Source organism: Rhinolophus ferrumequinum, chromosome 15, assembly GCF_004115265.2.
Source record: "Rhinolophus ferrumequinum isolate MPI-CBG mRhiFer1 chromosome 15, mRhiFer1_v1.p, whole genome shotgun sequence".
In the NCBI taxonomy this organism is placed as follows: domain Eukaryota; kingdom Metazoa; phylum Chordata; class Mammalia; order Chiroptera; family Rhinolophidae; genus Rhinolophus; species Rhinolophus ferrumequinum.
Genome location: NC_046298.1, coordinates 36,419,749 through 36,536,360, shown reverse-complemented (window position 1 = coordinate 36,536,360; position 116,612 = coordinate 36,419,749). Strand labels below are relative to the sequence as shown.

The 116,612-nt window shown below is 37.1% G+C and overlaps 4 protein-coding genes and 1 pseudogene across 13 annotated transcripts; 2 read left to right on the top strand and 3 right to left on the bottom strand.

The window, feature by feature from the left end:
• The first annotated feature begins 398 nt into the window (after positions 1-398).
• LOC117035343 (zinc finger protein 567-like) lies at positions 399-13,629 on the top strand. The gene is given in 7 exon segments (XM_033129237.1): positions 399-407; positions 7,467-7,593; positions 11,362-11,519; positions 11,522-11,635; positions 11,637-12,149; positions 12,151-12,343; positions 12,346-13,629. Coding segments are annotated over 7 exon segments (1,374 nt in total). The 3' UTR covers positions 12,606-13,629.
• A 6,381-nt stretch (positions 13,630-20,010) lies between these two features.
• LOC117034991 (ATP synthase subunit g, mitochondrial-like) lies at positions 20,011-20,434 on the bottom strand (annotated as a pseudogene).
• A 7,408-nt stretch (positions 20,435-27,842) lies between these two features.
• Positions 27,843-54,699, bottom strand: LOC117034951 (zinc finger protein 850-like). 6 transcript variants are annotated; one of them, XM_033128477.1, is made up of 7 exons: positions 54,207-54,699; positions 53,232-53,291; positions 51,899-52,069; positions 40,023-40,100; positions 39,732-39,858; positions 39,366-39,461; positions 27,843-29,232 (listed from the first exon to the last, which is right to left on the bottom strand). In XM_033128477.1, the coding sequence occupies exons 4-7, from the start codon at positions 40,026-40,028 to the stop codon at positions 28,040-28,042; spliced, it is 1,422 nt and encodes a 473-aa protein (XP_032984368.1). In that variant the 5' UTR covers positions 40,029-40,100; positions 51,899-52,069; positions 53,232-53,291; positions 54,207-54,699; the 3' UTR covers positions 27,843-28,039. The 6 variants fall into 6 exon arrangements, with proteins under 6 accessions (XP_032984368.1, XP_032984366.1, XP_032984369.1 ...); XM_033128475.1 differs by having other exon boundaries at positions 51,899-52,025; XM_033128478.1 differs by having other exon boundaries at positions 39,732-39,855; positions 51,899-52,025.
• A 7,781-nt stretch (positions 54,700-62,480) lies between these two features.
• Positions 62,481-82,712, bottom strand: ZNF146 (zinc finger protein 146). 5 transcript variants are annotated; one of them, XM_033128529.1, is made up of 4 exons: positions 82,476-82,712; positions 80,285-80,362; positions 73,931-74,166; positions 62,481-65,544 (listed from the first exon to the last, which is right to left on the bottom strand). In XM_033128529.1, the coding sequence occupies exon 4, from the start codon at positions 64,756-64,758 to the stop codon at positions 63,880-63,882; it is 879 nt and encodes a 292-aa protein (XP_032984420.1). In that variant the 5' UTR covers positions 64,759-65,544; positions 73,931-74,166; positions 80,285-80,362; positions 82,476-82,712; the 3' UTR covers positions 62,481-63,879. The 5 variants fall into 5 exon arrangements, with proteins under 5 accessions (XP_032984420.1, XP_032984419.1, XP_032984422.1 ...); XM_033128528.1 differs by lacking the exon at positions 82,476-82,712 and adding an exon at positions 82,301-82,404; XM_033128531.1 differs by lacking the exon at positions 82,476-82,712 and adding an exon at positions 82,301-82,404 and having other exon boundaries at positions 62,481-64,882.
• A 42-nt stretch (positions 82,713-82,754) lies between these two features.
• Positions 82,755-114,420, top strand: ZNF565 (zinc finger protein 565). Its single transcript, XM_033128467.1, has 6 exons — positions 82,755-82,861; positions 98,610-98,703; positions 100,364-100,437; positions 102,797-102,923; positions 103,629-103,724; positions 112,377-114,420. Exons 3-6 carry the CDS (start codon positions 100,429-100,431, stop codon positions 113,636-113,638), a joined length of 1,494 nt encoding a protein of 497 aa, XP_032984358.1. The 5' UTR covers positions 82,755-82,861; positions 98,610-98,703; positions 100,364-100,428; the 3' UTR covers positions 113,639-114,420.
• The last annotated feature ends 2,192 nt before the right edge of the window (positions 114,421-116,612 follow it).

Below are 116,612 nucleotides of genomic sequence, written 5' to 3'. Positions count from 1 at the left end.
TGCTGCTAACAGTATAAGTGGTCAAGCCTTAATGGGGAGCAGCTTGGAAGTCATTAATATTGGTAGGCTGCTTTGGCAAGACAAGATGGTGCTAGAGAGGAGGGGAGCTTTCCCAACATTTTACCTGTTGCCCCAAGAATCTGTATCTCAGGCTTTGGGGATAAAATAATATTTGTCTAGCTGTTTCTTCCCCCTGTATTATTTATGTGGGATATACAGAGTAGAAAAGGGCCAAAACAATGGAAATGGAGCTCATTTTATTTGAGTCATAAGAGAGCTGTAAGGCACATGTGTGATGTTATGGCATCTTTTCATCTTGGCTTTGCCTTCTTAGGAACCACCCCTTTTCCAAAGAGGATCCCAAAGGAAGATTGGTCATCTTTTGCAAATCTCAAACCATGGCTCAGGTGAGGTGATGATTTAGTTCTCTCTCCTTTCTTAAATAGTTTTGTTTTTGTTTTTTGGTTTTTTTTAAGGATATTTGAGCATTTGCCTTTCATGTATTAGATCCTTTTGCCTATCTTTCCCTTCAGGGAAGTCATCCCCATTCTTCCCATTATTGGCCAGACAAGCCTTTACCTTCCACAAGTGTTCCTTCTAATTTTAACCAGTGCTCACACATTAAGTGTGTATGTCGTTTAACATCTTTCTCAGTCTTCTCCCAGGAGCAATCCTGGGACAAAAATGCATTGCCTCAAGTTAAATGAGAATATATTATCGCATGAACTTGTCTTATATACAGAAACAGTCAATGGAGATGGAATTGATAGATTGCTATTAGTAAGTGACAAGAAGTCCTCTCTTGAGGCTTTAAGAATAGAGCTGTGCTTGACAGATTATTAAAAGAACAGAGACTCCTGTATTTCTCCTGTCTGAGCCTTCAATTTTGCTCATGGCTGCTAACAAGTCCTAAAAATCTGTGGCCTGCCAGTAACACTCACTCCCCCAGTAGGCTAATGGTGTTACAGATTTATTCCTATTTTAAAATTTCTTCTACTTTTATATTCAGATGCAGGAGAAGTAAATGTATATGCTTAGATCACCATACTGAACTAGGAATGTAACTCTTGAAATATTCTGCTCTTGGTTTCAAAGATATTTCTCTTGGTGTTTTCTTTCAGAACATTCATCTTTATATGTGAAACTCATAAATACTGGTGTTCTCCAGATTCTATACTGGTTCTCCTCTTTTCAGTCTCCCATTCCTGTTCACAATCCACCACTACTATTCTAATGATGCTCAAATAATTTTAATCCTAAATCGTCATTCTGAGTGTCAAAACCTTATCCAACCTCCAACTAAGCATCACCACCACTTGCCTGTTCCACAGATACTTCAGGCACATGCCTGAGATTTACCTCATTATCTCCTGCCCGTCCTCTTCTTTTGGTTTTTTTTTTTTTTTTCCCCAATTTGCTTATACAGCTAATACACCTGCTAATACAGCTAACTTGAGTTAGATGTCTCTCTTCCACTGCACAGCCATTTAGTGGTGAATCTTACTCTTTATACCACAGATCCCTTCATCCCCACTGATATCATTTTTATTTGGGTGCCTCTCTCATAGCAGTCACTCATGTTCCCATTTAACACCTTTGCTCCTTTTGCAGTCCTTTAAAGCACTCACCCCAGTGCTCACTTATGGATCTTTGTGTTTCTTACGCTTTTCTGTTTAACTTTTAAAAAATTGTGGTAAAATATGCATAACATAAACGTTTACCATTTTAACCATTTTTAAGTGTATAATTCAGTGCTATTAAGTACATTCACATTGTTGTGTAACTAGCACCACTACCTATTTCCAGAACTTTTCATCATCCCAAACAGGAACTCTGAACCAATAACATTAAACAGTAACTCTTATCTTACGGTTTATATAGCATCAGACCCAAAACACAGTAGAGGAATGTATAAAGACAATCCATTAGGGGAGAGGAAAATATTACAATGCTCATTGACAGTTTAAATTCAAGAATAGTAATTAATAATAATAAGATAGTGTTCCAATTCATGAATATGAGGCACAGTTCCTTTTATTTAAATCTTTAATTATCTCAGTAATGTTTTGTTTCCAGGGTACCAGTCTTGCAAATGTTTTGTTATACTAATCCCTAGGTATTTCTTTTTTTATGCTATTGTGAATGCTATTCATTTTGATTTCAGGTTTCCATTGTTTAGCGCTAGTACACAAAAATGCAATTGATTTTTTTATATTGACCTGCAAACTTTCTAAACTAACTATCTAGTAACTTTTTTGTAGATTCTTTAGGATTTTCTACATAGATAATCATGTTATAAGTGAGTAATGACTGTTTTCCTTCTGTGTTCCTTTTACTTCCATTTTGCTTTATTACAGTGTCTAGAACCTTCAGTACAATGATGAATAGAAGTGAGGACAGACATTTTTGGCTTGTTCCTGACTTAGGGGAAAAACATTCAGTCTTTTCCTATTAAGTATGATGTTAACTAAGGTTTTTACATAGATACTCTATCAAATTTATCAGGTTAAAGAAGTTCTAGTTTGCTGATAGTTTTTATCACTAGTGGGTGTTGAATTTTGTTGAGTTTTTCTGCCATTATATGGCTTTTCTCGCTCCTTTTTTATTTTTTTTATTACCATGGTGAATTAGACTGATTGACTTTGAAGTGTTAAACCAACTTAGTAGCCCTAGGATAAACCCCATTTGGTCAGTATTTTATACACACACACACACACACACACACACACACATATTTTGATGAATTTGCTACACATTGATTCTTTTGTCTGTGGTTCATACAGAATTTGATCAAGGGCCGGCACGGTGGCTCAGGCGGTTAGAGCTCCATGCTCCTAACTCCGAAGGCTGCCGGTTCAATTCCCACATGGGCCAGTGGGCTCTCAACCACAAGGCTGCCAGTTCAATTCCTCAAGTCCCACAAGGGATGGTGGGCTCTGCCCCCTGCAACTAAGATTGAACAAGGCACCTTGAGCTGAGCTGCCTCCCGGATGGCTCAGTTGGTTGGAGCACGGGCTCTCAACCACAAGGTTGCCAGTTTGATTCCTCAACTCCCTCAAGGGATGGTGGGCCCCCTGCAACTAAGATTGAACACGGCACCTTGAGCTGAGCTGCTGCTGAGCTCCCGGATGGCTCAGTTTGTTGGAGTGCATCCTCTCAACCACAAGGTTGCCGGTTCAACTCCCGCAAGGGATGGTGGGCTGTGCCCCCTGCAACTAGCAACGGCAACTGGACCTGGAGCTGAGCTGCGCCCTCCACAACTAAGATTGAAAGGACAACAACTTGACTTGGAAAACAGGCCTGGAAGTACACACTGTTCCCCAATAAAGTCCTGTTCCCCTTCCCCAATGAAATCTTTAAAAAAAAAAAAAAAGAATTTGGTCTATAGTTTTTTTTGTAATATCTTTATCTAGTTTTGGTATCAGGGTAATGCTGTCTTGTAAAATGAGTTGAGAAGTATTTTCTCCTCTTATTTTCTAAAAGAATTTGTGTAGAATTGATATTATTTGTTCCTTAACTGTTTGTTAGAATTCAATCTGAGCCTGAAGACTTCTTTGTGGAAGGGGCTCTTGAGGTTATTTTTTTTTTTTTTCTTCAGTGAGCTTTTGTGTCTTTCAAGGAATTGGTCCATTTCATCTTAGTTGTAAAATTTATTGGCATAAAGTCATTTAAAATATATGTATTCTTTTTATCCTTTTGATGTTTGTATAATCTATAGCAATGCCCCTCCTGTTTGTTATTGGTAATTTGTGTCTCTTACTTTTTTCTTTGGTCAGTTGGCTCCACGTTTATCAATTTCATTGAACTTTTCAAAGTACCAGCTTTTGGTTTCATTGATTTTCTTCATTGTTTTTCTGTTTCCTGTTTCTTCACTTGTGCTCTTATCTTTTTAAATTCCTTTCGCTTTCATTAATTTGGGTTTAATTAACTCTTTCTAGTTTTGTAAATTGACGCTTGTATCATTGATATGAGACCTTTCTTTTTTTCTAATAGAAGCATTTAATGCTATAAATTTTCCTCTAAGTAGCCTTCGACAAATTTTGACATGTTGCATTTTCAATGTCATTCAGTTGAAAATATTTTCTAATTTCCCTTGTGATTTCTTTTTTGACTCATTGGTTATTTAGAAGTAGTGTGTTTAATTTCCGAATATTTGGGGATTTTCCAGATAGCTTTGTTATTGATTCTCATTTAATTTTATGTGAGGGAACATAACGCTATATGATTTCAGTCTTCTTAAAATTATGGAGACTAGTAGCACAGATTATAGTTTAACTTGATGAATGTTCCATGTGCACTTGTAAAGATATGTATCCTGGAGTGGTCTATTCTCTAAATAATCAGGTCAATTTGGTTGATTGTGATAGTAAAATCTTCCTCATCTTTATTGATTTTCAGTCTGTTTGTTATAGCAATGACTGAGTGAGGAAAGTTGAAATCTTCAGTTATAATTGTGGCTTTCTGTGTTTTTCCTTTTCCATTCAATCAGTTTTTCCTGAATATATTTTGAAGTTCTGTTTTTAGGTGCATTTACATTTAGGATTGTTAATGCTCTCTCATGACTTGAAACCCTCTATCATTATGAAATGCCTCACTTAAAATCCCTGATAATATCCTTTGTTCTGAAATCTCATCTGTTTGATATTATTATAGCCATTCAGGCTTTCTTATGAGTAGTATTTACATAGCATTTACATAGTATACCTGTTTTCCATTCTTTTTACTTTAACATACTTATGTTTTGATATTTATAATGAGTCTCTTATAGACAGTATATAGGTTGGCCTTACTTTATTTTCCAGTCTCATGCTCTCTTCCCTTTCATTAGAGTTTTCAGTCTATTTTTATTTAATATAATTATCAATAATTTGGGTTTAAATATACCATGTTGCTATTTTTCCCATTTTTCCCAATTTTTTTATTGTTATTGTTTCTTTTTTCTCTTCTTTTGTTTCTTTTGGATTGAGAAATTGTTTTATGATTCAATTTTTTTCTCTATTATTCACTTATTAAAAGTACCTCTTTATTTTTTTAGTGGTTGCCCTAAGCCAAGGGTTGGCAAACTATTGCCTGATAGCTAAATCAGGTATGCTGCCTGGTTTTATAAAGTTTTATTGGAACTCAGCCAATTGCCAGTTTCAACCCATATTTGAAATAGTCGTGTCTTTTAAAGAAGATAGGAAATGAGTGTTTATGTCTTTTATATGTAACTTTTCTCATCCTTTTCATTCCTATCTACAGATCTTAGTTATCATCGGGTCACAATTTTACCTTCAACCTGAAGAACTTCCTTTATCATTTTTGATGGTTCAGTATTGCTAGTGATGATTCTCTCAGATTTTATCTGAAATAGCTTTATGTTGCCTATATTTTTAATAGATAATTTAGCTGAATATAAATTTCTTGATTAACATTATCTTTGATTCTTAGCAGGTTGATTAGGATTTTCCGAGGTGTGATTTTCTTTGGTTTTTATCCTTTTGGGGTTCATTAAGCTTTTTTGGTATGTAAGTTAAAATTTTTGCTAACTTGGAATGTGTTGGGTCATTACTGCCTTAAAATTTTTTCACTTTTTTTTTTCTCTTTTTGGGACACCAATAATAATATCTGTATTGGGTTACTTTGAAATTGACTCACATATCTCCGTGATTCTGTTCATTTTTCCTTATTCTTTTTATCCTTCCTTTCCAGATTCCTTAATTTCTGTTGGTCTATTTACAAGGTTACTGATTCTTCTTTTTTTCTATTTCTATATAATGAATTTTTCATATCACTTGTTGTACTTTTCAGCTCTAGAATGTTCATTTGGTGTTTTTTTATAGTTTACATTCTCATATTCCCTGCCAGGTTTTCCATTACTTCTTTGAACACATTTAGAATAGATGCTTTGAAGCCTTTTGTGGCAAAACCCAGTATCAGGGCTCACTAGGAATTAGTTAGTTTCTATGACTGTCTTTTTCTAAATATAGGTCATATTCTCCTTCCTGTTTGTTTTGTTTGCCCACTGATTTTTGTTAGAAACCTGGACATCATAAATAATATGTTATAGTAATCTGAATTCTGTTATGTGTGTTTCTGAGGATTATTGGTTTTTGTTCTAGCCAGGCAGTTGGTTGGAATCAAGCTTCATACTCTGCCTTACTACCCACCCTTCCCCCTCAAGTGTGAAGCAGCTGATATATCATCTTAGTTCTTTACATTTCCAGTGACTGCTTTTTACCCCGGCCCCCTGCGGGAGGTAGCTTCTCCTTGTGTTCAAGTACTTTAGCTCTCAGGCAAGGAATTGATGAAATGTTTATATATAGATTTGGGGACTTACTTTTTACAGTTTCCTTTCTTCCAAGGTTTTCCCTCTTCTACTTCCTGCTAAAGGCTTTGTCAGCCCCAGGTGTCTGACACCTGAATCTGTAAGGCATCAGTTTTCTTCTGCTTGAGCTATCAGCAGGTTGTGGAATGCTATTAATCAAAATGCAGAATCTCAGAGTCTCATTAGGTGACACTTCTATTTTTCAAAACTCTTTTCTGGTATCTTTTGTCTGCTTTTTGCTAAGTCCTCTGTGATCTCGCCAACAATTGCTTAGCTTAACTATCACCCTGGAGTTCTGACAAAGTTATACTCAGATTTTAGGTCTCATCCGTTCTAAAGTTCTCTCACTTCCAGAATTTATCCCTAAATCTCCAGCTCATCTGCCATCCCTAAATTCTGTTCTCTACCACCTTTGAGGAAGTACACTAAGGTTTTCTGCCTTAAGAGCTGTGGGGTTTTGGGTACCTTCATGCAAAAAATGCTACAAACTTAACAATTCTTATCTATTGCAGTTGCTGTCCTTTAAGGATATTTCTGCTTGCTTTGGTTGCTTTTCAGGGCCATCTATTTATTTATTATGTATTGTATTCAGATTTTATAATTACTATCTGAGCAATTCACTCTTTTATTACTGGATGCCGAAAGTCATTCCCATGCATTTTAAAACCATATTCCTCTTGCATGATACATTTATCTTGAAAGGGATATAAAAATTAACCTCCTCAGTGAAGCTGGAGAAAATTGTTCTGCCCTGTGATAACTTATCTTGTACATACTTCTATTGTAGTACCTGTAGTACCTTCTTGTAAGTTTATGTTTACACATACTTTCTTGAAGGTATGTTTTACCTACATGCTTTGAGGCTGTAATTTCTTGTGAGCAGGGACAGTGTTTTGTATGTCTTGGGACCCCATAAACGAATGCAGTTTTGGGGTTATAGAATGACTTCACAGTAAATGTTTTTAGAATGAGTTATTAAATAAATTTGGTGGCAAATTTTGATTTTTATTTTCACAAACAAGAAAAATGTAAATCACAAAACAAGAAAAATGATAGGCTTTCTTTACAAGTTTTCATATGAATGCCACAAAGAACAGGATCAAAACTAGTCCCCAATATCTAGTCAACTTGTTCTGATCACAGTTCCTATCCATTACAGGGATCCGTGTCATTCAAAGATGTGACTGTGGACTTCACTCGGGAGGAGTGGCAGCACCTGGATCCTGCTCAGAAAACTCTATACATGGATGTGATGCTGGAAAACTATTGCCACCTCATTTCTGTGGGTAAGAAAACGTCTCTGAAACTTTCAGTAGCATGTATTTCTTTTCAAAGTGCCTAAAGTACCGGGTTTCCCCGAAAATAAGACCTACCCCGAAATAAGCCCCAGTTAAGATCGTCAGCCAGACGGACTCATTTAGTACGTTATGACGATGTTCCAGAAGAAGATGACATGACTGTATTTGAATAAATGTAGATTGCTGTACATGAAAAAATAAGACATCCCCTGAAAAACATCCTAATGCATCTTTTGGAACAAAAATTAATACAAGACCAGGTCTAATTTTGGGGGAAATACGGTGTAAGACCCGGTTTTATTTTTCGGGGCAACACAGTATGTGGTGATCTTAATTTCAGGGATAAGAAGTGTTAAATCCTTTTTGGTTAGTAGGAATGATGATTGTGTCTTCAATTGCCTGGGCAAGGTGTTAAGTTATCATGTTTCCCCGAAAATAAACCTAGCTGGACAATCAGCTCTAATGCATCTTTTGGAGCAAAAATTAATATAAGACCCAGTCTTATTTTATTATAACATAAGACCAGGTCAATATAATATAATATATAATAATACCGAGTCTTATATTAATTTTTGCTTCAAAAGATGCATTAGAGCTGATTGTCCAGCAGGGTCTTATTTTCAGGGAAACACGGTAGTATTGCACAAAGGTATATCTTAATTTGCAGTACTGAAAATGCACCTTACCAGTTTTTTTCAAGTGTGTTGAAGCCTAGGCAACTTAATTCAAATCTTCCTTTATTAGGGTGTCACATGACCAAGCTGATGTGATCCTCAAAATTGGAACGAGGAGAAGATCCTTGGACATCATTTACAGGTCATACCTGCTTAGGTGAGTTTCTGACTCTCAGGCAGATGAAACTAGTGGAAAATAAATTTTAATGTGGTCATGTGGTTAGTGGCACCTTCGAAATATTCGGGGAGTGTCTCTTTACAGGCTCCTAACCTTTGAAATGACAGTCGTGCCTGCAAACTTAAAGCAAACTTGCAAATATCACTCTCCCTATATAATATTCTTTCCTAATTGCTTGCTATTTTTAAAATCTTTTCTTGTGTGTGTGTTATTTTTGGCATTCTCAGTCCCTTATCTACTTGCCCCCCCACCCCCGCTTTTTTTTAGGCTTTCTTAAATGTCTCTTTAGAAAAGAAAAAAATTCTTGGTTAATTTTTCTTTTTTAGTTGCTTTCCACTTCCTTTCCCTTTCTTTTTATTACCTCAGGTTACGTTTTTTGTGCTAAGTCTAAGTTCCCATTCTCACCATAAATCCAGCTATAATTTTAAAACTCCCTTGCCTTGGCCCAGACTGATAATACCACAATTAGCATTTTTTTCCATTAAACTTTGTGCCCTGGTTTGGGTAAACACCAATTCATTCTTATCCTGATTTCTGAGTGGTTATTTCCAACTTGGTCTCTTTTTTCCACCACTGTGGACATATTGCCTAGAACAACGGCTGGCATGTAATAGTCACACAGATTTTTCCTTTTTAATGTATATTGTTTCACTGGACTCTCAGTCTTATTTGTCCGATTTGTCCTCAAGGGATAAGCCTTTGCATTATAATAATCTCATCAATTCTCAGTACTTAAGCTCAGTGCTTCTAAACCAACATACTCAGCATATTTCTCTCACCTTCACTCTATTCCTTTAGGAGTTCTACACTTTGATGTCTCACATATTTTGTGACAATATGTTGGAAATGAAAATCACTAACTTTCCTAGGTCTTAAATTATTTTCCTTTATCTCTTTCTATATTATTTCCCCCCATATCAGCTTCATTCTTCTGTATCTGTCATTATCTCTTAAGAATCTCTACACAATTTGTGTTAAGTTATCAGCCTGTGAAATATATTTGTCACTGATATACAAAATAACAATTCTGTTATTTCATGTCTTGATTATTGCAATTACAACTTGGCTGTTGTATAAATTTCGTCCTGGTTCTTTAAATTTATATTGCTAGTTTTCTGACAAAATATATCACTTGTTACCTATTATTTATTACATAAAATTGAAATTCTTCATTTAAGAGCTAACATAATAAGCTCTAATCTAGTCTTTTCAACTTTATTTCTCTCTCTTGTGGAAACTATTGCTCATATCCACTTGATCCAGTTTCCTAACTTTTCTCCATACATGTAGGATTTGTCATGATGTCTGTACTTTACTTTGTGTTGTATTCTCCCTTCCACATACTATACATCTTATAGTTCAGTCTCAAGATTTCTTCTCCTTGATGTATTCCTTGACTATTCCACATCATATCCACCGTTTTTTTCTGAATTCCCATGGTACTTACACAGTATAACAATACAATGCGTGGATATGATTATATAATTTAATACCTGATTGTAGATACTTTGTGTTTAAGGATTCTTTCCCTCAATTATGAGATCCTCTGCTTTGATCTTTTTTGCTATAATATATAAAATGTTAGGTATTCAGCAGTTGCTTCACGAACTGTTTGTGGAGCTATACAGGGGAGATATCTTTTCTCCCATTCAAAAAACATGTACTTGTAAGATTATTTCAGATATACACCTGTTCAGGCCATGGCTCTATAGATTATCATTGAAATGTTTTGATTCTACCAAGCACTACTTATCTATGACACACAGTATTAATGTAAACTTTCTTTGGGTGAGATTTGTCAGATAGGGGACAAACCTAAAATCTTGTTTGAGTATGAAGAGTGAATCTATGTGATGTAAAGTTTTGTTAACAGGAGAAATTCTTTGTATGTTAGTACTGGGGGTAATGGACTCAAAGAAGAGAAAGATTTTTGAACCTAGATTTAACATTGTTCCACAGATGTGGATGATCACAAAGTAACAGAAGTCAACTATAGCTCTACATTTATAATGGAAATGAAGATTAAGATTAATGAATGATCCAAAACCAAAATGAACAATCTGATCATTCTGGTGCACCCTATGGAAAACTGGAGATAAGGAATGTTACTGTATTGGGGAACATTTTGAACCAGTCTTTCTTTAACCTGACAATGTAAGTTAGCAATTGAAGAGGAACAGTTATAATTGATAGTCATGAGAGTTTTTTATTGAACAATTCTGAAAGAATGTATAACAACAGCAATCTGAATACACCCTAGTCTGTTTTAAATTTCCTGTTATATGTGTTTTCCTAGTTCTTTCCTCTCAAGGGAAAATGATTCCCAGCTATATGGCGGATTAGACCTGGATGATAGGATAGTTTTTCTTAACACTAGGAAATTAACTGATGCTTGGAAAAATTAATTAGCCATTGATGGCTACATGGACGGGGTTGGTGGAAAACTGAAACTGGAAGCATTCTACCTTGCAATCTAGAGGTGATGTATAAAAGTATAGGCTCTGACTTGAGTCCTCCAGAAGCAATCCTTCCTCTAATATTTTCCCTGAATAAGCTTTTCTACTAATCTTATCCATCCTACTTAAAGCTTAATGCCCTTGATAGGTTCACTTCCTTGCCTCTGAATTCACCTATCCAAGCATCAATACCTCTTCCACCATTTATGCTGCTTATGTGCGTTCAACTTTCTTTATGAAGTTCTGGTTCAAAAGTTATTAGCATTCAATCCTTATTTTTCATTCTTTTCCATACTGAAGCAGAGTTTTTATTAGCTTCTGTGTCTTTTTCCAGGCATACAGTAATTTGTCTTGGGTTTTTTTTTGGCCTCAGATGATTGACCCTAGTAGAATTCCTTTTCATAGCAAATGTGTGAAGATTCATAAATTGTTATCAATTCTTTTATAGACAAAAACTGGAAAACCAAAGACTTTTTAGTGAATTTCAAGGAACACCAAGATAAGTATTCTAGATCAGTTCTATTCATTAACCACAAAAAACTGATTAAGGAGAACAGTAATGCACATGAAAAGACATTTACTTTAAACAGAAGCCCTATAAATTCAAAAATTTACTTCCTGAATATGACAGTCATGGAAAAAAATTTAAAAATGATTCAGAATTAATCATCAGTAATCTAAGTCCTGCAAGAAAGAGACTTAGTGAGTATAATGGCTACGAGAAAATCATTCCTCAATAGTAAACCAGAGACAGTTCACCATGGAGTCAATCTCATAATCAACATGGCAGGGCTTGTCAGTCATAATGAACTGCTTTTGCAGTATCATAAGATGGAAACTCCAGCACAGTCGCCTGGATATAATGACTGTGAGAAATTATTCCTTAAAAAAGGAGGCTTAATTACACATCATAGAGCTTACAGGAAGGAAAATCCATCTGAACATAATAAAAGGAGAAAAACAACCAATGTTGAAAAAAAGCATACATGCACTGAATGTGGGAAAGTCCTTCTGCAGGAAGTCAGTATGATTCTGCATCAGGGAATTCACACAGAGGAAAAACCCTATCAGTGTCATCAATGTGGAAATTCATTTAGAAGGAAGTCATATCTCATTGATCATGAGAGAACTCACACAGGAGAGAAACCCTTTGTTTGCAATGAATGTGGTAAGTCCTTCCGCCTAAAGACAGCCCTCACTGATCATCAGAGAACACATACAGGGGAGAAATCATATGGAATGTCCTCAATGTAGGAATGCCTTCAGATTGAAGTCACACCTCATTCGTCACCAGAGAACTCATACAGGAGAGAAACCATATGAGTGTAGTGACTGTGGGAAGTCTTTCCGCCAGAAGACAACACTCTCTCTACATCAGAGAATTCATACAGGAGAGAAACCCTATATTGTATGGAAGTGTGGGAAATCTTTCACCAGAAGGCAAACCTAACTGTACATCAAAGAACTCATACAGGGGAAAAGCCTTATATTGTAATGAATGTGGGAAAATCCTTCTCCCAGAAGACACCCCTCGCTCTTCATGAGAAAACTCATAATGAGGAGAAACCCTATATTTGTAATGAATGTGGGAAATCCTTCCGCCAGAAGACAACCCTTGTAGCACATCAGAGAACACATACAGGGGAAAAAAATCTTATGAATGCCCTCACTGTGGAAAGGCCTTTAGAATGAAGTCATACCTCATTGATCATCACAGAACACACACAGGAGAGAAACCATAGAATGTAATGAATGTGGAAAATCTTTCAGTCAGAAGACAAACCTCAATCTACACCAGAGAATTCATACAGGGGAAAAAACCCTATATTTGTAATGAATTGTGGGAAGTCCTTTCGCCAGAAAGCAACCCTTACTGTACATCAGAAAATACATACAGGTCAGAAATCCTATGAATGTCCTCAGTGTGGGAAAGCCTTAGCAGGAAGTCATATCTCATTCATCATCAAAGAACTCATACAGGAGAGAAACCATACAAATGTAATGAATGTGGGAAGTGCTTCCGCCAGAAGAGACAAATCTCATTGTACATCAAAGAACTCACACAGGGGAGAGAAACCCTATATTTGTAATGAGTGTGGTAAGTCCTTCAGTTATAAGAGAAACCTCATTGTCCATCAGAGAACTCACAAAGGAGAAATGATAGAAATGCAATAAATGGTGTTGATTTTTTTGTGAAGCCTTTTCAAGGTATTGTAAAACTTCAGGTTTTTTACCAAAAAAGCATGCTATAAGGTCTTTTTAATCACAAACGTAATAATAGTTATTGATTTAAAATACCATACATCATAACTGTTTACTGTTTACTAGCATAAAAGTATATGATCATTGTTACTAAACTCTATCAGCAATTGATCTAATTTTTTAACTTTTCAAGTTCTGCTGATTCAGTTTTTAACAAAACTTATATAATACATGCAGAGGCAAGATAAAAAATGGTTATAAGCATCAGTCTCCATAAGAAAAAAATATGAACTATATTTCTTATTGCACTGAGTAGAATAAAAAGTAGCTGTTACTTCCCCAGAGGTTACCACTTCCCTAGCTTATAACATTAAGTAGTTTTTGCATGTCTTTAAACTTTATATGTTTTTATCATGTATCATGAATTCTTTTGTGTCTTGTTTCACTTAACATTCTTAAGAGTCACACATTATTGCATGTGGCAGTAGTGTTTTCATATTCATTCTGTATACTAAACCATTTTAAGAATATACCAGTATTTATCCTCTTGATGGATATTGTATTTTTATAATTTTGTGTTGTAATAAAGATACTGCTACAAGTAGTCTTGTATATTTCTTTGTGTGTGTGTGTGTGTGTGTGTGTGTGTGTCTGTCTGTGTGTGTTGTTTCTGTTGATTTTATATCTAAAACAAGTTACTCTGCCCAACGGTGTATAGAAGCTTTTTCAGCTATGATTGATACTCCCAAATATCTCTTAGACCTTTCTCAACATGAAACATGAGATGATTCACTTTGGAGAGTAACAGCTCTAATTGTAATCAATGTGGAGAAAGGTCTTTAGCAGTCATTCAACTGGAGAATTTCTACTGAAGGAAATCCTTATGATGTTATCATTGTGAGACTGTTGTAGTCTCACAATTATATGAATGTGTGAATGTCATAAATGTAGAAAGACTGTTAGCTGTGGCTTCAACCTTACACAAAACCAGAAAATTCATATTGGAGGGAATCCTGTTGTCATGATTATAGGGGTACTTTTAGCCATAGCTTACACCCTATTCAACATCAAAGAGTTCATATTTGAGAAAGGGAGGTTAAGGAGAGTCATAGGTGAGTAAAATTTGGGAGTATAGTAGTCACAGTAGACGCAATTATAAGAAATACATATAAATAAGCCTTTATATTACATAATAAATCTATATAAAATAGCCTTTTATAGCTTGATTTATCTCACAGAAAATGTGGGTCTTTGGAATGCCAAATGAAAATCACTGGAGAGTTTTGATGTTTGAGAATTGGAAATCTCCTAAGACAATAACATCGCCAGTATCTTTTCTGTGACTAGTAAGTTCAGCAGCAACTTGAACAGTGTTACAAAATACCCTTCTTGAGTTGATTAATTTTTAACCCATATTACTATACAGTTATTGTGTGTAATAAAATTTAGTAGAAATTAAAATAAGCTGTTTTTTCATCAAGTGACTAGACCTATATAAACCAGGTCTAAGTAAGCAGGAAAATGGTTGGTAGTTCAAGTATCTGACATTAAAAATGTTTAACAAGGAGGTCTAATTAGGTAACTGCATCCCAGGATGACACCAAATTTATAAATAAATTATAGAACAATCAATCTCAAGAATCATCTGAACACTAGCTGAACAGATCCCTATAACTAAGGATATAAAGAGGCAACATCGAGATTTGTAGGAGGGGCAGATATACAATACAGGCTGACCCCAAACCCACAGATAAAGTGCTGGGAGGACACCTTGGTGGCAGAGGTCCCCCCCTGAAGTGGAGGGGGCCCCCCAGGCCCATGCTGGGCTCCCCAGCCCAGGGGTCCTGTGCCAGGAAGAGGAGTCCTCATGGCACCTGGCGGTAAAAATCAGCGAGGACTCTGTCTGCTCTTCCTAGTGGGGCAGAAGGCTGCTGGAAACCCAGACACCCTCTTGTAGAGCCAGCACATGAACTCGCTTGCAGCACTTACCTGGTCTCTGGTGGAGGGGTGGCAGCTCAGGAGGCCCAGGGACGTGTGGGGAAGGACTGAATTCCATTGCTTTGGCACAGGAGCTGGAAAGACAGGAGCAATTGTTGTCCCTATATAAAGCCTGACATACATGTGGCTTTACAGGAGGGCACCACCTTTTCAGGGTTAGGACCTCCCCCAAAGGCCAAATCTGGGACTGCATTGGTCTGGTGGAATCTGTGTGTATGCACTGCCTTTGTGATGCCCTGGGTCCCTGCCCTCCACATAGCTGGTGCTACATCACTCGAAATTCTTGACTCTTGGACTGCTAGCCCCACCCCCACAGGCTGCAGAAGCCAGTTTAAAGCAGGTGGAGGGCTTATGGAGGCCCGGGAAACATTTACTGGTAGGCAGTAAGCCAAGGCCCATGCTGTAGCATAGACAGGCTGTGGCGGGCCTCAGACCATAGGGTGGCCATATGTGGCCATAGGGTTCTTGTAGCGTTTTTTTGTAGAGTGGTCAAGGGCCCAGCACTGGTGCAGGAGCCAAGACTACATTGACTGTATAAACCATTGACCACACCCCTTAGCTTCCTGGAACCCCACCCCACCCACTAGAGCTGCATTGCCTGGTTGGCCAGCCTCGCCCCATAAGGTACAGAAGTCTTTTACTGCAGCAGACAATCCACAACGGCCCGGGAGAGTTTAGTGGTGGATTGTGACCAAAAAATTGTGCCGCAGCTACTCGGGGCAGCTCTCAGGAATTTGCGAGGCCTGAGTCAGTGGCTGGCTGCACTGTTCTCAGGGCAATGTGCAAAGTGGTCACAGGCCAGCGACTGGCATGAGACTGAATCTGCATTAAACTTTGTAAAAACCACAGTCACATCTCATGATTCCCTTGAACACCACCCTGCCCAGCTAGCGCTGCATTGCTGAGGGCTCTCTCAACACTGAGTCAACCAGCCTGGCACACGAACCTAAGAAGGCTCTTTCAATGGCTGAGCCTTATAGGAAACCAGCCGGTGGTAACAGACCTAGGGGCCTGGGCCTTTTACTAAGCTGCCTCAGGCCCACTACTGGTGGCAGCTGGCCTTGATTCACAGCAATCCACCCCCACATGCCTCCAGGTCCAGCACCAAAAGCTCTTGGCACCTTGGTTCTTGGCAGCAGCTAAGAACATAGAGCTTTGTGGCTCCTACCAGGTAAACTACAGGCCAGTAACAGGCAAGGCTGAAATTGGCCTGCACAGGAGCCCTTTCCAAGAGACACCAGAAACAACACACCCAGAGGCCAGCTTCAGACCACACCAGAGCACTACCTGGTTAGTCCCACAAGTGCACACCCAAAGGGGGCTCTCAACAGGTACAAGAGGCACAGGGGCAAAGCCCCCTCTGAGGAGTCAGCCCCCACACAGCAGCCCACACACTGAGCATAGCCAATCCTCACAATCTGCCTGGGAGTCAATCCCACCTACTGATGCACCTCCAAAAGTGATCAAGACTCAACTACAACAGGAGAACACACACAACACACAAGGGACACACTGTGCCATCAGACTACACAGGACAAATACTACATAAGGCCACCCAGCAAAGAGTGAGAGACATAGGAGATCTATCTAATATATAGAAACAAACAGAGTGGCAGCCAGAATGAGGAAACAAAAAACATGTACCAAGTAAAAGAACAGGAGAAACCTGTTCTATGAAATGAAATGAAATGAAATGAAATGAAATGAAATGAAATAATGAAATGAAATGAAATGAAATGAAATAATGAAATGAAATGAAGTGGAATGAAATGAAATGAAATGAAATGAAATGAAATGAAATGAAATGAAATGAAATGAAGGCAACCAACCTACCAAAGACAGAGTTTAAAACACTGGTTATAAGAATGCTTAAGGAGCTTAGTGAGAATTTCAACAAAGAGATAGCAAGCATAAAGAATGACATACAAACCATAAAAAGAACCAGTCAGAAATAATACAATAACTGAAATGAAGATACACTAGAAGGAATTAACAGCAGATTAGATGAAGCAAGGATTGAATGAGCGATTTAGAAGAGAAGGTAGCAGAATATACCCAATTGGAACAACAAAAAGAAAAAGAATAAAAAACAATGAAATAGTTTAAGGGACCTGTGAGACAACATCAAGGTAACATTTGCATCACAGGAGTACCATAAGGAGAAGCGAGGGAGTAAGAGATCGAGAACCTATTTGAAGAAACAATGACTGTAAACTTCCCTAACCTGGTGAAAGAAATAGACGTACAAGCCCAAGAAGTGCAGAAAGTCCCAAAAAAGATTAACTCAAACAGGCTCACATCAAGACACATCATAGTTTAAATGCCAAAGGTTAAAGACAAAGAGAATCCTAAAAGCAGCAAGAGAAAGACAAATCACAAGGGAGCTCCCATAAGGCTGTCAGGTGATTTCTCAACAGAAACATTGCAGGCCGGAAGGGAGTGGCAGGAAATACCCAAAGTGATGAAAAACAAGAGCCTAAACCAAGAGTACTTTACCTAGCAAGGCTATCATTTAAAATCGTAGGAGAGATAAATAACTTCCCGGATAAGAAAAAGCTAAAGGAATTCATTACCACCAAGCCACTATTACAAGAAATGTTAAAAGGGCTTCTTTAAGCAGAAGAAAGAGAAAAACAAACTAATGAAAATCAAAATATGAATAATAGACAAATTATTATTTCTCCCTTTTATTCTAAGGGCCCATTCATCTTTCAAAATATCATTTACTCTCCCCTATGTGGCATACATCCCTTGCCTTCCCCTATTTAGGTGGTATGAGCTCTCAAATCTCACTGCTTGTTTTTGGTTATTTACTTTTCCCCCATGATGCTCCTGTACATGCAATATTAAAAATTAATAATTTGTATACCTTTTCTCCTGTTTAAAAAATATATAAATAATAATGGCAATAACTATGTACCTATCAATAATCACTTTAAATGTAAATGGATTAAATGGTCCAATCAAAAGATGTTGAGTAACTGAATGGATAAGACAAAAGACCCATGTATATGCTGTCTAGAAGACACCCACCTCAGATCAAAATACAACACACAGATTGAAAGTAAAGGGATGGAAAAATATTTCATGCCTGGGTGGTGAACACACAATGTGATATATAGATGACGTATTACAGAATTGTACACCTGAAAACCTATGTAACTTTACTAACCATTATCACCCCTATAACTTTAATTTTTTAAAAAAGATAATATGCAAATGGAAACAAGAAAAAAAGCTGGTGTAGCAATACTGATATTGGAAAAAATGGACTTTAAAACAAAGACTATAATAGAGACAAAGAAGGACATTACATAATAATAAAGGGATCAATCCGTCAAGAGCAACACTTATGCACCCAACATAGAAGCATCTAAATATATAAAACAAATATGACAGACATAAAGGCAGAGATCAACAGTAACACAATCAAAGTAGGGGACTTTAACACCCCACTGATACCAATCGATATATCCTCCAGAAGAAAATCAACACAGAAACAGCAGCCTTAAATGACACACTAGACCAGATGGATTGAATTAATATTTTTAGACCATTTCACACCAAAGTAGCAGAATATATATTCCTTTCAAGTGCACATAGAACATTTTCCAAAATACACCACATGTAGGAAACAAAACAAGTCTCAATAAATTTAAGAAGATTAAAATCATATCAAGCATCTTCTCTGACCACAGGGCTATGAAACTAGAAATCAATTATAAGAAATAAAACTGAAAAACACACAAACATATAAAGACTGAATAACATGCTACTAAATAATGAATGGGTCAACAATGAGATCAAGGAAGAAATCAGAAGATAACTTGAGACAAATGAAAATGAAAACACAATGACCCAAAATCTATGGGACACAGCAAAAGCAGTCCTAAGAGGGAAATTTGTAGCAATTCAGGCCTACATAAAGAAACAAGAAAAATCTCAAATCACAGTCTATCTTTACATCTAAGTGAAAAGGAAAAAGAAGAGTAAACAAAGCCCAAAATGAGTACTAGGAAGGACATAATAAAGATCAAAGTGGAAAAATGAAATAGAAACAAACAAAAGAAAAATACTAAAAGATCAATGAAACCCAGAGCTGGATTTTTGAAAAGATAAGCAAAACTGACAAATCTTTAACCAGACCAAAAAAAAAAGAAAAGGAAAAAAAAGAGAGACAGGACCCAAATAGATAAAATCAGAAATGAAAGAGGAGATGTAACAACTGACAACACAGAAATACAAAAAATTTAAGAAAATACTACAAGCATTTATATGCCAACAAATTAGACAATTTAGAAGGAATGGATAAATTCCTAGAAGCATACAATCTTCCAAGGCTGAATCAAACGCAACAGAAAATCTGAAGAGAATGATTACTGCCAACAAAATCGAATCAGTAATCAAGAGCTCCCAACGAACAAAAATTCTGGACTAAAAAGTTTTCACAGGTGAATTTTACCGAACAGTCAAAAAAGAATTAACACCTATTCTCCTCAAAATATTCCAAACAATCCAAGAGGAGAGAAGGCTCCCAAGCTCATTTTATGAGGCCTCCATTACCCTGATCCTAAAACAGACAAAGACATTACAAAAAAAGAAAACTACAGGCTGATATCCTTAACGAACATAGATGGAAAAATCCTCAAACAAAATATTAGCAAACCAAATTCAGCAATACATTAAAAAGATCAGGGGCAGCTGGTTCGCTCAGTTGGTTAGAGCACAGTGCTTATAACACCAAGGTGGCTGGTTCAATTACCACATGGGCCAATGAGATGCGCCCCTCCAAATTAGATTGGAAGTGATGACTTGACTTGGAGCTGATGGGTCCTGGAAAAAAACACACTGTTCCCCATATTCCCCAATAAATTTTTTTTTTTGATATAGAAAATGCTGATTTTGACATATTTTATTCAAATACCAGTCTGATCACACATGGTCCAAGAACATTCGAATAATAAACCCAAAGAAACAGATGTGAACGATTGGTCTTCAAACATTATAGCCAATGATGCCACGTTTGCCTATGATCTCACCGACATAAAACCACATCCACACCTCAGTGGCCCACTAAACCATTCAGCAGAGCTTCCTTAACTGTGAGTTGTTTGAAGCTACCAGTCTGAGCACTATTGACTATTTTTTTCAGCTCTGAATAGCTGTAGGATCTCAGCAGGGGTTGGAGGAACCAGCTCAACCTTGGCATAGTGCCAAAATGTGGCCAATCGAGGCTTCGAGTAAGTCACAGCAGCGTTTAGCAGTGCCGGGGCCTTCTCTGCGAGATTACGGACAAACTGGGCCATGGTTCTAGGATGGAAAGTCCCAATAAAATTTTTAAAAAATCATACAGCATGATCAAGTGGGATTCATTCCTGGCATGCAAGGTTAGTTCAATATCCATAAATCAATTAACATGATACACCACATAAGCAAAATGAAAAATAAAAATGATATGGTCATATCAATAGATGCAGAGAAAGCATTTGACAAAATCCAGTGCCAATTTATGATAACAACTCTCAGCAAAGTGGAAATAGCAAAGTGGGAATAGAGGGAACATATTTCAACATAATAAAGGCTATATATGACAAACCCACAGCTAACATATTCAATGGGGAAAAGGTAAAGCATTCCCCTTAAGATCAGGAACAAGCCAAGGATGCCCACTTTCACCCACTTTTATTCAACATAGTACTGGAAGTTCTATGCTACAGCAGTCAGACAAGAAAAAGAAATAAAAGGCATCCAAATTGGAAAAGAGGAAGTAAAATTGTCATTATTTGCAGATGACGTAATAGTATACATAGAGAACCCCCAAGATTCCACCAAAAACCTATTAGGACTGATAAACCTGAATTTAGTAAAGTAGCAGGATATAAAATTAATATTCAGAAATTGATTGCATTCTTATACACCAATAATGAACAATCAGAAAGAAAAATTAAGGAAACAGTCTCACAGTTGCATCAAAAAATAAAATAAAATAAAATAATAAAATAAAATAAAATAAAATAAAATAAAAAAATAAAATAAAATACATAGGAATAAATTTAACCAAGGAAGTAAAAGACATGCACTCAAAAAATTATAAGACAGAGCTGGCCCGGTGGCTCAGGTGGTTGGAACTCCATGCTCCTAACTCCAAAGGCTGCCAGTTTGACTCCCACATGGGCCAGTGGGCTCTCAACCACAAGGTTGCCGGTTCAACTCCTCGAGTCCCGCAAGGGATGGTGGGCTCCGCGCCTTGCAACTAGCAATAGCAACTGGACCTGGAGCTGAGCTGTGCCCTCCACAACTAAGACTGAAAGGACAACAACTTGAAGCTGAACGGCACCCTCCACAACTAAGATTGAAAGGACAACAACTTGACTTGGAAAAAAGTCCTGGAAGTACACACTGTTCCCCCAATAAAATCCTGTTCCTCGTCCCCAATAAAATCTTTTTAAAAAATTATAAGACATTGAAGAGAGAAATTAAAGAAGATACAAATAAATGGAAACATATACTGTGTTCATGGATAGGAAGAATGAATATAGTTAAAATGTCCATATTACCTAAAGCAATGCATACACACATACACACACACACACACACACAATGCAATCTCTATCAAAACACCAATAGCATTTTTTTACAGAACTAGAACAAATAATCGTAAAATTTATATGGAACCCGAATAGCCACAGCAATCCTGAGAAAGAAGAACAAAGCTGGCGATATCACACTACCTGATATCAAATTATACTACAAGGCTATAGTAATCAAAACAGCATGGTATTGGCATAAAAACAGGAACATAGATCAATGGAACAGAATAGAAAGCCCAGAAATAAATCCATGCCTATATGGTCATTTAATCTATGGACAAAGGAAGCAACAATTTACATTGGGGTAAAGACAGTCTACTTAAAACCTGGTGCTGGGAAAACACGACAGATACATGCAAAAAAAAAAAAAAATGAAAGTAGACCACCTTACGCCATAACAAGAATAAACTCAAAACGGATTAAAGGCTTAAATGTAAGACCTGAAACCATAAAACTCCTAGAATAAAATATAAGAAGTAAACTGTCAGACATTACTCTTAGTAGTATTTTTTTTCTGATATATCTCCTTGGGCAAGGGAAACAAAAGAAAGAACAAACAAATGGGGCTACATCAAACTAAAATGTTTTTGCACAGCAAAGGAAACCATCAACAAAACGAAAAGACATCTTCCTGAATCGGAGAAGATATTTGCTAATGATACATCTGATAAGGGGTAATATCCAAATTTATATTAAAGAAAATAAACTCATATAACTCAACACCAGAAAAACAAGCAATCCAATTAAAAAATGGGCAGAGAACATGACTAGACGTTTCTACAAAGAGGACATACAGATGGCCAATAGACATATGAAAAGATGCTCAACATCACTAATCAGAGAAATGCAAATAAAAAAACACAATGAGATACCACCTCACTCCTGTCAGAATGGCTATCATCAATAAATAAACAAACAACAAATGCTGGTGAGGATGTGGAGAAAAGGGAAGCCCCATGCACTATTGGTGGGATTGCATATTGGTGCAGCAACTATGGAAAACAGTATGGAGGATCCTCAAAAAATTAAAAATAGAACTACGTTATGACCCATCAATTCCACTCCTGGGTATTTATCCAAGGAAATCCAAAACACTGATTCTAAAAAAAAAAAAAAAAAAAAAAAAAAAAGCATCCCTATGTTTATGGAGTGCTATTGACAATAGCTAAGATATGGAAACAACCCAAAATGCCATCAATAGTCGATTGGATAAAGAAATCGTGGTATATTTATACAGTGGAGTATTACTCTGCCATAAGAAAGAATGAAATCTTATCATTTGCAAACAACATGGATGGATCTAGAGTATAATATGCTACGTGAAATAAGTCAGACTGAGACAAATACCATATGACCTCACTTATATGTGGTATCTAAAGAACATAATAAATGAACAAACAAAACAAATAGATTATAGATATGGAAAAACTGATGATTGCTAGATGGAGTGGGGTTAGGGGATGGGGAAGAAAGGTGAAGGGATTAGGAAGTACAAATTGATAGTCACAAAATAGTCATGGGGATGTGAAATACAGTATGAGGAATATAGTAAATAATGTTGTAAAGACTATGTAGGGTGAGAGATGGGTACTGGATTTATTGGGATCACTTCATATGGTAGATTATATAAATGCCTAACCACTGTGCTAATATAAAATAATACTGAATGTTAACTATAATTTTACACACATGTAAAATTATATATATATATGTATGTATATACATAATTTTCATGCATATATTCACGGATGTAAAGTATAGCATAGGGAATATAGTCAATGGTGTTGTATTAGCTATGTGCAATATCAGATGGGTAGTAAACTTGGTAAGGTCAGCACTTGGTGAGGGGTGTAAATGTCTAATCATGTTGTTTTGTACACCTGAAACTAATTTTTTTTTAAAGGATTCTCTCTTTGTCTTTAACCTTTTGCATTTTAATTATAATGTCTTGGTGTGGGACTCTTTGGATTCATCTTGTTTGGGACTCTGCGTTTCTTGGCCTTGTGTATCTATTTTCTTCACTAGGGAAGTTTTCCATCATTATTTCTTCAAACAGGTTATCTTCCTGTCTCTCTTCTTCTGGTACTCACATAATGTGAATATTGGTACTCTTGATGTTATCCCAAAGGCCCCTTAAACTCTTTGTTTTGGATTTTTTCTTTTTGCTGTTCTGATTGGGTATGTTCTGCTACCTTATCTTCTAAATCACTGATTTGATCCTCTGCTTCATCTAATCTACTATGATTCCCTCTAATGTATTCTTCATTTCAGTTATTGTATTCTTTCTCACTGGCTCTTCTTATGTTTTCTATCTCCATTTTCATTTTTCCTATCTCTTTTTTGAAGTTCTCCCTGAGATCACTGAGCACCCAGTTCCAACCAGTGGTTGGAACTCTGTGTCTGGTAGATTGCTTGTCTCCATTTTGTTTAGTTCTTATTCTGGAACTTTATTGTGTTCTTTTATTTGGAACATTTCTTTGTCTCCCCATTTTGGCTGCCTCCCAGGGTTTGTTTCTATGTATTAGGTAGGGCTGCTATGCCTCCCAGTCATAATAGAGAGGCTTTATGTAGTAAGCATCCTGTGGGACCCAGTGGTACAGTCTCCCTGGTCACCAGAGCCGGGTCCTCCAGGTGTGTCCCTTGTATGGGTTGTGTGTGCCCCTTGTTGTAATTGAGTCTTGGTTACTATTTGCACATCAATGGAAGGGATTGACCCTTAGGCTGATTGGTTATGAGTACTGGCTGTGACTACAGTGGAGGAGCTGTGGTGCCAGGGCTGACCCTACAGAGCAGGGTTCACTTTAGCAGGGCTCTAGTGCCTGCCTGGTCTGCCCTTTGGGTGTGTCACCTTTGGAGATGGCCAGGTGATGCTCCGGCTTGGTCTAAGCTGGCCACCAGGTGTGCCAGCCCTATGGCCTCATGGAAGGGGACCTGCCACAGGCCAAGTATAGTCATAGACTGTGCTCTGCCCAAGGCCACATGATATGAGCCACAAAGCAACCTGCAGGTGGCTGCCCCCGCCACACTGGGCTTAGATGTGCCTCAAGAGGCCAATCTGTGAACCGAGGCTGGCTGCCACTAGTGCCAGGTTTAGGGCTGCTCAGCCAAAGGTATGGGACATGCCAAAGCCAGATGCTGCTTGTTTGGGTTTTGTGAGAGATTTTATGAAAGTCCGCAGCATGAGCTAAGACAGGTTGTTTGTACAGAAAAGCCACTGAAAGCGGTTTGGGTGTGCCCAAAATTGGGTGGGGTGGGGTCTCTGGGAATCACTAGGGTGAGGCAGATGAAAGATGATAGCCAGTTTGATGGAGACTCAGATACAGCATCAGCTTGCATCTACATGCATTTAGGGGGGACAGCTGAATAAAGAAACAATGGCTTCTGCCAGCTTCTCCGTCTGGGAATAAGCTGCCCCTCCAGCCCGTGCTCTGAATTCAGTTCCTCCCCATTTGTCCCGACACCTTTCGAGCCACTGTCCCAGAGCTGCAGCTCAGTGTGTGAGTCCATCAGCGAGTAAGTCCATGGGCAGTCCCTTTAAGAGGAGCACCTGAGACTCCAGCCCCCCTCCATCTCACTCAGCCACAATCTCCACTGGTTTTCACAACCAGAAGTTACAGGTACTTCTCTCCCTGGCACTAAGAACCTGGGCTGGGGCACCTGGTATGGGGCTGGGACCCCTCACTCCTCTGGGGTGTATCTCCACAGCCAAGATATCCCTCCCAATTTTTAATGGCCACATGCGTGTGTGGGACCAACCTGTTCCATGTCTCTGCTCCTCCTACCAGGTGGCTTCTTCTGTTATGTCCATAGTTGTAGGGCTTTGGTTCAGCTAGACCTCAGGTGATTCTCAGTGATGGTTGTTCTGTAGTTTACTTGTAACTGATGTGGTCCTGAGAGCAGGTGAGCACAGCCTTTACCTACTCTGCCATCTTGACCAGAAATCTATATACAATGTATTGTGAAATGATTCCCTCAATCAGGTTAATCAACAAACCCATCACCTCACAGTTACCTTTTTGTGTGATGAGATCACTTAAGATTTACTCTCGTAGCATATCTACTCATAACTGAAAGCTTGTACCTTTTGGTCATTTCAATTATGGTAGGTCCCATTTTAATGAGTGGAACCATGTCATTAGGTTGTAGTAATCCACTGTAGGTACCATTCATTCTTTCCAGGTTTAAGACAGGCCAAGTTGGGCTATAAAATGGAGAAACATTGGGAATAATTACTTCTTCTCTTAATAGATCTTGTATACTGGATCTCAATCAGTAAAGGCCTCGTTTCAATTTATATTGGGCCATATCAACAATTGTAATAGGTTGGTGCATATCCACAAGGTCCCATTTGGTGAAGCTAACAAAAAGTTTTAATTTTATTCTAATCAGCCACACGACTGGTTAGAGCATCTATCCCAATAATGGAAAATCCAAAAGTAAGTGTGAAATATGACCACTGGAAAATTTGGCAGTTATTGTGCCAATTGTCAAGGTAAGGTGGACTTGTCTTTAGTCTTATATCCAGTGATGCCCCAAAGAACACAGTGAGTTCCTCCTTGAGATTTCTGGGGGCTCCCAGGGATCACTATGATTTGAAACTGGTATCAATAAAAGCCATAAGAGGTTACACATTGTGTGGTGACAATTGAACCATCATGGTTGTATAGGGTCGATTGTCTATGGGGTGGTGGCTGGGGTGCCAGGGGTCTGTTATATCCATATGAGGCTAGGGAAGTTACCATTGACTCATGTTAGGGAATGAGGCATTTGGTCCTATACCTTAGGGACTTGGGTTTCAGCGAGGAGGACTGCTCTGTAGTTTGTCACAGAAAGACTTGGAACTCCTTGGGCGTATTATTGGGATGAAATAACTGAAGAAGCCCAGATTGCAGTATTACCAACATCAGGTCTTCTGGTGAGTGCTCTGCAGTGGTAGAGGGCAGTCCTGGAAACTCTGAAATGGGTACTTCCTTCAGTAGTAGGCTCTGTTAATAAGTGTCTGTGCCACAGGACACCACAGGTGTTTTTTCCAAATAACCCTGAGGATCAGGATCTTTGTTGTGATAGAGGCACTGGCAACAGAAGAAGAAATATTTAAAGGTCTCAGTCAGCCATCTGCTCTTAAGAGTACAGAGCTCAGCAAACTACATCACTGCTTTTTCACAAGCCACCAGCTGAAGGGTACATATACTGTACAGGATATCAGTCTTTCACCCTGAGCATTTCTACAGAACAGAGCCAATGCCTGGTTGAGACACACAACCAGTAGTAACAGGCTAAGAGTTATTCCCAAGCTTAGCATTAGTTGTAACTTAGCATTAGTTGGAATTGAGATATATAATTCTAAGACATACATGGCCTAGGGCCATTTTAAGGAGGGCCCCAATCACATAAGCCCATCCCTAAACACCAACTGTCAAACCTTCTGACTTAGGTTGATAAAATCTGTAACAGAGGCTCTGCAGGACTCAGCAAATGCAGCACAGAGCAGCACAACTCAAATGGCAACCTTGCCAGCAAGCAGCAGAGCCATCTCCCACACTATTTAAAATGGTTTTACTCCATTAGTAAGCTATGAGCAAGCAAAGAAAGATCTTGGAATAGTGGTGGTCATAGCCTAGAGCTTGTCCTGCTAGCTACACAAATTAATTTGTGGTCACTCAATGGAGTTGGGATTGACCTCATTCCCAATTTTACATTGAATGTTAAGGCTAATGACACTCAACACATCAAGAGAATTTGAAAGTTTCTTACTTACAAAAGGGACTCCTGGGCAGAGCAGGGTCTGCACAAGCAGATCTGGAGTAGTTTGAGCAGGTAGAAAGAATAGGTTGGCTTTTGTAGTAGACGAAGTGGAACTGGATGTGGGCTGGAATTTGCCAAGTTTAAATTTCACACTGACTTCAAAGGAGGAGGTGTACACAGGCTTTTTATCAGCCTTTCCAGAAGCGGGGCCATAGAGAAGGTGATGCTTAAAAAGTCAGTAGTCAAACATCAAAACTCTTTATTACAAATAAATACTATCAACAGTTTACCAATTAACAAATTTAAGCACAGAGAGAAGTTAAATAATTTCCTCATGTCACATTATAGTAAATAGTAGCCTTTTCTCATTCACATTTTCTAGTATGAATTTGTAGAATTTTAACAAGGTTTGAATCATGATAGAAACTATTCTACGTTATCAATTTTTTTCAGCATTAAATTTTCTGATTCTGAATAAACTGAGTATTAGGTCAAAGGCATTGCCACATTTATTGTATTTTATTCTAGCATGAAATCTGATGATCTTGATCTGTAACAGATAAATGGCAAGTAAAGGGTTTCCTACATTAATTATGTTAGATTATGAATTCTCTGATGTTGATTAAGGTGTGCAGACTGTCTAAAGGCCTTCTTACATTCCTTACATTCATAGGGTTTCTCACCAGTATGAATGCTATGATGCCGGGTAAGTTCTGAGACACGGATAAAGGCCTTCCCACATTCCTTGCATTTATAGGGTTTCTTGGCAGTATGAATTCGCTGATGTTGAGTAAGTTGTGAGGCACAAAAGAAGGCCCTCCCACATTGTGCACATTCATAGGATTTCTCACCAGTATGAGTTTGGTGATGTTGAAAAAGTTGGGAACCACAAATAAAGGCCTTCCCGCATTCTTTACATTCATAATGTTTCATACCAGGATGAATTCTCTGGTGTTCAGTAAGTTGTGAACTACGAATAAAGGCCATTCCACATTCCCTACATTGATAAGATTTCTCGCCAGAATGAAGTCGCTGATGTTGACCAAGTTGTGAACGCAGTCTAAAGGCCTTCCCACATTCATTACAACCATAGGGTTTCTCACCAGTGTGAATTCTCTGATGTCGCATAAGTTCTGAGCCACAAATAAAAGATTTACTACATTCCTTACATTTATAAGGTTTGTCACCAGTATGAATTCTCTGATGTCGGGTAAGGTGTGCTGATTGTCTAAAGGCCTTTCCACATTCCTGACATTCATAGGGTTTCTCATCTGTATGAATTCTCTGATGTTGAGTAAGATGTGAGCCACGAATAAAAGCTTTTCCACATTCCTTACATTCATAGTGCTTCTCACCAGTATGAATTCTTTGATGTTCAGTAAGATAGGAAAAATTACTAAAGACCTTCCCACATTCCTTACATTTATAAGGTTTCTCACTAATATGAATTCCTTGTTGTTGTATAAGTTCCAAGCCATAAATAATGGTTTTCCCACATTCTTTGAATTTACAGAATTTCTCTCCAGGATAAATTTGCTGATGTAGAATAAGAGATGTCTGCAAGCTGCAAGTTGGCATTTTTTCGTAAGTCATTAATGCTTGCTCCAAAAATCCCTCTTCATTTATCTCTTGCCTCTCAAACTGGCCTTTGCATTCCCAGTCATCTCTGACACTGGAGCCCACAATTCTATGACTTTTTTCCATTATCATCCATTGGGATGTTGTTACTTCACAGATTTCTTTTCGAAGACACAATTCCTTGGTCTTACATCTGAATTCCAAGTCTGAAAGATAACCAGAAAGTAAACACATGGTGTTTCCTCTTTGGGGAGAAATAAAACTTCTATGGTAAAAATGGAGGAAAAACTGAAATTAATGTCCATAAAAAATGAAGATGGTGTACATGGCCTTCAATTTGAAAAAAGAGGTCAAGAGCATAAATACTTAAGAAAGATGAAGAAGGTTGTTAGGAAAACAGGAAAAGTCAGTAGTTTCTATAGTCAGGTATAGATCGAAATCGCCTGACTAGTCTATTTAAAAAATTGGATGTTGGGGCGGCAAGTTAGCTCAGTTGGTTAGAGCGCAGTGCTCTTAACAACAAGGTTGCCGGTTTGATCCCCATTATGGGCCACTGTGAGCTGCGCCCTCCACAACTAGACTGAACCAACTACCTTGACTTGGAGCTGATGGGTCCTTGAAAAACACACTTAAAAATAAATAAATAAAAGTTTAAAAAAATTGGATGTTAATGTACCACCTCACATCAAATAAATATGAATTTACACCAACAGGTCTTAGGTTTCCTATTTTTAATACATTCAACCAGCCAATTCAATGTTGCACAAAATTTAAGAATCCCACGTAGAAGTTTTCAGTGGTTTCCAACTTCACTAAGAATAACATCCAAACTCCTTACCATAGCTTATGAGATCCTTCATAACTTTTCTTTGACATATCTCAATCAAAATCCTATCTTTTCACCACTGTTCATTATGTACCTAATAGTCATCACCTCTGAGCATCTGATATAAGCCAAGCTCTTTACCTTTTCAAAATTTACCCCAGACTGTTCAGTTTGATAGAAATTCTGTGAACTTGGCTCTTTGCACAACTGGATGCATATCATACTATAGTCCCAGGTAAAAAGTTAGTTCCTTAGAAAGTTTGAGCTAGACACCCTATTTAAATTCACTTCCTCATTCTTTCTCATTGCAATTTTCTGGATTTTAGAATTATAAAATCATTTATTTATTCATATGTAATCTTTTATTTTCTTACTGTTAAAACCCGTAATAGGCAGGAACAATGGCTGTTTCACTCAACACAGAATAACCACCATCTTACTAATAAAAGGTGTTTCAAGATTGTTTAATGAATGAATCACTGGATTAATGAAAGGGGATTATTACAGGGATAAAGGAAAATATTATACAAATATGAAACTAGGAAAGGTACTTAAGAATTATAATAATCATTTGTGCTCATAATTATAGCATAGTTCTAAATATTTGTCCCTGATTTTAATCTCTCCCACTCACTGAAAAGATAATATATGCTTTTTACTTTATCACTTCCCTCAGAGACTAAAACAAAATCACAACCAAAGCTAGATTATTAAATTATTCAAATGGGAAATACTATATATATTGAACAACCCATCTATCCAATTGTTTCTCCATTTACACATATACCTCTACCAATGCTCACTGCCATTTATGTATAGTCCTATGTTTTCTGTTTCCCTATTTCAACCACTGTACTGAGGTGCCTCTTCTTTTAACCTTCACTTGAATTTGTAGTATTACTCAACCTTCCTTCCAATACATGATCTATTTTGTTCCTCCAGGCCCTTCTTCAGGTCCTCCCTTCCACTCCTGTCTGTTCAAGACCACTTTATTTGTACTTGCCAGAAAACTGTATTTTTCCCCAGGCATTACAGCAGGTTTGAAGCATAATAAAAGAGCTATGTAATGTTAAGCAAAGGGACTTGAGAATGTTGGAAGTCTAGGATCACCAACTATTTGGTAGAATAAGTCTGGATACACTGGAACACTAGGAACTCTATAGCAAAGAGTATACTGGATGTACGTTGCAGGGAATCATAGAGAATGGAAATCTAGATAATGGAACAGACTGAGAATACTGAGTGAGTATAAAATGACTACAACACAAATACTCCTGTAACTACAGTATGGTATGTTTTGTGGTTCCAATTAAACTATCAATTGGTGCAAATGCTATAAAGACTGTTCTTGAAATAATACAGAAGGAAACTCGGGCAAAGTCTCTAAGAATGAATGATTTGACAGTAAAGGCTGAGACAGATTCAGAATAAAATAAAGTGTAGTAATAAGAGTTAGTGAGAATACAGGATTCAGAAAGACCAGCATTTCAGACCCCAGTTCTGTTGATGATTACCTTTCTGTTACGCACAAATTACTTTTACCTACCTCAATCATCATTTCTGTGTATAATAATAGATATAGAAATATCTATTCCCAGAGCTTGGGAAGATTAGGAATAGTCTTTGTAAAGTGGCTGGCATAAAGAGCTCAAGAAGTGGTTATTACTATCATTCTTATTACTATGGAAGAAGATTCGGGGGAGAAAGGGAGGATAGGACTGAGCAAGGAAAATGATATTAAGTTGTCCTGCGCCTGAACTGCTTTTCATAGAATAGTCTATCAGAAAGAAGACAAGTATGAAAAGGATGAGGTATGAAGAGAAAAACAAAACCACAAACAGACCTCCAAAACTCAAGCAGAAAAATAGGAATTATACTAGAGTCACCATCTTGTTCATGCTCCAATGATTTGCAATGTTAATTTCACTCTCAGTTATATTCCTGATGGCCTTACCTAGCTTAAATTCCACAGTCAATCATTATATCTATTACCTTGCATTCATCTCCCCAACCATGATTAAATCCAATTCTGCCTATTGCTCTTCTCCACCTGAGTAGTTGAACATAGCTGGTAAAAAATACTCACATTGACTATTTTCACTAAACATTTATAAGCACACAACTCAAAAGACCCTCAGCATTTCCCGTCATAACCTAAGTTTTTATTCTTCCACTCTGGGAAAATTTTCCCTACCTTGTCTCTCTCCTAAAATCTCAAAACTATCTCATGGCTGATGTCCATACTGATTATATCACTGAGAGAAAAAAAGTAAGAATGAGAGAATTTTCTCTTATCTAATCAGTCAATCAACCTGTACATAAATTCCAATAATCTGTTTCCTCTGCTGACAAAATGCTCTTCTCCAAGGCCAATACCTCTACTGGGAACTGAAGAATATCTTTTCTGATACAACCTTTTCTCGCATATGCTTCTGCAGTTGCCACCCCGTCTCCTTCTCAAAGAATTTTTCCTGCTCTCCTGTTTTGGTCCCATCAGCATACAAAGACACTCTAATCTAGTCTCCTTTAAAGCGTACACACACACACAACTTCCTTGATCCTAGGACCCACCTTTGCAGCTACCGATCATTTCTTTGTCCTGTTTTACAAAATTTCACACTACATTAAGTCCTCACTTAATGTCATAGATAGATAGGTTCTATCTATGGTTCTATTCAACTTTAAGGAAACTGACATATAACAAAACCAATTTCATCATAGGCTAATAAACAAGAGTTAAGTTCCTACAACAGTACAACAAAATGACATTATTCAAGGACCTGCTATAGTTAGTTCCCCTCATCATCCACACATTGTCTCACTTCCTATTTGTTTGCATGAAAATAGTTTGTCCCAGAAAAAGGAAACTTATGAGAGTGGAAAAAAACCAATATAATGGAGTCCCATATAGTTTGAGTGGTGGGGTTATTAAGATTTTGTAGCCTTTTGGCCTAATCTAGAATCTTCTTTGTATTTTCTTTAATCTGTCCACTGGTATTTACATACAAGGTTGGACAATTAAGTTGGTGAACTCATCCTAGAAAAAGTGCTAACATACGTCATTGCTGAATATCACTACGGTCACCGTTGAAGTACTCCCCTTGGGAAGCTGGCACCGACACCAGCGCCTAGTCCGCCCTTCGAAGCAATTTTGGAACTCTTTTTCTGGAATGGCCATCAGAGCTGTCATCGTATTACCCTTGATGTCCTGAATGTCATCAAAATGTCTTCCTTTCAATATTTCCTTTATCTTCGGATAAAGAAAGAAGTCAATGGGGGCCAGATCAGGTGAGTAGGGAGGGTGTTCCAATACAGTGATTTGTTTACTGGCTAAAAAGTCCCTCAGATAGCGCTGTTTGAGCTGGTGAATTGTCATGATGCAAGAGCCATCAATTGTTGGCGAAAAGTTCAGGTCGTCTAACTTTTTCATGCAGCCTTTTCAGCACTTCCAAATAGTAAACTTGGTTAACTGTTTGTCCAATTGGTACAAATTCATACTGAATAATCCCTCTGATATCAAAAAAGGTTAGCAACACTGTTGCAGCAAGTTCACAAACTTCATTGTCAGACCTCGTAGTTAACGTGCAATTTGAATTCAAAATAACCCTTCTAATTCATACTCAGGACTACAGAGTTTGTACTTAATATTATCAATCTTATATTTGTATTTCCTTTATCTCATACTGAAAGTCGGTTTTCAAAGACTCCACCTAAATTGCTCATTTATTTTATTCCACACTACATACACAACATTCTCAGGAAAACAATACCAACAACGCTACCACTAATATTATTACTAAAAACAATGTAAAGGGGAATTTTTCTATAGTTCTTTTGTCTTTAGGATATATAACCACTGGGTACTCATTTAGATTAAATTGTTTCACTTCTCTTTTGGTTTCAGGGATTTTTCTGAATTTAATTTTATCATTGTGTAAGTTATTTATATAGCTTCCAACTCAAATCTACAAAACAAAGTATAGTCAGAGAAGTCCTCTTCATCCTACTCCTTTCCCTCCCTTGTAGATAACAACTGAAAAAAACTTCTAAAAAATTATAATATCCTTCCTGTTTTAGATAAATAGCAGCATATTTTAGTATAATCAGCGTTTGGCCTTAGTGCTATCATTTTGATTTATGACACATAAACACTCGAAAATGCACATCCATATATTTTATAGTCTTTCACTATGTAGACTATTTTACTTATTCCCTATTTTGAGGTATATCTTTTCATATTTAATCAAATTTACATTTTTGATCGTATGGTCTTTTATATCCTAATAAACTTATGTAATACCTGTCTCTCTCTCTTGCTCGTTTTGCTGTTTTTTCACTGGTTTTCTATTATGAAAAATATTGGAAGTAACTACTAACCTCTTTTCTCTCTCCCCAGCTTCTGATTTGAAATACTTGCTCCCCATTAATACCTATACCGTAATTTGCAAGTTTATTATACTTTTCATATACTCTATACATTCTCACCCTACTTTTTTGAGAATTACACTATATCTAAGCTATGTTCTCTCCCTTAATGCCACGAGTTGATATTTTATATGTATGTTATTATATATTTAATGCTCACCAACAGTCTCTACTAAGTTGATGTGTCTCTATTTTGGTTTACTGAAGCTCATTTTCTGGTGGATTCATCAGGAAAAAGGGGAATAATATTCCCTGATGCTGGATATATTAAACAATTTGACTAGATGTAAAATTCTTAGCTCAAAATTTATATCTTTGTATAACTTCAATAGAAAAATATACATTGTCTTCTGGAATAAAGTTCCTGTAAAAAGACCAGATGACAATATGATTTTCCTTTCCTTATAAGTAGCCTGGATGCCAAAGGTATGATTTTCTGGGCACATGGTGAACTGTTGCAAAACATAATTCCAATTCTTTTGTTCTTAATTTTAGTAGTTATCTTGAATCATTTCTGGTGATTGTAGCTCCATTGCACCCTTACTGGAACTCTTAATGAAGATGTTAGATTTCCGTTGCCTATTTTCTATATTTTAAAGATATAACTAAAGTATATATAAAGTATATACAGGGGGTGCCAAAAAAATGTATACACATTTTAAGAAAGGAAAAACTTGTATTAAAATTGTAATACTCAATATATATTGATAACAAAAGATGAATACAAGTCATGTTTGACTTCTGAAATTACAAGAGGTGCTCAAAGTGGTTACCACCAGTGTAACTTAATACAGTTTTTTCCTTTCTTAAAATGTGTATACATTTCTTTGGCACTTTCTGTATAAAAGTTGATGCCAATAATACTGAAACTTGACTCATGATCAAACAGAAAACCAGAATTCTACCATACCCACTAAAGTTAATAAATTAGTAGATAAAAACTTTGCACTAGGCTTAAAAATAAAAATTTAAAAAAAAAGCTGAGCAGACACCAGTGGCCACACACTACAGGTAAAGAGACTACAGAATTAGTCCGGACAAGTCACTAAACAAATTTTAAAATAAAAGAGCAATAATAACAACTCCTGGAGGGATCACAGTTGCTATATTATCTGAAATGTCCCATTTTCAACAAAAATCGTTAAACATTCAAAGAAACAGTAAATGGGACCCATTGATGTAGGGTGGGGGGAAAGCAATCAATAGAAACTGTCTCTCAGGAAGCCCAGAAGAATATTTCAAAGCCACAAAACAAGTCTTGATAAATTTGAAAACACTGAAATTATACTAAGTATCTTTTCTAATCACAATGAAATGAAATTAAAAATCAATAAATCAAGACATCAAGAGCTAAAACTATAAAACTCTTAGAAGAAAATAGAGAAAAAGCTTTACCACATTGAATTTGGCAGTGATATCTTGGCTATGACATCAAAAGTCATATAACAAAAGAAAATTAGATAAATTGGACTTCATCAAATTTAAAATTTTGTACACCAAGGACACTATGCTATCTATGACCTAAATGTTTGTATCCCCCAAAAAAATTCATTTTGAAATCCCAGTGCCCAATCTCATGATATTAGAAGGTGGGGATTTGGGAGCTGGTTAGACATGACGGTGGAGGCCTTGTGAATGAGATTACTGCCTTAGAAAAGAGGCTCCAGAGAGCTCCCTAACCCTCCTACCACAGGAGGACAAAATAAGAAAGCACGTGCTATGAAACAAGAAGAGAGCATGCTAGCACCATGATCTTGAACTTCTAGCCTCCAGAATTGTGAGAAATAAATGTTGTTGTTTAGAAGCTATCCGTCTATGGTATTATTTTGTCATAGAAGCCCAAACGGACTAAGACACACCATTAATAGAGTAAAAAGGATACCCATAGAATGGAAGAAAATATTTGCAAATCACGTATCCAATAAGGGATTATACATCCAGAATATATAAAGAACTCCTACAACTGAACAACAGAAAAAATAAACCATTCAATTTTAGAATGGCAAAGGACTTGAATAGACATTTCTCCAAAGATGTATGAATGGCTAATAAGCACATGAAGAGGCTCAAGATCACTAATCATTAGGGAAATAAATGCAAATCCAAACCACAGTGAGAGACTACCTCACACCCATTAGGATGGCTATTATTTAAAAAATAAATAAATAACAAATATTGGTAAGAGTGTGGAGAAATCGAAAACGTTGTGTATTGCTGGTGGGAATACAAAATGGTGTACTCAGTGTGGTATGGCAGTTCCTCAAAAAATCCAGCAATTCCACTTCTGGGTATATACCCAAAAACTTAAATGCAAGGACTCAAAGAGATACCTGTACACACATGTTCTTAGCAGCATTATTCACAATAGCCAAACGATGGAAGCAACCGAAGTTTCCATCGATGGATAAATGGATAAACAAAATGTGGTAAATGCATATCATGGAATATTACTTGGCCTTACAAAGGAAATTCTGACACATGCTACAACATGGATGAAACTTGAGGACACATTAAGTGAAATAAGCCATACACAAAAGCACGAACGTGGGATTCAACTCATATGACTATAACTAGAGTACTGAAATTCAGAGATAGAAAGCAAAATGCTGTTTCTACTGAGGGGAGAAAGGAATTGGGAGCTATTATTTAATGAGGATATAGTGTCATTTGGGGAAGATGAAAAAGCTCTAGAAATGAATATGGCGATGGTTGCACAACAATGTGAATGTACTTAATGCCACTGAATTTACACTCAAAAAAATTAAGATAGTAATAAATTTAGTTATTTATATTTTATCACAATTGTAATAAATAACTTCTAAAAATTAATTATTAAGAAAATAAACCTTAACGTAGTGGAAAAGATGGCAAAATTCACATAAAAATAGCACAAATAGCAAATATACTTTTGAAAAAATGTTCAGCTTAATTAATAAACACGAGGAAAATACAGAATTTTACATTCACTATTATGTCGTAAAGATTAACTTTCTGTAAAGGAGGTTTGGCCTTTGTCCTGGCTCCTGGGAGGTAACCACTGAAGCCTTCGAATTTCCCAAGTGATAGGAGTGTCTTTGTTACTCACACAGGGGCCCTTAGACCACACCTGACAGTTTGTTAACTCAGTGACTCCCAGTGGGGGCTGCCCACGCAGAAAGATGAATTATATGCTTAGAGGGTTGTGTCTTGGGTCAGATTAATTCAGCCTCCATAGAAGGGGAGGGAGCTGGATGTTAAGTTCAGCCACATGGGCAATAACTCAATCAATCATGCCTATGTAATGAAGCTTCGATTAAAAACTTTAGACACATCCTGGGTTGGCAAAGCATATCGTCACACATCAATGACAGGAGGGCAATGCATCCCGGAAGACATGGAAACTTCACGTGTGAATCCTCCCAGATTCTGCCCTGTGTCTCTTCCTTTGACTGGTTCTAACCCTTTTGCTAGTATTCTTATGCTATAGTAAAACTAATCATAACATAGTGTTTTCCCGAGTTGCCGGAGTTGTTCTGGTAAATTATCAAATTTGAGGGATTCCATGAAGATCTCCAAATTTGTAGCCAGCTGATCTGAAATGAGAGTGACCTTGTGGACCCTTGTGGAACTTTCAGCTGGTATCAAAAGCCTGGGGCAAATTTGGCAATCTGGAGGACTGTGCCCATAACCTTGAGTTTGGCTAACTCTGGGCAACTATACTGGCACAAATTTTAAAGTATAATTATAAATCCTAAGTGCAAATGAGGAAATGCATCAAAGAAAACTCATGCTGGAAGAGCAAAGTAATACTACTTTCAAGAATAATTTAGCATTATCTTGAAAAGCTGAACATTTATATGCCCTATAAACTAGAAATTCCACTTTTAGGTATTGATCCTAGAGAAATTTATACTTATAAGCAATATAAAGATTTACAAGAATATTCATGGCCAATTTAGTCCAAAAGAAGCCAAATTCCACTGAACCAAAGAACAGATACATAAATTGTGGTACATTCACATAATAGGATAATATACTACAATGAAAATTAATGAACTATAGCTACATGCAAAAACATGGATGAATCCTGTAACAATCATATTTAGTGAAAAAAATCAGATCAAAGAATGCTCCATATAATACAAAACCATTTTTATAATATTCAATAACAAAAAAACCCCCTAGAGACTGGAGAAGGTCCAAGATGGTGGATTAGATAAATGCTATGCCTACTGCATCCCAGAATCACACCAAAATTACAAATAAATTATAGAACAATCAACCTCAAGAATCAACTGAACACTAGCTGAACTAAAGAGGCCACATCAGGACTGGTAGAAGGTGGGGGATATGTAAAATGGGCTGACCCCAAACCCACAGATAGTGGCTGAACCAGGAGGGGCATCTCGGTAGCAGAGACCCCCTGAAGAGGGAGAAGGTCACAACCCCACACCAGACTCACCAGCCCAGAAGTCCTGTGCCAGGACAAACCAAACAGAAACAAACTCACAGATACAGAAAACGTTTTGAGGGTTGCCAGTTGGGAAGAGGGTTGGGAGATGGGTGAAAAAGGGAAGGAATGAAGATGTGCAAATTGCCAGTTATGAAAACAGTCACAAGGATGTAAATAAAATACAGCATAGGGAATAAAGTTAATAATATTGTAATAACTACCCATGGTGTCAGATGGGTATTAGACTTATCGGGGTGATCACTTTGTAAGTTATATAAATGTCTAATCACTATGTTGTACAGCTGAAAGTAATGTAATATTGTATGCAAACTGTAATTAAAAAATAAAAAATTATCTAAAAAAGAAAAAAAATTTTAAAGGAAAAGAAGTGGATCCAAGTTATGTGAAATAGGATGTATCCTCAAGGGCTTTGAAAAGGGAGGGAATTATGACAGGTAAGAAACACAGAGTACATATGGGGTAAAAGGGAGGGTCTTTACCTTTTTCCATGTCTCTTAGGCCTTTTCTCCACAACCCTTTGATGGGCCTTCTAGGAAGAGATTTCTCAATCATTAACTTGAAGGTGCTGTCTCCCTCACCAGCTGGGTTCTTAACTGCAGTGCCTTTCCCCATGTGTTCGTTCAATCCTTACTCACCTGGGCACCATCCTCTTGCCATGTTCCTCGAAACCATCCAGGGCTCTTTCTCTTGCTCCAAAAAGGAAATCACATCAGGCTTAGAAATAGAGAGTCCTATTTTTTTAAGAGAAAAAAAAAAAAGACATACTCATGCTGTTTCCTGAATTTAAACCCAGTCCTTAAGAAAACAGGCTATTACATAAAGAATAAGATGAATGTGTAAAGATCTAAAGCGTGGAGAAGATAAAGGTATAACAAAGAGCTCCCCATCTCCTAATCTACAAAGCACAGAATAATTCTCCAGGAAATAGAAATCCACCCAGACAATGAAAAGATACTTGTACATCCAAAATTCACAAGCTATTAGGGGGTAGATATCCTTACCTAGTAAGACTAGATGGCTGTAGTTCTCCATCATCACGTCTCTGTACAAGGCCCTCTGAGCAGGGTCCAGATAGTCCCACTCCTCCTGAGAGAAGTCTATAGCCACATCCCTGAAAGTCATTAACTGCTGAAACGACAAAACCATGTAGTACTGTTAGAATTAAAGGAAATGTTTTCAAGACAAAAGAAGACATAGAAAAGGGCACTGAGGGATGGAGAAAACACACTGAGCAAATGGGCTAGGCCAGAGATGGGGCAGAGAAAAAAATTACCATAATTAGATCAAAGTACCTCCATCTTAAATACTCCTGTTGCTGAAGACAAACCTTCTTCATATAATGAGACATTCCCATTATCCCATGGCTAGGGCTAAGAAAAAATAAAACACATTTATTTAGTTTCCCAAATTAATGAAATAAAGTAGAAAAATACTCAACAACCTGTAGGCCTAGCACATTACTATTTATTTTAATGATCATTAATGACTTACCAATATTTTTATTGGGGAAATTTTCAAACACATAGCAAAGTTGAGAGAATTTTATAGTGAACATCTGATATGCTAATTACTTACAATAAATTCTTAAATGTGAGCTCCTCCATTCACTTTTTTCTTACTTCCTAAAGGAAGGTATAATCTTTCTAAAATATTTATCAAACAAACAAGCAAAACCTCTATTGCACAAAACAGGACTTTGGTATAATTAAAATGTACACTAAATACTAAGGATCTTCATTGTTAGACAAAATCATGAGCATTTTTCCTTATAATGCAAGTTCTTTAATAAACTTTTTCTAACTGCTTCTATCGTTCATCTTAAGGAAAGCAAGATGTAACCATTCCATTATTCTAGATATTTAGATTGAACAAGATCTCTGAGTTCCTTTACAGCTTTGAAAGTCTACAATTCTCAACAACTTATGCATCTGGCTAATTTTACTTTTTAAATAGTTCAAAACTAAAAAAAAAAAACACCTAACAGTATATCGTTTAGGGATATACAGTAAAACAATTATGAAAAGCAAGAGCACAACGACTACAAAATTTTCTTTACAGGTTACCTTTCTGAGGGAAGGAAGGGTGCAAAAGCGTGTTCACTAGTCCTTCCTACACTAGGTGTTAGGTACATGAGTGTTTTATTACTCTTTTGTAATATGAAATACTTCATGTCTTTTTTTTTAAAGGGGAACTCAAAAATTAAGGAAAAATAAGCAGGCTTGTGAAGATCAATTATCCCACTTAAGAATCATTTCCACTTCATTAAACAATTCCGATAAACGGAAGCTCTAGCATTTCCCTCAGTGGAGTGTATTTAGGCTCCATCATAGAACATTGCACACAAATGTGAGTGCTGTTAGAGAAGAGCAGGGCACTAAGGGACGAGACCGCTGCTGAGCACCACTCCCTCCCTGATTGAATGGGAGGGTATGGGACGAATTGATAATAGAGTTCAGTTGGGCAAGAAAGTTTCTAGATAAAGAAAATAAACGCTCAGGGGTGGCTGGATGGTTCAGTTGGTTACAGCACAAGCTCTTAACAACAAGGTTGCTGGTTCAATTCCCGCATGGGATAGTGGGCTGTGCCCCCTGCAACTAAGATTGAAAACAGGGAAGGGACTTGGAGCTGAGCTGCGCCCTCCACAACTAGATTGAAGGACAACTACTTGACTTGGAGCTGATGGGCCCTAGAAAAACACACTGTTCCCCAATTAAAAAATAAATAAATAAATAAATAAATAAATGTTCATGCAAATGACAGAAAACAGACACTACATTTCAATAAAGTAAATAAGTCATGGTGATGTAACAGTACAGCGTGGTGACTACAGTTGAAATACTGTATTGCAGACTAGCAGCATGGCAGCGTGAGGGAGTCTCTCCCTTTGAAGTTACAAGTTGGACAGCTATAATTCAACAAAGGATTCTCTGCTCAACACACAAACATGTCTGAGAGATCCACGCATTGAGATAACCATAGGGGGTAGATCAGAGCGAACAGGGCAGACAGGATGGGAGGGTGAAGGGAAGGGCAAAGGCTGGAACCCCAGACACAGCCCAGCACTTAACACAACCCCAGCAGAGGCAACAGGAGGGGGGGTTGGGGTGCACCCCGCAAGGGGCAATCCCGAGGGGCAGAGCCAGCAATCGAGCCTGGGTGGCTGGTATACACTGAACCTGGGCCCAGGGTCAGGGGCAGAGCAGCGGTGCAGAGTCCTAGCATTCCACAGCCTGCCAGCACCAGGCAAACTATTTCCCAGACGCAGGTACCTGCCCACCCTATCCCCCTGTGACCCACCCAGAAGTAAAATCCTCACTCGGCAGATGGTGAAAGGGCTGAAAAAAGTTTCCAGCCTAACTGTATTCAGTGGCTAAACCCACTGGAGAGAACAGAACCGTGGATGTGGGAACCCACTTCCCCCCATCCACCCCTCCCCCACCCACAGTGGGGCAGCCTGGCAGAGGCAGCGGTCAACTAAGAGAGCAACTCTGCCAGCAGCTTCTGTATACAGGAAGGCAGCGCCAGGAACACAAAAGAGACTCATAGCCTACCACTTCCAATCCACAGGAGTGGTGCCCCAAGACTAAGGCTACAGGGGCATAAAGGGCACGCCCGCCTCCTCCAAGAATATGGAGCATTTTCCACAGCCAAGGCAACACCACCCCACAGAGAATCCCTGGCAGTGCAAGTAAGAGAAAATAAAAACTTGTATTTCAGCGCCACCTTCTGAAAAATAAAAAAAAAAGACCTCTACTTATCAACCTAAACTAGTGACATGTCACATACTTTGGAAAAAAGTAGATTTCATCCCATAAATGGCTAGGTAGAGAAATGACCAATCAAATACCATGAATAATCGAGGTAACAAGGCAACTCAGAAAGAAAATGAAAACCTCCAGAAAATAAACTTGAAGACATTGAAGTATGTGATTTAAATGACAGAGAATTCAAGATTGTAGTTTTGAAAAAACTCAATGAAATACAAGAAAACTCAGAAAAGCAGTTTAATGAACTCAAAAATAAAATCAACAAAGGAGTACCTTACCAAAAAGATTAAAACTATAAAAAAGAATCAAACAGAAATTCTGGAGCTGAAAAATGCAATTAAAGAGATGGAGAATGAACTGGTGAGCTTAAGAAATAGAGCAGACCAGATGGAGGAAGAATTCATGATATTAGAGTTATAGAAATGACTCAGATGGAAGAAGCGAGAGATTTGAGAGTAAAAAAAAAAAGTGGAAGAACTCTACAAGAACCTGACTCTATCAGAAAGAGCAATATAAGAATAATGGGCGTACCAGAAGGAGAAGAGAGGGTGAAGTGAACAGAAAGCCTATTCAAACAAACAGTAGACAAGAACACCCCAAACCTATGGAAAGAACTGTATTCTAGAATCCAAGAAGCAAACAGAAGACCTAACTATCTCTCCATAAAGGCCTTCTCCAAGGTACATTATACCAAAACTGTCAAAAGTTAATGACAAAGAAAGAACTCAAGGCAGCCAGGGAAAAGAAGATGGTAACCTATAAAGGAAATCCCATTAGATTTTCATCAGATTTTTAAGCAAACACCCTATAAGCTAAGAGAGAATAGAATCAAATATTCAAATTATTGACAGAGAAAAATCACCAGCCATGAATAACATATCCACAAAAGTTATCCTTTAGATATGAAGGAAAAATAAAGGCTTTTCCAGACATCCAGAAGCTAAGGAAAATTACTATCTGTATTACAAGAAATACTTAAAGGTACTCTTGTACCTGAAACAAAAAGACAAAAGGATACAACACTGTGAGTAAAATGACTAAAAGACAAAAGCAGGAAATTACAACCCTTGATTTCACAATAGGTTATTAAATAAATGACAAAGGAGGTAAAAATATTAATTAAAAAAAGACAAGAGCTACTGCAATTTGTAAATTAATGCACACCGTAAATCGGAATAATTTGTGACAATAAAACACAAAAGGAAAGGGGGAAAAGGACTGGACTTACACAAGTGAATAGAGATAAGATGCAATCAGAAGAAAAAGGACTACTTTATATATGTTCTTTTACATAAACCTAATGGTAACCACAGACAAAAATCTAGTACTGAGACACATAACATAAAAGAGAAAATGGAGGGAAAAATCATAGAATACCACCAAGCTAAAATAACAAAAACACAAGGGAAAAGAAACAATGGAGACACAGAACTACCAGAAAACAAAAGATAAAATCGCTATAGGAAATCCTCATATATCAATAATGACTCTAAGTGTAAATAGGCTGAACTAACCAATTAAATGGCAGAGTAGCAGGATGGATCAAGAAACAAAACTCAACTATGGGCTGCCTTCAAGAGGTAGATCTCAGCTGCAAAGACAAACAAGACTCAAAGTAAAGGGGTGGAATATGATACTCCAAGAAAATGGCATCCAGAGAAGGGCGGGTGTAGCCATCCTTATATCAGACAAAATAGATAAAAAATAGTAATAAGAGACAAAGATGGCTATTTTATGATAAATGGGGCAATACATCAAGAAGACAAAACACATATTAATATATATGCACCCAACCTGAGAGCACCAAAATACATAAAGCAACTACCAACAGAACTAAAGGGAGAAACTGACAAAACCACAATTATAGTAGGGGACCTAAATACCCCATTTACATCAATGGATAGGTCATCCAAAGAGAAAATCAATGAGGAAATATCATCCTTAAATGACCCATTAGGCCAAATGGACATAATCAATATTTACAGAGCTTTTCATCCCAGAATGCCAGAATACAGTGCACATGGAACATTCTCAAGGATAGACCATACATTGGGAAACAAAACTCAGCCTCATCAAATTTTAGAAAACTGAAATCATACCAATCATACCAATACTGACCACAACAATTTGAAACTAGAAATCAACTGCAAAAAGAAAGTAAAAACCACAAATATGTGGAGATTAAACGATGCTACTAGACAGCTACTGGGTCAAAGAAGAAATAAAAGAAGAGATCAAAAGATACACAGAGACAAATGACAATAACAATATGAGATATCAAAATTGGGGATGCAGCAAAAGCTGTAAAAATAGGAAAGTAAAACAGGCCTACCTCTAAAAAACACACAAGAAAAATCTTAAATGAACAACCTAAACATTTTACCTTAAAGAATTAGAAAAAGAAGAACAAATGAAGCCCAAAGTCAGTAGAAGGAAGGAAATAATAAAAATTAGAGCAGAATTAAACTAAACGGAGAACAAAAAGACAATAGAAGAATTAACGCAACAACGAGCTATTTCTTTGAAAAGATTAATAAAATTGACAAACCTCTGGCTAGACTCACTAAAAAAAAAAAAAAATGAGAAAAGACTCAAATAAACAAAATCAGAAATGAAAGAGAAGTTACGATGGACACCACAGAAATACAAAGGACTATACACGAATACTATGAAAGGTTATACAATTCAATCACCTAGAGGAAATGGACAAGTTCTTAGAAATATATAACCTTCCTAGACTGAATCATGAAGAACTGTAAAATCTAAATAGATTGATCAACAGTAAGAAAATTGAAACAGTCATCAAAAAACTCCCCAAAAGTAAAACTCCAGAACCAGACGGCTTCACTAGTGAATTGTACCAAACATTCAAAGAACATTTAATACCTATCCTTCTCTTCCAAAATATTAAAAAGGCAATACTTCCTAACTCTTTATCAGGTCAACATTACCCTGGTACAAAAACCTGGCAAGGACAACACAATAAAAGAAATTTACAGACCAATATCTCTGATGAATATAGATGCAAAAATCCTAAACAAAATACCAGCAAATCAAATACAGCAATGAATTAAAAGAATAATACATCACAATCATGTGGGGTTCATTTCAGAGGTGCAAAGATGGTTCAACATATGCAAATCAATGATACACCACATTAACGAAATAAAGGATAAAAATCGTATGACCATATTAACAGATGCAGAAAAAGCATTTGACAAGATACAACATCTACTTATGATTAAAACACTCAATAAAATGGGTATATTAATAGAATGAAAGTACCTCAACATAATAAAGGCCATATACCTTATGAGAAACCCTCAGCTAAGATTGTATTCAATGGTGAAAAACTAAAAGCTTTTCCTTTAAGATCAGGAACAAGAAAAGGATGTCCTACCACCACTGTTATTCAACGTAGTACTGAAAGTCCTAGCCAGAGCAATCAGGCAAGAGAAAGAAATATAAGACAGGCTGCCGGCTTGCTCAGTGGTTAGAGCGCAGTGCTCATAACACCAGGCTCACAGGTTTGATTCTCACATGGGCCAGTGAGCTGCGCCCTCCACAACTAGATTGAAAACAACAACTTGACATGGAGCTGATGGGTCCTGGAAAAACACACTGTTCCCCAATAAAAATGAAAAGAAACAAAAGGCATCCAAATTGGAAATGAAGATGTCAAATTGTCACTTTTTGCACATGACATAAATTCTCTATATAAAAAACCCCAGACTCCTCCAACAACAATTAGAAATAGTAAACAATACAGTAAAGTTGCAGGATACAAAATCAGTGTATAAAATTCTGTAACATTCCTATATACTAACAATGAAGTACCAGAAAAAGAAATGGAGAAAAGAATTCCATTTGCAATTGCAACAAAAATGATAAAATACCTAGTAATAAACTTAACAAAGGAAGTGAAGGACCTATACACTGAAAACTACAAGACATTGTTTTAAGAAATTGAATTAGATACAGAAATGGAAAGATATTCTGTGTTCATGAATTGGAAGAATCAACATAGTTAAATGGCCATTTTACCTAAAGTAATATATAGATTTAATGCAATCCCATCAAAATCCCAATCACATTTTTCAAAGATTACAACAAAAAAAAATCATCAAATTTGTATGGAATTTCAAAGACCTGGAATAGCCAAAGCAAATCTGAGAAAAAAGAACAAAGCTAGAGGTACCACATTCCCTGATTTCAAATTATACTACAAAGCTACAATAATCAAAACAGTATGATATTGGCAGAAAAACAGACACACAGACCAATGGAACAGAATTGAGAGCTCAGAAATAAACCTACCTATATATGGGCAACTAATTTTTGACAAAGAAACCAAAACATATAATGGAGAAAAAGAAAGCCTCTTCAATAAATGGTGTTGGGAAAATAGGGAAGCCAGATGTAAAAGAATGAATCTAGACTGCTATTTGACACAATATACAAAAATTAACTCGAAATGGATCAAAGACCTAAATATAAGACCTGAAAAAATAAAATACATACAAGAAAACATAACTTATAGACTTTGGTCTCAGAGAGGATTTTACATATGAAGTTGACCCCAAAGGAAAGGAAAGGAAAAGCATAAATAAAGGAATGGGACTACTTCAAACTAAAAAGCTTGTACACAGCAAAAGAAACCATCAACAAAACAAAAAGGCAACCAACCGAATGGAAAAAGATTTTGCAAACAATACCTCTAATAAGGGGCTAATATCCAAAATATATCAAGAACTTATACAACTAAAAAAAAAAAATCCAATTTGAAAAGTGGGCAGAGGACCTAAACACTTTTCCCAAGACATACATATGGCCAACAGATATATGAAAAAATGCTCAACTTCACAAGCTATAAGGGAAATGCAAATCACAACCACAATGAGATTCCACCTCACAGAATGGCTATTATCAATAAGTAATAACAAGTGTTGGAAAGGATGTAGAGAAAAAGGAACCTTCACACACTTCCGGTGGGAATTTAAGTTAGTACAGCCACTATGGAAAACAGTGTGGAGGTTCCTCAAAAAAACCATATGACCCAGAAACCCTCTTCAGATTATCTACCCCCAAAAATTAAAAAAAATTATTCATAAAGAAATATGTACCCCTATGTTCACTGCATTATTATTCATAGTAGCCAACACATGGAAACAACCTAAGTGTCTTCAATGCATGACTGGATAAAGAAGATGTGATACATATATACAGTGGAATACTAGTCAGCCATAAGAAAGGATGAAATACTGACATTTGCAACATGGATGGATCTTGAGAGTATCATGATAAGCAAAATAAGTCAGATGGAAAAGGACAAGAACCATAGGATTTCACTTATATGTAATAGAAAGCAACAAACAAAACAAACTCATAGACACAGACAATAGTACAGTGGTTACCAGAGGGTAAAGGGGTTGAAAAGAGTAAAGGGAGTCAAATATATGGTGATGGAAAGATCCTGGACTTTAGGTGTGAGCACACACTGCAATATACAGATGAATATTATAGAACTGTACACTTGAAACATATAATGGCATTAATCAATGTCACACCAATATATTTAATAAAAAACAATACTGTACTGCATATTTGAAAGTTGCTAAGAGAATAAATAGATCCTAAAAGTTTTCATCACAAGAAAAAAAAAACTTGTAACTATGTACGGTGACATATAAACTAAACTTATTATGGTGATCATTTAGCAGTATATACAAATATCTAATCATTATGTTGGACACCTGAAAGTATCTAATGTCAAATATATCTCAATAAAAAGTTTTTTAAAAAGACACTCTATTTCAAGGGAGAAGAAATAATTTACTTGGAACATACCTTTAAAATTATAAACCTGACTGTGTGCGATGTCAGAGGGGTAGTGGATAGGGGGAGAGGGGTTGTCACTGTGTGAGGGATATAAATGATAAATGTCTAACTGTTACATTGTTTTGTGCACCTGAAACTAATTTAAAAAAGTTAAAAAAAATAAATGAAAAAAAAAAATTATAAACCAGAGTTGTATATATCTAGATTCCTCTTTTGGAAAAGTACAGCACTCCAAGAAAGCAGCTGTGCAGAAGGAAATGACTTCCAGATATGTTCAAAATAACTCCACACTCCTCTTCCAATTTCTTTGCTATGCTGCCTAATACTATCTCCCCGCAACTCTCTCTCTCTCTGATGAGAACTAAAAGGGGTGTATACAAATCCCAGCCCTTCCCTAAACTGGTGGAACCCAAGAACAGCAGGGTGGACCCAGGGCAGATATGCTCCAGCACTGAGACAGGCCTGGGCACCCCTGCAGGAGGGATTCAGGCAGACCACTACACTAATCTCAAGACGTAGATCTGGACCTCAGGTAGGTACGATAACAACATGGCCCCATACAGTTCCCCTTTGCAGGTACAGCCAAGTTTCCTCAAGCAGTTACCCAAGTGACAGCCGAGGTCAAAGGTGGAGTCCTTGGGCTAGAAATCCAATATGCTTGCACATGTTCCACACCTAGACAAAGACTTCCAGAGGCTTCTAGTATATACCAGGCTCAAATATAGAATCACTTGGCTTCTCTCTGCATTATGAACCACCAAGTCTAAGAAGGAGTTGCCCAAAACATGCTAGAGACTGCAGGGCCTTGAGTGCCTGGCCACACAAACTAGATAAAAAGCAAAACAAGAGTATAAATATACTCTTATTAAATAGCCCATGATGGATATGTAGTATGAATGAGAAATAAACCTGCCAGGTTGATACTGATATTTGCGTGCTGTTAACACAGCATGGCCTGGCCTATTCTGACACTGCTACACTAATAAACAATACTAAATTCCCTCTCCATGCCCTCACTGCCTTGGAACACCACACAGATACACTTTACACTTTGTTATAAATGGGATATATACATATGTATGATTGAAAAATATGGTAAATGTTTAAGTGAAAAAATGTATTACAGTAAAAGACATTGCCATTAATCCCCCTCAAAATACTCCCCCTCACTTCGAACACACTTATCCCATCATTCTTGCCACTTTCTGAAGCAGTTCTGGAAGTCCTCTTTCAGGTCTTTACTTCATCCTCCATCACAATGCTCTATGTCACACATCGCTTCTGGTACGGCAATTTCTATCGAATAAAAAAATTATGGTGTGTCGTCATCCACATTATTCACTGGATCTGGCATCGTGTGACTTCTGACTCTTCCCCAAAGTCAAAATGACCATGAAAGAAAAATGTTTTGAATTGATTCAGGAGATTCAGGCAGCCACGACAGCACAACTAAAGACACTCACGAAAGAGAACTTCCAGAACTGCTTCCGAGAGAACGATGGGATAAGTGTGTTCGAAGCAAGGGGGAGTATTTTGAGGGGGATTAATGGCTACGTGTCTTTTACTACAATAAATATTTTTTATTTAAACATTCACCGTATAGTTTGATAACACCTTGTATACATATTATACAAATCAAAACCACAGTGAGATTTCACCTCAAATCTATTACAATAGCTATTATCAAAAATAACAAGTGTTGGTGAGGATGTGGAGAAAAGGGAACCCTTGTACAATATTGATGGGAATGTAAATTCCTGCAGCCACCATGGAAAACAGTATGGAGGTTCCTAACAAATTAAAAATAAAACTAGCATATGATCCAGCAATTCCACTTCTGGGTATTTGTCTAAAGAAAACAAAAACACTAACTCCAAAAGATATCTGTACCCCATACTCACTGCTGCATTATTTACAACAGTCAAGACCTGAAAGCAACCTAAGTATCCATCAATGAATGAATAAAGAAAATGTGATACACACACACACCACTATTATTCAGTCATAAAAAAATAAATCCTGGGGGCCAGCCTAGTGGCTCAGGTGGTTGGGGCTCCATGCTCCTAACTCCGAAGGATGCCGGTTCGATTTCCACATGGGCCAGTGGGCTCTCAACCACAAGGCTGCCAGTTCAACTCCTCGAGTCCCCCGCAAGGGATGGTGGGCTCCGCCCCCTGCAACTAAGATTGATCACGGCACCTTGAACTGAGCTGCCACTGAGCTCCCAGATGGCTCAATTGGTTGGAGCGCGTCCTCTCAACCACAAGGTTGCCCGTTAGTCTCCCGCAAGGGATGGTGGGCTGCGCCCCCTGCGACTAGCAACGGCAACTGGACCTGGAGCTGAGCTGCACCCTCCACAACTAAGACTGAAAGGACAACAACTTGACTTGGAAAAAAGTCCTGGAAGTACACACTGTTCTCCAATAAAGTCCTGTTCCCTTTCCCCAATAAAAAATAAAAAAATAAAAATAAAAGTTAAGTCCTGTTATTTGCAACATGGTGGTTGCCAGAGGTGCAGCGGGTGGAGGGTGGGCGAAACAGTTGAAGGTGGTCAAAAGGTACAAACTTCTGCTTATAAAATAAATATTCCTGGAGATATAATATACAACTTGGTGACTATAGTTAACATAATCAATAATAATGTATATTTGCAAGTTGCTAAGAAATCTTAAAAGTTCTCATCACATGAGGAAAAAATTGTAACTATCTGTGATGATGGATCATAACTAGACTGAGGTGAAAATTTCACAATATATACAAATATTGAATAATTAATTATGTTGTATACCTGAAACTAATATGTTATATGTTGAATTTATCTCATTAAAAAATAATAAGAGCTTTGGAGGGAAAAAAAATAGGATAAGGGTGACAGAAAGTATGTTGGTTCAGATGCTATTTTATATAGGGTTGTCAAGGAAGGTTTTTCCAATTTGGAGACATATGAAGAATGTCTTGACGCACTGAAGGAGTATGTGATGCAGATATCAGGAGTAAGAAAATCCAAGGCAGGGGGATCAGCAAGCTCAAATGCAGAGAGGGCAGAATGAAGTTAAGAGAAAAATTATAGAAGATAAAGTCAGAGAGGTAACAGAGAGCCAGATCACATATGGCTATGTTAAACCACTATAGAAACTTTGGTTTTTATTCTGAGTAAGAAAACAGAAAGTTTTAAGTCAAGGAGTAACATAATCTGACTTACATTTTGGAAAAATTACCTTGGCTGCTGTGTTAAAAGGCATTTTAGACAGGCAGTGAAGGGAGATCAGTTAACAGGCTACTGCAACAGATCAAATGAGAGATGAATGTAGCCTAGACATGGACCAGCTGAACCTTCACATGCAAGGCTTCCAATTTCTGAGTTCCCCCTAACTCACATGGGCACGGGCTTATCCCCTTTCTCTCCACTATCTGGAACTGCCCTCTCGCTCCCAGTAAGTTAAATCTAGTTAGAATTCCAAGCTGTAGATGTTTTATATTTTATAATCTAATTAACTATTGTATTAAGTTTAGAATGTCGAACATTGCCTGTCCATGCTGTCCACCAACAGTGTTTTGATTACCTTATCTCCCGTTTGCTCCTGCCTCATCACCACCCCCACCAGGCAATATGGGAGCACACTGCCGCTGGAGAAGAAAATCTTTGCCACTTCAGAGGCAGTAAGTATTCATGGATGTGGTCATCATCTTCTGGGTGGAAGACAAAAGGCAAAATCCTGTTCTGAGGGATTTCTCTATGGATATGATACAAGAGAAGTAATGGAGCCTAGTTCTACTGATTGAGAATAATTTCCCCCTATTATTCACAATCTGCCTTTTTTAGCATCTCTTTTCCTTTGTGTGAATCTCCAGGGAGCTTCTGAAGAGCTTGACTCTAAGAATTGGTTTGACCTTTACTGAGCTGCAAATTGACAGTTGGGAAGCTTCATCATTCTGAGGACCTCACATTCCTTTGGCCCTTTTACAAAACATTTCTCTTCCTAAAAAAATCGGGGAGAGATTTAAATATAACAATTTCTTGAGTATTTCTACTTATTTTACTGTTACTTAATGTTAGTCATAACAAAAATGTATATGCTCTATCTCAAACATAGTTTTAATTGGCTGCATAAAATGCCATCTTATAGTGGGATTTACTTAAAATTTCCCTATTTATGAAAACTAATTTTGGATATTATCTCAAGGGCTGTCCCAAAGTGTTATACTCTCTACTTTTAGATCTATCCACGGTTCTACCTTTTTTATAACCCTAATGAATATCATTGCAGTCTTCCTTCCAAAAATCCCTCCAGTGATGGAGTCCAAGGATTCCAGGTTGAGAACCCTAATGAGGAAAATTTGAGCATTCAATTCAAAATAGACCTGGAAACTGGTCTAAGTGTTTACTGACAGATTACCTGGCAAATTGGTATAGATTACCTGGTCCTATTGGTATAGAACTTTGATTAAGCCCCCAATTTCATTCCTACTCTGAAAATACTGGCAAAGAGAACAATCCTATCACCTATTTGAACTGAGACTAACAAATACCATCCTATAAATTGCATAGCTTTTAATACTAGGACTGTGATATGTGAAGTTAAATATGCACTAATCTTATTTTCAACAATTCAGTTATGATAAAGGCTTTTATATTTGCCTCACTAGGCCAGCAGAGATCTTAGAAGAGATCTGGCACACAGGAGAAACTGTCAAAATAATAGTAAGATGGAGGGGATACAGAGGAAACTGGATTTTTGGGTCTAACCCCAAGGCTCCCATTATGTATCCAAATGAGCAGTTCTAAGGACAAGGTCTCTTGAATGGGCTTTTGGTCTTTGAGAATTATCAGAACAGGAAAAAAATTATGTTCTGAAAAACAAGAAAGATTTCAGAGAAGAAAAAAACCCAAAGCACCTTGATCATGGCCTTTGTATATTCAATAACCATTCTTTCCTCTTTTTCTTAGTGACAAAACTGTAGAAAGAAGAACAATTTGATGAGATACTTGGCTTTTCTCGGAATCCTCCAGCCCCTCTCCCCCCAAACCTACATACAGAGGAAGGTCAGGAAAAACTGAAGAGTACAGCCCAGTCTAGTTACAGGGTGGGGCTGGAATCTATCATGAGCTCACAGAGTCTCCTAGGTAGAGTGGTGAAGTCATACTTGCACAATTACAACTCCGTCTTCCCCCATGTGAACACATAGTGCTGTACCAAGTCTCCTGGTTACTTAAAATCCCACATAAACACCTAGAGGGCACACAAAGTCCCATTTGCACTACCACAGGTTTTCCTCACACCCACCTACCCATTGCCCCACAGCCAACCTCAATCACACACACACACACACATCATCGGGGTCCCACTAGTTGCACCTGCACAGCCACAGGTGCCAAACACCACATAGTCACAGACTTCCCAACTCCCAGACACACACGTGCTGCACAGTCACACACCCACCACAGGAATACACAGTCCCAACTGCACAATCATCGTCCTTCTGCATCCCCATGCACAATGGCACAGCCGTGCTGGTAATTTTTGGCTACCAGAAATCACACTGCAAAGAACATCAGGGTACGTATCTCCCTGTGTTTATGTATCAGTTTCTCTAAGGCATAATACTAAAAAAAAAAGAAATTTGGGGGTGTTCTTTAGGAAAATCTCTCTATCCAAGTTTGTTGGGAACACACACAGTCACAAGCTCTCCTCTCCATCACCCAGAGTTATCACCACACTCAGTCACAAACACAACTACCACGAAAACAAACAGTAACAATCACCGTCTCTCACACACATGTATCTCCTTTCTTCAACTCGCTCAGGACACGAAAAGACCGGCTCGTCAGCCCGCTCCAGACACGAAAGCCTCCTCAGTTAGACTCCTCACCCTAGTCCTTCCCTAGTTCCGTTCTGGTCCAGACTGGCCAAATTGCTCCGGGTTCCAAAGGCCACGCAGCAGCTAAATCCGCAGAACCAACAATCCCGCCAATCTGAAAAGAGACGGCTGAAATCCCGCGGGACGTAGCGCCGGCCTGCAAAGTACTCTGGGAAATGCAGTCCAGAGGTGGAGACAGGCGTCCGGATTCTTCTGACCTGGCCTTGAGCTCATCTACTGCTTCCCCGCACCAAACAGAACAGCAAGACCCCCACACGGAGCGGCTCCCAGGTGGAGCGCGTCAGCCAGCTAAAGCTGCTAGTGCTACTCATCCCTGGCAGCTTGGCTGTCACCGGTATGCTCAGGACAGGAAGTCCAGTTCGGGCCAGAAGTAGCTTCGACCTGCAGAGCCTATGGGAAATGCAGTCCCCATCAGAAAAGCAGCCCATCAAATATATGGTGATGGAAGGAGAACTGACTCTGGGTGGTGAACACACAATGTGATTTATAGGTGATGTAATACATAATTGTACACCTGAAATCTATGTAACTTTACTAACAACTGTCACCCCTATAAACTTTAAGGAAAAAAAGCAGCCCATCTGGCCATCATGCGAGCTAACTGATACAGCTCCAAGTCTAGTACTTGCCACTGCAACCCATCCCGCCACCCAGGAGATTTCTATAGGTGATAGGTCGTGCTCCGTAGGCAGAGGGGGGATGAAACACTGATCTGACATTTTCATCTTTTTCAGTCGGGTGAGTCCAGGCCTGTGTCTGTGCAGCGCTGAAGGTGAGTGAAGGTGAGACCTGATGTCTCGTTCTGAACCGTATTGAGGAGGTGACAGGGAAGGAATCACACCTTGGATGGTGTGTGTGTGTGTGTGTGTGTGTGTGTGTACGCGCTTGTGTCCTCAGGTGAGGAAAAGGGCCCTGCAGAGGAGAGTCCGAAGATGCTGAGTTGTGACCGTAGGTGTGACTGGGTGTTGTGTATATGTGGATGTGTGTCGTCTATTTGGGAGACCAGAGTTGTGTCTGGTATCAGAAATTAACCTCTGAGCCTCATGTTAGGCATTTGTAAAGTGATAATAAGAGGGCATCTTTCTGGAGCATTAATTTTATATGAAAGTTGACATAAGAAAAAACCTATTATATGTTAAATAACATAAGCTGATTTTTATGTCAAAATAGGTACATTTAATGGATTAGCATGTATATTCAACATGCTTTTAAAGCAAGAGGGAAGATGGCAAAATAATTTGTTATGAGATCTTAGTTTTATCTGTCCCAGACCCCCAAGTATATAGACACATACTCTCCTCTATACATTTAATGAAACTACTAATATATTTAGGTTTAAATCTACCATCTTACTATTTGTTTTCTGTTTATCCCACCACAAGTTTATAAATAATATTTTCAAAGAGTACAGGTTAATTTTGCATAATGTTCTCCAATATGGATTTACTTGATGTTTCCTCATTATTTACACATTTTGGGGAGGAATACCCCATAAGTGATCCTATGCTTTTCTCAGTTTATCTTATCAGGAGACACACAATGTCAGTCTGTTCCATTACTTAGTTAAATTAAAATGATGTCTGTGATGTTTCTTCACTGTAGAGTTAATTAATGAGTATTTTGGATTTGTCAATAAATAAAAGAAAGCCAACTGGCAAAGGAGCCTGGGAGATGTAGTTTGCAGCCTCCCAGTTCCAACATTACAGAGAAGCATACTGAAGGTTCAGTGTGGGACTGAAGACAATAAGTAAATAGCCAGCACGTGATCATCTTAGGAATTTCCTTCACCTCTTTCTTATGATCAGTCTCTGGTTTTCTGGAGTTTATGCCTTTTTTTCCCCCTTGGTTTAGCCCCTCATTTTTGTAAAAAATAAATAAATTCCACCTTTAAGAAGGTTAATTTGGAGTAAAATTTGGGAGTTTTTACAAGTATGAAAACGCCTGTATTCTACCTATTTTGGATGATAGCTTAACTAGGTTTAGAATTTTAGGTTGGACAAAGTTTACCCTTAGAATTTCAAGAGAATTATAAGTCTTCTAGCTTACATAGTGTTTTTTTGTTTTGTTTTGTTCTTACATGCCAGTGATTGTATTTTTATAAATGTAAAACAAGGAAACTAAATAAAGATAAATCGTTGTGGAAAACTTACAAAGAAAATCAAGGGAATGATTAACACGTTACAGGAAAGTGATTATCCCTGGTAAGAACGGAGAAGACTTAGCTACAGATAAACATAGTGGCATTATTATCTAAGGTAGTAATTCTCAAACATTAAGGAACATCAGAATCACCTGGAGAGCTTATTAAAAGACAGATTGCTGGGCCCCAGCACCATCTAATCTAATTCATTAGGTCTGGAATGGGGTCTGAGCATCTGCATTCTTTTTTAAAAAATTTTTTTAATTGAGATATAATTGACATATAACATCATATTAGTTTTAGGTGTACAATATAATCATTTGATACATGTATATATTGCAAAATGATCACCACAATAAGTTTAGTTAACATCCATCACCATACATAGTTATTTTTTTTCCTTTGAAATACAATCCTGAATTGTTAACTATAGTTACCATGCTGTACATTACATCCCCAGAACTTACATCTGTAAGATGTAAGATACTTTTACAGTTTTTATCTGAAAGTGTGATGACAGTTTGTGTTTTGTTGTTCTCTTTGGAACCATTTGAGATTGTCTCTTCATACCTAGTTTTCTGAAATTTCACAAAGGTGTGCTTTTGGTAGGGGTCTTTTTTGTTCATTACACAGGATACTCAGTGGACCTCTTTATTTTTAAGAATTATGACCTGTATTTCTAGAACTCTATATTCTCTGAAATTTTCCTCCATTCAGTTCTTTCTCTGTTTCTGGAACTCCTTTTAGTTGAATGTTGAAATTCCTGATTTTCTCTCTTATCTTTCTCACCTTTATCACTTTTTTTTTTTGCCTCCTTTTTCCCCTACAACTGGATGATTTCTGCAACTCTATTTCCCGTATCTGCTGTTAAATTTTAAAAACTAGCTGTCTTATTTTTAATTTCCAAGAGCAGTTTTTATATTATGTTATTTATTTCCTTGATATATCTTCTCTTATCTCTCTGTGCTTTTATAGGGTTTTTAAAACTTTATTTTTTAATGTCTTTTTCTGTTCCTTACCTGTACCCATGTCCTTAGATTTTTTTTTAAAGATTTTATTGGGGAAGGGGAATAGGACTTTATTGGGGAACAGTGTGTACTTCCAGGACTTTTTCCAAGTCAAGTTGTTGTCCTTTCAATCTTAGTTGTGGAGGGTGCAGCTCAGCTCCAGGTCCAGTTGTTGTTGTTAGTTGCAGGGGGCGCAGCCCACCATCCCTTGCGGGAGTCCAACCGGCACTGGTTGACAGCCCACAGACCCATGTGGGAATCGAACCGGTAGCCTTCTGTGTTAGGAGCACGGAGCTCCAACCGCCTGAGCCACGAGGCGGGCCCTCGTTGTTCACTTTTATTACACATCTATTTTTTTTTTAAAGATAGAAAAAATACAGTAAAAAGAAAAAAAACCCCAAATCATCCATAATCCTAGCTATTCAGGATTACCACTTATCTAACCATCCTTGCTAAGCATCCTTTCTCATTTTTATTCTGAATGTGTACCAAAAGCCTATCTTGTATAGAAATGGTTATTTTACATTGTTTTATTGGTTTCCCCATCATGCACTAGGAAATTACGTATTTTATTGGACTACAAAAACATGTAAGGGCAGTGGACAAAGTGACCTGAGGTTAATAAAAGGTACGTATAATGTGGCTTTCCCACCACACTCTATTCATGCTTCTTGGCATTCCCAACTTACAGGAGAGAGGTGCCTCCTGTAAGGTCCTTTAGGTGAAAGGGTTGTCAAAAAGGGTGTGAGCCTTCAAAATTACATATAGTCCTATGCGAAGGCCAGAGTGAATGGTTATCCATAATTGGTGAGGAAATAAGAGCACTGAGTAGAAAGAGCCAGGTCAAGGCCATGACACAATTTGGGGCCCAGCTCCCTTCTCTTCCAAAGAACTGCACCTCCCATTTCCTTAGGCATTAAATAAGGGATTTAAAAATGATAGAAATGACCACCAGTTTATCTTGAATTGGTTTTCTTCCAGATAAAGTATCTTATAAGTTTGTCAGTTTCTCTGTGGTTCATTTTTGCTTTATGAATATTCTCAGGCTATATTATTTAGGAACATACAAGGTTAAAATCATTCTATCTTCCTGGTAAATTGAAATTCTTACCATTCTCTAGTGACTTTACCTCTAGCAGTGTTTTCCCCTTAAAGACCATTTTGTCTGGTATTTAAATACAACAGCTTTCTCTTGGATACTAATGCCAAGTATATCTTTTTCTGTATTTTTCACTGTGTCCTTATCTTTTTAGATGTGTCCCTCGTAAATAGCCTAAAGCTGCTTTAAAAAAAAATCCCATTTCAAAATCTTTATAAAAAGTTGAGCCCGTTTATATTTCTATTATGTAGTTTCTACTTAGCTGTTTTTGTTTCCTCACTTTCCTGTCTTTTTTCCCTCCCTCACTCTATTATTTTCTTCTAGTTCAGAAGTTCTCTCTCCCTGCCGTTCATCCCTCCCTTCTTCTTTTAGTGCCTACCCAAGTTATTTTAACATACAGTATACTTATGTCAATGTCTGCCGTGCTCCTGAAATAAAAGGACCTTAGAATGCTGTAACCCAGTAACTCAAAATTTGCTTTTCAAAACTTCAGCTCTTTAAACTGCACAAAATCGACATTTTAGTCACTATTCCTTTAAAATTTATATAAAAGCTCTTCTGCATAAATATTTAACCCTTGGTATATTTTAGTCTGGGGACCAGTATTTTGTTTTACATATCAACCTATTTTCTACAAGATTCCTGATGTAGCATTGCCAGGAATTCCCTGGTTCCATATGCCAATTAATTCTACCCAGCTAACAGATTTATCCTAACGTTCACTCTTGCAACCATCTATATTTTATTATTTCTGGAGGATGATCTCATTATTTAGAACTTCCATTCAATAACACTCTCAAAATTACCTTTCATTTGACAGGTTATCTAAATAAAAGTCTCTCAAGTCTGATATTCATCTTAGGGTAGAAAAATAATCACTGGAGAAAAGCCACCATTAGTGTGTTCCAGGTTCACTCCACAAACCCCAGGGCATGCAGTTCAAATTGGACACTTCTTAGAGATGTTTGAAACGAGGGTTGCTTGATGAGGAAAAATGTTTTCCTAAAAAATGTCAGAGCCTGAATCAAGATATTTTATTGGGGACCTATGAGAATGCTTCAACTTTTTAAGTGTAACACACTTCTTTTATCTCCTCAAACTTTGCATTCTTTCATTCTAACCAACTTCAACTGGTATTTCATTGAAAAAATACAACCAACCAGATAGGAACTCCTTTTATTTCCCCCATCACCAAATTCTCTTATCTGCTTGCACTTACAACTATTTCTTCCCTCCTGTTCAGAGAAAGTAGCCTAGTGCCAATCAACCACTAACTGGATTATCTATGCAACAGCTCATCTTCTTTTAGCTTCTCAAATACTTTTGTCCTTAAGCCATCTTATTGGGTCATTACCATCAGTTTTCTATAGATTCCATCTTTAATAAACCAAGAGCAAAAAAACTCCCCAAAACCCCTTAATCTCACATCTGCCTCAAGCTGACTCATTAGCTTTTATATTCATTACTTATCTAGTATCTGGCATGTAATGGTTGCAGGCAAATATTTGTGAAAAAGTTTGTAATAATAGCCTTCTCTCCCTCCCATCTATTAAAGTTTTTTTAAAAAAACTTTTATTTAAGTGTTTTTTCCAGGACCCATCAGCTCCAAATCAAGAAGTTGTTTCAATCTAGTTGTGGAGGGCGCAGCTCACACTGGCCCATGTGGAGATCGAACTGGCAACCCTGGTGTTACGAGCATCACGCTCTAACCAATTGAGCTAGCCAGCCACTCCTATTATGCTTCTTATGGCTATTTCATAATTTATTGTATAATCTTAGCTCTCACTAAGGAGATGTAAATCACTAAGCTTGTCGCTTCTCTCTCATTTTTTTCTAGAAATGAAATGGAAAAGTAACATTCATACTGTCTACTACCCTATAGAGCTGTTCTGAAAATGGTTTTGATCATCAGTTCTCAAAGTGTGGTCCCTGGCATAGCAGCATCAGCATCACCTGGGAGCCTGTTAGAAATGCAAATTTCCAGTCCCCACCTCAGATTTACTGAATCAGGAACTCTAATGAACAGTGAAGTTTAATTACTGATTTTGATGAAAACACTGGGAAAAAAAAGAGCTAAATAAATGCCAAGTTTTTATTACTTTGTATGAAAAATCACATTATTCACCAGTGGTAAATAGTAAAATTACAAAGCCAGGTTTTTAGAAAATAAGCTTGTGTTGCTTCACACTATTTTAAGCACAAAACATCTTAAACGTGAAATACATCTGTAGTCAAGCAAAGAAAGCAGATAGTATTGCTTACATTAACAGACACAATCAAGGAATACCTGAAACAATAGATGTATCAAGGTTATGACTTACATTAGGACATTTCATAGATTTTGTTGGGCTTGGGGTGAGACTAGAGGAGGACTTTGTAGTCCCTCACATGGTTTGGGTATAATATAAAGGTAGTTAGTACTATGTATCCAGGCAACATGGGATTAATCAAGACTTATAAATCTTGACTGACAATTCAGGTGTCCAACATTCAAGGTACTTATATCTACGTTCTATCAATTATGATGTAGATAGATGTACTTAGGGGGTTCAGCTCACCTGCCTCCTGACATGATGAGTGAAACGATTCTGAATTTCAGATTCAACTTCCCTCTATGGGCCACAAAACTAGTCTTGTTGGGTAGGGAAGAGTAAGTCCTAAGCCACAGTCAATAAATATACTGGGGGTGCCAAAAAGAAATGTATACAAGTGGACACTTTAGTCAATGTTACTCAAACAGTTCGTTGTAATCAGAAGTGTCTGGATGCTAATGGTAACTAACCACTTTAAGCACCTTTTGTAATTGCAGAAGTCAAATGTGACTTGTATTTATCTTTTGTTATCAGTATATACTGAGTATTACAATTTTAGTATTTAGGAAAGTTTTCCTTTATTAAAATATGTATACATTTTTTTGGCACCCTCTGTATATTAAGGTATTGTATTCCTGATTTTGTCTTTGGGCCATGCTTGATTTATTGTTGACGTCAAAGCTGCATAAACACAGGAGCAGAGTTAAGAGAAGAGCTAAGTGAAGCATAAGACATTAAGGAGAAAAAAGTAGTTTAGGAAAATGTATCTTTTGACCAAAGTATTTTTGCTACTGCAGATGATAAATGGAGGCAATTTTAAAATAGTATACAAATATCTGATGCAATTCTTAGATTTAGTATATAACATCCTTTGTTAAAAGGGGGCGGGGAACTCCATATTAGAAAGAACTAAGTCTTATATAGATAGCTAAGTATATAATTCATGGTCATTCCTCCAAAAAGGCTAATACAAGATACAGTAATGCTGCGGCATTTAACTAATGAGTCTAAGAGTTTTTTTGAAAGCAGCTTCTGAAATCTCAAAATGCTGTATTGCTGATGTTCACCATTATACAAGAAAACCTTTAATAACATTATATCAAGTTACTGAAAAGAGGGACCAAATAAAAAACATCTTTAAGGAAGGGCTGGTTTACACAATAGAATTCTATTCAGGGTCTGGACCACTTTTCTAATACCCATCCCATTCTCTCCACTTCTGTAAAAGAAACAATAACTTGGTGGGGGGAGTCCCTTCACAGTGTATACACATATCAAATCATCACGCTGTATACTTTATCTTACAATTTTATTTCTCAATTACACCTCAATAACCTGGGGGGGGGGAATAAAAAGGTGTGTTTGTCAAAGCACTGGGAGAAATAGTGTGCAGATTAAAACTGACATACAGATGTTAGCATTTAACTCAAATTGTGAACGTTGCAGAAAGTTGAAGGTTTTTTAAAACAAAACAAAAACTTAGTTTTTAATGCATATGCTGTTCCCATGGAAATTTAGAGGACAGGAAATTCGACATTCCAGAAAGTTTACCCAAAAAGACAAATTATATGAAGTCTGTGTATGTATCCTCATTTAACTAAAAGTTCTTAAAATTTTCTAAGCTCAAATGGTATGTTGCAAAATGTTAGAAATGTGAAGATAGACCATATAGTGTACACTATAACATGTAAAAATAAATTAAACAGATTTGGATTATGCTATCATTTTTAATTTTAATAAAATAGATCATTTCATACTACATAGAGAACAAGTTCATCCACTCATCAATGATTAAAATTTTAGAAATATTTTCTATAAAAAGTTTAGTACTTGATTGGGAATGAATCCATCTGAACATGATTTGTATAGGTACAGTGTTCCCATCCTCACCCCCATTCTTGAGAAAATTTAAAAATACAGAAAAGTACAAAAAATATGACAAGATATCCATATACCACAATCCAGAATTACCCAGTATTTTGATATATATATTTACTTGCAGTCTCTTTTGTTTTTAAAAGAAATGGATGCTTACATATAAAATGAAAGTCCCCTTTAACCAATCCCCACTCCACCCCTCCCACTCATCCCCTTCCCTTCTCCACTCTTCACAGGCAACCACTATCAAGAGTTTGGTCTGTATCCTTCCAATCCATTTCGAAAACATTTTTTAAAAACATACATACATATGTATTCGTTACTAATATATAGTACTGCATTCTGTGAGGGAAGTTTTAACTCAAATTTACAAAAATGTCATGGCCTTAGATGTGTCATTTTGCAACTTCATTTTCTCCCTCAACCTTTATGAGATCTCTCTCTGTAATACAGATCTCATTTGTTACATTTTACACATATACAGTATCCCATCATAAGTATTTTCCATTTTAATTCTTGACGGGCATTTAAGTTGTTTCCAATTTATGGCTACTACAAATCATGCCACAGTAAATAGCCTAGTACGTATTTCCTGAGCATAAAAACTCAGAATAGAATTGCTAGGTATTTTTGTTACAAGGAAGGTTTTCCTATTCCCAAAGTCATAACCATTTTAGTATACATCTTTTTCATATTCCTGTTTTTAATCCCTATGGATCTTACCTTTGTGTACAGTTCATGGTCTATTTTTTTCCTTGGAGAACAAATTACCTCCAAATCATTTTTTAAATAGTCCCATTATCTTCTCACCTCCTGATGCCATTTCTATCCTATTCTATCTAAACTCTAATAAATGCATAGGTGATTCCAGAATCTCTTCTGTTCTGTTAAATCAATACCATGAAAGTCTTTTCCTTATTTTCTTATCACAACTTATTTTTCTTATTATATTGGTGAAGATCTCCAGATTTATGCAGACTGCAATGATAAAAAGCATGTTTTCCATTCCCAATTTTAGTGGAAATGTGTCTAAAGTTTCAGCATTACTTTTGCTGTAGGTTTTTTTTGTTGGGCACAGGAATTTTTATAATACAAATGTCTTTCTCTTCAGTATGAATTCTCTGGTGGCCCATAAGTTTTTAATTTTTGTTTCCCTCATTTGTGACACTTTCCTTCAAAATGATTATTTCTGATGCGCTATCCAATTTTCAAGATATTCACAGGATTTTTAATGAGTATGAATCTTCTGGTGTCTAATGTGGTGTGACTTCTGGCTGAAAGCTTTCCCACATTCACTACATTGATAAGGCTTCTTACCTGTGTGTATTCTTAAATGCAGAGCAAGGGTTGAGAACTGAGAGAAAGCTTTGCCACATTCATTACATCCATAGGGCTTCTCACCTGTATGGCTTCTCGCATGCACAGTAAGAGACGAGCTTTGAGAGAAGGCTTTTCCACATACATTGCATTCATAAGGCTTATCACCTGAATGAATTCTCACATGTACAATAAGTGATGTTCGTTGAGAGAAGGCTTTTCCACATTCATTACATTCATAAGGTTTCTCTCCAGTGTGAATGTTTTGATGTTTTATGAGGTACTTCTTCTGGCCAAAAGCTGTTCCACATTCATTACATTTAAAGGGTTTTTCTCCAATATGAATTTTCTCATGCTCAGTAAGGTTTGATTTGCCACTGAAGGTTTTGCCACACTCCTTACATACAAAGGGCTTCTCTCCGGTGTGAGTTCTCTGATGTCTGATGAGGTTTGACTTCTGAATGAAAGCTTTCCCACAATCCTTACACTCAAAAGGTTTCTCTCCAGTGTGAATTTTCTGATGGGTAAGGAGGTTTTCCTTCTGGCTGAAGGATTTTCCACATTCATTACATTCAAAAAGCTTCTCTCCGGTATGGGTGTTCTGATGTTTAATGACATATTGTTTTTGGCTGAAGGCTTTTCCACATTCATTACACTCAAAAGGCTTCTCTCTATTGTGAAAATGCTCATGCTCAGTGAGGTTTGATTTGTGGCTGAAGACTTTCCCACATACCTTACAAGCAAAGGGGTTTTCCCCACTACAAATTCTCTGCTGACTGAGGTGTGACATCTGAAAAGAAGCTTTCCCACATTCACAAGGTTTCTCTCCAGTATGAATTTTCTGATGAATAAGGATTTACTTTTGGCTGTAGGTATTTCCACATTTCTTACATCTGTAGGGCTTCTCTGTGTACCTTTCAAATGTAAAGTGAGGAATAAGGTTCAAGAGAAAACTTTTATCATACTCAGTTCAAAGCTTTCTCTCAGAGTATAAATTTTCTAATATTCAATGAAGGTTTGTTACATTCATTGGCTTCTCTCCAGTATGGATTTTCTTCTACTCAATAAGATCTGTCATCTAGCTGAAGGCTTTTCAATATTCCTTAGAACAAGGTTTCTCTCCAGCCTGATTTCTACATTTAATGAGGTGTGACACGTGAGTGCAAATTTTCTCACAGTGAATTCATAGGGTTTCTAATCCAGCATGAATGCTCTGGTATCATGTGCAGTTCAAATTTTCTTAACTGAAGGCATTTCTACACTGATTTACTCTTAAAGATGGTTACTACCACAAGGAGTAAGCTGTGGCAGGATTTCCAAACTAATAAAATTGATTCTTTCCCATGCCACGTCCCTCACAGTTAATTAAGTCTAAATTGTGTTTGACACTCTTTCTAGGTAAGTTGGAAAAGGTGCTGCCTTAAAAGATCTAAGGTCTGAGATCACAGGAAGTATCTTTCCAATTTTCTTATATTCACTGCTTTTTTCCTCAGTCTGTACTTTACTGGAGATGGATGCAACTTGCCTCCCAAGTCTTGTTGCCTCTCTATTTGATCATCATCTTCTCAGGCTTCTTCTAAAATGGAGTACAAAGAATCATCATTTAAAGGAGTTAATGTATGAAGTGCTTAGAACTGTGGCTGGAACATGATAAGCACTCAAGAAATGTTAGCTTCGTTATCGCCACTATTTATGAATTTCCCATTATTAACAAAATTTCAGATTGTGCCTTTTGGGATTAACTCTGCTGGTTCATTTTCCAATATAAAAGAAGCCTTATGACCTATGTTGCCAACTAAATTTTGAGAAGGAAACCCTGTGCAGGGTATCTGAGTAGAAAATTAACATTCACGGATACACAAAGCTTACATTACTCTTGAAAAATAACCTTTCTCGTTTCATAATTCAGCAATTCAGTGTAACAAACAATGAGCAATTAATAAATAGGATAAAAAGATGACCAAATAAAATTGAGAAAGTCTACCTGTGATGCCTAAGAAAGGGAAAGCAATAACCAACAACTGCTTCCTCCCAAAACTCTATTAAATGACAAAAGGGAAAATGGCCCAAACTCACAAAAGGGGTATGAAATGAAACATTAATACATAGATACTAACAAATTTTTTGATAACATAAAGCACATGGAAGATTTTCAACTTACAGAAGAGCTGAGGAAGTTCAAATAACATAAAGGTACTACAGAAGAGGATGCCAAGTCAAGCAAGCCAATTTGTACCACAAAATATCAAAAAGACTCCGAAAATGGAGGAAAATCAAGTACCTCAAAACAAGGAATAAAGGATAATACCTGAAAAAAAGATTGTATAAGATGGAGTTGGACCTCTACTCTCCCAGTCTGGAGGACAAAGGATCAGTCCTTTATATAAAATGGAAGTTGTTCTTTGTAGAAATTTTGATCACAGAAGCCCTAGACTCAGCAGACACCCAACAAATGAGATGCCAGGGGAGAGGTGTTATACTGAAATCAATGTGACTAAATCTATATATAATATGGGGAGACCTTCAGCACCATTCTGTAGCTGAGGCAAAAAAAATGCTGGCAACCAGGTATATACCTATACCCGTGAGAAAGACATGTAAAGGATCCTTCTCTGGACAAACTGAAAGGCCCATGAAAAACCTGTAGGATGCCCCTCCAAGATACTTACTGCTTATACTCATTTCTTTTGCCAAAACAAAGGACCAGGCCACACCTAAGTTTGTGAGAGTAAGGCAGTATAATCCTTCCTCAGGGAGGAGACCCTGGGTCCACGAGGCATTTTACTTTTCATCCACTGAAGTCTACCATATGATTAGACCCACCCAGACACAAAAGAGCTTACCTTTTAGTGAATCATTCTTAAATATGACTGTGTAGCCAATATTCCACACACATTTGAAGAAGCCCACTATAGTGAAAGATCAACACCAAGGGAAAAAAAGAAACTCTAAGGGAATATAGGTAAGGCAAAGCAAACAACAGAAACTAAAACCAATCACAGTTATGAGAAAATACTTTATCAGTGAAACAATAAGAAACAGAAAAAGTTCCCTTAGAAATTAAGACTGGGGTGAGGGAGGAGATGAAGTAGACTGTATTACCATTAACCAATGATAGGGTCTCCGTACTGCAGAAGGATTATATTGTTCCACCCCAGGAAACTCAGGCATGGCCAGGTACCGTGTTTGACCAACGAAATATAAGCACAAGTATCATTTCCAGGCAGAAGCGTTAAAGAGAGAAATTCAAAGCACAAACCAAAGTAATACATGTAATAGGTGAGTAAAAAAAAAAGTTCCAGAAAAGTGAAAGGAGAAACCTGATTAGAGGAAATATTCAAAGAAAAACAAAAACTTCCTCTCCTCTCTATCATGAATCTCTAGATTTTTTTAAAGGGCCCACTTGGCACCTTGCACAATGAATAAAACATGCACACCTAGATAATCACTGTGACATTTCGAAAGAGAAAATAGAGATCACAAATGCTTTTGAAAAAACAGTATATGTCATTCAAAGAAAACAAGAATCAGAATGACATCAAATTTCTCAACAGAAAGGAAGCTAGAAGACAAAATTCTGAAGGAAAAATTTTAAGCTTAGCCTATCAATCCAATGGGACAGTCAAATAAAGCCATTTTTCAGATATGTAAATACCCCCAAAATGCACCTTTCCTCTCGGAATGCCACTAGAAGAAGTGCTCCACCAAAATTAGTAGTCCGAGAAGGCAACAGATACAGTATCCATAAAAGAGGAGACGCATAGGAGAAAAAAAAGAAAATTTCTATGATAATGGTGATAGAAAGCTACAAAATAAGAGCTATCAATCAAGTCAGGATACCACCACCAGTCCAGATTGAAGTAGGAGGACAAAAAATTCTAGGAATAGTATCTCCAAGGGGAAAAATGGAAAGAGATTTCCCAATGCATTTGACCATGTGGAAACTTGTGGAAACTAATACTGAGAGGGCTTTTAACCATTCGGAAGCAAGTTCGAGAGCATCTGTGCTAAATACAGAAAACCAAACAAAAAATGTATGTCAAATATCAATTCCATGAAAAGCAAATTTTATATATATATAAAATGAAATAATTGTATATACATACATGTAAACTTCTGTTGTACACCAAAGAATGATACTTGGTCTCAAGGAAAAGCACCTAGGCAAATCCCTGTGAGCTAAACTAGCCACTTTTTTCATGGAAACCAATAATTCACTTTAAATATATTAATAAATGACTGCCTTACAAATTATGATTATTCATACTTGGGTATTGTTTGGTAGGTACTTCTTTCAGACATGAGAAAGACTATCTTTTAAAGGAAAAAACCGACAGTGCATGTTACCAATGATAAAATTTGAGTTTTCAAGCAAAAATTTAAATTTAAATTTTAATTTTAATTAAATAAAAATTAAAATTCAGTACCCTCCACGAGATTGATAGCTTCCTAATTCTTAAAAGACTTTTCTAATGAGACTGGCGGTGGAGTTAACAAAAGATGACATTCTGATATTATATAATGGGATATGTCAACATTTGAAAAATCTGCATAACTCAGTTGATCAATGCATGGTGTTACAAAATCATACATGGGTAAGAGATCCATTCAAAGTTTAAACAGACCAAAAGTTTAAGACATGGATTTTATGTAAGAGAATAAAAAATCTGATATAGTTTCAAATACCACTTTGAGGCTAATTTTGAAAAAATTACCACTTGTCGTGAGTTGGTGGAGTGCCAAATATCCACAATTACCTGAAAGACTAGTAAAACACTTCTTTTTTCTACTACACCTGTATGAAGCTACAGTTTTAAAGTATACTTCAACCAAACTACAGGTTGCAAGAGCAGAAACGAGAATCCAGCTGTCTTCTATTAAGCCAAACAGTAAAGATATTTACAAATGTGCAAAATAATGCAACCCTTCTAACTTTTTTTATTTTGGAAAAGTGTTATTTTTACTAAGAAATGCAATTTAAGTTTACATGTAATGGGATTAGTATTTGTTTTATTTTAAACAAATAAATGCTTTTAAAAGTTTCTCAGTTTTACTTTTAAATAAGGTAAATTATCCCTAAAATCCGTTATAAACCAAAGTTCTTTGGGGGTTCTCAAGTCTTAAGAATATACAGATTACTGTCAATGGGTACCCAGTTTCCTTTAGCAGTGACAAAAAGGTTCTGAAATTACATAGTGGTGACCTGTACAACTTTGTGAATATACTAAAAATCACTGAAATGCATACCCTAAAGGGATGGATTTTATGTTATGTGAATTATATCGCAACAAAGCTGTTATTAAAAAAGAAAAAGAATGTAAAGAGACCAGAAAGTTTGAGAACTGCTGCTTAAAACACTTATTATTCATTCAATCAATACCTTTTTCTCTCCTTAACATTTGCCTGGTAGTTCTAAGCTCTAGGGATAAACAGTATTGAACAAAACTGACAAAATTCCATGCCCTCATCAAGTTTACATTTTAGTGGACAAATAATAAACAAATAAATAAAGGACATGGTTTGTGAAAAAGTTGTAACTGCTATGGAAAAAATTAAGTGTAAAAAGTTTCAATTTTAGATAGAGCGGCCTCTGAGAAGGCAAGATTCAAGACATGAAGGAAGAGAGTATTCTTTACAGCTATCTGGAGAAAAGAGCATTCTAAACAGAAATTAAACAAGTTGACAGGCCCTGAGGAAGAGCCTGCCAAGTGTATTAGGTGTGCAGTGAGCCACAATTACACACATTGTGTTCTTCATGTTCGCTGATGGCTTAGCCTGTCACCTTGTACTTAACTATGGATTCCATAAAACCTCCTGGAAGCAGCTCTGGTAACACGCTCCTAAAAAGACTTCTCCAATCTCGTTTCCTACTTAGAAACATCTTTCTCTAAACTTCTAATCACAATCAGATTCACTTTTCCTCAAATAAGTGTTTCATATGAATTATTTTTAAACCCAAATTTGTATGTAACTATATCTTAACATCTTACTATATAGCCTGAGATGCTGGATTACATTAATGGCTCTACTCTTTTCTTTGAATGGCCGACAGTAAGTATTTTTTAAATATTGGGGGCAATACCAAGGCAGGGGGAGGACAGTTTAGAGTATAAAGACAAAAAAGACAACCATATCCAAAGTTTAAGCCTGGATTCTGGCATTTAAAAAAATGCTATAGAAGGTATTTGGGAAATAACTGGGGAAACATGGACTGAATATTACACAATATTGGGGCATTATGGCTAATTGTTTAAGATATGATAATGTTATTTTGGTTCTGTAGAAGAGAGCCATTATTTTTAGAAAATGAATACTTAATTTTTTAAGAGTGAAGTGTCACAGTGTTTTAGCACACTTAATACGCATGCACAGGGATACACACATATGAAAAAACCAAATGTGGTAAAATATTAACTATTGAATCTATGTGGTGGGCATATAAAAGATCACTGTACTCTTCTTTCAATGTTTTTAATGTTTGAAAACGTTAAATAATTGAAAAACTGACAAATAAATCCTTCCATAATAATAATTAATACATTATTTAATAAGTACCTCATATGTAATCAAACTATAGACGGTAAAAATAAAACATGGACCTTCCCTTCAACAGGTTCATAATATAGACTCCAGACACGAAAGAGGATTTACTGAGGACTTTTGAATTTCTGTGGAAAATGTTATGTAGCATGGACAATCAGAGGAGATCACTAAAAGAGAAAGTAACAGGTTCAAATAAGTAGGACCTGAATAGATAGAACATTTCATAATCGAAGGCCAAGATTCAAAGAATTATGTTCAGTTTATAGTCATACAATTATATGTTGTTTCTTGATTAGATTGAAGATTATCTTTTTTAAAGGCTTGACTGACCATATCACAAGGACCACAAGAAAAGAAATAATCCAGATATCATATGAAACTGTTTTGAAGTGATCTCTGGACCTGAAAATAATGGGCTGAAATCTCTAATTTGAGTAGGGTATTAATGACTTCACTGTCTGACACAGAAAGAATGAGGTCAGTCAGGCAGTTGATTATCCTGTAAACAGGTAAAATTATGGCGGGCAAGACAAAAAGGCTGGAGGTGCCAAAATAAAAATTGGTATTATAAAAAGAGCTTCTTCTAATTTCATTTTTTTTTTAAGAAGGGCGCAGCTCACAGTGGCCCATGCGGGGATCGAACAGGCAACCTTGATGTTATCAGCACCATACACTAACCAACTGAGCGAACCGGCCACGCTTTTTTTTTTTAAATTAAGGAGAGTTACTTCTAATTTCAGAATGAATGAGTCTTTTCTGGGAATTCATTTATAAAAGCAAGGAGAAAACGTAGAATGCAGTGTTCTAGGAGCCATCTCCAGCAAGAGGATAGACAGAAGAAAAAATAAATAAAAGCAAAAGATGAGGAAATACTTAGAAAGATAAAGCAACATCTCAGGTCATCAAAACACCAATCAAACAGAAATGGGAGAGAATTCCTAGAGGGGTAACTCAAATGTTACATAGATACTTTCTTTTAAAATGGTAAACTAAAAGACATCTCTGCCCATTTTTCATGTGTATGAAGGAAAAAGAGAAACAGAAAAAAAGGAAAAGTAAAAAAACTGCATTGTTGGTAACAGTAGGAACTAGTTATAATTCTAATGTTTTATAAAAAAGGATGTGAGTGGGCAGCTGCCATTGCTATTTTTAGGAAGAGCTCTAATGCACAATGCTCTCCTAAAACATACAACACAGCCTCAAGGGCCAAATCACCACCTCCTTGTTTGTAGTAACAGAATCCAGGAATGTCGGCTGAATACAGGAGACATGCTGGGCCCACCAGCATCCCTGAAAGGTCGGAAAAGTAGGACTGGCCAGGGAAATGCAGACACCATCATTTTATAAAGAAGCTTGTTAGTATAGCAGAACAGAAAAGGGTCACAACTTTTATTTCCCTAAATTCCTGACTTGTATATCCAGCTGCCTACCTGAATATGCACTTAGATGATCAGTCGACATGTCACAATTAATAAGTTTAAAAGAAAACTCTTGATGTATCTCCAAAATTCCTGAAGTCTTCCTATCTCAGTAAATGGTAACTTATTCTCTTTTAGTTAAAACCTTGGAGTCATCAATGACACCTCTTTCTCTCCTAACAATCTATCGGCCAATCCTGTCAGCTATGCCTTTAACATAGTTTAAGACTACTTGTCACTAGCTTAATGACTACCATTCTCTTATCTAGATTACTGTATTCGTCTGTGATTAATCTCCTGGACTTGCCCTACCCCCATACCTTCTTTTCTATACAGCAGCTAAAATGTAATTCTGATGTTATGACTCTTCTGCTCAAAACCCTTTCATGGTCTCCCAAATCACTCAGAACAAAGGCCAAAGCCTATGATTTGGCCTATTATCTCATCAAATCTATTCTTACTCCCTTTTGCTCACTCTGCTCAGCTCACTGCCCTGATCACTTTCTTCAACAGCAGGCTCAGCCTCAGAGCTTTTACCACTTTTGTTCCTTCTGGCTGAATGTTCTTCCACCAAATTCTGCACACTGCGCTCGCATACTCTTTAGATCATTTTTTCTAATGTCATCCTCTTAATGAGTGCTTTCCCAACCAACTGGCCCACCAAATGCCAGTTTTCCTTGCTTTATTTTTCTTAGCACTCATTACCATCTGATAGAATATATTTTTTACTTGTTTACTCATAGTCTGTCTTCCCCAATTGGAAGATAAGCCTCAGGAGAGAGGAATTTTTGACTGCTTTGATTGATCACTAACATTTCCCTAGTACCTGAAATAGTGCCTCCTCATACATATCATTCAAAAAATACTTGTTGAATAATGAATATACCATTTTGGTAGAAAAGTAAATTGGTTTACTTCTTTTGAGAACAATGTGCCTATTTCTAGCAAGTCTATAAACGTTAACTTTTACCCAGCATTTCCACTCAGAGTAATTATGTAGTTGTACTATCTGCATAGCTCTGCAAAGCAATATAAACAAGTATATGCACTCGTGCCTTCAATAGCATAAGCCTGGAAACAACCTAAATGGCCATTGATAGGAGACAGAAGTTAAACAAACTATGTTAATAGAGAATCTCTCCAAGAAAAAACACACAATAGAATACATACCACCATTTATATAAAAAGGAAAACAAAGGACTTATACATATATTCATATTTGCAGCAGACTCTATACACGTTGGCTTATTCAGACTATTTCAAGAAGGATACATGTGAAACTCTTAAGAGTGACTGTCTCTTTGAAAAAGTGTAGGATTGAGGCTCAGAGAGGTTAAGAAGGGCCTTTTTCGTTTTTCACTTTCATGTTCAAAATTTTTACAAGTTCAAGTATTATATAAAAAACATACAGACCACACATTGGGACACACACACACCTTAAAAAAGCAGATCTGATCTCTAAGGCAACAACTAAAAGGTATATGGGACGGAAGGGAGGGAGGCAGAGTTTGTTGGTGTATAATGGGGAAGGTGGATAAGAAGACAACAGGAAGTAAGATCACAGATGTAAAACATAATTCTGAGGCATTTAACCACTGAAGAGTGAGAAAGTGGTAAGCAATAAAAAGAAACCTAAATGTCAGACAGTATGTAAAAACTTAAAAACTTATAAAAGACGATGCATGAGGAAAGGAGTCTGTACACACTGGGCGATATGAGACTGAGAGTACCAATGAAAGAGAGAATAACCACACAAAGGCAGTACAAATAAGTATGAGTGTGGACACCCAGATTAGAAATAAAAGGGGCACCTGGACCTCTAGAATCTAAGAAGTACTGCAACAGAAAAAAATGATGACTGGAAATATCATTCAAGTATCTAAGAATTCATACCAAGTGATACTTCAAGATTAGAACCTATAGGAAAACATCCTTAAAAGCATTTCAGAGTTGTCAATACTGACCGAACAACTGTGAATTGTCTGGTTGTCATTCACTCACCTGGACCAATTTCCTTTCCACTTCTTTCTCCACCATCCAGTTTATCTTCTTGCTCCAACAGAGGACCACATAAAGTTTAGTCAGTTTATAACCTGCTATTGGGGAAATGACACACCACTAGAAGGTTAATCCTGGGGCCAAAGTACCCTCCTAGAACTCAGGCTGAGCCTTGGGGTCTTGGGGCCTTCTGAAGGATGAGGAAGGTGCAGTTTCCAGGGATGCACAAGGAAGCGGCCCTGTGAAAAAGAACAAAGTAATGACCTTTTGCCTGAAAGATTAAAGTACAATTATATGAGCAAAAGGACTAAGACTATTTGAATCCTGAATTTCAAAGCCATGCTCATTAAACCATTTAAACCTCCACACATCCTGAAATGGGGAGAGAAAGGGAACTTACTTTCACAATTTTACTTACATAGAAACATATTCACACTTTACCTAACTACCGTGTTTCCCCGAAAATAAGACTTAGCCGGACCATCAGCTCTAATGCGTCTTTTGGAGCAAAAATTAATATAAGACCTGGTCTAATTTTACTATAATATAAGACTGGATCTTATCTAACATATTGTAAGACCGGTAGTTGCTAGCGATTATCTAGCACCACACTCCTGCCTAAGTTCCTGAGTGGGTTTTAACTGTGGCCCTTATTCCTGGATGAATTCAATACTCATATCTATGACTATAACAATATATGCCTATCAGAACAAAGCACAATGGATACAATTTCTGTAGGAAGTTGTTCTGACAGTATTCAGGAATAAAAACTCAAGACTTTTCCTGGAATCCTAATATTTACTTTGTTTGCATTATACTCTGAGTGAAACTGTTAGAAATGTCCTGTAAAAATATATTCATCCATTCATTAAAAAAACATTTTTAAAGACATTTTTAGGACAACTGACAAAATCTGAATATGGACTAGATTAAATATCAGCAAGTTTCTGAGTTTGACTGTACTGTGGTTGTAAAAAGAACCAAATGTAAATGATTGGTGAATTTGGGTAAAGGGTGTCTGGGACTTCCTGTACTATTCTAACTTTTCTATAATGTTGAAATGATACATAAAAAACAAAATTAAAAAAAAAAAACTTAAATTACTACTTACATAAACACTATCTATATACTATGTTTGTTGAAAAACAATTTGTACTGGGATGTGGCAGAGATGGGAAGCTTAGAGCCTGATTTGAACAGTAATGTATATACAGAACAGAGAGAAACGAGAGGGTGAGTTGCTGAAGATAATCTGCAAGAGGAAGATCAAGCTTGACACTCTGGACACTGAATATCACGTGTCTGAGGAACATACAAGCACATATATCCATTAGGCAATCTCATATGTAAATGAGGAGCTCAGAATAGGCCTAGAATAGAAATAGAAATGTATCAGTTGTCAGAATATCACTGCTGCTAAAGACATAGATGGAATGTTACTGTGACTGCTTACAGAAAATATACACAGTATGTGAAGAAGATGGTCAATGACAGACAGTCTCTTAGAAACACCAACAATCAAGGAGGCAAAAAAAATTTTACAGGAGCATTGTGGCTGCTTAGTTTTGAATCTTTCAAATACTTCTCCTTTTTGAAAACCACACAAAACATCAAGACTAATGGAGGAATAATACCAACCAGCCAGTTCATACACGGCCTCTTTAGTGAAACTACTAGAGAGAATACGTTAATGCTAAATTATATGTAAGCGTGGCCCAAACCATCCAAAATAACAGAGGTGGTACAGGAACCACAATAGTGTGGTAGGTGTAGCAAGAAGACTAGATAATGGTGAGAGCTCTATGACAAAGCAGATCTCAGAAGTAACTAGCAAATACTCATTCTCAAAATAAGGGATTCACCCTGAGTGAGAAATGTGGTAACCAAATCTAATGATGAACAAAAAATAGGGACAAGAAAACCTTCCTAAATTCCACGTACCTCTGCCAAAAGCAGGCCCAAATAGGAGGCCTAAATAGGCGTTGCAAAGAAGCCTAGAAAATACAGGAAATGCTGAGGACTTCAAAGTTCAAAAATCTGCAGCTAGTATTTCCTTACGGAAGTAAGCCTCACCCTACGAGGAAACTTAGAAAAGAAAAATCTACATTAAACAGAAAAGGACTGCAGGAGTAAGCAGAAAGAATAGGCTTAAAAAGTGCAGAAAGTCTTCAATGTCATCAACAGGTTCTGTGACTGTAAGTGAAACGATGTATAACGAAACCAATTTTACCACAGGCTAATGGATATAAACAAGAGTTCAGTTCCTGTGGCATCTCATCAACATAATAACAAAAGGACATGGAAGGAAACAAAATTATTCCAGGACCTGCTCTACTTGGGAGTAGGGTATCCCCAGTATTTAGCAATATATAAAACTGAATATATCATCCTAACAGGCAAATACTATGAAGAATTATGGGAAACAAAGAGATGGTGATAGAAGTCTGTCTCAACCAGGTTAGGGTCAAGCCAGAGAAGGTGTACAAGTCTCTTGCTTTAAAAAGTAGAAGAGCACGTGAGCTTTGAAGCATAGAATACTACCATGCCCACTTTTTCTTGGTACTTGTCTAGGAAAATCTATCTTGTACAGGCACGAGTAACACAAAATAATTTGTCTGTATCCCTACAATGATACTGTAAGAAACAGTGAAAACGGACAACGTAATTTTCCAATAGTTAAATAAACTCATGCAAAATACTGCCACAAAGCAAATATAAAAAGGAAATATATCAACAAAATAAGTTTTTAAAAGACACCAACTTTAAGAAACAAGCAAAGCTATAAAAAGAACACAAAAGATAAACAGAAAAACTGAGTAAAAAAAAGGAGGGAAAGGAAAGAAAATAGAATAGGAATGGACACCTTACTGGGCATCTTACTTTTGTTCTGTTTGATTTTTTTTTTAAGATTGCAGTATCAGAATTTGGAGGGATTTTGGTTTCCTTGATTAACATAATCTTTCCTGGCTGTTGCATCTGAGGCACGGCAGTGGCCTCAGCCTTAAACTTTTTGTTTCTACTCACATCCCCAGAGACCTAACCAGCATAAGTAATCATAATCTTTATCTGACCACAAAAGCCAGCATCTTATCTAATGCAAAAACATTGGAGACATTTCTATTAAATTCTAAATAAAGATAAGATGCCCACTGACTCAATTATAATTATAAATGATTGTTCAATAAGTTAAGCAGGAAATAAAACTAATTTATAGAAATCAACAAGCTTCATATATACAACGACTCCATTCATAACAGAAATATGAAAGATCGCACCTAGAAATAAACTTAGTAAGAAGTGTCTACAACATATATGAAGAAAATTTTAAAACACTCCAGGGAACCCAAAAGGATACTGTACATATTATGTACATGGATAGGAGTATTTAGCATCACAAATATCTAATGCCCTTTCCCTTAAGTTAAAGTTTAATGCAACGTCAATAAAAATACGGGTTTTTTTCCCCCTAGAACTAGACAAGCTGATTCTAAGGTTTACATAGAAAAACAAACAAGCAAGAATACCTAGGAAACTCTGCAAAGGACAAGCAGTAAGAGACTAGCTATAACAGATAATAAAACAAATTATAACGCCTCAATAATAAAAAGATAAATATTGGTACACAAATACAGACTGGACGATGGAGAATATAAAGTCCAGAAATAGACCAAATACACATTAGAATTTAGTATACGATCAAAATGAAATCTTAAAATAGTAAAGCTAAGATCTCTTAATAAATGGTGTTGGAATAACTGGGTAGCCAATGGGAAAAAGATAAACCTGGACATACACCCTATACCATATAGAATAGACTCTAAACAGATTACAAATATAATTATGATAATGAAACCCTATAAAAATTATAGCCTTGTAAAGATTTGAAAGTTGAGGTAAAATCTGGAATAAGAAGGACTTTCTAATGACCATAAATGAAAACACCAATAAATTTAACTACATAAAAATAAAACTTGATTCTGTATTGTTTAAAAAAAAACATAAAAAACAGAAAAGAACACTATAAACAATGTCAAAACAAATTCAAAACTTGGGGGGGAACCCCATAACTCATTTCACATATGGCTAAACTTTCTAATGCAATATGAGGTCCTAGGAAAAAAAAGGCACCCCCACAGAAAAATGTGGATCAGGATATGAACAAACAGATCCCAGATAAACACATGGGCTCTTAGCCATATAGAAGATACTCAACCTCACTCATAACGAGGGATGTAAACTAAACCTACACTCAGATACTAATTTTCACTTATGCCTTTGGCAAAAAATCAACTATTCGACACTCTGATGACAAGGTTCTAGGAGAAAGATCTCTTGTACTTTGCTAGTGGGAGTATTAAGTACGTAGCTATATAAGCAACTCTACTTATAGCAATCTACTTTAGAGATATTCCTGTGTAAGTACAAAACGACACAGATAAAAAATTATTCATTATTGTAGTTAGTAACAGCAAATGATCGGAAACTACCCAAATGTCCAACAACAAAACGTTCAACAACTGAATCAACTATGGTACATGCACACAGTATCATCTTATTTATTCAGCAGTGAAAAAGAAAGATAATGATTAAGAAAGGAGATCTCCAGGACATATTTAGTGAAGAAAGTGAGCAATTTACCTAAGGAGGGTGGGGGATAGGAATAAATATACACTAGTGGCCCAACAAACAAAACATCCAGTTGATAAGCAAGAAACAAATAAGAAAATATACTTAATTGAGACAAAGAAGAATGTGATAGAGGAGGGAAGCAGAATGAGACGAGCTTTATGAAATGTATTTTTTGTTGAATCAGAAATGCATCACTTACTTTTCTAAACACTCAAATTTATTTTTTTAAAAAGCAGTCCTTCTACTCCAAAACAAATTGAAACAAACAAACCCAACTGTACATTAACTTGGTAACGTAACTCCTCAAAGGATTTATCTCAAATGACTTTAGAACAGAGAAATTTGACTACACATCTTTAGTGGGATGCTTTCTGTGGACAAAAATAGCTACAAAGAAAATTTTCACTTGATAGTGTTTATGGTTACTATTAATATCAGCATTGTTATTTTGAAACCATTTTCTTTGTATGGTAGGGCAAAGCAATTAAGTACCTATGTTAACTTGTTTCCAAGTTTTTACTATAAAATACAACTAGGATCTAATTGTCAGGCAAAAATACTGTAGCATTGACATTGAATTAGAAATACTAATATGAACTCATGGTTTTTAAAAATAGATTTTCTAGCTCTGTCACTGAAATGGCCTTGAAACAATGTTACCCCTGCAGCAATGAAAACATCCAGCACCCGGATCTTGGTCTATAACATAACACCATTCTCCAATAAAAGGAACCAGAGCTCCTTGGAGACACGACCATTTGCAAATCTGGGAGGGAAAGTACAAGGTGGGCCTACAGTGCAAGCAAGCTCTCAAAGTTAAATGATGACATGTCAAAATGAGACAGAAGTCAGCTTGAAGGAGCATCCCTGAGCTACAACTGTGATAATATGAGTGTAGCAAAGAAAACTAGTTGTAGTTATTAGAACACAACTTTAAAATGATGCTTAAAGTAAAAAAAGGCAGGAAAATATTGACATAATCTGAGGTAGCAATGAAATAAGTGTAAAAGCAATGAAAAAACTAGAAAATAACTTTGCAACCCCTGAAGAAATTATCGATTCAGCCAAGATTTATTTATTGGTGTTTAAACCATCCATTACATGACTGATGAGGAATGGACATTTGTATGGTACCAAACTAAAACCATACACATTACACTTTGGTCATAAAGGGAAAAATACAATCATTAATGGTGGACCAGTCATATAGTATGTCTCTCCTGATATTATGCAATTTGAAGATCATTTGTTATGTATTCTGGCCCAAAAAAAGCCACAATTGGGATTTTTAAAAAATATCTTTAGAGATTCTGAATTAGAACCATGAGAAAGTAACCATCATAGATATAAAAGAACAAACTTCATGAAGGTAGTGGTGATGAGTTTCTAAGATAAATGTAACTTGAACACAGAATGCTAATTTCCTCATTTCAGATATAAAATAATGTCCCCCCCCCAAAAAAAATTTTTAAATGGAAGAAAAAAGCACCTACACATCTGAATCTTTCAGAAATTTCTACCAGAAACAATACAAATGGTTGTACTATTCTGAGGAAATATTATTTTGCAAATAACAGTGCTATTTAACATTTACCCCGTACTTAGTACATACCAGGCACTATTCTTTAGAACGTAGAACTCCATAATCTGCACAACCACCATGTGAATTAAAAACTATTATTTTCTCTATATTACTAGATAAGAAACTGAGGCACAAGGTTTGAGTACCTGCCTAAGGTCACCGACATACAAAGCGGCAGAGGAAGGAGTTAACAGAGGCAGTCTGGCTCCATGGCCTATTTCCTCCTTTAAAAACAAAAACAAAAAAACATTTTAACTTTTGAATATATACTAAACTCATGTAGTTAGAAAACAAACATACAAAGGTATTTGCCTTTACCCTATCCCTGTACCACTACAGCCAACAGAGATAGCCACTTTTATTAGTTTCTTGTGTATCTTTTCAGTTTTTTAATGGAAACAAATAAAAATACATATTCTTATTTCTCCCCTTTCTTATTCCAGATGAAGCATACCATACATTCTGTATCTTGCTTTTTTCACTTAATATACTTTTGGAGTTACTTCAAGTGTCAGTATAGAGAAAGCTTCCTCTTCATTTTTTTGTAGAGCTGCATATTATTCTGTTGTACAAATGTACCATCATTTAATTGAAACAGTCTCCTAATGATGGGCAAGAATTGTTTCTAATCTTTTCCTATGTCAAACACTAATGCAATGAGCAACTTCATACCTGTATTATTTCATGCAAATGCCGGTACATTCGTAGGATTAATTTCCAGATGTGAAATAGATGGGTCAAAAAGAAAATACATTTATAGTTATTAAAGATAGTGCTGAATTGCCTTTCCTAGGCTAGCTTCATGCTAATATTAACACTATATTAATTTCCAAGGATTTATATTTTCAAATATGTTACCATTGGGCTCCCACTTGCCACACCATAACTGCTTTTTTTCAGTTTTACTTGCTACGTTAGTTTATTTTTCCACATGAAATGTAGAATCAGCTTACCTAGTTCCAAACGAAAACAAAAATTGTAGATTACCTTTACTAGGATCTCATTAAATTAATAAATTTACTTAAGTTTGCACATTTTTTGACATCTTCCTGAGAAACATGGTATATCTATTTGTTCACATCTGTGTCCCTTAGTAGTATTTTTAAATTCTTTTCTAATAGTTTTGCATATTTGTTTATTCCTCAATATTTTTTTTATTGCTCTTGTAAATAGTGGGTTTTTTTTCCTATTATGTCTTCTAACTGCTGCTGTCTATTTGAAGGCTACCGTAAACATTAATGTGGTACCCAATAACTTTATTTAACTCTATTTAAAATTATGTGAAAGATGACTGTGGGTGGATTCTTCAGAAAAAGCATCTTTGCAGACAAAATTAATTTTCTTCCTTACTTCACAAAATGCACACGAACTGAGGACACCTCGATTCATTCAGGAGTTAGGACACCGAGAATCTAGTCCCGACTCATGGATAAACATTGCTGTAACTAAGCTTTCTTCAAAGAACGAAAAAAACTGTGCCTAACCTAGGACCACAAACCCTGACTCTCTAATCCTGGGCTTTCTGCGCTACATCACGCTGCTTCTCAAAGTGTTAACGCTGATATTTAATCTAGGGCTTAACTGCATCCCTATTTAAGTACCCCAAAGATCGGGCGATTTGAGACCGTATGAAGCAAGCTCCCTCAAACAAAAAGTTCCTTTGAAACATTCTTGGTTGTTTAAAAAAAAGAAATCAGGGTGATTTTTATTCTACCTCAATTAAAAAAGCGTTTTTATATAAAAAGCAAATTTTAAATTATTTACCACTTGGCTTCCCCCCCATCTTCAAATCTTGAACTAAAACACAGGATCCGGGAAGATGGCACCGTTATCATCAGCACTTTCGACAAAGTGCGGCTCAAATGTTATTACCTCAATGCTGGTCTCGTATAGCTGCCTCTCAACCGCATCCGTACACAATCCTGCACCCACACTTTCTCACTCAACAATCTCAAACATCTGGTCAAACTTGCGGTCAAACTTAGGGTTACATACGCTCAAACCCTCCTCAGAGGCCCCCAACCCCACCCCACCCCACGCCACCGACACGTAGGCCAGAAGCTCAAAAACCCATTCCTCTCCCCCGCGCCGCTCCCCAATAGACCCGGAATCCTCCCCTTCAACCTCCCGGACCCGACCGGCACAGGACGCCCACATCCCACCTCCTACTTTCACGCCACGTGGATCCAGGGGCCGGACTGACCCACGGACAAAGACCAAAATGTCCACTCCGTGCGCTGCGCCTGCGCACTCCGAGGACTATTGAGCTCTCCCACAAGTCTCCGCGACGCTGCAAGTACAGTCATCGCGGCCAGACCCAAGCTGGTATCTGATTACCTTCTATCAACAGCGGCGCCGCTTTTCTGGCCTTGGACTACATTTCCCATAAGGCTTTGCTGGTCGACACTCTGTCTTTCCCACGCGAACTTTGCTGCCTCTTCCTATGATTCTGGTATTCTCAGGGTTAGTCCTGCCTTGGAGGAAAATCAGCTCAAGCCTGGTGGGAGGTTTGGAGTGGGGACTCCCTCGCTGAAGCCTCCCGGGAGCAGTGTCAAACATGCCAAGCTCAGACTCCTACGTACGAGGATACCATTTTGTTTGTGACTCGTTGGCCTCTGGACTACGTTTCCCAGAGTCCACAGCGGTTCACGTTACGTCTCTCGACGTCGTGGCGTGATCCTTAGCTCCGCAGGGATCCGGACGCGACCACGGGGAGGCAGAAGGTGAGGGGTCTGGGAGTCCGGGGCGGGGACGGGGCGTGTCCAGAGCTTCGGGTCTGTGCGTGCCGGCGGTAGCCGGCTGAGGATGCTCGATTGTGAATGAGTGTTTGTGGCTGCGTAACCAGGTGTGGTTGGGTGCCTGTGAGGGTGCGGTTGTGATCGCCTGTCTCCAGGGTATATGGTTGTGTTTGTGTAATCATGTGTGATACTGTGTTGGAGTGTGGGGTCCTTGTGACTGGGGGTGATACTGCTTGTGTCCCTGTTGTGTATGTGTGACCGTACGCCTTGTTCTCTGAGGTGTGAAAGGAGTTGTAAATGTGTGATGGGTGCGGGTATCTGTGTGGTTATGATTTCATGTCTCCAAGGTGGATGTGGTTTTGGTTGCGTGATAAGTTACTGGCGCACGGGTCCCTGCCCCCCTCAGGATAGAAATCAGAGTGGGCGAAACAGTTTTGCAGAGAAAGGTTTATTAAAGCGAAAGCTTGGTGCACCAAGGGGAGCACACTCCGAATGAGAATGGATACGGCTCAGGGTTGTTCTCCCCAGCTGCGGGTTCCTGCCACGTGACCAACCTACCTGACCACTGACTACAATATTATGGACGTGTGTGGTGCTATGTGCAATTGTCGTGTATCTATGTGTGGTCACACTGCGTGTGTATCCCTGTTGTGTCCCTTAGGATGTGCATGTGTGGGATGTCTTTGTGTGTGACTGTGTGTGTCTCCAGAGTGTGAATGTTCGATTGTGACTAGTTGATGTTGATTGGGTCAGAGTAGAGTGCCAGTGATTTTGTGTATCCCCTAACTTGGTATGTGACTGTGACTGTGGGGGAGATTTGTGGGTGTTGGTGTAGGGAGTCTGTGGCTATGTGAGAGTCATTTGGTGTGTCACGGTGGTGAGATTGTGTGTGATTGTTGGTGTAAGTATGAGATTATGACTGTGAATAAGGGTGTGGAGGTGTCTGCAATTGTGTGGTTGTGTCTTGTGTGTCTCAAGAGTGGATGTGTAGTTGTGTTTGTGTGACACTGACCATTTGAGCAGCACCAGTGTGTGGGTGTGAGGTGCCTGCAGTGCTCTGATCACTGCAGAACCTATGAAGTTAGGACATACTGTGGTCCAGACAGTGATAACCTCAGTCTTCATCTGTAACACTAGGATTGGGCATGATGTCCAGTCTTCTCTGACCTCCTTACTCTGTGTGGGAGGGGAGAGGGAAGGCCCTTCAAAAATGCCCTGGTACCTCATAATTCCTTTTTCTTGACTCTTTTCCAAGAAAGATATTGAAAGGAGAAGGAAAGAATTGCCACTGAACATCCAAAGCCAAGTTCAAGGTGCATCAGATTTTCTTCTTTCCCTGAAACCTTTCTTGTTTTCCAAGATGTGCTTTTCTTTAATTCTTCTGAAACTGCTTGCATAACAGAGCACCACCACCCCTCCCACTGCCAACCTGACCTGGTCTCCAGTACGTGTCATTGGAGTAAATTATTGAGTGCCCTGGAGGTGAACTGAAAGGCCCATATCCTTCCCTGCTCCCTACATACCTAATGTACATTTTAAAAAAAATTTTTAACTTCTCATTTTGAATTAGTTTTAGACTTCAAACTGTTGCAAAAATAGAATTCCCATACATTCTTAACCCAGCTTCTCCATGTGAACCTCTTAAGTAATCACCGTACATGATCAAAACGAGGAGATTAACATTGATACACTATTAATAACTAATCTACAAACCTTACTCAAATTTTATCAGTGTCACTTAGTGTCCTTTTTCCAGACAAGGATCCAATCCATGATCACATATTGCAGTTCATTGGTAAATCTCCTTAGTCTTCTTAATCTAGCATAGTTCCTCAGTCTTTCCTTGTCTTTCATGACCTTGACGTTTTTGAAGACAAGTAGCCATTTATTTTGTAAATTCTGCAATGTAGAATGTTCCTTAATTTGAGGTTGTCTGATGCTACCTCACCATCACAGTCAGATTATGCATTTGAGGCAAGAATACCCCAAAAGTGAAGTGTTCTCAGTGCATATAATATCAAAAGACCCAGTAAATCAAATTGTCTCATTATTAGTGGTGTTAAGTTAAATCACTTGTGTCTCCACTATTTTTCCCATTATAATTAATATATCTTATGGAGAAATAGTTAAGTCTATATAAATGTCCTGTTTCTCATCCTACTTCCACCTACTAATCTTAATCCATTGATAATACTTGTCTGAAAATATTATTACCAGCTATTTGCTAAATGCTGATTTTTTGTTTCCATCATTCCTTCTTTATTTTATTAATTAGAATTCTATTGTTAGAGATTTTCCTTCTCCCCCGTTTACTTTTTTACTAAATTATGTAAGTATAGACTGGGTTTTTTTGTTGTTGCTCTATAGGTTATAATCAATCCATTACTATCACTATTTTGTTGCTCAGATTGTCCCAAGTTTGGCCACTGGGAACCCCTTCAAGTTGACTCCTGTGTCCTTTCAATGTGTCCTCTTTATTTTTTTAGTACTTCCTTATTTTCTTGCACAAGATATTCCAAGCTGATACTGTACTTTCCCAGCCCCAGTCCTGGAATCAGCAGATTTTCTAGGGAACACTGGCTCCTTTTATTAGAAAATGATATTTAGAAATCAAGTTTAGGTGTGCTCATTGCTACTGGGATGTATCGATTCTTGCCCCTCTGGGCTATGAAATATATGTATCTATATACACACACATCTGTATCTATCTGTAGGTATACCTGTGCAGATAATTCATGATTTAATATTATGCCTCCAATTCCACTTCAACACCACAGGGTGTATTTTTGCCTCTTCTATTTTCTTTTTTGTAACTCCTTTCTCTGACAGTGAAAACTTGGCTCTCATTAACCAATATACTTATTTATTTGCTCAATCCTGAGTAGAAAGTAGTTTAAGAATTACTAACCATATCCCCAGGCTCCTTACAGTTCTTTTTGTCTTTAGTCTTACAGTATATAGTAAAAATACACTTTTCCCTACATTCTTCTTTATGTAATATTACTCATTTATATTACAGATAGGTTCATTTGTTACTGTTTGTATTTCATTTTGGGTACACATATGCACACTTCCTGATTGATTTTAATTATTTTTTGTGTATGTGAAACATTAACATAGTTCTAAAAATCAAAATTAGTCAAAAAGATCTACTCAGTCACTCCGTCATTTCTTCTCTCCTAATCTCAATCCCCCATTCTTTCCATGCTGTTCTCAGTCACCCATTATAGGTAACCAATCTCATTAGTTTGTTAGGGGGTTTTATGGACATACTAATATAAAATTTACATTTTAACTGTTTTTAAGTGTACTGTTCAGTGGCTTTAAGAACGTCTACATTGTTGCACAGCCATCACCACCACCCATCTCCAGAACTTTGTTCATCTTCCAAAACTGAAACTCTGTACCCATTAACCAATAACTTCCTAGTCCCTCCTCCCTTCAATCCCTGGAAACCACCATTCTGCTTTTTATCTCTATGAATTCGACTATTCTAGGGACTGCATATGAGTGGAATTATACAGTATTTGTCCTTTTGTGACTAGTTTATGTAACTAGTATAATATTTCAAGATTCATTCATGTTGTAGGATGTGTCAGAATCTCCTTAGTTTTTAAGTCTGAATAATATTCCATTGTACATATAGCCCATATTTTGTTTATCCATTTACCTATCAGTGGACACTTGGGTCGCTTCCACATTAGGACTCTTGTGAATAATACTGCTATGAACATGGGTTTACAAATACCTGTTAAAGTCCCTGCTTTCACTTCGTTTGGGTATATACCCAGAAGTGGAATTGCTAGATTAGATGGTAATTCTGTTTAATTTTTTTTAGGAATAACCATACCATTTTCCACAGATGCTGTACCATTTTAGATTCCCACCAGCAGTGCACAAGGGTTCCAGTTTCTCCACATTCTTGCCAACACCTATTTTCTGTTTTTTGTTTGTTTTGTTTTTTTAAATAATAGCCACCCTAATGAGTGTGAAGTGGTATCTCATTGTGGTTTTGATTTGCATTCCCTAATGCTTAGTAATGTTGGGAATCTTTTCATGTGCTTATTGGCCATTTGTATGTCTTTGGAGAAATGTCCTTTGCCTATTTTTTTTTCAGTTTACAATGTTTTATTGTTGTAACGTTTTTTGGGGTTTTTTTGTTTTGTAAGCAATTGTGGTTTTTGCAATTATTTTTAACCTTTTAAACTGCAGTTACTTTTTTTTTAATCTTTATTGGGGAATATTGGAGTACAGTGTGTTTTTCCAGGACCCGTCAGCTCCACATCAGGTGATTGCTTTCAGTCTAGTTGTGGAGGGCACAGCTCACTGCCCTATGTGGGGATCGAACCGGTGACCTTGGTGTTATGAGCACTGCGCTCTAACTACTGAGCAAACCAGACGCGCCTGTAACATTGTTTGAACATCAAATACTGCACCAAAATATGAGCCATTTATCTTAAGACAATTGTTTTCGTCATAACTAACAGTACTGGACTGATGTTTACAGTTAATTTCTGACAACTTAAAACTTATTAACTGCTGTTTAATAATCAAATACTTCATCATAGACTATAATTATTAAAACAAAAGAGCAAAGTTTCCCTCTCCCTGTCTTACCTGCAAAACAAACCAAAAAAAATAGTTTTCACCTGGGAAGAGTACTGACTTTAAACAAAAACTCAATTTTTAATTAGTTTCATTAAACTCAGCATGCTCCGACACAGAAGGAAACAAGATTTCACAGAGTAACTATGATACTGAAAAGATGTTAAAATTCCCTAGAAAAGTCTTTTTTTTCGCCAACTTGCAAAAAGAGAAAAAGTTTACTCCTTACCTTTTTTACAGGGCCTTGCCTGCTTCTTCCAGAACACACTGTGGAAGGGCCGTGTGTGGGCTTATGAGGCACAAGTACTTCCGGTCATTTACTAGCTCTTGTTCCTCAGCTGTTCTCCCTGTGACTGTTAGCAGCTTTCATTTTAGGACATCACAGTAGTAAGTTTTTTCTTTTGCCAGTTGAAAACTATGCAGATGTGTCTAAGCACAGCAAACACAGTCCTCACACATAGGGCTCCGTGGGCATGCTTGGGCCCACACACACTTCCTAATGCCTGGCAACATGCAGATAACACCATGGCCGCTGAGGTCAGCACGTGCACATCAAGGCAGATACTAAAGTCAGGTTGAGTTGGAACGAGGGAAAGCGGTCATGGCCATTTCACCAGTGAAGCAACTGAGAGAATGATTTAGAAAAGTCCGATTTGCCTGCAATTGCCCGAGATACTGTCCATCGCCGAAAGCAGCACGAGGCTAATGCTTCTTCATTCATTCACCATCATAAGGGTCTGTGTACAAACACACTCAAGGGCATGTCTTTCATAGAAAGAACACGTCATTTGTATCCAATGGCAATGGATTTTCAGCACAAACTGAATATTTTCATAACACGATAGGAGTCTACTTTTGTCTACTTTTCATCTACTTTTCAGCAAGAGGGACTCCTTTAAATAAGGAAAAAGACTCATGTTAATTAGCATATGTACCCACTGGATCAATCTGCAGCAAGGAAATGACAGTCTAGTGCTTATGGACACTGGGGCAGAGGGATCAGCTGCCCTCAATGCCGATCCTGGGTTCCCAGGTTGGACCTTCTAAGGAGGCCCATGTGTCCAGAGAGAAAGAAACTGTCTAATCAAAAACTCTTTAAATGACAACCTAAAAAGGACTACAGGAGGGGTATGTTCAGATTTTCCATGCTGCACATATGCAAAGAGGCCCAGCGAAGCTCAAGTTAAGCACATAAAGTTCATGTTCTCCTAAAGCAAATATGGTCGAGGACACACTGACAGCATTTATGAGATAAAGTAACTGCACGGCCACTCTACTAGGAATTTAATCCACTAACTGGGCAGTATTTCATATAAACATAACCCAATTTCCCTAACCTGTAGATAAACTCATTAAACAACTACTCTGACCTATTTAAGGTGGGAAGGTTTGCACTGGAGGAAGTGTGTGTTGTTCCCCCTCTGGGAACACACGCCTCCAGGTTCTGCCACTGAGAACCACGGTCAAGGCCTTCACCATTGTCTCTGCATCCATGAGCACTAGGAAAAATGGCTGAGCTAAGTCAGGGACTTTCAACACTCCGATCTAGGAAAATAACCACCTCGTTTCTCCATCTTTTACATCAGGATTATTTTGGGTGGAACAAACTAAGACGAGGAGAGCCCCCCAACACAAGGACAGGGGAAAGCAGAGGTGGAAATGGAAACCATCCTGTGTGGGGTGATGCGTGTACCTGCAGCTCCCCGTCTGCCCTGGAACTTGGCTCACTGCTTTCTCACCAACAGAGGCCTGTGTTTGGTCACTTTTGATCCCCTGAAAGCCTCAGAAATGACAGAGAAGTTACAGGCTCCAGAGAGATGAAAAGGACTATACAAGAATACAATGAAAGGCTATACACCACAAATTTTAGAAATATATAACCTTTCTAGACTGAATCACGAAGAACTGGAAAATCTAAATAGACTCATCAACAGTAAGGAAATTGAAACAGTCATCAAAAACCTCCCCAAAAGTAAAACTCCGGGACCAGATGACTTCACTAGTGAATTCTATCACTTTTTAAAATTTTATTAAATTTATTAGGGTGACGTTAATAAGATTTATAAGTTTCAGGTGTGCAATTCTATAATACATCATCTGTATATTGCATTGTGTGTTCACCACCAAAATCAAGTCTTCTTCCTTCACCATATATTTGACCTCCTCTACCCTCTTCTACATCCCCCCACCCCTCTTAACCTCTGGTAACCACTATACTGTTGTCTGTGTCTATGAGTTTTTTTGTTTTCTTCTTGCTTTCTGTTTTATATCCTACCGTACATATGAGTGAAATCATGGTTCTTGACTTTTGCCGTCTGACTTCTTTCACTTACCATGATAGTCTCAAGATCCATCCATGTTGTCACAAATAGCAGTATTTCATCCTTTCTTATTGCTGAGTAATATTCTATTGTGTATACGTACCACAGCTTCTTTATCCAGTCATCCATCGAAGGACATTTAGGTTGTTTCGAAGTCTTAGCTACTGTGAATAATGCTACAATGAACATAGGGGTACATACATCTTTACGAATAAATGTTTTCAAAATTTTCAGGTCGTTATCCAGAAGACAGGTTGCTGGTTTGTATGGTAATTCTATTCTTAATTCTTTGAGGAAACTCCATACTGTTTTCCACAGTGGCTGTACCAGTTCACATTTCCACCAGCAGTGTATAAGGGTACCTTTTTCTCCACAACCTCTCCAACACTTGTTATTTTGTCTTATTGATAATAGCCATCCTAACATTGTGGTTTTGATTTGCATTTCCCTTATGGAGAAGTTGAGCATCCTTTCATATATCTGTTGGCCATTTTTATTTCTTCTTGGGAAAAGTGTGTGTTCAGGTCCTCTGCTCATTTTTGAATTGGATTATTTGCTTTTTGTTGTTGTTGAGTTGTATGAGTTCCATATATATTTTGGATGTTAGCTCCTTATTGGAGGAATCATTTGCAGATATCTTCTCCCATTGGGTTGGTTGCCTTTATTTTTATTGAAGTTTTCTTTTGCTGTGCACAAGCTTTATAGTTTCATTCTTTTGCATGTGCTTTCCAATTTTCCCAGCACCATTTATTGACAAAGCTTTCTTTTGTTCATTGTATGTTTTTGGTTCCTTTGTCTAAAATTATTTGCCCATAAATGTGTGGGTTTATTTGTGGGCTCTCAATTTTGTTCCATTGGACTATGTATCTGTTTTTCTGCCAATACCATTCTGTTTTGATTATTGTAGCTTTGTAGTATAATTTGAAGTCAGGGAGTGTGATACCTCCCTCCTTGGTCTTTTTTCTCAGGATTGCTTTGGCTATTTGGGGTCTTTTGTGATTCCATACAAACTTGATTAATTTTTTTGTTCTATTACTTTGAAAAATGCCATTGGGATTTTTATGAGGTTTGCATTAAATCTGTATACAACTTTAGGTAATATGGCCATTTTAATTATGTTGATTCATTCAATCCATGAACACAGAATATTATATCTTTCCATTTCTTTGTGTCTTCTTCAGTTTGTTTTAAAAATGTCTTGTACCTTTGCAATGTATAGATCCTGATGTTCTTTATTTATTCCTAGGTGTTTTATTCTTTTTTCTGCAATTGCAAATTGAATTATTTTTTTAATTGTTTTTCTGACATTTCATTGTTAGTACATAGGAATGCAATGGATTGTTGTACACTGATTTTGTATCCTACAACTCCACTGTGTTTGTTTATTGTTTCTAATAGTTTTCTGGTAAAGTCTTTAGGATTTTCTATATAAAGAATCATGTCACACCTGCAAAAAGTGACAGTTTGACCTCTTCATTCTCAATTTGGATGCCTTTTATTTCTTTCTCTTGCCTGATTGCTCTGGCAAGGACTTTCAGTACGATGTTGAATAGCAGTGATGAGAATGGGCATCTTTGTCTTGTTCCTGATCTTAAAGGAAAAGTTTTCAGTTTCTCACCATTGAGTATGATATTCGCTGAGGGTTTGTTGAAGCATTTTCCTTCTGTGCCCATTTTATTGAGTGTTTTAATAATAAATGAATGTTGTATGTTGTCAACTGCTTTTTCTGCATCTTGTGATACGATCGTATGATTTTTATCCTTTATTTTTATCAATGTGCTGTGTCACATTGATTTGCATATATTGAACCATCCTTGTGACCCTGGTATGAACCCCACTTGATTGTGATGTAGTCTTTTTAATGTGTTGTTATATTCAATTTGCTAGTATTTTGTTTAGGATTTTCGCATGTGTATTCATCAGAGATATTGGTCTGTAATTTTCTTTTATTACGTTGTCCTTGCCAGGTTTTGGTGTCAGGGTAATGTTGGCCTGGTAAAATGAGTTAGGAAGTATTGCCTGTTCTTCAATTTTTTTGGAAGAATTTAAGAAGGCTAGATATTAAATGTTCTTTCGGTGTTTGGTAGAATTCATTAGTGAAGCCATCTGGAGTTTTACTTTTGGGGAGGTTTTTGATGACTTTCAATTTCCTTACTGTTGATCAGTCTATTTAGATTTTTCATGATTCAGTCTAGGAAGGTTATATATTAATATTTCTAAAAACTTGTTCATTTCTTGTAAGTGATCAAATTTGGTGTATAGCCTTTCATAGTATTCTTGTATAGTCTTTTGTATTTCTGCAGTGCCCGTTGTGACTTTTCTTTCATTTCTGATTTTGTGTAAGTCTTTTCTCTCTTTCTTTTAGTGAGTCTAGTCAGAGGTTTGTCAATTTTATTAATCTTTTCAAAGAACCAGTTCTTTGTTGCATTAATTCTTTTCTATTGTCTCTTTGTTCTCTATTTCATTTAATTCTACTCTAATTTTTATTATTTCCTTTTACTGACTTGGGCCTCATCTGTTCCTCTTTTTCTAGTTCTTTAAGGTTCAATGTTAGGTTATTTATTTGAGATTTTTTCTTGTTTCTTGAAGTAAGCCTGTAATTATATAAATGTCCTGCTGATTACCCCTTTTGCCATATCCCCCAAATTTAGATATGTCCATTCTCATTTGTTTCTATGTATATTTTGATCTCTTCTTTTACTTCTTTGACCCAGTCGTTGTTTAGAAGCATATTGTTTAATCTCCACATATTTGTAGCTTTTGTCACTCTTTTTGCAGTTGATTTTCAATTTCAAAACATTGTGGTCAGAGAATATGCTTGGTATGATTTCAGTTTTCTAAAATTTGATGAGGCTAGTTTTGTTCCCCAACATATGAGAATGTTCCATGTGCACTACAGAAAAATACATATTCTGGTGTTCAGGAATGAAAAGCTGTAAATATCGATTATGTCCATTCGGTCTAATGTGTCATTTAAGGCTGATATTTTCTTAATGATTTTCTGTTTGGATGCTCTATCCATTAATATCAATGGGGCATTTAGGTCCCCTACTATTATTGTGTTTTTGTTAGGTTCTCTCTTTAGTTCTGTTAGTAGTTGCTTTATAGATTGTGGTGCTCCCAAGTTGGGTGCATATATATTAATAAATGTTATGTCCTCTTGATGTATTGCCCCCTGTATCATAAAATGTCCATCTTTGTCTCTTGTTACCTTTTTTATCCTGAAATCTATTTTGTCTGATATAAGTACGACTACACCCACTTTTCTCTGGATGCCATTTACTTGGAGTATCATTTTCCTCCCCTTTACTTTGAGTCTGTATTTGTCTTTGTAGCTGAGATGTGTCTCCTGCAGACAGCATATACTTGGCTTTTGTTTTTTGATCCAACCCATTAGTCTGTACCTTTTAATTGGTGAGTTCAATCCATTTATCTTTAGGTTGATTATTGATATATTAGTTTCTATAGCAATTTTATCTTTTTATTTCTGGTAGTTCTGTGTCTCTATTGTTTCTTTTCTCTTGTATTTCTGTTATTTCAGTTTGATGGTATTCTATGATTTTGTTCTCTGTTTCCTTTTTTTTTTTTTTTTGGTTACATGTCTCAGTTCTAGATTTTTCTGTCGTTACCAATAGGTTTATGGAAAAGAAAGTTTCATACATACAGTAGACCTTTTTATCCTTATTGCAACTTATCTCCATTCCCCTGTGCAAGTTCAGTTCTTTAACTCCTCCCCTTTTATGTTTTGTTGTCACAAATTATGCCTTCTTTTGCTGTGAGTTCATTTCCAACTTGCAGTAACTATTGTCTTTTTGTTTTTAATGTTTTTCCCTCCTTTAAGTGTTTAATACCCTATTCTGAACAAGGTTCGCAATTTTCTGCTTCTGTCTGTCTGTTAGTCATCTTACTTATAGTTTTGTATCCTTTTGTCTTTTTGTTTCAGGTAGAATAACACTCTTCAGTATTTCCTGTAATGCAGGTCTTATGGTGGTAATTTCACTTAGCTTCTCTGTATGTCTGGAATAGCCTTTATTTCTCTTCTATATCTAACGGATAACCTTGCCGAATAAATTATTCTTGGATGCTGATTTCTCTCTTTAAATAATTTTAAATATTTGATTCCACTCCCTCCTAGCTTATAGGGTTTCTGCTGAAAAATCTGATGATAATCTAATGGGATTTCCTTTGTAAACTACCATCTTCTTTTCCTGGCTGTCTTAAGAATTCTTTCTTTGTCATTAATTTTTTGACGGTTTTAATATATTGTGCCTTGGAGGAGGCCTTTTTGGATTGAGATAATTAGGTTTTCTGTTAGCTTCTTGGATTCGAGGATCCATTTCTTTTCATAGGTTTGGGAAGTTCTCATCAATTGTTTGAATAGGCTCTCTCTTTCCTTCTCCCTCTCTTCTCCTTTTGATATACCCGTCATTATTCTCATATTGCTCTTTCTGATGGAATCAGATAGTTTTTGTAGAGTTCCTTCTTCTTTTTTTGTTGTTTTTTACTCTCAAATCTCTTGCTTCTTCCATCTTAGTCATTTCTAGAGTCTGTCCTTATCACTAATTCTCTCCTCCATCTGGTCTTCTATATTTCCTAAGCTCACTATTCATTCTTCATCTCTTTTATTGATTTTCTTCAACTCCAGAAATTTCTGTTTGATTCTTTTTTATAGTTTCAATCTTTTTGGTAACGTACTCCTTTTGTTCAATTTTATTTCTGAGTTCATTAAACTGCCTTCCTGAGTTTTGTTGTATCTTGTTGAGTTTTTTTCAGAAGTGCAATCTTGAATTCTGTCATTTAAACCATATTATATATTTCCACGTCTTTAAGTTTATTTTCTGGATATTTTTCATTTTCTTTCTGAGTTACCTCGTTACCTTGATTATTCCTGCTACTTGATGGGTTATTTCTCTACCTAGGCATTTATGGGAATGGAATCTGCTTTTTAATAAGGTATTTGACACTTCGCTATTTTAGGTTGATAATCATAGAGGTCTTTCTTTGGTTTTCCAGTAGGTGGTGCTGAAGCACAAATTTTTATTTTCTCTTACTTTCACTGCTGGGGCTTCTGGTATCTATGTGGGAGGGTGTCACCTGGGCTGTGGAAAATGCCCCATATTCTCTGGGAGGTGGGCGTCCCCTCTGTGACCAGGTCGCCTCAGTCTTAAGGTTCCATCCTGGTGGGGAAATGTGGTAGGCAGTGGGGCTCTGGGCCTGTGAGATCCCAGCACTGCCTCCTGCAGTTAGATGCTGCCAGCAGTGCTGTACTATCTGAAGTATCTCAGGTGCCTCCATCCAGGCTCTGCTGCAATGGGTGGGAGCAGGGTAGGTAGGGAAAGGCTGGTTCCTGCATTTATGGCTTTGTTCTCCTCCCTGTAATGGCAGTTTCCAGACCTCAGCTGCCACATCTCTGTGTTTCCGCCCCTGTCACTGGGTTTAGCCTCACCGTGCACCTGCCACCCACGGAGAAATGTTTCTGCTCCTCCAGTCCTCATGGCTGCCAAGAGTGTGTGCTGTAACCTGACACTTTTATAGCTACAGCGTCTGCTGGGGCCCGATTCTCTGGGAGGGTGAGGGGAGGCGGCTATAGTCTGGGGCTTTGTTTTCTGCCTGGTAATGACGTCTGCTAGACCACAGCTGCCAGGCTTTGTGTTCCTCTCTTCCCCTGTCACTGGGTTCAGCTGCAGTATGTGGGTGGTGACTCCTCAGGCAGGAATGTTGATTTTTTTCCTTTGCTCCTTAGGACTGCAGAATTTCCCTTAGTGCTGCAGAATGTGGACAATGTAACCTGACTCCTCTCCTGCTCCTGAGTCTTCTGGTGCCACAGTGAGCTCCAGGCAAAGTGTCTGTGGCACCCATCTCTGTCGTTCCCTGCTTCCCTACTCCCCTGTTTGTTCAGATACACCCACGTTGAGATATTTCAAGCAGGGATCTCTCAGATGTGCTTGTGTGTTTAGCAGGGAATCCTTTGTTGAATTACAGTTGTCCAACTTGTAACTTCAAGGAGAGTGATCTGGAGAATCTTTTACACAGCCATGCTGCTGTCACTCCAGTATTACATTTATATAAATTCTGTAACCTAAAAAAATAATAATAATCTGTAACCTGCCTGCCTCATTTAATAATGCATTGACTATGGTACTGTTACATTTTAAAATCACTGTATAGTATTTCATTATTGAGACATACCTTAATATATTCATTTTACCACCTACCAAAGAGCATTTATAATTTCTATATTTTAATTGTGAAATAGTCCCAAAAGTGCATACAATCTCATGTATTTTTATAATGAATTCCCTGGTGTCAGGTATTAGACATTTATTAAGAATTTGCAAATACGCCAAATAATCTAGACAAAATACTTTTAAAAAGTTACAGTCTCTATTTTTAAATTGCAATGAACATGATAGAGGAGATAAAACTTGTATACAAATGTCTGAAGTAAAGGGCACTAATTTAGCCTGATAGTATCCTATGAGAATTCATAAGAGGGAGATATTTTATGGCCAGAGTAACCATTGTCATATCATATGATATCTAAGTCAAACTGATTTCATAAGAACTTTGTGGAGGTACATTCATTTCCTTGAGTTACCTATATTCCCTGAAGTTTTCATTCTAATTATCAGAAATCCAAAGTATGACCAATGGAGCAAGATGATTCTGTAGCTGTTTGGATAACTTTGGGGCAAATAGGGCAGGTGCAGAAACATAATAAAGCCATCTGGCAAGAAGAACTGAAAGGAAGCATCACTTATACACAGGACATAGCCACGTGACTTTTAGTGCTTTTCCAGGCAGGACTCCAGTACACGAGTATAGTTAAATCAAATCAAGAAGTCTGCAGCTACTGGGAACTGATGAAGCAAAAACGACATAAGCCATCTGTAGAAATACAACTGTTTTTAGACTATGCTGAGGTATTCTTTCATGTTCAAAGAAAGGTTGTTTCAAATAAAGAAAGGCATTTTCTTTTTCATCTGCTGGGAGCAGCTTACATTTACAGAATTTAAAAATACACATTTAAAAATGAATGTGTGATTATTGAAAAAAAATAGACTTAAGTAAAACTAAGAAAATTGAAGATCACAATCCAGAGATAACCAAAGTAATCTTTAAAAGTAAAACTTCCCACACATTTTCTGTCTGATTTGTTTATCTGTATTGTCTATGTTGATATATACGTGTATTTTATAAACAGGACCACTTGATGCCAAGCTGTTTTGTAATTTGCTTTTTCCTCACTAATCATATCTTGAACATTTTTTGTTATTGACTATTACATTATTACTAAATTCGTGAGTACTCAGAATTAATGTTTTATAGAAATCTTTAATGTATTTAACGTGCTATTGTCTGACCCAGAATACTGAACATTGTCTGAGAATGTACGTCTCTCTCAATAGATTGATTTCGGTTGATGTTTATACTGGAAAAATTTGTTTACATCCATAAAATTCAATGCAACATTTTAAAGTATGACATATAGGAAAAATTTCAAATTACACCAGAAATACAGTTAGTGAAAACCTCAGAGTCATGGAAATACTTTGATAAGCGTATAGATGGGCATATCAACGAAAGGGATGTGCAGATATTCATGACACTAAGAGAGACCATGTTACTGCACACAAGCAACTAGTTTTTAATAACTGGAACAACTGGTGATCAAGAAGTGATGTTTTAAGAAATTTTCATCCTAATATAATAGTTTATTACTTGTATGTAGGTGTTTTGTTGTGTTTAATTGTTTTAGGAAATTATTTAGGGGGTTTTGTGCTAAAATACGATGCATTATACTTTTCACATTTTAAATATTAGGAAAAAGGCTCCTGGTTAGAGTTTTTACTCAGAAAGATTGATTTTTCAGGAATAGATTACTAGTGGTAAAGTGGAGATACCTATATAATGTCTAGTTCTCATGACCTGGCAAATTTGCCCAGGCCCTCTGTGATGTGGGACCCATGGTCTCTAAAGAATAAGAATGTCTATCAATTTGGAGATAGGGAAACTCCAGGGTTATAGTAGTTTTGAGCTTTACTAGGTGGTGTATAGATGGCTGAACTTTGCTCAGAAAGATTTGAACTAAGATTTGCTGTTAGAGATGTAGAGGAGCGTGGTTTTGCTAGGTCAAGATCAACTTGTGTAACTCATAATCTGCCTTTTTGGGGGCTTTTGTTTCATATTGTGGGTTTGTGAAAAATCCCTTTGAGACATATAGAGTTAGAAATGGACAGCTCTGCTCTGTTATTTCTTAAGCTTCCTTTTTTTTTTTAATTGCTTTTTCTTGTATTGACCAAGGCCTGCCTTGAGTCTGAATTTTTATACGGTCATAGTATAACTGAATTCGTCTATTAGTTAGTACAGGCTGTTATGCTGTGGTAGAAAACAACCCCCAAATCTCAGTGGCTTACAAAATAATTTTTTATTTCTTGCTCATGCTACATACCCAGTGTGGGCCAACACAGACAGGGTCCCAGACCAAAGTAGACTCCACCAGCCTGTTGCTGTACCTCCTGAAATGCTCACCTCCTTGGCCACCACTTCAGAGAACAGAAAGATCTGGAGTTGCGCAGTCTTTCCAGTGCCTCAGACTGAAATGACACACATCACCACAGTTCACATTCCATTGACTAAAACCAGTTTATGGCCCTGCCTAACTGCAAACGTTGAAAAATGTCACCTTCTGTGTGCCCAAAAGGAGAGGAAAAGTAGATAACTGGAAAATGGTGATGCATTAGTAATAAAATTAGTAAGTAATGTCTACTACACTGGCTAAGACCCATTTCTTTTTCTATATGTAGGAGGTTGCTTCTGTAAAGTAGGAGTGATTTCTTTTTGGAGCAAAGAGGACATCCTGGAATGTGGAGAGAGGGTTGACAAGAGGCCTGTCCACAGGTGAGTGAGGGGACTAAGGAAACAGGAAGTCTTTCGTATGAAAGCTCACCTCTTCCGTGGGAAGTCAGGCAGGACCTTTTAAGTTATTATTCGAGAATATGTCCCTCAGAGGCTCTAGGACTGTGGAGAAAATCAAGCTCCTTCAGCACACAAGTTCCCAAAGTCAACTACTTCACTGCCACTCATGAATCATTCCATCATATTTCATTTTATAATGTACCCCCATTGAGGAGGTAGGAATTAATTCTTTATGATTATAAAACATATGCTTAAGGGAAAACTTGAAAATACAGAAGAAAAGAAAAACAGATCCCTCATAACTATACACCTAGAGATAACGTTGTGAAAATTTAAGTAAAAAATTCAGTTCCTCAGTCATACTAGCCACTTTGCAAATGCTTGTTAGCCACATGTGGCTAATGGCTGCATTATTGACAGTACAGATTTCCATCATCACAGATAGTTTGTTGGACAGCATTGGTCTAGACCTTTCGCCAAACCGTACAAGTCATTCCAAATTGTTCTCTGTTCTCCAAACATACCGTGTGTTATATTTTTGGTCCGCTGTTTTGCCACTGCTTTTCACTCTGCTCAGAATGCTCTTCTGTCCCTTTTGTGTCTATTCAAATTCTCTGATTTTTAGATCCCAAATCATGTTCTGTAACTTACAGGAAATTTTCCTTGACACCACCCCCATTGATTAAATTAGTCTTCCTTCTGACACTCCTACTGTGGAAGCTTCTTGCACCTTTAATTAGAACCAGCCTTACTACCCTCCTTAAAACCCCTGAGTTCTCATTACCTTTAGGTACAGGCCGTTCTCCACAGAATTCTAACCTCAGCAACAGCCAGCAAGTAAGGAAGTGGTGTTCTGCAGGAAAGCAATAGGGAGGGTTTAAATGGAAAGTAAGGAGTGCTGGGCCAACAGACTGCTACAGATTGAGTTCCCACTCAGGTCAGTCTTGTGGCTGTGCAGGTATGCTTGTAAGATGCTTGCATTACTGTGGTTTTCTTACTGCAGTCTGGCAAGTTGAGCTGTGGCTGGAGGCCTTGACAAAGCCTCTGGTATGGGTGGCATGGCTCCCTTTTGGACTTAGAAGGAGAAAGTAGAGCCAGAGAGGTACCCAAAAGGTTTTGCCTGTTGAACCCAGAGAAGCTGGAAGACTGTTTAAGAAAGTCTTTTTCAAAAGGTTTGGCCCGCACTGGTATGCTGTGCTCCTACCTTGCAGGCACTGTCCTCATACTCACAGGATAAAGGGGTGAGTCTGAGTTATGATCTTCCCTGCTGCAGCTGCAAAGGAAGAGCTGCTTGGAACAGGTGGGAGCTGTCTACGCCCCATTTAGGGCATAGATTAGCAGCAACACAATGAGGGACTGTCCAGGCCAGAATCCCTCCCGCTGAGGTACATGGGTTCTGGGTCAGTACTGGAACACGTGCCTTGAATCCTTTTGGTTTCCCTGGGGTTTAAGGAGGGTCTGGGTTTTGTGAACTCTGTAGTTCTTAGCATTAGGGTTGTATGGTGGGACAAGGGGAGGCAGGGAAGCAGAGCAGGGACGCTGGAAGTACAGTCAGTCGTTTTCAGCTTGTCTGTTTAGGAGTGTTGAGGCGAGCTCAGTTTATGAGAGATTTGTCCCTTCTCCTCCGACTCTGCTTTTTCAGGACTCTGTACTCGTCCAAGAGAAGAACCTAGAGAAATCTGAGCAGGTCAGGGAGTTCTAAAAGCCATGGCCCAGGTAAGTTGAAATTTCCTCTGTCCTTGAAATAACCTGTTTTCCCTCCAGATCAAATGAACATTTGTGCTCTTTATCCTGAAACTTCCCTGTCCTGCTGAGCCCCATGCAGTAACCTGCTCCTCCATAGTTCCTCCATTCCAGGGCATGAGCGAGGGTGCCCCACCCCCCTTAGTGGCCCTCTCTGCAATAGGGTTCACATAAGGGCACAGCGCTTCTACCAGAACACCACGGGAGCAGAAATAGATTCTCTCAAGAGCCTCCCTCATCAGAACCATGGTTGAATGGGACCAAAGATAAGATAACTTTGATCTTTTCCATTAACCTAGGTATTTCCTTTTTTCCCTTCTATTTTTTGTCACCTCCTCTTTAAAAATCACAAAACATTTCACACTATCGGAAGTTCTTCGGTGTGGACCTTGAGAGTATTATGCTAAGTGAAATAAGTCAGACAGAGAAGACAAATACCATATGATCTCCTTTATATATGGAATCTAAAGAATAAGATAAACAAACAGAACAGAAATAGACTCAGAGAGAGAACAAACTGATGGTTGCCAGATGGGAGAGGGTTTGGGGGGCTGGGTAAAAAAGGTAAAGGGATTAAGAAGTACACATTGGTAGTTACAAAGCAGTCAAAGGGATATAAAGTACAGCATAGGGAATATAGTCAATAATATTTTAATAACTAAAATATTAGTTACAGTGCCAGGTGGGTACTAGACTAATTGGGGGGAATCACTTCATAAATTATATAAATGTCTAACGACTATACTGTACACCTTAAACTAATATAAAACAATATTGAATGTCAACTGTAATTGAAAAATTAATGTTAAAAATGTTCTTCAGTCTTGCAAGGGAATTTATGAGAGATGAATATAAAATGGTCCATTTTGAAGTTGAATAATATGTGTTGGTTGTGGGCCACACTTATGTGACTGAGGTAGGTATACCTTCCGTCAACTTTCTAATTTTAGAAACAAGGAAAAGCAGACAGTGAAGGATGACAGATATTATCAAGTATACAATAAACTGAAGATTTTACAAGTCTTGTTTAAGCTAAATGCCCCAAAATAATGGAATAATTTTATTTTATAGGACATAAAGCACAATGTTATATAACAAATAAAAAACCCTTGTGTTTATTATAAAATTTGCTATAACAAAAAATATGCTCATGATGACTAACAAACAGAAGCAGTGGGGACCCTGTTGTCACTTTCAGCAGTATAGTTCTTTGTTGTATGGGTACTTAGGTACATAGCCCAGACAGTTCAGGACACCTAACATTCCTGATGCCAGCTCTAATGTCAGTAGCACACTGCCCCCCCAGCCCAACCTTCCCCAACATTGTGACAACTAGACCACCCTCTGCATGATCCCAGTACATCCTGAAGGGGAAGGTATAACCTACAAGTAGGTTGAGATCCACAGACTGATTATGCCCTGAGTCTTCAGGAGAGATTTAAAACTTCTATAAATCCTATATTTTAAGATAAGACATTTTGGATTCTTTCTTTTTTATTATCTCAAAGGAGAAATGGTAAAAAGAGATGCATTTTAAAAGACTATTATTTGCTAGGCCCCTGCTAAATCATGAACCGACTTATTAATTTTAACCTCATTAAAAATGGGACAGCCAATCATTAGGTGCCTCCTAATGGGACGCCACAGGAAGCACACAGTGCCACCTCTGATATATTCATGCCCCCCCAAAATATGTTAATCAGGCCTCCAGATCTAACTAGCTTTTCACAGAAAAGTAGAATGACAGGTTAAACCACAGCGTAAAGATGCAATCAGGCAAATCCAAACTGTGGGAAATTCAACGGATTCAAATGTTTCTTTAATAAATAGCAATAAAAACTTTAAAGGGTTTGTGGGGACTGTTAGAGATTTGAGAGACTTTAGCAAATCTATCAACTAAACACAATTTTAGTTGGATTCTTGTTTGAATCCTGATTTGAACAAACCAACTGTAAAAAATCACTATTGAGAAAAATGGGGCAATTTGAAACTTGATCTGATTATTAGGAAATTATTGTTAATGTTATAAGTATGATAATGATACACTGGTTATGCTTTAAAAAAATTCTAATCTGTTAGATACTGAAGTGTTTGTGGGTGAAATATTATGATGTTTGGTATGTGAGATTTGCCTCAAAATACACCAAGAGTAGAAAATGGAAGCGAAGAGATTAAACAAGATTTGCAAAGTCTTGTTAATTGTTGAAGCAGAGTGATGGATTCATGAGGGTCATTATACTCTTCTGCATACTTTTGTGTGTTTTGAAAATTTTTGTAATGAAAAAAATAAAGTCCTTTCACTTACTAGTAATGAGTGGATTCATTGTTTCAGGGATTGGTGACATTCAGGGATGTGGCCATAGAGTTCTCTCAGGAAGAATGGAAGTGCCTGGAACCTGCCCAGAGGGACTTGTACAGGGATGTGACTTTGGAGAACTTTGGTAACTTGGTCTCATTAGGTAAGGAATCATATAATAGAGCGCCAGCCGGGGAAACAAGGCTCCCAGGGACTACAACAGTGGGTGGCTGTTACCACCTCTGGCCAGAAGGGGTAAAGGAAGGAAACTGTCAGTGGAAGATTGTGAGAGCTAGAGTCATGGAGAAGGGCCTGGCTGACAGCAGCTATAGCTACTTCCAGAACTCCTGGGTCAAAGGAGGGAGGGAAAGAGATAAGAAATACCCTGAACTCTGTCTCCTCCTGCCTGCTCATCTCCTGCTCCTTTCCATTTGCCACACCCAGTGAAAAAAACGACAGGGTCAGTATTATACAGTCCTTACAGGTAAGCTGTCTGGCGCACAGAGCAGGGGCCAGGAACAGCAAGGAATGGATTAGAGGCGCAAGACAGTGAGTGGAGAATAACCACCATAGTCATCTACTCTGAACAATTCAGGGCTAGCCTTCTGAAATTTCTGGTGTTTTCATGGTGAATTCTTAGGGAGACTTACAAGTTTCTGGCTGAATTTCTGCTCTCCGTTCCCAAAGGAATTGGTCTGTGCTTTGTGGAAGTGGAAATGGGTAGTTCCATTGGCACCTCCATCTTCCCACTTTTTGGACAACCTTCATACTTTTCTTTATATAATTGCCTCGCTTCGTGGTGACAAAGAGACTTAAGTTTGAATTTTGAAATAGCATGATCATTCGCCATTTCTTTTCCTATAAACAGGACTTTCTGTTTCTAAGCCTGATGTCATCTCCTTATTGGAGCAAAGGAAAGAACCCTGGATGATTGCAAATGATATAACAGGACTATGGTGTCCAGGTGAGCAAGGGTTGATCCAATGGGGGAGGTCATTGGGCATAATAGCCCAGTGGGTGAGTCAAGTGGTAATAGTAATTTGAGTTTTTATCAGGAAACTCCCCTCAAAGCCCTACCAAAAACAGGAATAAAAGCCTGAGACTTGAACACATGAAGAACAAAGACCTTGTCAGAATCAGCTTTCAGGGGAACCTTGCCCTTATCCCCGCTAATTCCTCTCTGTTCTTTCTTCTCATATTTTCTTCCCATTCCAAAAAGGGATGTGCTCCCATCTTCTCCAGTGGCAGCTTTTTTACTTGTACTTTGGATCCTTTTTTCTGTAAGTTTCTTCATCCCTTAAAAACAGCATCTCACATTACTTAATTCAGAAATGCATTTATTCTCTTAACTTTTGAGAGATAAGGATGTGTAGTAGTGTCTGAGGATAGACTCTGGAGTCAGACTGCCTGAGTTCAAATCCTGGCTCTGCCACTTAGATCTGTGCGTTTAGATAAGTTATTTAAATTCTCTGTGCTTCAGTTTTTTACTCTGCAAATGGGATAAAAATAGTGCATTCCTCATCTAGTTATTGTGGCTTTTGTATGCATTAATAATAATGTGAAAATGCCCAGAATGCCACGCAATAGTGATCACTAAATAAATGTTAGCAAGTATTATTCATTGGTGCTTGCTAGGCAGTATTGGAACCTTTGAATACTTAATTATCAGCTACCCCCCTCCTAACTAATCTGCTGTTCATTTATTTCCATCTAGGATCATTTCTTCTCTATCTAAAAACACCCTTAAAATTTCCTTTTGTGAGGGTCTGCTGACAAATTCTCTCAGTTTTTGACCACATGAAAATGTCTTCATTCTACATTCTTCATTTTTCTTGTAGGATATTTTTACTGAGTATGGAATTGTTTTGGCAGGAATTTTCTCTCATCCGAAACAAGAAATCATTCCACTGCCTTTTCTCTTCCAAGGTTGTTGATAATTCAGATTGTTCCAGTTTTGGAAAATGTTTTACATATATTTAAAACAAGTGTTCTTTGGATAGGACACTCACTTCTTTGTTTAACTATAAACCTTTTGATAATATAGTTTAGAATTTGCTTGTCCTTTAACTTTCTCTGTACTTGTGCTATCAAATTCTGAGGGCTAAATTATATGTTTTGCTACTACATTTTACATTTTTGTAAAGATGAAATAAAGATCCTCATTGCAATTTGTACTTTTATCAGTACACTCCACCCTTTATTTTCGCAATTAGTGCTTTTAACATGGAATTTTATTTTTTCTGATATTAATACCAAATGCCCTCTTTTGTTGACTTAAAAAATTGATATATCTTTGCTTATCATTTTTTTTCAATTATTGCCACTTTATTTTAAAGGTGTCCATGGTAATAAGGATGCTATTAGAGTTTTCTTTTTGAATCAGTCTGACATCCTTGACTATAACAAGGGAATTCAATTCATCCTCATTTATTGTGGTAATTAATGTGTCCTCGTTCCTGCCATCTTATTTTATATTTTCTATTCCTCATTCTTATTTTCAGCTATTCCTGTTTTGCTCACATTTTACCACTTGTTCTATCCTCCAGTGATTTTGAAGTTGTACTTCCTGTTGTTTTGTAATAGAATAGTCTTTAATTTGACTTTTAAAAATATGCTTAAACCTCATATAGTATCAATTATTATTATACTTTGAATTTCACTGATAAAAACTTTGTGGTAACTTGTTTTCTCTCTTGTTATATAAGTGCCTACATAATACCCTCATTTTTGCCTCTTGGACCACAAAGCTTAAAATATTTACCATCTGGTCTTTTAAAGAAAAGAAAATATTTGCCAAACCCTGATTTGGAGATAGAGTTGAAAGTTCATGTTTGAGGAGAAAAGTATATATAATCACAATTATATTTGTCATGCACCTAAACCAGCCTTAAATCACCATAACATCTGCACTTCAAAAGTTCAAAAACCAAAAATCAACTGTCTAGCTTTTCTTGGTACTTTGGCTCTAAACTACATTTCCTTAGGAGAGTGGTCTCCAAGGATAAGATTGAACAGGTGTGATACCTTGACGAATTACTCAGTTTTTTCTTTCTCTACTAGTTTGCTGTGGCTTCTGTAACAAATTACCACAAACTTGGTGACTTAAAACAACACAAGTTTATTATCTTATAGTTCTGGAGATCAGAAATCAAAAATGCATCTCACTGGGCTCAACTCAAGGTGTCTGCAGGGCTGCAAGGTGTCTCAGGGCTCTAGGGGAGAATCAGTTTTCTTGCCTTTTCCATCTTCTAGAGGTCGCCTACATTCCTTGGATTAGAGCCCCTTTCCATTTTCAAAGTCGACAGTGAAGCATCTTCACATCTCTCCCTAACTCTGACGCTCCTACCGCTGTTTCCCTTATAAGGACCCTTGTGATTAGATGGGGCCCACCCAGATAATCCAGGATCTCCCTATCTCAGCTGAGAGGCAACCATAATTTCATCTCCAACCTTAATTCCCCCTTGCTGTGTAACATAACATATTTACAGGTTCCAGGATTTAAGACATGCATATCTTTGTATGTGTGCAGGCGGGGGTCGTTATTCTGCCTACCACTCTGTATATGTTTTTTGAACACAGATTACTGAATATGCATAAATTCAGTGTCTATAGTACATATGACTCAACTGAAATTCTATATTTTATTGCTAGTAAGCCCATTGCTATTTATTCCATAACAAGTATTATCTTTCACAGACTGTTTGGTCGGTATGTTTTCTAACTCCTTGTAGTTCTGGGGTTTAAAAAAAAAAACATCTTTTTAATTAGATTTTTTAAAATTGTGACAAACATTACATAAACTTTACCAGTTTGAACTTTTTTTTTTCTTTAAGATTTTATTGGGGAAGGGAAACAGGACTTTATTGGGGAACAGTCTGTACTTCCAGGACTTTTTTCCAAGTCAAGTTGTCCTTTCAATCTTAGTTGTGGAGGGTACCGTTCAGCTTCAAGTTGTTGTCCTTTCAGTCTTAGTTGTGGAGGGCGCAGCTCAGCTCCAGGTCCAGTTGCCGTTGCTGGTTGCAGGGGATGCAGCCCACCATCCCTTGCGGGACTCGAGGAGTTGAACCAGCAATCTTGTGGTTGAGAGCCCACTGGCCCATGTGGGAATCAAACCAGCAGCCTTCGGAGTTAGGAGGACGGAGCTCCAACCGCCTGAGCCACCGGGCCCGCCAAACATTTTTAACTATACAATTCACTGGCATTAATCACATTCATAATGTTGTGCAACCATCTTCACTATCCATTTCCAGAACTTACTCATCATCCCAAACAGAAACTCTATACCCATTAAATAATAACTCTCCATTTTCACCTCCTTCTAGCCCCTGGTAATTTTAATCTCTGTTCTACTTTCTGTCTCTATGAAGTTGCCTATCTTAGGTACCTCATATAAGTGGAATCATACAATAAGTAGCCTTTTGCATCTGGCTTACTTCACTTAGTATAATGTTTTCAAAACATTCATGTTGTAGCATTTATCAGTTTCATTCCTTTTTAAGGCTGAATAATATTTCATTATATATCACATTTTGTTTATCCGTTCATCTGCTGATGGACACTTGGCTCTTTCCACCTTTTGGCTGCTGTGAATAACGCTGCTGTGAATGTTGATACACAGTACCTGAGTGCCTGTTTTCACTTCTTTTGGGTGTATACCTAGGATCAGGTGGTAACTGTGCGTTTCACTTCTTAAGGATGTTTCTCAATTTTTAAGAGCTTTTTATAACTCAGGAAGATCATCCCTTTATCTGTAATATAAGTTTCAAATATTTTCTCTGTCATTTGTCTTTTTTTTGACTTAGCTTTTGGTGTTTTTTGTTCATGTGTGAGGTTTTGTTTTGTTTTTCACCATTACACAGTGGAATTTATCAGTATTTTCTAGCTTTTGGATTTTGAGTCATTGTTTCATTGTTAGAAGATTTGCCCCTATGTAAATTATAAAGGAACCCACTGTTAACCTAAAATTAAAAGGCCTTTCAAAGTGAGAGGCAACAGGCATTTATTGAGATCAATAAGACTAGCTACTTATGGGGCGGCCAGGTGGCTCCGTTGGTTAGAGCACGAGTTCTGAATGACGGGGTTGCCGGTTTGATTCCCACATGGGCCAGTGAGCTGTGCCCGCCACAACTAGATTGAAGGACAATGACTTGGAGCTGATGAGCCCTGGAGAAACACACTGTTCCCCAATATTCCCCAATAAAATTTATTAAAAAAAAAGACTAGCTACTTAGGAATCATTAGCTCAGGCAGACACCCAAATAAGGTCCCAGTTAGGAGACAAAGGCGATGGGTATTTATGAGAAAGTCAAGGGGAACAATTACATCAATAGAAGGCAGGCATTTTTATTGGTGCAGCTAACATGACTTAGTGACATTAATTCTAAACAATGTTGTTAATTTTCAGTCCAGGAACCATTTGTCCAGTAGTCATAATAACTGCTTTCTTGTTATCTTTGCAGACAGTTCCTTTGCAAGGCACAGGGTTGCTTAGGCCCAGTGCAAAGGTTATTTTGTCCTGTTTTAACACTCTAAAGATCTGAGGCATAAGATATGCAAGGCAATTTCTCTGGCACGTGCAATGCAGTTCTTTTGGCATGGCAGCTCTGACTCCATTTTAAAGTGGCTCCATTTATATTGTTTACATTTTCCCCCTTTTGATCAAGATCTTTCCGTGAAAGTATCACTGATCAATCATCAGAAAGCAGTATTGATCAGTTATTAAAAGCATCATTGCTCCTCCATTCTCAGGTGGTTCATTTTGGGTATGTCATGTCATTGTCCATCCCTCATTTCCAGGAAGGCTCTGTTTTGGTATGGCATGTCCCATGTAGAAGGGAAAGTAGTTTGTTTTTTTTTCGAGCCCTAGGCCACATTTGAGCAACAAGAGCACCAGAACAGAGGAAGGCTTTTTTAAGGGCAAACATTTATAGTTTTTTGAGGGTTTTATATGTGAAGTCTCATAGACCTTAGTGATCATCTCAAAACGTTGAGTGATCATTATCAGAATGGTGTCTTTATAACATCGAGCCATGCAAGACAAAGATTTATAACAGCAAAACTTTTTATAATAGCAAACAAAATATTAAGTCCAATTTGAAGAGTAGGTCTGAACCAGAAGGCAATTCTTGAGGGCAGTTAGTTAAAGATACTAAAGAACCATGAAGTGTTAGTAGGCACTATATTTAATTATTTGACTTTTTCTCTAGTTTTATCTCTATCTTACCAGAGATGTTCTGTCCAAGTGCAACAAGAGGTATTAATAACAGAGCAAGCCCCACCTTGCTTAGCTAGGCTATGGTCAAGAGCAATTCTGTTGTCTAATATAATTCATGCAAGGGAATTTAGAGTTGGTTTTTTGTTTTTTTCTGTTTTGGTTGGCTATTGCCGTGGTGGTCATTATAACACCTGCCCAAGGAAAAAGCATTCTTTTAAATCTGGTACCTTCACTGGGGCTGACGTCACCTGTCATTAAACATCCTTGGCTATGTGTGTAACTAGTTGTACATTTTGACCTGTGAAGTAGCTTTAGAGATGATGTCCATTGTTATCTTCTCAGACAGAAATTAAGAGGAAAAAAGAAACAATAACGATTATAGTGAGTGCTTGGCCTCTCGTATTTTTTGTGAAATTGGAAGGGACTAAAGTGAGGAAAAAGGAAAAAAAGGAAAGTGTAGATTATACAGGCCTGTCCAGAATCTTGGGTTAATTGTTTACAACAGATGTTGTTTGTTTTATTTTTTAGTAATTTAAAAATTTTGAGCAGTGTAGTTAGGTGAAAGACCTTTCTTTAAATTGGGAAACATGAATCCAAGGGTCAACATCTTTAAATTTGGTCACATATCAATCAGTTATGAGTACCTGAAATTTTTTTAGAGCGTCAGTCTTTTCCATAATGTCAGTCTTTTCTCTGAAGATGAAACACATCTTTGTAGAAACATTTTTGTAAAAGCATCAGAATACAACAATAAATGTCTGTAAATGACAAAAGACAAAAATGGCCGTGGTTAAAGATTTGGGAAAAGTTTACACACATATGTACATATAAATAATGTAATTGACTTAGTTACCTATTCTAATCTTGCTTAGCTTACCATATATAAAAATTTTTTAAAGATCTCGCTTCCACGAATCTTTTGTAAATCTACACACCTTTTATGATGTACATAAACCTTTTGTAACATATATTTTTTTTAGTTTTTATCTTTTTTTAAATTTTGAAACATTTTACTCTAGGATAAAATTACTTTATTTACAAAAAATGTACTTTATATCTTTTTTTAATCTAAAAAACATTTTTTCTTCAGCAAAAGTACATCTCTATGTTTCATCTTTCGCTACTGAAAATATACATTTTTTTCATATGTAGTTGTGTTGTTTTATCTTTATTATTTTTTAGTAGTTTTGTAAAAACATAGCTTTTTTACAAATCAATTTTGTACAGGAACTTATGCAATAGTTTGTATTTTAAAAAGGCCATTTTTTTTTCAGTCTCTGTGGGCAATGTTTTGGTTATTTCCTGGATATTTATATTTTTAAGACATGATAAGAGTTACAACTTTAAGAAACAGAAAAAGACTGTAAGTTTTTTGGCATTATTTGTTTGATAACACTTCCCATGTAATTTAACATATTAAATAAGAAGGATTAATTTTTTTTTCTTTTATAAAGAGAAAGAACAAGTCTTTAAAATGTTTTAGGGATCCTTTTGAAAAACTTCAAAGTTTTCAAAAATATCAAAGGTCAAGACAAATAATTTTTGAAGTTGTCAAACATCAAGTTTCAAAATATTTGATTAAATAAAATCATAGGTCATTGTGAAACAATACTTGTTATTTATTTAAACAAAGTGACAATAAAAGATTTTAAAGACAAATACTGAAGGTTACATAGTTGTACAAAAATTTTAGTTTTTTTTAATATTAAGACTCTTTACTGAAACAATTAAAGATCTGATGATAAAGAGCATAGGAAATCATTTAAATGAAACAAAATCTTGTACCAATAGTACAGGAAATTTTTGGTTTTCTAGCAGAGAAATAACATTAAGTTTTAGCCTTACCTAAGTATACCATTAATATTAAAGCTTATTTTTTTTTAATTCTTATATATTAACAATTTAATTTTAGCTAGCTTAATACATAAGGTAACATTTTGAAATAACTAGGACAAAATTATTTTTATTTTTTATGAAAACATATCTTTGTATTTTATATCATTTTTATTGAAAACATATATTAATTTTTTATAGTAATTCAGTGTTGATAATTTTTTAAAACATGTAGTTTTAATTACACCAAATCAGTTTTAATATTAAATATTTTCTGATACTTAGAAGTATTTTCATTAGCTTTTATTCTATTTTTTAATTTATGTAAGTACTTAATTTTTTAAGGCAATTAAACAACTTTTTTATAAACCAACATTATTAATTTTTTCTGGAAGTAGACATGTATATAGAGAGAGTGATCAGAGATGTGATCATTTTGTTAAAAAAATTTTTAAAGAGATGTGGGAGAGAGAAGTTATAAGTTATATGCTTGGAGTTATCAGGCTGAGAGCTTTTTTGAAAATGTGACTTTTAATCTGAGACCTGAAGGATGAGAAAAGCAGCCATACAAAGAACCCAGGACAGGATTCCTGATAAAAGGAAGAACCTGATGAGAGGTCTAAGATGGGAAAGACCTCTACTTATCTAGATGTTCAAAGGCCTGTGGTTTGGTACATAGGAAGGAGAGGGCCATGTGTTCAATATGAATATGCACTGTCTTTGGCTGAAACAGGAGTGACAACAAAGACAATCAATGACCTGCTTTGCCTAGAGCCTGTGAACCATGGCAATGTGTTTAGAGTTCATTCTAAGTGCAGTGGGAAGGCTGTGAAAAAGTTTAACCAGAGATTTTCATTTTGATTGGCATCAGCATTATGTGGTAGAAAGTGTTGAAAATATAGATGCCTTATTTATGTGAAATTCCCAGAATAGGCAAATTCATAGAGACAAAATTGGTGATTCCCTGCCATTGATTTCCAGAGGCCAGAGGGAATGGGGAGTGACTGCTCAGTGAGCAGAGTATTTCTATTTGGGGTGATGAGAATTTTTTAGAACTAGATAGCGGCAATGGTTGCATGATATTGGGAATGTATTGTAAACTACTAAATTGTTTAAAATGGTTAAATGGCAAATTTTATGTTATATGAATCTTCAATTAAAATACATATAACTTTTAAAACAGATACATCCATCCATATGTATGTATATGCGCACATGTACATATGTATACACAGGCGCACACACACACATGCCTTGGCCCTACTCCTGTAGATTTTGATTTAGTCTGGGGTGGTTTTTGGACATTTGTATTGTTAACAATTTCCTGGATGATTCTGATCCCTATGAAAATTGAGAACTCCTGGCTAAATATGTTTCCTGGCACCATGCAAGCTCTCATATTTGTGCTTTTATGTGCTTTTTAGAAATTGCACAGCAATACCTGACACTTATGTAAACCATTTACCTTTTACAGTTATTTTCATGTTGTCTCTCTAGTCTACTGTAGAATTTTTTTATTTGTCTTAGAAGAGGAGAACCGCTTGTATTTACTTTTTAAATATTTTTCAGACTTGGAGTCCAGCTGTGAGAAATTTCCACAAAAAGATATTTTTGAAGTAGAGTCATTCAATTGGGAGCTAATGGAAAACCTTAAATGCTGTGGTTTTAAGGACTCCAGTTTTAGAGAAGACTGGGAATACAAAGACCAGTTTGAAGTAAATCAGGACTGCTATTTCAAGCAAGTGAAAATCACGTATGACGACATACCTACTTTTGAGCATCAGACATCCCTCACTTTACATCAGAGCAATGAGACTGGCAAGAAACTGATTGAATGTAATGAATGTGGGAAAGCATTTAGCCGTGGCTCACACCTTATTCAACATCAGAAAACTCACACTGGTGAAAAACCCTTTGAATGTAAGGAATGTGGGAAGGCCTTTAGTCGTGCCTCCCACCTTGTTCAACATCAGAGAATCCATACAGGTGAGAAACCTTATGACTGTAAGGAATGTGGGAAGGCCTTTGGTCGTACTTCAGAACTTACTCTACATCAGAGACTTCATACTGGTGTCAAACCCTATGAATGTAAACAATGTGGAAAGACCTTTAGACAGCATTCACAACTTATTCTGCATCAAAGAACCCACACGGGTGAGAAACCCTACGTATGTAAAGATTGTGGGAAGGCTTTTATTCGAGGCTCACAACTTACTGTTCATCGGAGAATTCATACAGGTGCCAGACCCTATCAGTGTAAAGAATGTGGGAAGGCCTTTAGACAGCATTCACAACTGACTGTACACCAGAGAATTCATACTGGCGAGAAACCCTATGAATGTAAGGAATGTGGAAAGGGCTTTATTCATAGCTCAGAAGTTACTCGACATCAAAGAATTCACTCTGGAGAGAAACCCTATGAATGTAAGGAGTGCGGGAAGGCCTTCAGACAGCATGCACAGCTTACTCGGCATCAGAGAGTTCATACCGGCGACAGACCCTATGAGTGTAAGGACTGTGGGAAAGCCTTTAGTCGTAGTTCATACCTTATTCAACATCAAAGAATTCATACAGGTGACAAACCCTATGAATGTAAGGAATGTGGAAAAGCCTTTATTCGTGTTTCACAACTGACTCATCATCAGCGAATTCATACTTGTGAGAAACCCTATCAATGTAGGGAATGTGGAATGGCCTTTATTCGTAGTTCACAACTTACCGAACATCAGAGAATTCATCCTGGTATCAAACCTTATGAATGTAGAGAATGTGGGCAGGCCTTTATTCTTGGCTCACAGCTCATTGAACACTACAGAATCCACACTGGGTAGTAAGCCTTGAATGTTAGGGATATAGGAAAGCCTTTACGTGGCGCGCACACCTGATTCAATATTAGATAATGCCTAATGTAGTGTAATTAATGTCAGAAAACCTTCATTTGTCACTTCCATTCTGGAACATCAGACTCATACCAGAAGAAAATTTAATAAATGTGGGAGTTCTTTTTGCCTCAGACTCACTGTTTACTATGCATCAGAGAAGTTATGGTGAAAAAATATTATTATGAATGTAAAAAGTCTTCTGTTAACACTCAAAATGTATTAAACTTCTGAGACTTCCTAATAGAAAATAACCCTATTAAAATGTTTTGTGAATGTGCCTTTGCCATGGCATGTACCTTACTTAATATTATCTCATTTCCACCAGTTACTGACTGTATAGCATTGGGCAAATTATGCAATCTCTCTGTTCCTCAGTTTACTTATTTTTAAGCAGTGATACCTACCTAATAGTTTTTGTGAGGACTGTCAGGTATTTTATATAATTGCATATGCTGAATAAATATTATCATTAATTAATAACAGTATTTCTGTTAAGGAGTTCATTTGAGAGGAGAGCCTTGTGAATGTATCAAATATCAAAAAGCCTTTATAACCACTTGTTATGATCATTCATTCTGAAAAACAGTAGTAAAGTATAATTACCATGAGAAGTACTTTATTCAAAAGGCTGGATATTAAAATTAGTCCTGAGAGCCTATGGCTACCCATACATAGGAGCCAAATCAATAAAGCATTGTCCCCCTTGTCTTTTAACTAAAAAAAAAAAAAAATCAGACGATTAGAAATTAACAGAAGAGAAGGCAAAAGAAATCTGCCATTTAGAAATCTAAAACTACCAAGTTTACCTTCATTCCAAGAAAAATCAAAACTAAAATTACAAACTAGAAATGAATGACAGTGAGTTCTACATACCAAAACCAGTTCAGTGTAACCAAAGCTGTACTGTCAGAAGCCAAGGATTGAAGGTAGGAGTTTAGTTCTCCAAATGTAGATCTCCAACACTTAGTCATTGCAAATCACATACCAAGCACATTGAATGAATGAATAGTCAACTCTAAAACTTAGGAAAAACTTGCCGTATAAACCCGAGTCAACAATAAGAATGATTATTAAAAATAAAGTAGAAAACAACCTAATCTGGAGGTTGCTTAATCTAGACTTAATCTGGAGGTTGTTTATTTAACAATATAATAAAATAGACAATTGGCAGATTTGATCTATAAAAAACACATTTACCATTATGAATGAAGAAGGTGTGGATTTTATTTTAAGTAGCTCCTATTCATGACTTTAATATATTTGGAATCAAGAAAGAATGGATTTTTACAAAACTGTAAAAATTGGTTCAAAAAGATGTAGAATACCTGAATACATCAATGTTTGTAAAAGGACATTAAAAGTCGTCAAAGGTCTATCCCTTCAAAGAAAACTGTTTTACCTACAGAAACTTCAAGAAACAGATAATCCCTGAGAGAAGCTGCCAGTTCATGTTCAAGGCTAAATAAAATTATCATTAAAAACAAGGATAGCTCCCAAAAAACAAATTGTAGATGATTATATAAAGATAAATATAAGGAAAATTCCTGCTAATTTAATCCATTCTATTAAAATTAAAAAGCTAATTTTAAATGGAATGTCTGGAATTTCACCTGTTCTGGATTAATTATGTTTTTAGAATTTGGGTATTGTAACTCCAGGAGATGACGATGAAGAAAAGAGGCTTGATCCAACCCAAGTGATATCTGGGTCAGGGTTTGTGAATGAATCTGAGAAATCTCAAGAAATGGATCCCCTCAGCCCTTGGGGTAGCCAGGCAGTATCTGGAGCAGAGGGCCCATTGCGCCCCAAGTACTATCCATCTTCTCAGATACCCTAAATGTTTCATAAAAACACCTGCATTTTTTGCATGTGCCACTGCCTACAAAGGGTTAGAAAGCAGTGTTCTGTATGTAATTTTTCTTTAAATGGTTTAATGAATAGGATGTATACTTGGAGGGGATCAAAGCTATGACATTAAAAATTGTCATGCTGAATAGTTAAAACACATGCACAGGATAAAAAATTTTTAATTACAATTTGGTATACAGGCATAAGTTTCCACACTGTCTCTGCCCCTTTTCTACCCCGTTACATGTTATGTAGAAATCACTGCTGTGAAGTGCTTGTATATACTTCCTGATTTTTATGTTTGTATAAGGGTAGATATACACATAACATACTCTTTATAAAAAGAATTTACACAAATGGTAGCAAATCTCTATGCATTGCTATTTTTGCTTATCCATACACCTTGAAGATTGGACCATATCAATACATATGTAACTGCCTTATTCTTTTCAATAGCTGCATAGTATTCTATCATGTGTTTCTTAATTTTTAACCTTAATTTTTTTCTTTATGTTTTCTCTTTCAAACCTATAATAAATATCCTTGTATATAAATTATTTTGTTCGTGTGTGATATATCTTTAAGATAAACCTCTAGAAACAGAAATGCTAGATCAAAATGTACATACTTTTTTAACTTTCTGTTACGAAAAATTTGAATATATATAAAAATACACAGAATATTATAATGTACCCCAATGCCCCCATCACCAGCTTCAATGATTATCAGTTCATATCCAGTCTTGTTTTATCTATACTCCCACTCACTACGCCCACCTCCATGTTATTTTTGAAGTAAATCCCAGATAAATTATTTCATCCATAAATGTCTCAGTACGTACTATCTCTAAAATATATCACAACGTTAGAAAAGATTTGCAGTCCTTAAAAAAATTGATGGGGTGGTCGGTTAGCTCAGTTTAGAGTGTGGTGCTGGTAGCACCAAGGTTGCCAGTTTGAGTCCCATATGGGCCACTGTGAGCTGCCCCTCCTTAAAAAAAAAAATTGACAATACTACCTTAATGCCATTACATACCTCATAGTGTTTTAATTATTTCATAAATGTCAATTTAAAA

Bases quoted from the DNA above. Each gene is read 5' to 3' on its own strand.
- LOC117034951 (XM_033128477.1), bottom strand. The intron at 39,462-39,731 runs GTAAGGATATCT...TTAAAAAAATAG, and splicing joins CAGCCATCTAGTCTTACTAG to GACTCTCTATTTCTAAGCCT. The intron at 29,233-39,365 runs GTGAGTAAGGAT...GTTATCTTTCAG, and splicing joins GGCAAGAGGATGGTGCCCAG to ACTTGGAATTCAGATGTAAG.
- ZNF146 (XM_033128529.1), bottom strand. From the start codon at position 64,758: ATGTCACACCTCAGTCAGCAGAGAATTTGTAGTGGGGAAAACCCCTTT.
- ZNF565 (XM_033128467.1), top strand. The intron at 102,924-103,628 runs GTAAGGAATCAT...TCCTATAAACAG, and splicing joins TGGTAACTTGGTCTCATTAG to GACTTTCTGTTTCTAAGCCT. The intron at 103,725-112,376 runs GTGAGCAAGGGT...AATATTTTTCAG, and splicing joins AACAGGACTATGGTGTCCAG to ACTTGGAGTCCAGCTGTGAG.